Source organism: Labrus mixtus, chromosome 1, assembly GCF_963584025.1.
Source record: "Labrus mixtus chromosome 1, fLabMix1.1, whole genome shotgun sequence".
NCBI classification, from domain to species: domain Eukaryota; kingdom Metazoa; phylum Chordata; class Actinopteri; order Labriformes; family Labridae; genus Labrus; species Labrus mixtus.
In genome coordinates, this window is record NC_083612.1 from 7531814 (window position 1) to 7668270 (window position 136457).

Below are 136457 nucleotides of genomic sequence, written 5' to 3' on the forward strand. Positions count from 1 at the left end.
TTGAATCTTCAGTTTATTGCCTCTTTCTGATGATGAAACTTTGTCAACATAAAAATGTAACTTTTGAGACTTTATTGACCATATGATACTTACTCTGTAAATAATAATGCTTAGAATATTATTTGTGCAATACCTACAGATTTTTTCCAAGTAGCTCCGTTCTAAAGTCGTATATGAATGTGTAGGTGTGACATACGGTTTGATTAGTCAGAAGACTAGAAAAGAAATAAACAAGCTCAAGTCCATTTAGTCCAAATACATCCGACTCAACTCGACTTCTTAACTCGTCTCTCAAACTGTGTCCCAGACTCAAGGTTTATGTGCTCATTATTTCAAATGTTTATCTTCTCCTTTAACGACTTTCTAACCTCTTCTTTAAGATAAAAAGGACTAAACGTAAAAACAAACACGACTGAACAGAAGTGCCAGTCTGTCTGTCTATTGTATTATTATTAATAATAATAATAAAACCTCCTCCTCTCATTGTCCCGGCGGAGCAGCGTCTTCTTTTATTACCCTGCAGGGTCATTTACAACCCCGTCCCGTCTATTCATTGGTTGAGGAGATAATCCTGTGATAAATCCTCCGCCGTGCCCTTCACAGTTGTCATAGCAAGACCATAAACAGCATTTATAACAATCTGAGGAGGAGGGGGGGGCGCTCTGCTTAGCATGCAGAACAGATTAAGATGGGACGGGTCTGCTTAGAGCAGCCGCTCCATCCGTGACAGACAGACGGACTCATGGGAAATGTTCCTTCGCCGGCCCGTTTATTCTCGGTGGGAAATGAGCTGCGATGACGGCTCACTCACCGGAAAGAAATTCAAGAAATCTCCTTTTTTTTTTTTTTTTTTTTGGAGTATAAAGAAAAGTTCTCCAGGGACAAAGTTAAAATAGAAGAAACGTCGCCCCCCGGCTGGAAAATCAGTCTCTGATTTTTATTTTATCAAAATGAATTTCTCCCAGTTTTCATGACTTTACTGCCATGAATTTAAATCCACGCTTTGAATCTGTGTGGTCTGAAACATTTACAGGCTTCTTGTTGTGTCTCTGTGTTTTGAGTTGGCACACATCATCAGCGTAGTTTCCCCATAATGTCACTGATATGCTTGTGAATGGCACTATGCATGCTGAAGGAATGGTTTAATGAAATATGCAACTGTTCTTTGGCTCTATGTCGAGTAGTTTTTTTCTACACAGGATAAATATCTGTGACTATGAGCCATATGTCGACACATTTTGGGTGTCAAAAAGTGCTGCGGCGTGAAGAAGTTCAGGGTAATCTCAGTATCATTAAAGTGACATATTTCAGAGTCTAACTAACTCTGTTTTGGTGTGGAGGTGTTTGCACATCCAACTATCTCATGAAGAATGTGTGTAGGACATAAAACTGTCCCGATGGAAAGAAAAAATCCTGCACACACTACTGGCATCACCAATTTATTAGAAAGAAATCACAACGATTCAATCCCTCTGAACCTTCGTCAAGTGTGTTGTATCACTTGACAAAGTTTCAGACGGATTTTTGTGTTCAAGATTTTTTCTTTTCATTGTGGGTCTAACAAACTAAAGGTTCAAAAGTGTTAGAGATATTTAGGTCTTTTAAATGGTTCTGATTTAATCAAATCTAACAACAGAATGACCAAACTAACTAATGGACTCACTGTTAAACCAGCAGCCCCTTTGTTCTGCAAAGTAAAATCACTAATTTTCACCAGTGGGTTTTTTGAGGCTTAAAAACAGCACTGTTACAAGCTGCTTTAAACAAAATCTTAATTTCAAACCCAATGGTCTACGTCTGAATGGATCCTTTTCTAAATGTTGACACACACACTGCTGAAAAACACAAGTTGTTTAAGTGGATATTTTTTGATTGGACTCATTTACCTCCAAAGTTTATGTAGTAGGGGCGTCCATAGCCTAGCGGTTGTGACGCGTTCTTCATGTGTGGAGGCAGTGGTCTTCAGCGCAGCGGCCGTGGGTTTGGGTCTGACCTCGGCCCTTTGCTGCACACCTCCCCTACTCTCTCCTCCCAGCATTCCTGGCTCCCTTCAGCTGTTCAACAAAGATGATGTCGCAGCCATTAAAGCATGATTCAGGGCTGATGGCTGAAGAGTGTATCATTTAAACCCCAGAATAAGTGAAAGTAGGCCCAAGGGTTAAACAGTTTTATTACTCTTTAATGTTAAAATATTTGGACACTCTTAAACGATTCTCCTTCTTGCACTTTTCTTTGTGCTATTGGACCTCAAGCTCACATAATCTAAAATAACCACAAATGATAATGTCTTGAAGGCATCAGTAAGAGCTTCACCTTTAACCGTATTTTCAGATTTTTTTACTTTTTTTAGAGGATTTAGATGATCATACATGTTGGATTTTCTCGCAGCCGCAGTAACACAATTACAATTAAAAGAAAGAGAGATTAAAATGTATTGATTGTGTTTGCTGCAAATCCTTTAAGATTCACAAACTAAATAAAAGAGGTCCCTCTTCAGTGTTTGTTATCCCCCGTCCGTCATATTGATGGCTCGAGAAGCCACCGCGCTGGGATGACGTTTAGCCGTCAGCGTCCGGGCTAAACAGCGCCGGAGGACTCCTCACAGGTACACAATTAATCTTAATTAAAGCCGAGTGTGACAAATAGCACACACACGCCCCTCCTCTTTGTTCTGCCTTCAGTGGGGATAAAAGCAGCAGCGACATGTCCCGCTGAAATAAAAGAATATATTAAATCACAGGGAGATAATGAAGCTCCAAGACTCATCACTGGATTTTTTTGTTAAATAAATGCTAGCAGACAGACGACGCCATACAAATGAGCGGATCAAGATGAACATAAAAATAGAAAAGTACAAGTGAGGATAAATTTAAACCATCAAATAATAAACTCAGATCCGTCTGAACCACAGTAAGTTAGACAGTGAGAGTCCTGCATTCAAAGTTATGTGTCAATCCATGGAGACGTCCTGGGGCCCCTTTGTTTTTATTCTTTCATTTCATCTTATACGTCTCTTTCCCCCCCTTAAGCCGTTTTCACATATATATACTCCTGAAAATATCTAGATAACTTCAGGAGGACTGCTCTGGGTATTCTCCTGACCTGGCTGTTCACATAAATGTGGCTGTTTGTGTTCACACATGCATCTCCTCCTGGAAATATCGGGAGTTATTCAGGAGTTTTATTCAAATGGGAAAGCCCTTTAAGTCACTTTTCAGTCTTCCAGTTTCCTGACACTTCTTCAGCATGTCTGAAAGTAAGAATGAACTCTGTCCACAAGAATATATATCTAACTGTTAAATCTTTTACATTTATATGAAGAATGTGGGACTTTTACTCTCTAACCTAAAGGCAACTGAACGTTGTTCCTCCGTGCAGCAGCTTCCTCCCGTCATTTATCCGGCGGTGATTTGTGCAGCTCTGCAGCGCTGCTGACTGTCTGCTGACTGCTCTGTAAAGAAAACAAAGGACGAAAAAGCAATTAAATCCAGTAATAAACCTTCAAGTACCATAACATGCTACATTAAATATCTATTGAGCGCCATAAATTAACAGTAAGCAGCTTCTCGAGCAGTTTGTCTCATGGAGGTTGTTTACCTGAGGAAAAACTTGGACTCTTCTGAAGCACGCTGGAGTTTTATTGATCACAATCACTGAAGTGTACGGACCCCCCTAAAAGGCCAAAAACTAAATAAATACAAGAGGAGTGAAGGAGGGTTGACAATTTGCTTTAACGAGTCCCAATTATGTTTTAGTGTCTTCAGACTATTATCAATTAATTTACAGTTACTGATAAAGTTGGCCTTTCTGGAAATACAACCAATCCAGTGAAAGTAGGAAGTTCTGCAGGTGGGTGTGTGGGGGGGGAGGCGATGAAAGCTGACATGCGGGGGTGCTCACCCTTCCCGAGGTGTCTTTGGGCTTATTGGGTGAAAAACCTGTGAAGGGAGGTTCCCCTCTTGACAACCCCGGTGATGTCCTGGCTATAGCTGCCCATCGGTCTACACGTTGAGATGTCTGGGCCAAGAGGGGCCATGTGGTAGGGTAGGGAGTATCGGCTAGTGTTGTAGTCAAGACCACACTTACCAAGATATACCTGAGACCAGAGTGCTCAGAGACCAAGACAAGACCATGACATTTAGAGATCAAGACGGAGTCGCGACCAAGACCAAGGCAGGGTGAGACCAAAACACACCAAGACCATAAATATCACTGAAAAATCATCATCTTCCTTGCCCCAGGTGTGGAAAAATTGCTGATCAGTGGTGGTCTTGCTTTAAAATCCAGAGTCTGCCCAGTCCAAGACAGAGACAAGACCGAGTAAAAATGCGTTAGACTCCGAGACGAGACCGAGACATTCAAAAATTGGTCTGGAGACAAAGACCGATTACAAAACTAGTATCGGCTTTGTCACTACCTGGATAGCTCGCATAAACAGAGTCTGGGTCTGTTGGAGGTGGGGTATTGGTTGTTGTTGCACCTTAGGGCCATAAGGTATTTTATCAGTAGGGCATAGGGGCATTATTGGGACCAGGAGTTTTCTTCACTGAGCGCTTATCCCTTCATTAAGGCACAAATGTCATGGGTTTATTTCAAACAAGACTATTGACAAAACTGTGAATTTACCTTCAAAACAGGAGTTGCCCCTCCCCTGCCCAGTCTACCCCTGCCTTATCCTGCTGTTGTGTTTGTGTTACACAAATATTGTGTTGGAACCAAACTATGCCTTTAATACAGAAACCCTAAGCAGACATGCAGCAATACAATTTATTTAACATTTAATTCAATGATAAATAGTCAATTGTGGGTGTTTTCTTAAGGTCACAACTTATGTATCTTGTTATCTTGTGAATATGACGAAGGTGGTTTTCCCTTGATAACAAGTTAATTTGCTAGTTTTCTCAAGTATTGTGGAAATGACCTCAATATCACAAGAAATCCAGCGATGTTATCCCGAGATAACGAGAAGGATAAGAGAAGATCTCTAGAAAACTTCTGAAATTCACTCGTTATCACGGTGCTACTGTGCTTTTAAACACCACAGTCACAAACAACACAAACAGACTACCCAATTGATACAGCTGTTGACCACAAGTCTGGTTTTCAGGGAGGTAAGATGACTGTTTTTTTAATGGAGTCTGGTGGATTTAATGGGAAAGATTCATTGGCTGTTTCTGATTAATAAGAATAGGATCTTACAGAGGTCTAGTAAATAAAGGTGGAACTATTCCTGTGTGTACAAACACCAAACATCTCTCAACTAACTCTGTTTGTATTCAAAGCACAGTGTGTATATGTATGATTGATTTGTCTGGTTTCCAGTGTTTACAGGCGCTCCTTCAAATTAAGAGTCTTGTTGTGATTTAAAGCCGGGAGTGGAGGTTTAGTGTTGTTGAGACTGTGTGATTGTAAAAAGTGTTTGTGTTTGTTTTTTGGGTCCCTGTGGAGGCAAGACAAGGAGGTGGAGGGATGAAGAGTTTTTGTTTGTCATGATTGTTGGTGACTCCTCCTCCTCCTCCTGGGAGTGATGGAGGCGACCGACTGTGGAGAGTTTCAATCAGATTCATCGTCTTTGTCAGAAGTTTGTCAGTTTATTGGATGCTTCTTAATGATACTTTACCCATGAGCCTCAGCTGCTTTTGCTCTTGCAATGAATTTAAAGCAGTTACACAGGTAATTTTACATGTTTAAACCCGGACCCACAGTTTAATATATTTTGGGATCTGACTGAGTAACTGCGATGTTATCGTTTGCATGGTGGTCTCTAGAAGTGTTGTTTGTTGTTGCCACTGACAGGCTCGGTTTAAATGTCAGCAAAAAACAAATCCCTGTAGAGATAGACCTTCCCATGTAAGATCCTGTTCTTAAGAACAAAAACATTTTCCCCTCTCTTCAAAGTCACCAGACTCCATTGATAAAAACTGTAACTTCACCTCACAGAAAACAGGAGTTGTTGATCTGCCTTCTGTCTGCATTTTGATTTTGTTTGTGTAATTGTGGGTTGAACCCATACCCTGTTGGACATGACCAGTGGCGTTCCAAGGTGGTTGTCCAGGGGTGTGCCTCCCTAGAAATCTGATCGGCCACCCCTGGACAACCACCTTGGAACGCCCCTGGTCATGTCCAACAGGGTATGGGTTCAACCCACAATTACACAAAAAAAAAAATCCTGATCTGGGATCGGCTATTGGCCCTGTCAGAAGTGGGACTTGTGTAAAACCAAATATTACGTTTTTTTTTGTGGAAAGGCTGCGAGTAGTTTTCTTTTCAAATCAATGTCAAAGGCCAAGTCAGTGTCAGTCTGGACACGCCCCTGGACATGACCTTACCATTAGAAACACTAAACCAGTGGTGGCTGGTTAATAGGCGTGCCGCCCAACCACTCCCCACAAGGAGAATGACATAATAATTTGTTCAATAAAGGCTCTACATACATGTACGAGTATTTAATCCACAATCAAAGTCTGACAGTTTGTGAATCAGCCCGTACATTTTGATATGAGTATATATTCAGAGTGTGTTTTCTGTCTGTGTTCCTCCTGCACAAACAGCCTGAACAGTGTTTGATTTCATAAATAATGTGACTCAGCTGGGACTCGTGTTGTTGTTGTTGGACTGAGGATGTTGTTGTTTACTCTTCGCCCTGTGTAAAGCCGCCGTGGGACACAACAGGTGCCTGTTTGCCTTGAACCATGAGCCTGACAGTCTGCACTCAGGGCTGCAGTCTAACCTGCTGTGTTCAGCCTCCTCTCAATAAGAAAAACATTACACCTTCATAAGTCCTACTCTTCCTTTGCTCTGTTCTCCTTCTGCCATTTCTTCTCTTCTGACACCCTTCTTTACATTTTCAACCATTTTTGTCTGATCTGAGAAGTTGGGAAGGAACCTTGATTCCTAGCTTCCTTAGTATCTCCTCCATCTTTGCTTCCTCGTCCACCTTCCTTTCTTCATCTACTTTTCTTCTTTTTTAACTTCAAATTTCATTTTTGGGTCTTTGTCTTCCTCGCCGTCTTTAAACCCTACTCTGACCCTTTTTTCCTCTTCATTGTTTCTTCCAAAGAGAGCGGGCTAAGGGAGGAAGGAAAGTAAATGAAGCTAAAAAGGAGACAAGAAGGAAATAAGGGAAGGAGAGAGAGAAATAAAGTGAGGAGAAAAGGAAGAAATAAAGGACAGAAAGGAGAATGAGGAGAGGATAAAGAGAAGAAGAAAAGTTCTGATGTAGACATCAAAGATGGAAGGAAAAGAAAGAGAGACAATAAAGGAAGGATGGAAGGAGGAGAGGAGTCCAGGGAGACTCCTTCACCCTCTGCATCCACTCAGCATTCCTCCTCGGGCGTTAACGAGCTTAACGAGCCGCTCCGCCCGGCTTCAAACAGCGAGGGGAGGGGGACTCATTAATTCTGCAAATGTGTCTAATCGGCTTCCAGCTCCACCTGTTCACATGAATAAACACCAACATGAGACGGGGAGCGTCTCACAGCAACCTTTAAACACTCGTTAACCAATCACAGCGCATTGGGCGGAGCCATTTTGAAACCTTTGATGGACAGGAGACTCCTGATTGAATCATCAGTGGAGATAATGAGACACTGACTTTAAAACAATGGAATGAAATGTCTCAGACCTAAATATGTCCAAAACGTTTATAGAGAATTCATCTACAGTGATGACTACTACAACTACCACTATGATGATCGCAGCGGCATTTCTCCAACATCGTTTTGCAGCAGTCGGTGAAACTGGTCTTTGCAAAGTCGTTATTTAAACACATTTTATGTTTCATGCAAAAATCTTGAATACAGCATGTGATGGTAACAAGAAGATTCAGAGACATTGTAAAGGCAGCAGTTTAATTAACAGAAGTTTTGTTAACATGTTGGATCCTTCTAGCTGTGTAAACCCAAAGAAAAAAGAAGACCCCACATGTGCATGTACTTCGTCTGTGCAAACTTAAGAAGGCAGACCGACCCCTGGATGTGTCCATACTTGATTGATATTTGGCAGGTCGATGAGTTTGGAGGGAACTCAGCTTGTGTTTACCAGTAGTTTAAGATCAAATCCAGATACTTAATCTCAAAACATCTTCTGTGTCAATGTAAAGCAGAGGTGATTCTAAAATCTGTTGGGGTCCTTGGCAAGAATTAATTGGGGGGGGGGCCTCCAACCAGCGTGCATCACCATCATGTCTGCAAGATAATCCCTCTCTTCATTTCTCTTTGTTGACTTTCATTGACTAACTTTGGTTTTTACAGCAATAATGCATTCTACGCTAAGAGTGAGAGCTGTCAGATGGGGATCTCTTAAGGAGGTTTCCTACTGTCATTGCAAATTTTGCATATTTTGAGCCACTGTAATGGTTTGTCAACCCTTGCAGCCCCCTACCGATCTGGGGCCCCAAGGAGTTGCCTGTCCAGCCTTTTGACAAGCAGCACCTCTGAAGTAAAGGGTGCATTAAGATTAAAATGAATTAAAGTGAATTAAAATCAAACGTTTAACTGAAGTAATTAATATGTCTTATAAGTCAAGGGTCATTTAATGTAAATTGTCACATGAATACCTCAATGAGAAACCCTTTAAACAGGCACAAAATGCCTGAAAAAGTCCTTAAATTACTGCAGCCTCATGCATGGAGCCACACATCAACCCCTAATCCAAACCCTCACCGCTATGACGATTTAATGAACAAATTAAGGACATTTAATGTTTAAAATAACATGTTGTGGTTCATCCGGGGGGCACAGGGGGATGAAGAGAGTCCCGTCAGTATGAGAGCACAGATGAGGAAGACGGAAAGGGGAAGAAACAGAGGAAACGGCGAGAGTTGAGAGTGTGAACTCCGTTTGTCTCTGAGCTTCAAAACAGCAGCCAGCATGGTGCCAATTAGCACGGAGCACGCTAACACACGCCCTCCTGTAGTTTCTGATTAAAGTGCATATTGATGGTATAAATTATCTCCCACTACAATAGATAGCTGGGCATCTATATGTAAATGTTTAATTAACCCGTGGCTGAATCGCCGCACCGGTCCAGAGTGGAGGTTATTAATCTGATGATGGCGGCCATAACGCCGGGACAAACCAGCCAAAATGAGCCGTCTGGACGCGGTGGCAGATTCATCAGAGACGCCAGCTCATTTCCTAAAGTGCTGTTTGTTCTCAGTGATGAAGTCGGCACCACATCCCCCCTATAAGGTGGATTCAAATCTGCTTAATGGTTGCTCTGGCTGAATCTCCCCCGCAGGACTACACAGAACAGGATCGACTGCACTTTGAGTACATCCAGAGGAAACTCTGCTCCGGGAGACATGCATGGTCACAAACTTCTGGAAACATCTGTTCTACAGAGTTTTTTTTAGTATTAAGCACTTCAAAATCCTGGAGACTAAAAGGAATGAAGCGTTTAGTTTTCAATTTATTTAACCATCTGCACGTTGCATTGGCATGTTTCTGCAGAGCTGGCAAAACCCTTAAAGGTAGAGTCAGTAACTAAAAATTGAAACATAGACTTATACAAAAGCAAAGCTGCTCAATCATCCCTTCTGGGCCTCCGTACATGTGTGGTGGTAACTGTGTCTGCAGAGACCCTGTCCTCTGACTGGATTTGATGTTTTGGTTTTTATTGGTGGACACGGGATGCTGGGCGGGGAGTTGATGTGTTTCGCCAATAGACTGTAATTAATAATGTTTGAAGCCTGAGTGAAGTCAGCCATCTGTTCCTGCAGGGGGCTCCTGAGGATCATCAGCAGCAGCCGCCATGCTGGAAATGCTGTCTCAGCCTAACTTTCAGTAAACCTAACGACAGGCTGATAGCTGGAGCTGAGGCAGGTTTTAAGCCTCTTGATGAACCGTTACATGACGCCCACCTGTCAATCATGTCAGCTACACGCCTAACTATGGATAACACATATTGTTCATAAAACCAAAACGGAGCCGTTTAAAATTAATTCAGCCCCCGTACAGTGTGTGCTCATGACGACAATAACTAATCAGACCTATTTCGTTTTTTTAACCAGGCTTTTTAAATGGGTGTGTATGTGACTTCCGGTGCTTTTGCATCAAGCTTCTAGTGGACACTCGAGGAACTGCAGGATTTTGCACTTCTGCATTGGCTTCATTTTTCAAGACAGGAGTTTGCCGCTTGGTTTCCCTCAGCCAATGACAAAGCGTAGGTATGTTTCAGAGTGGATACAAATCCAGCGATTGGACGCAATTCAACCATTCAGTTATGAATAACTCTTAGCCCAAAAGGAGAGTTATATAAAGATTTAACCCCTTACTGTGTGTAATAATGAAGAAATTAATTGAAAGCAGCCTCTGGTGGACACTTAAGGAACTGCAGTTTTTTGCACTTTCACATTGGTTTAATTTTTCATCACTGGAGGTTGTCGCTTGATTTAAAGTTATTTGCAGAACCTTTAGATGCTTACTGTTATACAAGGGCCTAAAGGACTCTATTCCAGGCTATTGTGATAGAGTGATTAGCCATCAACAAGTAACATTTTTATGAGAAACCGCTGTCATTTCATGTATGTCTGAGACAGCAGGTTGAACAAACGTGTTCAGATGAAAAGCCTGGCTGGATTTAACCCCGTCCCAATTCCAGAAAGGTCTCAGAAAGGTGTTGCTAGCATAAAATTCTAAATGAGTAGCCTGTATATTTTTTCAAAAAGAATGACATATCTCAGTTTCAACATTTGATATGTTGTGTTTGTGCTTTTTTAAAATTAAAAATTATGGTTCAGTGTTTTGAAAACAACATTGAACACAATGTCCCAAATTTTTAGGAAATGGGGTCGTCAATGCTGATTGATGCATCATCTTTGTGTCCAAAGACCAACCCACTCAACTCTATGTCTGACTTCCTGGAGGTTGACACGTTGAAATATCCATCCATCCCTTTGTCCATTATCTTTACCGCTTTTCCCGTGCAAGTTTGCTGGGGGGCTTGAGCAGATCCCAGCTGTCATTGGGGCGAAAGGCGAGGTGACACCCTGGGCTGTTTGCATGTGAATCACAGAGCTGACATATAGAGACAGACAACCAGACTCACTCACATTAACACGTACGGGAAATTTAGAGTCACCAGTTAACCTAATGAACATGTCTACCCAGAGAGAACCCACACAGAGAATATGCAAACATTAAAATATGTCAGTCAAAATATTGGAAATAGACCAATTAAGTGTATTGAATCACCAGGATCTATTCATCCATCCATTAGAAATAATGTTTGCATCAAACTCTCTTAAATCCTCCTGAAATCGAACATGTTTTCTCATAAAAACATCGGTCTGACTGCAGCTTTCAATATTTGCCGTTTGGTTGTCTTTACAAGGCAAACACCCTGTTGACACTTTACTCACAGAAGAAGCTGCATGAATATTTGATGAGCCGTAATATAAAGACTCTGAGTGCTTGTGTATCTGTGGAAACGGGATGTTTACAGCCTGCGGAAAATAAAAAAAACAACAGGGAGTGTTAAAGCTAACCTCTGAGCCGCCAGGCGACGCCGCGGCTCTTCAGTGAGTTCATTACAAGAAGACAAAGTGAGAAACAACAGAGCAAATAAACAGAACAACAACGTCGCTCTCACCCCACAACACAAGCGGCATCAGTGTTTGACAGCAGCAGGTTCAAAGGTGCTTCAAGGAAACAGGTGAAACAGGTGAGTTTTGTCTGTATGAGAAACTGTTTACCTGGAGGAGATAAACAACAGCTTTTTAAACATTTCTTATTTTCATTGAGTTTAAAATGAGAACTGTGAAGTAAACTAAGAATTATATGCGATGCTATTTTTGGACAGTCTACAGGATTATATTTATTCATAAATATGATATATTTTTAAAACAAATGGTTTGAGTTTGCAGTCATTAATGTGAACTGTTGACAGCCGTGCACATAACTGAATGTTTTAATCACTGATGTAAAGCTCTAAAAAGAGGAGCAACTTTTTTAATTAAAGGAGCGATATGTAACTTTGACACCTAGTGTTTAAAATGGGTACTGCATGGGTCCAAATTCTAAACATTGTAGAGAGCTGTCTCCCCCCGCCCCCCTCCTCTCTAGAGTCGATGCTCACGCAGGTCACCATGTGGTGGACACTGAAGCTTCAGTGTTTAGCCAGCTCTGCATCGGTCTGTAAACCTTTCTGCGTTCTAACCTCTCTCCATTTTTCAAAATCATCTCCAATATTGATCCTAGTTTGAGCACGTTTCTGCTCGTGGAGCTTATTAGAAACATGCAGAGGCTTTTTAGGTACAATCACTTCTATCTGAACCAGTTCTCTCGCCCGCTTCCATCGCTGCAACACCTGTTGGTTTGACCTGATAACTGCTCTCATATCTGGCAAACCGAGGGGGCGTCCAAAACAGTTGTGTGGGGGTGCCTTAAAACCTTCTCTGGTCCAAACAAATCCAGAGCAATCAGGACCAGAATCTAAATTTAGAAGGAGGACATACTGACTGCTGCATTGTTGTCAGAGAAGCCAGCACTTCAACATCGCATGTTTCCTTAATGTCTGATCATATAGTAAGATCACTTTATCATTTCATTCACTACACATCTTACTTAATGAGTCCTTTAAGTAAGCAAGACTATTTTGAGCTAATGTATCCGTGTATAATTTACATGACGTTTTTATCACAGCAGCACATACAGCTACAGTACGGCAGCTTTCAGTAGCAGCTCACGCTTCCTTACTAACATCCCGTGTTCCCATGGCAACGATAAACATCTATCTGTCATGGCGGCCGCCACTACAAGACACAGGACGTTAAAACTCTGAAATGAAGGATTTCTCTGGCTTTGATAACTGTTGGAAATATTCGAGGTAATGTACATACTCGACAAACAAATACAGATTTGTAATTAATTTAGATGTTTTAGTGTAAATATTTTACATTTTACACCTTTAAAGCTACCAGATCTGATTGAAACTATGGAGTAGGATTGGGAACTTTGGTCCAAATAAAAAAATCTGGATTATCCTTTTACAAGGTAGTTGATATTTTAGACTGCAGTCATACTTCAGTGACAAAGTAAGGTACATATAAGGGTTGTAACAAAAAATGGAGGATTGTCCTTATAATGATCTTTTCTCAGTGACAGGGAATTTTTTCATGGAGAAAATAATTATCATATGAATTCAAAATTAATGTCATCATTAGTTGCAGTCCTTTGGAGTTCATGTGAACCCTCTAAGTTTCTGTTTGCAGGTTTATCTTTCTGCCTCTAAAAGGAAACATTGATGTAAAATGGCTGTTAAAAACAGACGCCTCAAAATCACTTTTTTATTCCACTCCTTCCTGTCCTGTTCGATGTTTCTTTTTGTAAAGCAGTTCTAAATGTTTTCTCCGAGACGTCTGCACTGACACAGGGTGAGCGTACAAAGACAAATGCTGTGTGATGTCTGCTTCCTGTGTGTTGATGTGGATGTTTCCTGTCTCCTCCACTGTGAGGACTGACAGACAAAAAGATGTTTAAAACAGCGCAGAGCCTCGTGTGTGTCAGAGGAGTCAAGTCTGATTTCTCTCATTATCCCCTCGTCTGTCTGCAGAGAGACAGACAGATCACAGACAGACATGCGGAAAGATCCTCTTTCCTCTTCCTCCTTTGCCTCTATAAGAGCCGAGCAGGAGAGGAAACCGCCGCCGTCCTGCCTCCCTCTCTGCAGGAAAGTGACAGCCCGTCTAATTGGGATTAATCAACTGGCAGCTCCAGTTGAGTGGCGGCGTCGCGATCTGAAGAGAAATGGCATTGACCCAAAGAGAGAGGTGTATACCGCCCCGGGGCCGGAGCTTGTAACGATTCATCTTCCTCAGCATAACATTATTATTCCCAACTCCACCACAGAAGAAGAAGAAGCAGCCTCTTTAGGATTCCTGGGTCAGGAACAAAAAGCCAGGGAGGGAGAAAAGAAACCAAACTAATCAAAAAAGAAAGAAAACGAGCAGCACTTTTTTCTCCCACCGAACACGACATAAAAAAATGAATAAAAAGGCGCTCTCGGAAGAAGAAGCAGGAGCGGCGCTACATTATTCTTTTTTATTCTCTCTCTCGAAGCCATCGCTTTGAATTACAGAGGGAATCTTTTTGCTGAGAGTCGAGCGTTGAGGAGGGGAAAAAAAAAAAAATCAAAAATTCATCTAAGAGACTTTCAGGAGCGAAGACGCAGAGCGAGAGGAGGTTAGGAGGAGGAGTGTTTTGTGCTGGAACCAACATTTGCAGAAAGTTCCAGCTCCTTAAGCAATTATTAGCGGTGATAGTTTGACATGTTCAAGAGTTGTCAACAACTGGCTTTAAACAAAAGTACAAAGCAGAAATAAACACTGCCCGCGGTGGAATTAACTTGAGGGACGTGCAGGGTCGATGAATTAAACATGTGCTGCTGCTTCTTCTTCTTCTTCTGCTGTGTTACTGCCGAGCGTGGCGTTCGTGTTATCAGGAGGCTCCGGCGCTCGCTCTGCATCTATATGGAAACAGAGTGACACTGTAAAAAAACCCAGATCACCTTATTTAGTCAAGTCAACTCGTCCCTCACTCATTATCTCGTTAGCCACGCTGAAAACCATTTTCAGAACTTCAGACATTTGAGAGTGAAACTGATATAATCCATCCTTAAATTAGACCAAACCCGAGGTTTCAGCGGATTAGAACGTAGCGTGCAAGATTGAAAAGCGAATATATGAATATGTCGCTTCGGCGCAGATTCCTGCAGAAGCAAACATCGTTAATTTTATGCGTTTTTGGATCCAGGTACTTTAACTACATTCTGCTCAGAACATCTAATGCAAAGCTGAAAACTACTGCTAGGAGCACCAACTTCCTCCTGAGTCCAAACAGGAAGAGGTTACGCAGCCTGTTCCTCGATAGGATTGCTTCACCCACCTAACCTGACAAGACCTTCTTAGTTTTCAGATCAGAGCTTGTCCTGCTGGCAGTTTCAGATTCAGACTCTTGTAAGCTTGGATTTTAGTGAAAATCCCACCCGTGGTTGATTTTCAGCTTGCAATCAACAGAGGGTGTGACACGCCGTCAACTGCCTCTCCTGTTGATGCTCAGAGGATGAAACTTAAGTGCTCAGCTCAAACAAAGCCTTACAATGACCCACTATCAATATCTACTCAAAGCAAGTATCACTTCACGCAACTAAGCTGACAAGACCTTTCTAGTTTTCAAATCAGAAAATGACTTTTCACATCCTTCCAGAAGTTTTCACGTGGAAGAAAATACCTGAATGTACTGAGAAGAGCTGGCTAAATGGCAACATCTTTCCGGAGCACACATCCCAAATATCGATGTTTCTCCAGTATGTTCTTCTCCACTCTTTAGTTCAGATTGTCATTCTGTTGAACTACACATAGCATTGATATTTTCAGGAGTGCATAATGAAAACGGCTTCAGACTCAGGCCTCATTAAATCTCTTAAAGCACTCTCGTAGTTTTAAATAAAACATTTTTTTTACGGTGCAGATCAGAATAATGTGCAGCTTCTTGCATCATTTCCATCGACCCTCGGCTCCCCGGGGGGTCGTTCATTCACTCTGTTGTTTTCACTCCTGTTTTTTTTTTATTCTGACTCCCTTTACTGAAATGTATTAATCCTCTCTCTCTCTCTCTCTACACTGCCTATCAGCTAATTAGCAAAGTGCTTAAGACATAAAACATTTTAGTTGTCTCTCTTAATCTCTTATCCCTCTGTAGTTCTTGGACATGAAAACACCGTCTTTCCCCTTTTTTTCCACACATGAAGAAAGAAGCTGCTAATCGTTTTTATTTTTGTCTTTTTTTTGAGTTTGAGAGAATATGTTTTAATCATACGGCGTTTACAGCAGTACATTTTTGGATTAAAGGCAAGGTTGGTCATTTTTGCGAAAACTAGCATGATTTTGAAAGTAGCGTTCCCTCAGTGCTATGTCTACATCCACCCAACAGTCAGAGTCAGAGTTAGTTCAACAGGTGACGTCATCTGCCCAATAAAAAACCTCCTCTCTGAATCAGCAGTTAGGTAAACTAGATGTCAACATTAAATTGATTCGGCACAACAAATAAAGATCAGATACTGACATCGGTTCATGCCACATTATTTGCAGATGTGACGATGTCTGTCACATACTGACAGACATCGGCTGATACTGATGTTGAACCGATGCATCGGTGCATCAGTGAGACTTGAACCTGGGCCGGCCGCTTGAAGGACTGTAGCCTCCCTACATGTGGCACGACCTAACCACTAGGCTATCAGGGCCAAATTTATTAGTAAGGCAGTGTGTTAATTTGTAATTGTTTTGAGTACTTAATACTTACGTATTTATCACAACATTAGTCCCTCAGGAGCATCATAGTCCCAATCCTACAAGATCACATGAGAACTACAAGATCACAGGAGAACTACAAGATCACATGAGAACTACAAGATCACATGAGAACTACAAGATCACATGAGAACTACAAGATCACTGGAGAACTACAAGATCACATGAGAACTACAAGATCACGGGAGAACTACAAGATCACAAGAGAACTACAAGATCACTGGAGAACTACAAGATCACGAGAACAACAAGATCACTGGAGAACTACAAGATCACATGAGAACTACAAGATCACGGGAGAACTACAAGATCCCGCGGGAATGAAAGTAAAACGTGCAAACTTCATGTTACTTTGTCTTTCTGAGGATGATTTGTTGTTCATTCCGCGCCTGTTAAGATGTAATGTTGATGAAGTGAAGAAAAACCCCATCGCAATTCCATATATTGAGTTTTATTTTGAAATTGATTGGATGCTCTGTGCGTTTCCATGTCTGACTTCCTGTCCAGGTTGTGATATTTTAGTTTAGTCGTTTTAATCATTTATTTGACTCAGGGACAGTGTACAAATAAAACACATTAGTCTCAGAAGAGAAGAGATGCTTTGTACCAGGTTTAGATAACTAGCTAATTTCCATTTGTTGTCCCTGGGCAGATGATGGCAACAGCAAAATACAAATCAACCAGTCACACACAACACACACACATATTCTGTCCAGCTTGATGCGAACCTGCAGCGTATTTGAAAGGAGCAGAGCGTAGAGGCGCTGGTGGCACGCTCCGGAGAAGGACCACAGCGCTTACTGTGGAAACACAATCATTAAGAGTGGCAGTAGTCGGCAAAGTGACAGTGTTCTTAACCATTACTGACCTCTATCTCGGTTGTCAGGTCGCTGTGAGAGCATTTTGACAGTCTACAGGAAGTCCTGATCTGAAGCATACTTCTCTTGGACTCTGAATGGTACCATCATTTACAGAATGAACATCATGCTGTTTAGAAACAGACTCAAAACGAGAGATAGAGACCATGAAGTCGAACAGAAAATATGAACATTGGTCATGAACAGATTGTTTCTCATAATAATCTCCGTCATCCAAAACATGATGGCAGATCCTTCATCTAGTGAGTCTGTACATAGGAAGTATGACACACACACACGCTGAGGTGGAGTGTATGTTTCATCAGCACTGCTTTAATCCCGTCAGGTCGTCTTGAACAGCGCTCTGAGGAGGGAGGGGTTAATTCAGGCGATGCCACCACCGAGCGGAACAATTCAAGATCCCCGCCTGGACGGCGTACAGGAATATTATTAACAGGAAGTCATCGACCAGGTGGTGTCTTCCTCTCCTCATCGCCGCCGTGGTTTGGATTAATCCCACAGAGGAGTTATTACCTCGCCGCAGACCCGCGCCATCGCTCTGGAAGGAACCTGACGCACTCTGTGTCTCAGTTTGTGCCTCTCTGCACGCCAACCTTCACTCTTCATAATCCATTACGCTGTGATCAGAATGCACACTGTTGATTGATTCAAATGTGTATTAGATCAGGGAAGCAGGAGGTAGATTTAGAGTAATGGAGTCTCAGACCTTGTTCGCTCAGCAGATGGATGATGGGAGCATCAGCAGGGCCGTACATGGCGGCCTGACGCTCCATCAGCTCCGACGCCGTGTGATAATATTTGAAGTGCGATGGATGTTCACGTCCCCTCTCTGTGTTTCCTGTTTCCCCCTCCCAGAGTGCACCTGCCTGTGTGCCAATCAGCTGCCTGTTTTTTTCTTCTTCAGGTGAAGTTGGCAGGTCGCTGCGTTGTCGCTGGCGGTGAATCTGACGGTGGATGTGACATTAATGAGCTGGTTTCATAAACTCTGAGATTCTCATATCAACACTCAAACAATGTTTCAGCATCTTCCTGACAAAGACAGAACACATTTCATATTTATTTATTCATAACTAATCTCATACTTAAAGATTTTAACAGCTGGGAAGTATTTGTTCACAGCTTAAAGGTTTAAGCTCGTTATTTTTCTTGCTTTTTTATTTCATGGCTTTTGCCTTTTTGTGAATTAATTAAAACTTTTTGCATATGACTAATCCATTTAAAATGTTATACCTTTGGCGTTGATGGCGTAGGGGTAAGCAGGTTTTGGGCCTCCAGGTGGGCGGCCCAGATTCAAATCCGACCTGTGGCTCCTTTCCCTGGTTGTCATTCCCCACTCTCTCTCTCCCTGATTTCCAACTCTATCTACTGTCCTATCTCTACAATAAAAGCCCCAAATAAATCTTTGAATTTTTAATCTTTTTTTAAATGTTATACTGAGACGCCTTGTGCCGAGTGGTTAGGGCGCATGCCTAATATACAGAGGCTGTGGTCCTCGATGCGGGCGGCCCTGTTTCAAATCTGACCTGTGGCTCCTTTCCTGCATGTCATTCCCCCCTCTCTCTCTCTCTCTCTGTCTCTCTCTCTCTCTGATTTCTGACTCTATCCACTCTCCTCTCTCGACAATAAAGGAACAAAAAGCACACAAAAAAACCAGGATTAGAGTTTTTAAAGAATTAAAATAAAGTTCCTGCGGTTAGTTATCAATAAAAAAGGGGGAGCGTTCCAACAGTTCTTAGAACTATGAAACTATAGACAAAGTGTTGTTAATAAAGTCAGTTAATAAAACAAGTCCATCATGTTTTTTTAGGGGTTTAATTTCATGATAATTTCCTAAAAATAATAAATAATATTCTTCTCTGAGTTTCGTCTCTGGTACGTACTGACTCTCAAAGCCAAAAACAACATCCTTATAACTGTCAAGAGATGAATTCATAATTCTGGACCCAGAGAACCAACCGAGCAGTCCCGGTAAAAGTGCGAGCAGGCGGCAGCGTCTCCGCCTCTCAGACTCTGGTCTCCCATCTATCAGCAGATATCACATCCAGTACGGCTTGAAAAACAGCCATCATTTTGTCCGTCCTTATGTATTTATCAAGATGAATAATTAAGATGATAACCCCCCCCCCCCCCTCCACCCAATCCTCCCGGCCAGGAGCTGGGAGCAGAGGATCCTTCACCGCCGATTGCTCCGCCACATCAATATTCAGACGATCAGCGGCCCATGAGTAAACAGAAAGAAGCGCTGGCCTCGGCATATTTAAAGCTCAGCCGTTTTAGCGGCGTGGCTATTAAGTGATCTCGCCGGTTATTTATTTCCTTTCCTTGTTATTAACGCCGGACGTGATATTATTCTAATTATATCAGGCCCAATCAGCAGTATTGCCTGTCTCTGGCTCATTTCCATTAGCTTTGTCTTTCACACTGTGATACTAATTCAATGAGACATCAAACATTTAAATGGAGCTGAGATGCAGAGGTCAGGAGTTTTTTTCTTCTCCTTGCCTCTGCACTCTGTTATTGCTTCGCTGTAATTGTGTTTGTCCCCCCGCCGGATGACTAATTGTGCCGAGCTGCCCGTCGCATCAGATGAGCTGCACACTAATATGTTAGTTTGCTCTCTAATGCTAATATGTGTTTTGTTGTGGACCGGGCTCCGCTGGACTCAGTCCACAATCCAGGTTTCTGTCACGCACACAGATTTACAAGGACAGGTGGAAAAGTGTGCAGGTGGAGGACTGAGGCGGGGAACAGGAAGACCAACTGGTAAGTGACAACAAAAGGGAGACTTCATCGAATGACAAAAGGAGGTAGGACACAAGGAAACAGTGAAGGAGTTCAGAAGAAGACAGCAGAGATGGAGGTTATGGGTAAGATGGGATGAGATGAAAACCAGAGGAAATGGACAACACATCAGTGAGACGGGAACACATGAAAGGACATGGCATGTGGTAGAAAGAGGAGGACAGGGGACGCAGCACGAGAAGACAGTTTAGTAATGGGGAGGGGGGGTCGAGAGGATAGAGAAGCAAAGAAAAGTAACAGAACAAGACGAGAGGAAGAGCAGAGGATGGCGCGAGATGTGGAGGACGAAGACATGAGATGTTGGAAGACAACAAAACAAGAAGACAGGGTGGAAGAAATGAAATAAAGAAAAGGATGCAGTGGAAGAAGAAGGGACAAGCTGATTAAAATAAAGGGGGAACTCATCATCTCATGATGGTGTGTGGACGAACAAGAGAAAGAGGCACAACAAGAAGACACAAGAGGTTAAAACAATGCACAATGATGGAGAGGACAGTAGTGTTGTAGTCAAGACCACACTAACTGAGACCAAGACTTACCCGAGACCAGAGTGCTCCAAGACATTTAGGGATCGAGACCGAGTCAAGACCAAGACATTTAGAGATCGAAACTGAGACAAGACCAAGACATTTAGGGATCAAGACCGAGTCAAGATCAAGACATTTAGAGATCGAGACTGAGACAAGACCAAGACATTTAGAGATCGAGACTGAGTCAAGACCAAGACATTTAGAGATCGAGACTGAGACAAGACCAAGACATTTAGGGATCGAAACTGAGACAAGACCAAGATCAAGACATTTAGGGATCGAGAAGGTTGTGGCCGTAACCAGGGTATGAAAATCAAACTACAAATGAATTGAAGTTATTAATTTTTTTAGAAAGAGACATTTTCCTTCTAATCACAGTCATGGCATGGACAAATAGTCTAGTATTGGTGGTCTTGACCGGCCTTGATTTAAATTCTGGAGTCTGCCCAGACTGAGACCCGAGTATAGATGCGCTCAATACCGAGATGAGACCAAGACCAATTTCGACTCCTACAACACTACAGGACAGCACAAAAACATACAAAGGGAAAACGACAAACAGCTGGAAGGCGAGGGGAACAACACAAAATGATAGAGGGGACAGGGAGGACAACTGGGGGTAACGAGGTAGACGGAGGACACCACAACATGCAGGTGTAGCAGAGGATATAAGATGATGTAGAGAAGGACACAAAGGAAAACTATGGACAACAACAACAGTAAGAAGTGTGAGGGAAAAGGGAGGATAAGACATGGATGGCAAAATGAGAAAATTGGCCGACTTGGTGGAAGACATGAGAAGGCGTGAAAGAAAACAGAGAACGTTTTGATCTATGACTGTGCCACTTCCACCCTGGTTGAGTTTGCAGATAGTAGCAGCAGATACTCCAAAATGTCTGTGACAAGTGTTAAAAATAAGATACAAAAACCAACTGAACACCATATTGGAGCATCATTCTGTGTCTACTGAGCTTTGGTTGTCATAAGTTGTTGGATGTGTTTCCTCTACGGTGATGGGACAGAGAGTTGAAGTGTGTGTGCAGAAGAGGTGGGGGGATGGGGTCCGGATAATAGTGTTTAATTTATCACTTAAAGTGGTGGGCGACCTCTGGGCGTCCCGGTCCCTCCATCACCTCCTCAGCTGCTCCCTTTAATTGTCGGAGCGGAGAGAGTAAATGAAAATCAACTGGCCTCATAATGAATGGAGGCCATTACTCTGTTTAAACCACACACACACACACACACACACACACACACAGGACAAACTATAGGTCCTGGGGGGACAGGGCCTTCTCCCTTGCTGCTCCCACCTACTGGAACTCACTCCCAAAAAACATCCGAGACTCCCCAACACTCACCTCCTTCAAGAAATCCCCAAAAACTCACCTCTTCAACACTGCCTACAACCACTAACTCCCATCCTCCCCCCTTACATTTCTTCTTTTTTGTACTTTGAGTATATCTAAGCTTATACTTCACTTTAATATCACTGCATTTAATCCTTCCACCACTAGTCAGAGCATGTAAACACTGTAAACTCTGTTGACTCTGTGTTAGCCAGCAGGCCCGGAACGGCACAGCGCTGCTCTGCTCTGAGGTTCAGGGATGAACCGGGTGAGGCAGATTTGTGGACGAGCCCCTCCACTCAGGACAGTGTAATGAAAAGCCTTCTCATCTCTCTGTGCTAAAGAGTTCATTACGCCCCGTCATCAATCCTTCCTCTTTCTGAAGCATTGCATTCATCAGGAAAATTAAAAAAGTGTCATGTCCGCGGTGATTTGTATTCTTCCATCAAAAACACACACCGTCGAGCAGCTTCAATTTGCATATTCTCAGGATGTAATAATAACTCATCGGGGCCGGGCTCAGCCTCAGCAGAGCCGGGATGAGATGGAGTCTCTCAGCAGGAGCGGCTGGAAAAGACGAGGAGACAGACTAGAGCAGATTGATAAAACCAAAGACTGGAGTCAAAGATACAAATAATCTGCTTTAAGAAAATGTCTAACAGTTTAATACAATGGCTAAGAGGAAGAGGACGATGACATCTCTGCAGGTATTTAACAGATTGGAACGTAACAGGCGGTATCTGTGTCATCGTTGTCTCGTGTTTAGCAGCTTCACCGGCTGCAGAAATTCATGTAACCCAAGTTATGTTTCAGAATTGCACACAAATAAATATATAAATCCAATTTACACCAAAGGTTGTCTCTACAACGGGCCGTAGACGCTATCAGAGTCATATTTGTGCAAAATCCAGATTGTGAAGGTCTGTGTCCATAGGCGAGATTTTTATTGTCGGCAGCACCCACAACCTCCATTTCAGAGCGCTTCCAGCGTTTATTGTTGCTAGGTTACTAATGTTAACTTCTGCTTACCTTTGTAATGTCGTGTTTTAAATAGCTCTGTGTGCTTAATATTTACTTTAATTCAAGGAAATAACATGAAAACAAGGTCTGGAATCATTTCCTGAATCTCAACACCTGGAACCTGTTCCCTCCAAAAGACAAGTCAGACTAGCGTCTCCTCCACCATTGTTGTTGATAAAGCTAACCTTAGAAGTCCTGCCCCTTCTTGATTGTGATTTGTCTAAATGTTGAACTTCTTTGTCAACTTTGTCAGAACTACATGAGTACAGTGAGGAAAAACAGCTGGCATGGTGATGCCCTGTAAAGTGGCTGTCTTTGGACGCAGGCGCTTACTGAACTTTGACGGGTTTCTTTGGTTCACACCACCACCCCTCTGCTTGTCAACAAATGCATGTTGTCTGTGTCGGGGACCCATAACTGCACTGAGTTGTACTGAGATGATTCATTAAAAAACTGGAGAATAGTTGCAGACACATTTTGGCATTAAGATGACCCGCAGTAACTTCATTACGCATGAGCCTCTCCGGGTGCTTTTCACTGGACTCTCCTAAATGGTCAGCTCTGCAATTTTGACACAAAATTTTGAGACTTGGAGCCAACTGGATATATCCTAACCTAAGCTGACTTTAAGGTCCATCATCACTGTTGAAATAGAGTCATCTGGCTGATTAAGTACAACAAACAGGACTCTGCATGGACTATACATTGGAACCCGCTCACTTAGATGTACGTCTTTTACAGTTAATCCCACTGGCACCATGGGGGCCTGGGGGAGGCTGAGGTTGGGGGCGTGTGTGTGTGTGTTGGGGGGGGGGGGGGGGGGGGGGGGTTCTTGTGGTCCGATGGGTGGGGTACATGAGGGTTATTATGAGCATGATATACAGGAGAGGAGGATCAGAGACGGAGGACACAGCTGACTGAGTCCATTTACTTGACGGCTTTGTTAGAAAGTTCAGAGACATGATGCCGCTTTATCTGCCCGACAACAGATGACAGTCAGTCAGTCAGAATTTGATAAAAAAAAAATTTAAATCAGCAGGAAGTGGGGGGAAATAAAGGGATACGATCGTCTGCATTACCACATTAATGAACAGCTGCTCTCAAATGTACTTTTTGTTTGGATCTGCGCATGAGATTTTAAAGCAAGAATTTACAAAATTAAGAACATCAGATTTGTCAAATCACACTGATCTGTACAGTGTTTCATTCACAGTCTTCAGATGGACGTTTAAAATCAGATCCGGCATCAAACATGTTTCCATGGGGTCTTAGTCCAATGATGGTGTGGTTCTATCATTTCATACATATTACATACATACATTTTTTCCCATACATTTTAAATCCCAGAGGGGAAATTCTCGTTTACACTCACACACATTGTCCTGAAACACACTCATGCACAAACAGGACCTGTGGACATGCATTAGTGGAGAGATGTCAGAGGTGAGCTGCTACATGGGGAGTGCAGCAGAGTTTTTGAAGCCTTGCTGAAGGGCGCCTCTCCAGTTACCAGACCAACTTCCATATTTTGGTCCGCACCAGGACTTGAACCGGCGACCCTCCGGTTCCCAACCCAACCCCAACCCCCACAGATTGAGCTACTGCCGCTCACATACTTAAAATAATTAAATGTCGCTGCATATCAGAGGATCACTAATCCTCTACCGTACATGTTGATGGTTAAATGGCGATGGACATGCTGTTATTCCTCATTCTCGTTTGTGTCTGTGTAATGTGAATCAATCTTTCATTGGCGGAGCTAATCAACTCAGCGCCTGCAAACAACATGAAATAGTGAAAGACGAGCGTTTGACTGGGACTTGGTCGGCCCCTGCAGTTTGTTTTGAAGTGCTGAACAGACGCCAAAGGCGGGAGTGGTGAAATCTTTTGCTTCCCTTCGTTCGCTTTAATTTTAATGATGCTCTTCCTCAAGCTTAAGTAAAGTCTTCCACAGAGCCAGAGAGGGTTTACAACTCCTTTGAAATCAGATGTAAGTATATATTTAATTTTGCTGCTGGATGGCTGCAGGCGCGCGCAGACACACGGATTAATTGGCACTCCGCTATTTGCCCTTACAATGGTGGCTGCACCTTCATTATCAGCAGAGTGGAAGATCTGACTGGAAATAAAACTTTGTTTAAAAGACAGAGCTCCTCTGTGAGTTTTCTGCACTACTTACCTGAAAGTTTCTTGACTTTCTCCCACTTGTCAGAACTCCGAGTGTCAGCAGCAACGCACACTAGCGCGGTGGGGGCGCGACCATTCCCTCGCTGTGTTTCCAGCGGATTGCTTTCCATCTAAAATGTAAATAAGTTGGTGTGAAATAAATAATGTGTACAAGTTTATCTGACATTTGCATTCTCACAGGCCGCATTTCATTCAGGCTTTTTTTTTTCGACTTGTAATCAAACTCCTCTCTTTGCTCCCAAACATGTTCAATAAAAGATTCCACAAAGGGTACATGTGTTTGGCTGTTTGCCTCTCCTGCTTCGTCTTTGTATGTTAATAGGGAGAAAAGTACACTTTACAAAGGTTTGTCATTCTCCGGCAGCGTTTGGTGACATCTCGGGGATGCGTCAGCCTTTCAGCCGGATCCCGTTTCAGCGGCAGCGGGGCAGAAAGCGATGAAATATTTATGGTAATTGTTGCAAAACTTCCCACAAAAGACGACAAGAGGCATGTGACGAGGAGTTGTCAAGCGATGCTGTCATAATGACGAGCCTGAAACCCACCGAGGAGCAGAAATCAAAGGCTCCAACAAGCAGCGCTCAGGTCCCGGGCGTGGGGGGGGGGGGGCACAGAAGGTCGTAAACGCCTTTAAAAATATTTATAATGAAGGGCTGGCATCAGGAGCACGTCAGGGCGCATTAGCAGACACGGGCGTCACCATCACTGATTCAAGCCTGCAGGCGAACTCTGCCTCTACCTGACTCTTCAATCTCTCTCAGCGTCTGTCAGCGTCTCAGTCAAGAAGCCAAGGCCTGACATGAAAGTCAGGATGCAGGCCTGATAAACTTTGCATATTCCCCAAGAACAAGAGCAGAAGAAAGAGAAACAGGCGAGATGAAACATGTGCAACCCAGTAGGCAGGCATAAATAAAAATGTTAAGGTTCCAGCGCCGGGCTTCATTAGCATTTGGCTTTGGAGAGCAGAATGAAAGGTGGCAAAGTCACAGAAAACAAGCATGAGTGAAATTGTGTCTTTGTTTTCACTCACAAACAAGTGTTTTTTGGTCGCTGCTTCTTCTTCATGTGTAATGATGATTCAACAAGCTCCCACTTTCATGGATCCTGTTCAGCAGGAAATATTTGTTGTGTTATCTGCCGGTGTCAGTTTTTGGAGTTTTTCTGCGAAGCACAGCTTTCTTTTTAAAAAAAAAACGGGGGATCCTGCGAGCGGAGCATTAATCTGCGTTTAGCCAGAAGAAATGTGCCGTCGCGGGGCGCCATCCTCTGGCGTCGCTTTGATCAAAGGCCCAGTAGAAAAAGCTCCTTCAGGGCGAGGAGAGAAAGGCGCTTGATCTCTGCGCTTAATTAGCGGCCCGCTTCTTAATTGTTCATGTTACAGAACGGGGGGCACCGTGCATGTGGCGGCCTGGTGTGCTCATCATAATTCATGACTCCGAGCCGTGATTTCAGATGAAAAGACACTAAATGGTTAACTGAGAGCCCTCGTGAAATCTGTTGCTTTGCATTATGCATGAGTGATCGGTTGCAATCCATCCGTTTTTTAGAGTAATCGCCCTCTCCTGGTAAATCTTTGGTGCCCAAAGTTGTACGATTGTTTTTGATCTGTCGTCTTGGAAACGAGTGACATCATGACAGCTGTTTGCTGCAGAGGAGAGTGTTGAGGCTCTGCCGCTTGTTTGTAGGCGATGGCGGCGTCATGTCTTCATCGCCGCAGGATGTGGCCTCCTCAACACGAGACAAAGAGTGCGTCTCCGTCAGCCTGAAAGGAAACAAGGCGAGACCTTTTGCTCCCTGCATGCTGAGAGGAAGAAGACAGCCACAGTCCTGATCTTCTGTTTCTGCTCATCACCATTAAAACTGAACCTGCGGCGGGATGGAGCGGGTGACAAGAGGGGGGTAACCAGGGGGTCAGAGTGAGGGCTGATGGTGGGGGGGGGACCCATCTCCCACCATCGCCCCTCCAGGGCTGCTTGATCATTTTCTGGAGCTACACTGATATAAATGATGTAAACTACAACAGGAAAACAAACATATTTGTTGTTGCAAGTTTGAATTTCTTCATTTAGTCCTTGTTCATTTAAAGGAAAGCAAGTTAGATTTTATTTTTCAGATTCAAAACTCTCACTCCGCGTCTGATGCTCTCAGCTTCATGCCCATATGTTCCTCCTGAGGCCATGAGAAAACCTTCAAAAAATTTTATGTTTTAAAAAATAATCTCTGATTTCTACAACATCCGTTTTGAATTAATGAAGGATGGGAGATTTTGATAAGAAGCTGACCTGCGAGGTTTAGCGAGGTGATCTGGCACTACTACCGCCCGACGTCCCTGTCGCCCAGCCACCACCATCGGACTGTGTCGTCCCCACCGCCGTCCTCATTCATGCACGGCCTGCTCTGACCTCCACCTCAGCGGCAAGGAAGTGTGGTCAACAGGAACCTGAGGAATACAAAGGAGAAATCCTTCCTGCATATTATCCCATATGCTCTTTTGTAAAGCTTCTCAAGATAACACTTGTTATGAATTGGTGCTATACAAATGATGATGATTATAGATGGCTTTCAGCTCTTTGCCAGGAGACTCAAGACCCGCCTCAGCTTCACCTCTTTGCTTTTTACTAAATTGACAAAAACTTACGTTAAGACAGCATTTTCAATATGGCGACCGCTGTAAATGGGCTTTAAAACTCTTCTTAAGTAACCAATGGGTGAAGTCGTTGAGACTACATCCATGTTTTAGCCTCTATGGTCGGCAAAAAGTCAAAATTATAGTCATGGTTTAAGAAGAAATATAGAGATTCTTCATGTCACTCTGTAAAAATCTTAGTTACAAACCACATATTGTCCTGGGAGTTCCTGAGCTCTGATGTCTTCTTGTCCCTATCCCTCTTCCTGCATCTCATCCCATCTCCCTCTTTCACTTTATTCAAGCCTGGCACAGTTTCAGCAGATGGCTGTTCATCATGAGTCTGGTTCTGCCCAAGATTTCTGCCTCTTAAAAGGAAGTTTTTCCTCTACATTGAAACTTTTGCTAAATGTTGCTAATTGTTCATGATGGATCAGCGTTTGGTCTTTGTAATGAGTAAGGTCTTTTACCTGCTAAGCCTATCGAGAGAGAGAGAGAGAGCATTTGTTACAAATTGGCGCTATACAAACAAAGATTGATTGATGATGATAAAAAATTTACAACTTAAAATTATGTAAAATGTTCAGAAAACTGAGGCTGAAACTGCATTTTCAATATGGCGACCGCTGTAATTGGGCTTCAAAACTCCTCTTAAGTAACCAATGGGTGATGTCACTGAGACTACGTCCATGTTTTATCATCAATGGTCGTCAAAAATCCAAAATTGCAGACATGTTTTACGAATACATATAAAGTCATAAACAATTTAAATGATGTAAAATGTATTGATTCACAACAACAACAAAAAACGAACATGATCACTGTTTTTCTTGACCTCAAGCACTTAGTTTCAACCAATAGAAACGGAGACCAAACAACAAAGTATCCAACGTTGTTTTATTCATTTCCTGTTTTGTAAGCGTGTTGTGAAAGGGCATCCAGGAAATCATCCGTCACAACAGCACCAACATTTTACAGAAATAACCATGAATATGATTTTTTTTTTAATCTGATAAGTTCTGCCTCCTTCTCTTCATGAACCGTTCATCTTTTGCAGCTCGAAGGTTAATTAACCAGCGGCGCCGTCAGCGAGCAGCCAAAACCTCCAGAGGTGAAAAATCTCCTGTCATCAGCAAATATACTTTTTTAAAGAAATATTTCTGAAATGTCCCCGTGACTTTTGGACTTCAGAAACACTTCAGATTTTAGGGTGGATTAGTCCTAAACTCAAATCCCTTTATTATTGTATTTAATAGATTCTCCTCCTCTGGCGTCACCTTCACAGTCCTTCAGATGTTGTATTTGGGCATCCAGTCGCAGTCAGAGGAGGAAAAGATGGCGGCCGATGAGTGCTGATCGGCGGCTTTAATTATCATGTCCGTCTGCGGCTCGGCGAGGAAGGAGACGCTGACATTTGGTTCATGTTGGAGTGGCCGTCGTGGTGATTTCTCCTTGCCGTCTGAAGGTCTGGGGAGAGAGGGGGATGATGGGATTGAAAAGGAAGGCCAGCGATGGGATTATGGGAGCGTGACAATTGAGGATTAGCTCTGCTTTAAACAAATAACACTCGTGCAGGTCAGCAGATCAGCACTCAGCGTGGAGAGCTGACAGAGGAGCCGCTGCCGACTTCAATAAGACATCATCAATCTATTTATCTGTGTGTTTATTATAGAACTATTTATAAAAGAACAGAACAGTAGTAGACTTTCATGTGGTCCTGTGACGGCTAACAGGCTTACTTTAAAACTTGACCCTGAAATAAAGTCTTAGCTTCCTTTGCTTTATAACAGCGATGTACACCGCCACATTTTCTGTAGATTTAAGTATTTATTCACAGATTATGTACATTGTGATCACTGAGAGTATAAAACATGGACGTAGTCCCGGCGACGTCACCCATTGGTTCCTGAAGAGGTGTTTTGAAGCCAAACAATGGACGTCGCCATTTTGGAAATGCTGTCTCAACTAAACTTTCAGTCAACTTAGTAACAGGCAGAAACATGGAGCTTCAGCGGGCCTTAAACCTCCTGAGAACGAGCTACAACACCCCCCACGCCCCCGATTATGCTTAACTCCTTGCCTTAATATCATGAAATTGGTTGAGTTGTAAAAAAAAATCATCCCCCGTAGAGTGTGTACCAATAAAGACATGAGCTATTCTGACCATAAGTATTTGGTTTTTTTTGGTATCAGGCTGTTATCGTGACAGCCGGGTCAGCCTCAAGTGGACACTCATGGAACTGCATGTTCATTTGGCTTCAAATATCAGCCCGCTGCTTGGTTGAGATGTACGGCATAAGTTTATATGCTACAAACTATAAAGAACTAAACTAAGATTTTTTATCACCTCACTGAACACTTTCTTAATCAGTTCATGGTCTCAGGTAGTTTCAAGTCTCCTTCAATAAAGTATGCGTCAAATTTAGTGAGTGGCGGTCTCATTTTTGACTAAATGGCTCACTTGTGAATGAGAAGCCACCACATTGTTAATATCATGCTGCAGAGCAACACAACATGACATAGACTACACCAAAGTGATGCATGTGGTATTAGAACTGTAACAGATCAGACCACAACGATTACGATACTTATTTTAGATGACCAATAACAACAGACCTCTGAATACCATATTTCTGCCAAAGATCCCCTGAATCCTCTCTCTCTCTCGCTCTCTCTCTCTCTCTCTCTCTCTCTCTCTCTCTCTCTCAGACTAAACAGCAGAATCCATGAGAGCTGGGTTTTTTTTCACTTCTTGCTGCAGCAGAAATGCAAATTAGCGACAGTTGCTGGAGGTAAAATTAGCATCTTTAATTAAAAAATTAGCAGCAAACAAACAATACAAAACATACGAACGATTAAAGGAAAAACAACCTGAAGCAGAGGAATCTTTTTTATCTGACTTCCACTGGATTTAATGATCAAACATGAATTAATGTGAGATTACACAAACACAAACTCACATCACAAATATGTGTCTATGCTAGTCTACTGGGGAGTAATTAATAACCAATATTTTGACATCACATGCCGACTTTGATCCAACAAACACTGATCCATCGACGGGGGACAAGTGCAGCTCAGAAACAAACTTTGTTGTGAAAATGGGATATTTTATTAATTTTTTTAATGTTTTATCGTCGTACATTTATAGATCGACTTCAAACAAAACAAAGTCTGATGTTTTAGCCCCGAGCCACGACTTCAGTATGACTCTCATAGGACTCGATGAGGATCAGTGCCAGTGAAAAGTTCTCCTGTGTTTTAAGATTTTCATCCCACAAACCCGGAGAAAGTTTGAAGTGTGACGCCCCGACTCACAGTCAGAGGGGCCACATCTCCGACTAACACGAAACTTGCTTGTTTATTTTAAGTAGTGAAGGTCAAATTATTATTTCGGTCACTTTTTACTTAATGCATGTTACACCTCACCATGAGGCAGACTTATATGGGGCTAATGGTGCGTTTCCATTTGATCTTGGAAGTCAGAGTTGCCGGCTTAATCCTTGACCAAGACCAATTTGGAGAACATCAACATTAATTAAAAGATTCATTGTTGTCAGTTTGCCTTTATTTGAGGACAGTGGACAGAGCAGGAAATCAAGAGAGTAAGATCTGGGAATGACATGTGTGAAAGGAGCCACAGGTCAGACTCGAACCGGGGCCGCCCGCCTAGGTACATAGGGTGTGACCTAACCACTAGGCCTGTAATCATCTACTGGCCGGCAGACAAACCCCTTCCCAAGTTTCCCATCCGGCCCCCATGTCGTCATCAGGAACAACCCCCTGAAATCGGATTCTGACTCAGAAACTCAGAGAAGCTTCAGTAGCCCGAGTTAAAATCCAACATGGCTGCTATATGCAAACAGTAGCATTCAAACTTCACATTATATCAGCAGCTTAGTCCTCTTGTAGTGTAATTAAATTGATCACACGGATAGTATCATGCTAAAACTTCTATCCATGGACATGTTGTCTTGTTATTTTTGCGCACATATTATCAGGTACTGTGTCCTTATCGTCTGGTATTAGCTAACAAAATAAAGCTACTCCTGAAGGCGTCCATATTGGTCCTGACTTGTTGCCAACTCGCAACCTGTACGTGGTCAACTCGGCTGTGACGTCATTGTCAACTACACATTTATAGCTACAAAGTCAGTAATGATGGTAAACGTATGTGTAGTATTAGCAGGAACAGCTGAGTGTGATATCAGACCAATCTTTCTAATAATGCCATGAGCAACTTATATGATAATTATAGCAGTAGATTGTGCAGGATGTTGGCTCATATGAACTGCTTGTAAAAAGTTAAACGGGCTTCAAGTGCAAAAAGAAAAACATAGTTACATCTCATTTCAAGAAACTTCCCTAAATCTGACATGCTGCATTGATGGATAATTTAACTCATTACAAACAGTTCAGGTGTTACACCTTTACATGAGATTTGTGTCTGGACTTGTCAGGTGAACCGTGTGTTATCGCTTGGTAAGATTTGAGTTTTCAAAGTGTACAGATTACTGACTGAGCTGTCTGTATGTCTGTTTTAAACACTCACTCAGTGACTAAAGCACACATGGAGACAGTAGAGACTTGCCCTGTTAAATTATCTGTGGGGTTCTGCTGCCCTCTGGTGGTCATTTCATCAAACTGTCTCATCTTGAGCTGCTTACATTGCAGAAACTCAAATATAAGCAAGTATATTTAATAAAATTTCTTGTCAATCATACATAAATACTTTTATTGTAAGTTACATTCCCCTAACAAGTCCGGATAAACATCGTACTTCAAATAAATAAAAACAAAAATGAATTCCCTATAATAAGTAAAACTATCTGCCAATGCAGAAGGCAACAAATGACTGAAATGAGAACAAATGTGCTGAAATGAAATATTCTAACTAATTTAAATGATCTAATTTCAAGAGACTTAAAGGAAGAATGTTCCACATAAATAAATCAAGTCTATCCTTCTGTAAATGTGTCTCTGAGTCATGACTGTCTACAATGAGTGAGAAGCTTGAGTCCCGCTGGCTGTGTTGTTGTCAGAGTCATGTTCACATGGACCGGACGGCCGGATCCTCCCCTTGTTTATAAAATCATCTTTTTTACACAAGGACTAGAGAAAAGAAGAAGAACATAGCATTTTAGATCACGGTCATTCTGTGTCAATTTACATGCAATGTGAAGCTACCATGCTAACATTAGCATGCTAACGCAACAATGGTTTGCAGCTTGAGCAAAGGACAATTTTGTCCTCCATGCTCCTCCCTCTCCTCTTCACTCTCTTTTTTTGTTTTTTATATCTTGAAATTAGTCGATTGACAGATTTGACTGATTCACTTGCTTTGGTTAGAGTTTTTTCAGTGTGGGTTTGTCTCAGCTTCCCCCTGCAGTCCACAGAAACAGACCTGTGACTGTTGAACTATTTTAGGTGCAACATTGGAAGCAGAAAAAATATAAATACTTGCTTTTCAATCACACAAACTTCATGTCGCTTCTTGTCAAAGGAAGTACAAAAAATGCAGACACGCCCTGGATTGTGTCCCAAGTTTCATAAAACCCCAGGACTGACATTGTCGCCATTCATTTCTCATAATTTCTCCCAGAGTTCGATCGAGACATTGAAGTGGAAAGTGTCCTTAAGTCGACCTGAAGCAAGTTCAGGTAAGAGTCTGGGAATGTTTTAATGACCAGGATCATTTTAGCACATTATCTCTGAATGTTTATATTTTTTGCATCTTCAGATTTTCATAGAGGATTCTGATTCTTGAGTGTTTCTTTCTGTGTTACATGAGAGTGTTCAAAGTGTGATTTTCATGAACCTCTGTATGTATAGTTTCTAAGGAGAACAAAGAGCAGACTGATTGTCAAGTAAGTGTTTTTAGATCACAGTCATTCTGTGTCAATTTATATGCACTGTGAAGCTATGAGCTAACATGTGATAACAGCATAGCATGCTAACACAACAATGCAGGACACAAGTGATTGCAGCTCGAGCCAAGGACAATTTGTCCACTGTGCTCCTCCCTCCCTCTCTTCTCTCTCTCCTCCACCCTCCCGATCTCATCTTCCTGTCCTTCCTCTCTCCTCCCTATCTCATCCCTCGACATATTAAATTTGACTGATTCACTTGCTTTGGTTAGATATTTTTCAGTGTGGGTTTGTCTCAGCTTCCTCCTGCAGTTCACAGAAACAGACCTGTGACTGTTGAACTGTTTTAGGTGCAGCATTGGAGGCTTTTCAATCACACAAACTTCATGTCGATTCTTGTCAAAGCAAGTACAAATAGTGCAGACACGCCCCGGATTGTGTCACAGGTCAGACCGGTTCTGAAGTCACGTTGCTCCATTATTAGATTTGAACTTTAGCTTCAGATCAGATTAATAAAAACAGCAGGACTGATGAGCCAGAATGAGCAGTGTCTTTTCTCCCAGTCCTCGATCGACACATTGGAAACTGTCCTTAAGTCGACCTGAAGCGAGTTCAGACAAGAGTCTGTGAATGTTTTAATGAACAGGATCACTTTTAGCACATTGTGGCTGATTGATTTATTTTTGGATTCTTCAGATTTTCAGAGAGGATTCTGATTCTTAAGTGTTTCTTTCTGTGTTACATGAGATTGTTCACAGTGTGATTTTCACCACAGGTAGTATTGTATATACTGTAGGCGTATGTTAACACAACACAGTTTAGTTTTATGTTTTCTCATTTTTTTTAAATACACAAAAACCAAATACTAAGTGCAGGAAGAGGAAGAAAACTCCATGTAGTGTTGTAGTCTAGACCACACTAACCAAGACCAAGACATACCCAAGACTGAAATGCTCCAAGACCGAGACAAGACCAAGACCAAGGCAGGACGAGACCATAACAATAAATGAAAAATCATCATCTTTTGTGTCACTCACTTAGACTGTAACACGAAACAGTCCGTAACAGATCGGACTTAAACCGGGGCCCCCCGCCTAAAGGGCTGTAGCCTTGGTACATGGGGTTTAACCTAACAACTAGGCCAGTGATCAACAACTGGTGGCCGGCAGGCCACATCGGCCCACCAAATCTTCCCATCCGACCACCAGAATACTAATCATCTCGGGTTAATAAACAGTAAACATGAATTTAAAATCACAGGGTTTAAATACTCACATTAGGTCAATGTAAGAAATTACATTTCCTCTCTGACGCTGACTTCTTCACATTGGGCTTGACAGTTGTCAGGCTTATGGGCAGGCATATTTTAAAGTCTGGACCCCACAATGTCAGTCAAAAAAAAACTGACCCTGGTACAAATGTAGTTGATGGCCCCTGCACTAAGCCATCAGGGGACTGAGAACTATTGTGTCATATGTGTAAACCTTGTGGCAGTGACGGAGTGTGGATCTCCCTGCAGGTTTGAGCTCTGTGATGGATCAGTGTGAGAACGAAGAGGAGGGAGCCGGTCCCTCTAAAACCACCCTGCATCAGGAACATGAAGCTCAGAGGTGAAATGGTGATCTAATACTGGCTGTGACTTTTCTCCATGTCAGGGAGAAGCTCTTATTCACACTCTAAGCTCTGTTTGTGTGTGTGTGTGTGTGTGTGTGTGTGTGCGTGCGTGCGTGCGTGCGTGCGTGCGTGCGTGCGTGCGTGCGTGCGTGCGTGCGTGTTAAAGCCCAGAGCAGCAGTACACACCAGACTCTCCTGAACCTGGACCTGGACCTGGATCTGCAGCCAGCTGTGTGTCCCTGAAGAGTACTCGATCCATGACTCCACCTCCAGATTTTAAACAACCAGAGACAGAGTGAGTCCACACATACTGTCACTGTACAGTCAAAACATGTTCACACTCCCAACTAGTCAAATAAGACTTCTAGTATCCCTGGAAATACCGGTCTCATCTAGACAGTATGGCTTCTGGGGCAGACACAAGCTGAAATCTGCTCCAACAACAAGTATATCATTTAACATTATGCTCCTGTTCACATGGGTGACAAACGTCTTTCTGGTAAGATGTATATATACCAATAATTTCCGTTAGAATAACAAAGTTTAGAGTTTATCTTTTCCTGAAAAGAGTAACAATGTCCTTTATGATCAGATGATTCAGTTCAGGCACAAATCTGGTGTCCCACAGAGCCAATCTTCCCAGTCCAAAATTATTTTCAGGCCAGTTCTGCTCCAGAGTTGAATACCACCGCTCCAGACTCCAGAAAAACTTTGCGCTTGTTTGGATAAAGTGACTGGATAACACTTGTTTTGAATTGGGGCTATACAAATAATGATTGATTGATGGAATCTGATGCCTTTCTGTCTCGGTTGTCTCTTGATGTCGATGTATTCTTTATTTTTATTCTGCAGCGCGTCGGAGTGGTCATGGTCAAAAAGAGTCGCTTCCCTTTAAATTCAATGTCCTTTTTTTCCCATGCTCCATGTAGGTGTTTTCTTTCACAACAATTGATCTTGGTGGGTCCATCAGATTTGTAGATTTTTTCTGAAGTGACCTGTGGGCTCTTTCTATCCCCAGATTAATTTGGGGGGGCAAGTGTAAATGTTCTTTGATGAACGGGTCAAAAAAGTTGAACATATCTCCATTCTCTGTATCTTCAATCACTCCATAGATCCTCAGGTTGTTCATCTCTCTCGATTTTCCAAATCTTGACATTACTCCTGAAGGTATGATTACTTTAATTGCAACGGAAAAGACATCAATCTTTCTGTAATGGGACTGCGGTCCTCTAAAGTTCCTGTCTGAGTCTTAGCTCCTTCGAGTCTACTATCGAGTTTTTCTGACTGTTTCATTCAGTGTCGTTACTTTCTCTTCCAATCGCTCAAATCCATTTTTCATTTCATCTCGAAGTGACTTCTTCTCCAACTTCAATTCTGAATTTAAAATCCTTTTTCAGTTCAGCAAACATTTTTTTCATATCAGTCAGAGTTGCGTCTGGATCCATGTTTCTTAACCTTTTCTCCCATCTGTTTAATGGTTGTTACTTCACTCATGCGGATCGGCTTACTTTGAGTTTACCCACACATATTATTTCCAACAAAACTTATTTTAGAAAGCGCATCGGTTTTTGTTTAATTGTTTGACAACTTGGAAAGTTTAGCTAATCACCCATGCCTTGCCACATGACCCAGAAGTTTGTGTGTGGGTGTGTGTGTGTGTGTGTGTGTGTGTGTGTGTTTGTTAAAAGCCCAGAGCAGCAGTACACACCAGACTCTCCTGAACCTGGACCTGGATCTGCAGCCAGCTGTCCAGACCTGGATGTGTTTGACCTGAAGAAATACTCTGTTTCAGAGCAGACTCTTCTGAGGCTGATGCCAGTGGTCAAAGCCTCCAACAAAGCTTTGTATGTGCATTCATAACTATCCACATCAAATGCATTTTCTTTTTATTTGACAAGCAATAATGTAATTTAGCACAAACTTTCTGTGTTTCCTGATCATGTTAAGACTGAGTAGCTGTGACCTGACAGAAAGAAGCTGTGAGGCCCTGTCTTCAGTTATCAGCTCCCAGTCATCTAACTTGAGAGAGCTGGACCTAAGTAACAACAACCTGCAAGACTTGGGGGTGAAGTTGATGTCTGCTGGACTAAATAATCCAAATTGTAAACTAGCTGTACTCAGGCAAGTGTTCAACTTTTTGAAATGATAATCTGGATTTCTATATTAATTATTGAAGGGACCTTCTGAAAATATGTTTCAGGTTCAGTGGTTGCGCACTGTCTCATAAAAGCTGTGAGGACCTGTCTACGGTTTTCATCTCTCAGCCATCTAATCTGAGAGAGCTGGACCTGAGTAACAATAACCTGCGGGATTCAGGGATGAAGATACTCTCAGCAGGACTAAGAAGTCCAAACTGTACATTGGAAACTCTCAGGTCAGGAGTCAGCTATTAGTTCATTTTTTTCCAGAATCTTCTTGGTTGACATGTATTACCTCTAAATGAACTGACTGACGATCCTTTTCAGATTGAGGGACTGCAAACTGTCTGCAAAAAGCTGTGCAGCTCTGTCCTCAGTTCTTAGCTCCCAGTCCTCTAGCCTGAGAGAACTGGACCTGGATGACAACGACCTGCTGGATTCAGGAGTGGAGTTGCTGTCTGCTGGACTGGAGAGTCTAACCTGTAAACTGGAAATTTTAAGGTAAGGGTTCAACTGGTTAAAAGAGCAATCAATGTTAATTTCATCATTGAAAAATGGAAAGGATTTGTTAAATATTACGGAAATATTGTGTCATACAATATGTAAATCAATATATATTTATTTAGATTAATATTACATAATTGTATGGGTTAGGGCAATGGTTCCCCTAAATAACTCTAAATATCTGTGTTTGTGCATGTGTGTGTGTGTTTATTTAGATTGTCAGGCTGTTTAGTCAAAGAGGAAGGATGTTTAGCTCTGGCTTCGGCTCTGAGCTACAACCCCTCCCATCTGAGAATGTTGGACCTGAGTTACAATCAACCATCGGAGTCAGGAGTGGAGCAGCTGTCTGCTGGACTGGATGATCCATGCTGGAAACTAGACAGCCTCAAGTATGGACTTAAAGAGAGACAAAAGCTGCTTATAAACTGTTTCTCTGTGTGTCTGACTTACCAGTGTTCTGTACTTTATATTGAATGGTAGATGTACAACATCCATAGTTGTATGAGGTTGTTTGTGACTTTGTTTCTGCTTCCAGGGTGGACTATGGTGGACTGCAGAGACTTAAACCTGATATCAAAAAGTGTAAGTATGTCAAAGACTATTACATTAATATGCATATATTTTCTTTCTTCTTCTTTTTGCTCATGCAAATGGTCTGTAATGATTACATGCAGCTCTTTCAATTATAGGCTAAACCAAGCCATGGTTCTCTACTATTTCATATAGTTCCATAGGTTATGCCTCCAACTCTCTGCTTTCTTATCCAGGGGGTTTTTAAGCCCCACATATATATGGATTGTTATCACACAATGAAACCCTTACAGGGTGAGCAGAACCCTGATGCTAAGCTAGTTCCATAACATGAACGAAGTGTTTCCAATGATAGACTGTGAACACAGCTAATTTAAAGAAGCAGATGGGACTTGGAATGGTGTGTGGGCACTGCAGTGTCTGACTGCCTTTTTTTGTCCATTTAAATGTACGTGTTTTATAACTGCATGCACTGAACCATGCACATTTATATAAATAAGTATATATATATACATATATATATATACATATATATATATATATATATATATTTATACATACATATATACATGACTGATCTGGATAGGGCCCGTGCCATAGGACTACTTCAAGCTGGAGATCCGCACAACCACGTTGAAGCATTATTTGGAGTAAACCTTAGTATTAACGGGGGATGTCAGAGACAAGTCACGAAGTTGGCTGCCCAAGAAGAAGACACCCCAAGAAGACCGTTTCCTAACCCTGTCAGCTCTTAGGAACTGTAGGCAGTCTTCTACAGATTTTAAGTCAAGGTTTGCAGGACGATATGGCCAACGGCTCTCTACCCAGACAATCCAGAGCAGACTGCACACAGCCAATCTCTGATCTCATAGGGCTGCCAGGAGGCCTGCTGTGACTGCCCTTCACCATCAGGTCCGTTTGTGTTGGTGTCAGCAAAACGTGCCCTGGAACCTGAAAATTCGGATTAACGTTATGTTCAGCAATGAGTCCAGATTCTGCCTATGGCAAGTTGGATTGTAGAGTCAAAGTGTGGAGAAGCAGTGGAGAATGCTATTCTGATTGCTGTACCGATAGGGTAACAGCTTTTGGTGGAGGCAGTGTGATGGTGTGGGGAAAACTTGAAAAACGAGGCTTGTCATCATTGGAGGCAATCGCAATGAAGACAGATATTTAGATGAGATTCTGCAACTAGTGGCAATCTCCACAGTCTGGGACCGAACTCTATCCTCCAAGATGACAACGCTCACCCCCACAGAGCGGGATTTATCAGAGACTACCTCCATAATTTTGGAGTAGAGAGGATGGAATGGCCTGTCTGCAGTCCTGACCTCAACCCCATTCAACACTTATGGGATCAAATTGGGCATGCTGTTTATGCCAGAGTGACCAACACAACTACATTGCCTTTTTTGTGACAAATGCTGGTTGAAGAATGGAGTGCCATCCCACTGCAGTGTGTGACCAGGCTGGCGATCAGCAAGAGGAGGAGATGCCAGGCTGTTGTGGCTGTGTATGGTTCTTCCACACGCTACTGAGGCTCCTGTTTGTTATATGAATGAATCGTTAAATTGCCAATATATCTTGTGTCTTCAGACTTCAATCATCCAATTTACTAAATGACACCAAACAAGAGTCAACAGCATTGGCAGAGGCGATTTGACAAGTTTTTCATGGGCCCAACCCAAATACTCAGCTCTGCTGCTCATCCCAAAAATGCATGTTCCTTACAAATTATTCATTTCATTTCAAACCTTTAATTATTCTCTAAAGAACACTGAGGTTTCCCTTATTTCCAATGCCGTCGAGATTTCAAGCACAGTAAAGCAAGGAGAAACAAAATAACCACTCAGAATCAGTGACAAAAACCACTGAGATCCATTAAAAACATTTTTTTTAAATTTCAAACAAAGTGGCTAGAAATCAAATTTCTAAACTCTGGAAGAGAGGGAAGAACTCTGATGATTAGAGTTAGCTGGAGAGCGTTCCACGAGTTTGGGGCCTCAAAAGAAAATACAGATTTACTGAATTCAGTAAAAGCTCGAGGGACTTTAAGAACGAGCCATTCAGAAGAACGAGTCATGTAGGTGCTCGAATTCCACTTCAACAGGTCTGTGATGTAAGGTGGAAGTTAAGCATTAAGAGCCTTGAACATACAGTATATAAAAACAAAGTTTGTTGCGCCTCTCTTCAAGAGAAGGCCAACCAACCTTCTCATACAGCTCATAGTGATTTATGCCAAATCTATCACCAGTTATAAACCTGAGGGCAGAGTGATAGACGGTGTCCAGAGGCTTTAGTGTTGAAGCTGCAGTAAGTCTATAAATGACATCACCGTAATCCATCACTGATAAGAATACAGCTTCAACAATTATTATTCTAAACAATAATGGAAAGTTTGATTTGTTTCTGTACATAAAGCAATCTTTCTGTCAAGAGTTTCAACATGGAACTTAAAAGTAAATTACTCATTGAGCCACATGCCAAGATATTTATGCTAATTTTTCTCTCAATTTCAAAGCCACTTAAATAAGATATGTGTCCCCTCTCATAATCAATATTTTTGCCTCTGGAGAATAGCATACGTATATGTTTTAATCTCATTAAGTAGCAGTTTTTAGCTAATGAGATATTCTTGGACAGAATTAATAAGCAAGTTGCATGTTCTTGATAGCTAACTGTACAGCAGATTACAATACAGAACAATACAAAATAGTGTCGTCTGCATAGAGATGGGCATGACAACCATTCAAAGAAAAAACAATAATGAAAAAAAACTGTGAAGAGCATGGGACCCAAGACTGAAACTTGTGGCACACCTCTGTTAAAGGCTTAATATGCAATTTTTTGATCCAGCAGATGTCGCCCTTTAGCACCAGCATGAAACCAAAACAACTCGTGCTGCATTGTTGTGTTAGCATGCTAATGCTAGCGATCTTTATTATGCTCGTATCTTACCACTGCATGTAAATTTACACAAAATGACCCTGATATAGAAACGTTTACGTGACATTCAGTGAAGCAGTGAGTAAAGTATGTTATTCTTCTTTTCTCTAGTCCCTCAATTAAACAACTTTTGTACGCGAGGGGATGAGCCAGCCAGCTGTCCCAATGATGTAAACAAACTGAAGCTACGGCTAGGAAAACTCGGAAAACATACAGTGGGACTTGGGTGTTACACCCATCGTAGACAGTCATGACTCAGGTTTAGCATGACCTAACTTTACATTTAAAAGGGAAATAAACACGCTTTCAAACGGTATAAGGTTTATTGCCAAGAAACATTGTTATAACAAGATATAATCTACCAAACAAAAATTGCCTTACTTTTTATTACATATATATATATATATATATATATATGATATATAGCTATATATCATTTATATTTGTATAGACATGTAGTGTGATTGTTCTGATTTATTTATCTTTTTCTCCGTCAGATGTCTGTGAACTGGAAGTGGACAAAAACACACTGAGCAGAAACCTCACACTGTCTGCTGACAAAAGGACGTTGACTTATGTGGAGGAGGATCTGCCTTATCCTGATCATCTGAACAGATTTAAATCTCTTCAGGCATTGTGTACAAACGCTTTAACAGGTCGCTGTTACTGGGAGGTTGAGTGTACAGGAAAGGTTGAGGTAGCAGTGGCTTACAGAAGAAAGAACAGCAGAGGAGTTATTGACTTAGAGTTTCGGGATTGTGATCAGTCCTGGAGTCTGAGAAGATGTAGACATGGTGGTTATAAAGTCTGTCACAATGGTGTTGGAACATACATCTCACCCTCCTGTTCCTCAGAAAGAGTAGCAGTCTACTTGGACCATCCTGGTGGCACTTTGTCCTTTTACATAGTTGATGCTGGCACCTTGGTGCACCTCCGCACCTTCAAAACCACATTCACTGAGCCTCTTTATGCTGGGTTTGCTTTCCTGGATCGTTATCATAGTTCCTCAGTGTCTCTGTGCTCTCTGTAGGTCTAAGAGTCTCAGACATTCTGCTGACTGACAGTAAACCATCTGACTCAGACACACATTTAATTCATAACTCAATGTTTTCCTGTCTGTTTAAACAATCCTCCATCTGCTGTCTTTCAACAGTCAAATGCATCGAGAATCTTTGGTGTAGAAAATTAGGGGTGTCTCTGACTAAGGATTTAAATAATTGAACCTACAGCAGCTACAATCTATGCATCTTACAACAGACAAAGAAACACAGATTTTTACCATCTTCTGACTTACTATTTGAAAATGAACTATGCCCACTCTTACTATTCTAACGCAAACAGTCCTGTTGCATCAGAAAGAGTCTGCATGAAACCAATCCAGTGAAAGATTAAATCCATACACATTACATCCATGAAGATCTACGGGGTGTTCTGGCAGGCCGTCAACCAACGATCTGAAGGAGCCTAAGAGAGCTCAAGAGATTTACAGATAGATACATGCAGTAATATGATGTACTGTATATGCACAGAGAGAGAGCGAGAGAGAGAGAGAGAGAGAGAGAGAGAGAGAGAGAGAGGAGCTCAAGGTGCCAGTTCCCCCGGTAGTCTAAGCCTATAGCAGCATAACTAGGAGCTGGTCTACACCAGCACCAGCCCTAACTGTTCCAGAGGAGAGGAGCCTGATAACTGAAGGCTTTACCTCCCATAGTACATTTAGAGACTGTAGATACCACTAGCAGGCCTGCATTCTGGGACCGTAATCTTCTCGAAGGGTAGTACGGCACTAGTAGCTCCTTAAGATAAGATGGTGCCTGGCCATTTAGAGCTTTGTAAGTGAGAAGAAGGATCTTGAATTCTATTCTAGATTGTATAGGGAGCCAGTGCAGAGAAGCCAACACAGGAGTAATATGGTCCCTTTTCCTAGTTCTAGTCAGTACACGAGCTGCAGCGTTCTGGACTAGTTGAAGAGTCTTTAGAGACTTACCAGCGCACCCTGATAAAAGAGAATTACAATAATCCAACCTGGAGGTAACAAATGCATGAACTAGTTTTTCTGCATCATTTTGCGACAGGATATTCCTGATCTTGGATATATTACGAAGGTGAAAATAGGCTGTTCTTGAAATTTGCCTGATGTGAGAGGTAAAGGACATCAAATATCTAATAGAACTCCTAGATTCCTAACAGTGGTGCTAGATGCCAGGCTGATGTCATTAAGGACAGTCACATCACTAGAAAAAGTCTTTCTGAGGTTTTTAGGGCCTAGCACAATAACTTCAGTCTTGTCTGAGTTAAGTAGCAAAACATTTCTGGTCATCCATGTCCTAACGTCCTTAAGGTACGTTTCTAGCTTACATAACTGACTGGTGCCTCGGGCTTCATTGATACATAAAGCTGAGTATCATCTGCATAACAATGAAACTGTATGGAGTGTTTCCTCATAATATTTCCCAGAGGAAGCATATATAATGTAAAGAGAATTGGTCCAAGCACTGAACCTTCTGGCACTCCATGGCTAACTTTGGTGTGCATAGAGGACTTATCATTAACATGTACAAACTGAGATCGGTCTGATAAGTAGGATTCAAACCAACTTAAAGCAGTCCCTGTAATTCCAAGTAAATGTTCTAGTCTGTATAATAGGATGGTCAATAGTGTCAAAAGCAGCACTAACATCTAACAAGACGAGCACAGAGAGAAGTCCCAGAAGTAGATAATTTGTAACTTTAACTAGTGCAGTCTCAGTGCTATGGTGGACTCTAAATCCTGACTGAAACTCCTCAAATAAACTGTTGTCATGGAGAAAGTCACACAGCTGATTAGCTACCATTTTCTCCAGAATCTTTGAGATAAAAGGAAGGTTGGATATAGGCCTATTGTTAGCTAGAGTTCCTGAATCTAGAGTAGGTTTTTTGAGTAGAGGTTTGATTACCGCTACTTTAAATGACTGTGGTACATAGCCTGCCAGTAAAGACAAATTGATCATATCTAATATAGAGTTGCTAACAAAGGGAAAGACTTCCTTAAACAGCTTGGTTGGGATTGGGAATAAAAGACAGGTTGACGGTTTCAACGCAGAAATAATTGAATTCAGCTCTGGAAGGTCGACTGGAGAAAAACAGTCTAGATTAATATCTGGTTCTGGAACTGTCTCTGCCATATCAGACGTACTGCCCCAGGTAAGGCCAGTGGGTTACCAATTTTGTCTCTGATGTCAAGAATTTTGCCTGGCTACAGTGCTGAAAAGGTATCTAGGATTGCTTTTGTTTTCCTCGATTAGAGAGGAGTAGTAGGCAGCTCGAGCGTGACGTAGAGCCTTCATATATTTTCTATGACTATCCTGCCAGAATAAACAAGATTCTACCGGTCAAGCGCCATATTCTTTCAAAATTTTGCGACGTTTGTTTTAGAGTACGGGTTTCTGAGTTGAACCATGGAGCTAGTCTTTTATGTTTGATAACCTTCTGTTTTAGGGGAGCAATAGAATCAAGAGTAACTCTCAGCGAATCCACTGCACTATCAACAAACTGATCTAGCTGAGAGGGACTAAAGCTATCATAAGAGTTTCCAACTGGGTTGCAACACGGTACTGAATCAGAACCAGCTGAAATAGCTTCCTTAAATCTAACTACTGCACTATCTGATAAACTTCTAGAGAGCACATTTTTATTAAGCAGAGATAATTCTGGTAGGACAAAGTCGAAAGTAATAAGGAAATGGTCTGATAGAAGAGGATTTTCTAGGAAAACTGTAAGGTTTTGGATTTCAATGCCATAAGCTAAAACAAGCTCCAGGGTGTGGTTAAAACGATGAGTTGGTTTGTTTACACCCTGGGTGAAACCAATAGAGTCTAATAGTGACATGAAAGCTGTGCTAAGGCTATCATTATTAACATCCACATGGATATTGAAGTCACCTACAACAATTATTCTATCACTGCTAAGGACTACAGTTGATAAAAATTCTGCAAATTCTGATAGAAATTCAGAATATGGGCCAGGAGGGCGGTAAACTACAACAACTAGAACTGACTAAAAGGTTCTTGAGACTGGATGTGGAAGACTAAGAACAAGGCTTTCAAAAGAAGAAAAATTCAGCTTTGGTCGAGGGTTAACTAGAAGACTAGAACTAAAAATAGCTGCTACTCCACCACCTCGTCCAGTGTCTCGAGGTATATGAGTACTAAAATGACTGGGAGGAGTGGATTCATTCAAACTAACATATTCATCTCGACACAGCCAGGTTTCAGTCAAACAAAGTAAATCAATATACTGATCTGATATCAGATCATTCACTAAAAGAGATTTGGATGCTAAGGACCTAATGTTCAAAAGTCTGCAGTGAATTTTCTGATTTTTTTGCAAAATCATATTCGTAGTTTTGATTCTAATGAGATTTTGACGATTTACGCCTTTTTTTTTCTACGTTTGGATGACTTAGAAAAACGGGTCTGGACTGGGGGACAGGTTTTCCTCAAAAATACTGCCAGTTACTTATGAAGCCCACATCGTTTGCTGGACACCACCTCAACAGCCAGCGGTTGAGTGATGACATGCGGCTATACATGTCATCACTGGTCTGATGTGGGAGGGGTCCAGAGAACACTACGGAGTCCGACATCGTCTTAGCAAAAGTGCACACCGACTCCACATTAACCTTAGTGACTTCCGACTGGCGTAGTCGGGAGTCATTAGTGCCGACATGAATTACGATTGTATCCAATCTACCTTTAGTCTTTGTCAGCAACTTTAAATGAGATGCGATGTCGCCCGCTCTGGCCCCGGGTATACACCTAACTATACCCGCTGACTTCGCTAGCTTCAAGTTTTGGACTATGGAGTCTCCAATAATCAGAGTTTTATTCTCAGCGGGTGTGTCGCTGAGTGGGGAACATTTGTTTGAAACGTGAAGTGGTTGGTGGGGAACCGTGTGTTTCGATTTTCGACTATGCTTCCCTCGAACAGTAACCCAGCCACTGCCTCCCGGCTGCTTGGGAGCTACCGGGGGGGAAGCCAAGCTGTGTCGGCCCACACCGGCTACAGGTGGCTGGCTAACTACTGCTGCATACGATGGCTCTGACTCAGTGGTGCGGAGCCGTCTCTCTAACTCAGACACCCTTGCCTCCAAAGCTAAAAATAAACTACATTTCTTACATGTATCATTATCACTAAAGGAGGACGAGGAGTAACTTAACATCTGACGCGTAGAGCAGGAGAGGGAGAGACAGAAAACGAAGCCATTGTAAATAAAGCTAACTGCAAAGCTAGGCTAAGAGTAGGTAGCAAAAATAAACAAAACTGTTAAGCATGTTTGTCGCTAGAGAGAAAGAGTGCTTTTTGATTACTTCTGTCTGTCTGAACGTACAGTGTGTTGGAAACAACAGTCATAAGAAACTAGGCAAAATTAACAATTAAGCTTTTAGCTCTAACGTTAGCCTAAATTAACCAATGAGAGCTCAGGGGAAGTGCCTGCCACTGTTCTTATGTATCTATACTAGAGGTCAGATTCTCTGCCCGAAGCTGGGTCAGGCCAGACAAACTTTTCATGTGTTGTCCCACTGTCTCATTTTATGACATCTTCTTTTCATGTTTGACCCTTTTTCCTTGTACTTTGTTCAACCTTTGTTGTTTTTAAATTTTTGATATAAATAAAGTTGACTTGATGTGGTTCTGAACATCACACACTTCTTCAGCATTCAGACCAAAGCTTCGTGCCTATTGTCGGCTCATAGCCGTGCTGATATTCACTTTGACATCACAACCTAGTGTGGTATTGTTTTAATGATTTTTATTTCCATTTTCATAAAAATCACAGCACAATTTTTTTTCAAAGAACCTGTTTGACTTCTGTTAACTTTAATCACAATGCAATGTCATCAATACTCATCCAATAAAATCTTTAAACATCCACTAAGACAGTAACAAGTCCTTTTCTCTGTATAATTAAAGCTGACTCATCAGAGTTAAAGCATTTCAAATATCTGTAATTTGTAGTTAATTTTAACAGTAAATTAACTTGAGCTTGTATATTTCTTTTCTAGTCTTCTGACTACTCAAAGTGCTTTGACACTTCAGGTCACACCTACACATTCACACACTGATGGGAGAGGCTGCTATGTAAAGTGACCATCAGAAGTAACTAATCCCATTAATACACACTCATACGTCGCCGACGAAGAAGCGGGAGCCATTTGGGGTTAAGTGTCTTACCCACGGACACATCAGACATGTGGCTGCAGGAGCTGGGGATCGAACTTCAGACTTTCTGGCCCCGAGACTAACACCAGTAAAACCAATGCCATTAAAAGCACAACAACCACAGCACATACTGATGATGCTTACACTAACACAACCCAACCAATAAAGACACCACATGTTCTAATGTTACACCCATGTACAGCGTACTGTAAGGGGAGAAATAAAGATGAAAGAAACAAACACAGTGTTGCTGGCTTTCATTCAATGGTGTAATTAATAATATGTAATAATACTCATCACATTTTCATTGTTCACAATTATACACTTAGACGAACATACATGCACTGTTTAACACCTTTACATCTGTGATATAACAGGCTAGCATTTCTCAATGCTGTATAATCTACTGCTTGTTTTATGTTAAAACATTTTAATCTTGCTCAGACAACACGCTCCCCCCGCTGGCCTAAACCCAGAAGTGTAATACAATAACAAAAGGTTAAGACCAAACCAATCAATTACAGATATGCTTTTAAACTTAACCTTAGCAACATGAATTAATTTATAACTAGCTTTTTAGCTAGCTAAAAGACATATAACATTTTAGAAAGACACTAGTTTTAACATGTATTATTAGTTTACTTAGTGCATAATCTTATACCCATTATACTAACAATAACTATATAATACACAACAACTGACATGGTGGGTGTCAACAACTCTGATAGCAACATTACTTACAAAGAACAGACCATAAATAACAACACCTTTAACATCAACAAGACTGACTGTAACACCACGGGCCCATATACACCCATACCACTAACACCACCAGTAACACAACTTAAACCAACATTAATACCACTTATACTATCCCACAAACAAACACACCAAAATCAACCATACACATAACATTAACACCGCCATTGGCACCAATACTAAAACCACTTACACCAACTCCAACAATATAACCACAGCCCCCCAAAGTTTCCCATCCAGCCCCCATGTCATAATTAGGAATGCTCCCCTGAAGTAGGATTCCGACTTTGAAACTCACAGAACCTTCAGTAGCCCGAGTTAAATTCCAACATGGCTGCTAGGTTCATCAACAGTAACGTTCAAACTTCACATTATAGCAGCAGCGTAGTCCTCTTGTAGTGTAATTAAATCGATCACACGGATAGTACCATGTTAAAACTTCTATCCATGGACATTTTGTCTTGTTATTTTCGCGCACATATTATCAGGTAGTGTGTTGTTATCGTCTGGTATTAGCTAACAAAATAAAGCTACTCCTGAAGGCGTCTATATTTGTGCCTGACTTGTTGCCAACTCGCGACCAGTACATGTTCAACTCGGCTGTGACGTCATTCCCAACTACACATTTATAGCTACAAGTCAGTAATGATGGTAACTACATGTAGTTTTAGCAGGAACAGTTAAGTGTGATATCAGACCAATCTTTCTAATGATGTCATGAGCAACTTTATAGTTATTTGTTGTGCAGGATGTCGGCTCATATATGAACTGCTTGTAAAAAGTTAAACTGGCTTCTAGTACAAAAAACATGTTATACATAAATAAAGCAGAAATCCAGTATATCCTGTGTAAATGTCTCTCTGAGTCATGACTGTCTACAATGAGTGAGAAGCTCGAGTCCCGCTGGCTGTGTTGTTGTCAGAGCCATGTTCACATGGACGGGACGGCCGGCTCCTCTCCTTGTTTATAAAATCATCTTTTTTACACAAGCACTAGAGAAAAGAAGAAGAACATAACGTTTTAGATCACGGTCATTCTGTGTCAATTTACATGCAATGTGAAGCTACCAGCTAACTAAAGTGTGCTAACATTAGCATGCTAACACAACAATGCAGGACACAGGTGATTGCAGCTCGAGCAAAGGACAATTTTGTCCTCCATGCTCCTCCCTCTCCTCCATACCTCTCCTCTTCACTCTCCTTTTTTGTTTTTTATATCTTGAAATTAGTCGATTGACAGATTTCACTGATTCACTTGCTTTGGTTAGAGTTTTTTCAGTGTGGGTTTGTCTCAGCTTCCCCCTGCAGTCCACAGAAACAGATCTGTGACTGTTGAACTGTTTTAGGTGCAGCATTGGAGGCAGAAAAAAGATAAATACATGCTTTTCAATCACACAAACTTCATGTGGATTCTTGTCGAAGCAAGTACAAAAAATGCAGACACGCCCTGGATTGTGTCCCAAGTTTCATAAAACCCCAGGACTGACATTGTCGCCATTCATTTCTCATAATTTCTCCCAGAGTTCGATCGAGACATTGAAGTGGAAAGTGTCCTTAAGTCGACCTGAAGCAAGTTCAGGTAAGAGTCTGGGAATGTTTTAATGACCAGGATCATTTTAGCACATTGTCTCTGAATGTTTATATTTTTTGCATCTTCAGATTTTCATAGAGGATTCTGATTCTTGAGTGTTTCTTTCTGTGTTACATGAGAGTGTTCAAAGTGTGATTTTCATGAACCTCTGTATGTATAGTTTCTAAGGAGAACAAAGAGCAGACTGATTGTCAAGTAAGTGTTTTTAGATCACAGTCATTCTGTGTCAATTTATATGCACTGTGAAGCTATGAGCTAACATGTGATAACAGCATAGCATGCTAACACAACAATGCAGGACACAAGTGATTGCAGCTCGAGCCAAGGACAATTTGTCCACTGTGCTCCTCCCTCCCTCTCTTCTCTCTCTCCTCCACCCTACCGATCTCATCTTCCTGTCCTTCCTCTCTCCTCCCTATCTCATCCCTCGACATATTAAATTTGACTGATTCACTTGCTTTGGTTAGATATTTTTCAGTGTGGGTTTGTCTCAGCTTCCTCCTGCAGTTCACAGAAACAGACCTGTGACTGTTGAACTGTTTTAGGTGCAGCATTGGAGGCTTTTCAATCACACAAACTTCATGTCGATTCTTGTCAAAGCAAGTACAAATAGTGCAGACACGCCCCGGATTGTGTCACAGGTCAGACCGGTTCTGAAGTCACGTTGCTCCTTTATTAGATTTGAACTTCAGCTTCAGATCAGATTAATAAAAACAGCAGGACTGATGAGCCAGAATGAGCAGCGTCTTTTCTCCCAGTCCTCGATCGACACATTGGAAACTGTCCTTAAGTCGACCTGAAGCGAGTTCAGACAAGAGTCTGTGAATGTTTTAATGAACAGGATCACTTTTAGCACATTGTGTCTGATTGATTTATTTTTGGATTCTTCAGATTTTCATAGAGGATTCTGATTCTTAAGTGTTTCTATCTAGTGGTAAGAGTGGTAAAAGTGTTGAGGTACTTTTCATCCATGTTGGCATAACATTTTTCTATTCTTTAAATAAAGAACAAATAGTCGTAGTTGTAGTTACAGACATTGTTTTCACTCTCCTACATCGCCATGCTTTGAGCTACAGATCTGAATTAACCACAGCTGAATTTTCTGCATCTACCACTCGACCTTTTTAAAAAGCCAAGAGGAAAGTTAGTTTCACAGCTGACTTGAAAAAAACACCCCCACCACCTTCCCCCTTCCCTCTCCACAGCAGTGAGTGACGCTTTTTCATCTTAATAAAGTCAAAAACCACGGCACATTTTGTTTAGGAGCCCGTTGTTGCAGATAAAGAGAGCAGCCGAGTGTTAACTCATCTTTATCATCATCACCACACAGAAGAACATCTTCATCATGAGGAGCGCTCACGTCCTCCTGCTGTGCATGCTGGGAGCTGCTCTGCTCTCCTCTGGCCTCTGCAGCGGTAAGAAATAATCAAAAAATAATTTTAATGTACTCTTTTTGAGACAATCTGAAAGTCTACAACTGTGTGGTCTTTTCTTCTTCAGATGAACTCAGCCCCGATAACTGCTGCTTCAGCTTCTACCCAAGGAGGGTGAACAAAAACCAGATCCGCTCTTATTACATGACCGATGAACGCTGCCGGGTGACTGGAGCCATGTGAGTGTTTGATCCCGAACTTTGATTATTAATTTTGAATTTGACTAGATTTTATGCCTTTTTTGTTTTTTTATTTATACATCAGGATTATTAAGCAGGGTTGATCAAACTTTCTTTATACATCTTTATTTGTTGTCCTTTTCTCACCAAGTGGGTTTAAATGTCCCATTTTCTCTTTTGAATTGTATTTAAAAGAGTCAAATTATAAATTTTTTTAATCAGGATTAATCGCTGAATTTCAATACTTAATCACGATTAATTGTATTTTAATTGCATGTTTGAAGTTCTATTATTTTGCATTTAAAGACTGGTTTTGTTAGGCTTTTATTTTGAATGTTTGTAATGTGTTGAGATGAGGGTACCTTACTTCCTGTTTGAATAAAAACATACATGTATTTGGGAAGAAATAAGATAAAGTCATTAAAGGAGCTCAGCTCTACAGCCCTAGTTTTAATACATCCCCATAAAGCCATGAATCAGATTTGATACACTTTTTTTTAGACATCTGCATCCGAAATGAAATCTTTTTTTTCTAAACAATCTGATAAATACAACCAGATTCATGCAGGGCACAGATAATGTACCTGCTCCCAGGAACTTTTTTTTAAATTGGATAGGACAGCTGAAGAGAGACAGGAAATGTTACAAGGAGAGAGTCGTAGGATGACATGCAGCAAAGGGCCGAGGTCGGATTTGAACTCTGAAGCTGATGTGTCAGATATAATACAAAACAAAACTTCAACATGCAGCATGTTAGTTCATTTCTTTTTCTTTTTTTATTGTTTTTTAAGGGGGTCCATTAATGACTTTAGAGCGTTTACAATCTGTTGCATTCATTGTCAAACAAACAAACAAAAAAGTAAATCTACAATCCAAACAGGGTAATTTTCTTCCGTCAATCTGAAGTTCTGAGAATGAGAGGTTGATAATTAATCTAAAATCATTTTCACCTCTTTTTCTTCCAGTCTGGTCACGAAAAGGTCTGTTCAGCTCTGTGTGGATCCAAACATGCCCTGGGTTAAGAGCATCATGAGGAGTTTGGACGAGGAGTCCTTTTAAACCAACTCCCTGTCGGTCCATGCACTATAACAACATGTCCATATATGGTCGTTATGTTTGTATTAATGTGAAAATCTACTTAAATCGAGAAGAACCTATTAAACCATGAATATTCTTATAAACCAACTTATTATTATCCTTTGTCTTTAGAATAATCTTAAAATGTTTTTTTTAACACAACTTTTTAAGCAACCTCTGAATAAAATAATCACTCTTCATTGCTCTGTTGTTTCTTCTTTTCTCGGACACTTTCACACGGTAAGGCTGGCTGCTTTCTTAACCACCTATGAAACTCATAGTACGTACTGATTCAGCTCAAATGGAGTATGCAGGATGCGAACAAGTCCGAGATTGGCAGTGTGCTAAAATACCTGGATATTGTACTGATTCTTGAAAAATGTACAGTCTGCATCAAAACAGTCTCCCTCATCTAACCTTTCCCACAATGCAAGGCTCCAGGTGAGAGATTGATATGACAGACATCAATGACCATCATAATGAGCTAACTAAAGAGCGCTAATATCTAACTTCTAACACAACAATGCAGGCCCCAGGCAACTGCGCGAGCCAAGGACAATTTTGCTCGCCGTGCTCCTCCCTACCTCTCCTCTACCCTCTCTCCTTCTCCCTCCCTTTCTCTTCTGTCCTCCCTCCATCTCTCCTTCCCCTCTCCTCTCTCCTCCTCCCTCTCTCCACCTCCCTCCTATCCTCCCTCCCCACCCACAGGTTATTTATATCTTGAAGTGAGATATTTATCTGAACTTGTCATGTGAATGTTGCTTTAAGCGTAATTCAATATTTTAGACAATACATTTGACTGAAGTACTAAAGCATTGGAGGCAGAAAAGGTAAATACCGTACATGCTTTTCAATCACACAAACTTCATGTTGATTCAAGTACGAAGCAAGTACAAAAAAATGCAGACACGCCCTGGATTGTGTCCCAGGTATCATAAAAATAGCAGGACTGACGGGGAGCTGCATCTTTTCTCCCAGAGTTCGATCGACACATTGAAGTGGAAACTGTCCTTAAGTCGACCTGAAGCGAGTTCAGGTAAGAGTCTGTGACTGTTTAATGAACAGGATCACTTTTAGCACATTGTGTCTGATTGTTTACAAAAAATGTTTTTGCATCTTCAGATTTTCATAGAGGATTCTGATTCTTGAGTGTTTCTTTCTGTGTTACATGAGAGTGTTCAAAGTGTGATTTTCATGAACCTCTGTATGTATAGTTTCTAAGGAGAACAAAGAGCAGACTGATTGTCAAGTAAGTGTTTTTAGATCACAGTCATTCTGTGTCAGTTTATATGCACTGTGAAGCTATGAGCTAACATGTGATAACATTAGCATGCTAACACAACAATGCAGGACACAAGTGATTGCAGCTCGAGCCAAGGACAATTTGTCCACTGTGCTCCTCCCTTCCTCCCTCTCTCATCTTCCTGTCCTCCATCTCTCCTCCCTATCTCATCCCCCGACATATTAAATTTGACAGATTAACTTGCTTTGGTTAGAGTTTTTTCAGTGTGGGTTAGGGTTAGTTACTGTTTAACTGTTTTAGGTGCAGCATTGGAGGCAGAAAAAAGATAAATACATGCTTTTCAATCACACAAACTTCATGTGGATTCTTGTCGAAGCAAGTACAAAAAATGCAGACACGCCCCGGATTGTCCGGATTGTGTCACAGGTCAGACCGTTTCTGAAGTCACGTTGCTCCTTTATTAGATTTGAACTTTAGCTTCAGATCAGATTCATAAAAACAGCAGGACTGATGAGCCAGAATGAGCTGCGTCTTTTCTCCCAGTCCTCGATCGACACATTGGAAACTGTCCTTAAGTCGACCTGAAGCGAGTTCAGACAAGAGTCTGTGAATGTTTTAATGAACAGGATCACTTTTAGCACATTGTGTCTGATTGATTTATTTTTGGATTCTTCAGATTTTCATAGAGGATTCTGATTCCTAAGTGTTTCTATCTGTGTAACATAAGAGTGGTAAAAGTGTTGAGGTACTTTTCATCCATGTTGGCATAACATTTTTCTATTCTTTAAATAAAGAACAAATAGTCGTAGTTGTAGTTACAGACATTGTTTTCACTCTCCTACATCGCCATGCTTTGAGCTACAGATCTGAATTAACCACAGCTGAATTTTCTGCATCTACCACTCGACCTTTTTAAAAAGCCGAGAGGAAAGTTAGTTTCACAGCTGACTTGAAAAAAACACCCCCACCACCTTCCCCCTTCCCCCTCCACAGCAGTGAGTGACGCTTTTTCATCTTAATAAAGTCAAAAACCACGGCACATTTTGTTTAGGAGCCCGTTGTTGCAGATAAAGAGAGCAGCCGAGTGTTAACTCATCTTTATCATCATCACCACACAGAAGAACATCTTCATCATGAGGAGCGCTCACGTCCTCCTGCTGTGCATGCTGGGAGCTGCTCTGCTCTCCTCTGGCCTCTGCAGCGGTAAGAAATAATCAAAAAATAATTTTAATGTACTCTTTTTGAGACAATCTGAAAGTCTACAACTGTGTGGTCTTTTCTTCTTCAGATGAACTCAGCCCCGATAACTGCTGCTTCAGCTTCTACCCAAGGAGGGTGAACAAAAACCAGATCCGCTCTTATTACATGACCGATGAACGCTGCCGGGTGACTGGAGCCATGTGAGTGTTTGATCCCGAACTTTGATTATTAATTTTGAATTTGACTAGATTTTATGCCTTTTTTGTTTTTTTATTTATACATCAGGATTATTAAGCAGGGTTGATTAAACTTTCTTTATACATCTTTATTTGTTGTCCTTTTCTCACCAAGTGGGTTTAAATGTCCCATTTTCTCTTTTGAATTGTATTTAAAAGAGTCAAATTATAAAAAATTTTAATCAGGATTAATCGCTGAATTTCAATACTTAATCACGATTAATTGTATTTTAATTGCATGTTTGAAGTTCTATTATTTTGCATTTAAAGACTGGTTTTGTTAGGCTTTTATTTTGAATGTTTGTAATGTGTTGAGATGAGGGTACCTTACTTCCTGTTTGAATAAAAACATACATGTATTTGGGAAGAAATAAGATAAAGTCATTAAAGGAGCTCAGCTCTACAGCCCTAGTTTTAATACATCCCCATAAAGCCATGAATCAGATTTGATACACTTTTTTTTAGACATCTGCATCCGAAATGAAATCTTTTTTTTCTAAACAATCTGATAAATACAACCAGATTCATGCAGGGCACAGATAATGTACCTGCTCCCAGGAACTTTTTTTTAAATTGGATAGGACAGCTGAAGAGAGACAGGAAATGTTACAAGGAGAGAGTCGTAGGATGACATGCAGCAAAGGGCCGAGGTCGGATTTGAACTCTGAAGCTGATGTGTCAGATATAATACAAAACAAAACTTCAACATGCAGCATGTTAGTTCATTTCTTTTTCTTTTTTTATTGTTTTTTAAGGGGGTCCATTAATGACTTTAGAGCGTTTACAATCTGTTGCATTCATTGTCAAACAAACAAACAAAAAAGTAAATCTACAATCCAAACAGGGTAATTTTCTTCCGTCAATCTGAAGTTCTGAGAATGAGAGGTTGATAATTAATCTAAAATCATTTTCACCTCTTTTTCTTCCAGTCTGGTCACGAAAAGGTCTGTTCAGCTCTGTGTGGATCCAAACATGCCCTGGGTTAAGAGCATCATGAGGAGTTTGGACGAGGAGTCCTTTTAAACCAACTCCCTGTCGGTCCATGCACTATAACAACATGTCCATATATGGTCGTTATGTTTGTATTAATGTGAAAATCTACTTAAATCGAGAAGAACCTATTAAACCATGAATATTCTTATAAACCAACTTATTATTATCCTTTGTCTTTAGAATAATCTTAAAATGTTTTTTTTAACACAACTTTTTAAGCAACCTCTGAATAAAATAATCACTCTTCATTGCTCTGTTGTTTCTTCTTTTCTCGGACACTTTCACACGGTAAGGCTGGCTGCTTTCTTAACCACCTATGAAACTCATAGTACGTACTGATTCAGCTCAAATGGAGTATGCAGGATGCGAACAAGTCCGAGATTGGCAGTGTGCTAAAATACCTGGATATTGTACTGATTCTTGAAAAATGTACAGTCTGCATCAAAACAGTCTCCCTCATCTAACCTTTCCCACAATGCAAGGCTCCAGGTGAGAGATTGATATGACAGACATCAATGACCATCATAATGAGCTAACTAAAGAGCGCTAATATCTAACTTCTAACACAACAATGCAGGCCCCAGGCAACTGCGCGAGCCAAGGACAATTTTGCTCGCCGTGCTCCTCCCTACCTCTCCTCTACCCTCTCTCCTTCTCCCTCCCTTTCTCTTCTGTCCTCCCTCCATCTCTCCTTCCCCTCTCCTCTCTCCTCCTCCCTCTCTCCACCTCCCTCCTATCCTCCCTCCCCACCCACAGGTTATTTATATCTTGAAGTGAGATATTTATCTGAACTTGTCATGTGAATGTTGCTTTAAGCGTAATTCAATATTTTAGACAATACATTTGACTGAAGTACTAAAGCATTGGAGGCAGAAAAGGTAAATACCGTACATGCTTTTCAATCACACAAACTTCATGTTGATTCAAGTACGAAGCAAGTACAAAAAAATGCAGACACGCCCTGGATTGTGTCCCAGGTATCATAAAAATAGCAGGACTGACGGGGAGCTGCATCTTTTCTCCCAGAGTTCGATCGACACATTGAAGTGGAAACTGTCCTTAAGTCGACCTGAAGCGAGTTCAGGTAAGAGTCTGTGACTGTTTAATGAACAGGATCACTTTTAGCACATTGTGTCTGATTGTTTACAAAAAATGTTTTTGCATCTTCAGATTTTCATAGAGGATTCTGATTCTTGAGTGTTTCTTTCTGTGTTACATGAGAGTGTTCAAAGTGTGATTTTCATGAACCTCTGTATGTATAGTTTCTAAGGAGAACAAAGAGCAGACTGATTGTCAAGTAAGTGTTTTTAGATCACAGTCATTCTGTGTCAGTTTATATGCACTGTGAAGCTATGAGCTAACATGTGATAACATTAGCATGCTAACACAACAATGCAGGACACAAGTGATTGCAGCTCGAGCCAAGGACAATTTGTCCACTGTGCTCCTCCCTTCCTCCCTCTCTCATCTTCCTGTCCTCCATCTCTCCTCCCTATCTCATCCCCCGACATATTAAATTTGACAGATTAACTTGCTTTGGTTAGAGTTTTTTCAGTGTGGGTTAGGGTTAGTTACTGTTTAACTGTTTTAGGTGCAGCATTGGAGGCAGAAAAAAGATAAATACATGCTTTTCAATCACACAAACTTCATGTGGATTCTTGTCGAAGCAAGTACAAAAAATGCAGACACGCCCCGGATTGTCCGGATTGTGTCACAGGTCAGACCGTTTCTGAAGTCACGTTGCTCCTTTATTAGATTTGAACTTTAGCTTCAGATCAGATTCATAAAAACAGCAGGACTGATGAGCCAGAATGAGCTGCGTCTTTTCTCCCAGTCTTCGATCGACACATTGAAGTGGAAACTGTCCTGTGTGATTTTCATGAACCACAGATAGTATTGTATATAGGAGTATGTTAACACAACACAGATTAGTTTTATGTTTTCTAATTTTTTAAAAGGGTAATTAAACCCCATATTTTCAGCTGTAGTGCTCTACCCTGGAATTTCAAAAAATGCATTTAGAATGTCAATGTATCAACTTCGAGAGGGAGGGGGGGTAAACTCGCCCACTCACTCCTTTCGCGCTTTTATCAGCCGCAACATGATACAATGTTTGCCCCACACACACAAATACACACATACACTTGACTCCCCACAGTTTGCCGAGTCGGGTGACGAGGCTTTTGTAGGTTTGGTGACGTAGTAATTTACTCCTACGTAGTACTGTACTCCTCACAGCCGTTAGAGTTTTTCAAACGGAAGGGCGGACACTATGCACATTTCTAACACAATATTTAGAATTTCAATACTTAGTACTCAAATGTCGAGATTTGGACTTGGATTGATCCATAACACTACTTAATACTCAAATACAGAGGTTTATAGTTGAAAAAAGTGGTTTTAGGGTTTAGTTACTCTTTAAATACACAAAAAACAAATACTAAGTGCAGGAAGAGGAAGAAAACTCCATGTAGTGTTGTAGTCAAGACCACACTAACCGAGACCAAGACATACCCAAGACTGAAATGCTCCAAGACCGAGAAAAGACCAAGACCATAACAATAAATGAAAAATCATCATCTTTTGTGTAGGGGGCGCGTCACTCACTTAGACCATAACACCTGAAAGGTTCACAGTAATGATGTGGAAAAATAGCTGATCAGTGGTGGTCTTGGGTGGTCTTGACCGGTCTTGATTTAAAATCCGGAGTCCGCCCAGTCCAAGACAGAGACAAGACTGAGTAAAAATGCTTTCAATTCAGAGATGATACCTTCAAAAATTGGTCTCCAGACCGGTCTTGAGACAAATACCGATTTCTAGTACTACAACAATAAATCAAAGATTCATTTTTGGTCGTTTGCCTTTATTGGAAAGAAGCCACAGATCGGACTTAACCCGGGGCACCCCGCCTAAAGGGCTGTAGCCTTGGTACATGGGGTTTGACCTAACAACTAGGCCAGTGATCAACAACTGGCAGCCAGCGGGCCACATCGGTCCCACCAAATCTTCCCATCCGACCACCAGAATACTAATCATCTCGGGTTAATAAACAGTAAACATGAATTTAAAATCACAAGGTTTAAATACTCACATTAGGTCAATGTAAGAAATTACATTTCCTCTCTGACGCCGACTTCTTCACATTGGGCTTGACAGCTGTCAGGCTTATGGGCAGGCATATTTTAAAGTCTGGACCCCACAATGTCAGTCAAAAAAAAACTGACCCTGGTACAAATGTAGTTGATGGCCCCTGCACTAAGCCATCAGGGGACTGAGAACTATTGTGTCGTACGTTTAAACCTTGTTGCAGTGACGGAGTGTGGATCTCTATGCAGGTTTGAGCTCTGTGATGGATCAGTGTGAGAACGAAGAGGAGGGAGCCGGTCCCTCTAAAACCACCCTGCATCAGGAACATGAAGCTCAGAGGTGAAATGGTGATCTAATACTGGCTGTGACTTTTCTCCATGTCAGAGATAAGCTCTTATTCACACTCTAAGCTCTGTTTGTGTGTGTGTGTGTGTGTGTGTGTGTGTGTGTGTTAAAAGCCCAGAGCAGCAGTACACACCAGACTCTCCTGAACCTGGACCTGGACCTGGATCTGCAGCCAGCTGTGTGTCCCTGAAGAGTGCTCGGTCCATGACTCCACCACCAGACTTTAAACAGCCAGAGACAGAGTGAGTCCACACAGACTGTCACAGTTCAGTTGCTGTGAGCCCTCAGGGGTCCCCATACTGGTATCAGGCTCCAAGCAGTTGCCTGCCTTGCCTGTTGACAAGCAGCGTCTCTGAGCACCACCAACCCCCCAGCATCCACCTGTTGGCTCCGACTGGGGGTTTTAAGACATCATCCCATCATTCCTCAAATTTCTGCATGTAAAATAAAACTGTGAGGAGTGATACGATCGGAGCCTAGACGGAAAACACAAACGACGTTCTGCTACAATAAATATTGAACTGAACTGTATGTACTGTGTAATATGAAGCTGTATAATGATATAAAAAAACAACATCTATAGTCATCTTTTGGGAAAGTATGAATTTGTTCCACAGTTTTATATTTTATCTGGAGACAATCTGGTCAAATGTAATCATTTGTCAAGTTGAAATGTGTTTGTTCATCACTTTATCATTTTTACAGGATGCAGCAGCAGAGACCGGACTGTCCTGAACCGATCCATGTGTCCATGAAAAGTGATTGGTCTATGGTTGATCCTCTTAGCTTTGACAATAAAGGGTAAGTATTATAGAACTGACTGATGTTTGTTATTATCTGACTCCGCTGAGGAAAGAACATCAATATGTTTATGTCTTTGGAAAAGCTCCTTCCAATAACCACAACAGCAGATGACTTGAATGTATGTTAGTCTAGGCTAACTTCAAAGATAGAACCTGGTGGATTAAAGCTTATAATAGTGATTGTAGATAAATCATTTGAGCAGGTTAACGATCTTTGAGCACTTGGGATGATCTGATCCCACGCTATGGTATCAACGCAGAAACTTACCACTTTGCCTGAATGAATTTTCAGCTACAGCCATTTTGGCCTTATAAATGTAAACCATTCAGAACTTTCAGGGCTTGCACTGGCGCCCCCTAGAGCATTGCACCTGCATAGAGCATATATATATATGCATAGAGCCGGCCTTACCTGGATGAAGTATTCTCCTAAGGGCAGCGTTGGAGCAGACATTTGAGTATGTGTTCTAAGACATGAGGACCCACAAAACACAAGAAAACAAAATGGTTGACTACAGTAACAGAACATCATAAACATTTAGATTCATCTTCTTTTTTTTCTGGAAAACATGATGTCAAGTGCATGAACTGGGCATTTACCAAACTCTGTTAATTGTTTCCTTAACTGAACCCTGATCACAGAGTTTTCCCCAGTGGGGAAGCCTTTTTTTACTACTCTGACACCACATAAAGGCGGGGTTGAATGTATTTTGGTTTATTTCCTGGTCCAAGCTATCATCTGCTCCAAAAAATGTAAGCAATACCTTCATCCTACACTTGGAGTGGATGAAGTATATGTCGTCTTGGTGAAGATAAATCTTTACTACCATCCAACATCTTGTCTTGATTGTGGACTGATGTATAAAGAACATATCTGCTTCTTCTTCTCTGATTCAGCAACTATGCCTGCAGCCAACACTTTGCATTTACAAATCCTACTGCTGCAGAATCGGAGTGCAGAGGTTTTAAAGCTGCTAAGGGGATGTCGCATGTTCCTCCTTGACCATTGTTGGTAGGCTATGTTGACAAAAACAAATTATAGGACATAAAATACTGTTCTGTTTTGGTTATGTGGGCTCTACACCTGTTAGCTCGGCTTTCTCTATATTGATAGTACACTAGACCTCGTGTGTTTCTTTCAAAAGCTCCCATTAATTTTTTAGGGAAATGGCATTGGGAAAGGTACTTGGTACTTTGTGGTACCAGGGACCTGGATTTGTCCACATGGTAGGCTTTTAAAAATAACCTTAGGGATAAATCTGCTGCCCAGAGACAATGTATTAAATTTGTGCCTGAAAACCCAATGGGCTGCTGTTCAATGTATTTTGGACTTGATACTCTGTCTCAGCCTCTTTGACGAGCATGCTCATATCTAGAGAAAGAAGACAACTTAAATGGTAAAACCAGTTTTTAGTCTGAAAATATTGACCAAAACTGAGTTTCACTCACAGGATAGTGCAATTAACAGCAATGAAGGTCTTGCCAAATACAAACATTTGGAAGGTCTGAAACTTCAGTTCAGAAATATTTCAATTAACCATTTTTCAGATTTCAATAAGGAAATCCCCAAAACATTATGTTTTCTCCACAGAGTACAGCAGAAAGACTCAGAGGTTCTTGGCGATCAGTCCACCCAGCGACATCAAGCAGACCTGCACTCCATAATAATGGTGTGTACATGTAATAGTAATAATTGTCTACATTTACATAACCATTATCAAAACAGAGTGATAATGTGACATTCAAGGTAAAGGACATGTGAAACATTATGTAGTATTCCAGAACTCATGTATATAACTAAGCCCTGGCATCATGAGGAGTTATTTTGTTTATGAAATAAACTTTAGTTGTTTGAGACCAAGACTCACAAGGGAGCGGTTTGAGTATGTGAAGAACTAGGGCCTGGCCAATTTTTTCCTTCACATTAATTAAAAGCATTGTTGGCTCCATATATTCATTGTACAAGAGTAACCCTTAATGTGAGACGCTCTATCAAACATCTGGTAGGAAAGGTTACATAAAGTGGGTTGAGTTGTGTTTTCCTACGGATTAAACATTGCTTTCAACCGTTAAAGGCATTACTTTAAGAAAAACTGAGTTTAGATTTTGATGGATAGATGGATGGATGAATAGAAAAAATGAAAATACAGACAGACGGATTGACGGACCGATAGATGGATGAATGGAGGGATGAATGGATGTGTGGGTTGGTGGATGGATGGATGGATGGATGGTTTGATGGATGGATGGATGGATGGATGGATGGTTTGATGGATGGATGGATGGTCCTAACAGTCTCTATGCTGGCCTGCTAAGGCCAGTAGGGTCTTCAGACTGACAAATTTGTGTCACTTCACTAAAATTAAACTTTCAATTGATCAATCTGTTACAGCTGCTTGAGGAGAGCATCGTCACTTTTGTTAAGAACGAGTTGAAGAGAGTTAAAAGGGTTCTGTCATCAAAGGACCCAGGATGCTTACAGAGTATGGAAGAGGAGGAGCTGGTCAGCAATGAAGACGAGCAGGTGGGGGTCAGCAGAGAGGCATTTCTGAAGATCACACTGCAATTCCTGCGGAGAATGAAGCAGGAGGATCTAGCTGACTGCCTGCAGAGCAGTAAGTGTTTTTTCAAAGCTTTAACATGATTTTAAAAATAAGTTTAAGACATCAAGGTTTAGAGGTTTACATGTATAAATTCAGCCACCAATAAGCTTAATTAAACTTATACATAAGGAAAGAATGTTGAGACACTCTTCAATATTTAGAAACCCTGACTTGCTGAGGATCCACTTAATTATTCCTCTTTTGTTTATTTAGGAACTCAGACTGAAGGAACTGCAGATTTCAGAAATAAACTGAAGTCTAACCTGAAGAAGAAGTTTCAGTGTGTGTTTGAGGGGGTTGCTAAAGCAGGAAACCCAGCTCTTCTGAATCAGATCTACACAGAGATCTACATCACAGAGGGTGGGACTGCAGAGGTCAATAATGAACACGAGGTCAGACAGATTGAAACAACATCCAGGAAACAGAACCAACCTGAAACTATGATCAAACATGTGGACATCTTTAAACCCTCACCTGGACGAGAAGAACCAATCAGAACAGTGATGACTAAAGGAGTTGCTGGGATTGGGAAGACAGTCTTAACACAGAAGTTCACTCTGGACTGGGCTGAAAACAAAGCCAATAAGGACATACACTTCACATTCCCATTCACTTTCAGAGAGCTGAATGTGCTGAAAGAACAAAAGTACAGCTTGGTGGAACTTGTTCATCAATTTTTTATTGAAACCAAGGAAGATGGAATCTGCAGGTTTGAAGATTTTAAGGTCTTGTTCATCTTTGATGGTCTGGATGAGTGTCGACTTCCACTGGACTTTCACAACAATGAGATCCTGACTGATGTTGCAAAAAGCACCTCAGTGGATGTGCTGCTGACAAACCTTATCAGGGGGAAACTGCTTCCCTCTGCTCAGCTTTGGATAACCACACGACCAGCTGCATCCAGTCAGATCCCTCCTGAGTGTGTTGACAGGGTGACAGAGATCAGAGGGTTTAATGACCCACAGAAGGAGGAGTACTTCAGGAAGAGATTCAAAGACGAGGAGCAGGCCAGCACGATCACCTCCCACATCAAGACATCTCGTAGCCTCTACATTATGTGCCACATCCCGGTCTTCTGCTGGATCACTGCTACAGTTCTGGAAGACATGCTGAAAACAAGAGAGCCAGGAGAGCTCCCCAAGACCCTGACTGAGATGTACATCCACTTTCTGGTGGTTCAGTCCAAACTGAAGAACATCAAGTATGACGGAGGAGCTGAGACTGATCCACACTGGAATAACAATAACATAGATATGATTTTGTCTCTGGGAAAATTGGCTTTTGAGCAGCTGCAGAAAGGCAACTTGATATTCTATGAATCAGACCTTGAAGAGAGTGAGATTGATATTAAAGCAGCCTCAGTGTGCTCAGGGGTTTTCACACAGATCTTTAAAGAGGAGAGAGGACTGTACCAGGAGAAGGTGTTCTGCTTCATTCATCTCAGCATTCAAGAGTTTCTTGCTGCTCTTCATGTCCATCTGACATTCACCACCTCTGGTGATAATCTTCTGTCAGAAGAAGAGACACCATCCTGGTTGTATCAGTTATTTGTTGACGGATCACCAACTTTCTACCAGAGTGCAGTCGACAAGGCCTTGAAAAGTCCAAATGGACATCTCGATTTGTTCCTCCGCTTCCTTCTCGGTCTTTCAGTAGAGACAAATCAGAAATACCTAAACGTTCTGCTTCCAAATACAGGATATGGCTCACAGGCCCATGAGAAAACGGTTCAATACATCAAGACGAAGATCAGTAAAAATGTGTCTCTGGAGAAAAGCATCAATCTGTTCCACTGTCTGAATGAACTCAATGACAGTTCTCTAGTGGAGGAGATTCAAGAGTACCTGACATCGGGACGTCTCGTGACAGATGAACTAAGTAATTCTGAGTGGTCAGCCCTGGTGTTCATCTTGTTGTCACCAGAAAGAAACCTGGATGTGTTTGACCTGAAGAAATACTCTGCTTCAGAGCAGACTCTTCTGAGGCTGCTGCCAGTGGTCAAAGCCTCCAACAAAGCTCTGTATGTGCATTCATAACTATCCACATCAAATGCTTTTTGTTTATATTTGTCAAGCAACAATGTCATTAAGCACATACTTTCTGTGTTTCCTGATCATGTTAAGATTGAGAAGTTGTGGCCTGACAGAAAGAAGCTGTAAAGCCCTGTCTTTAGTTATCAGCTCCCAGTCATCCAACTTGAGAGAGCTGGACCTGAGTAACAACAACCTGCAAGACTTGGGGGTGAAGTTGCTGTCAGCTGGACTCAATGCTCCAAATTGCAAACTAGCTGTACTCAGGTAAATGTTCAACTATTCCAAATGATAATCTGGATTTGTATAAAAATAATTGAAGGGATCTACTGAAAATATGTTTCAGATTCAGTGGTTGTGCACTGTCTGATAAAAGCTGTGAGGGCCTGTCTTCAGTTTTCATCTCTCAGCCATCTGCTCTGAGAGAGCTGGACCTGAGTAACAACAACCTGCAGGATTCAGGGGTGAAGACACTCTCAGCAGGACTTAAGAGTCCAAACTGTACATTGGAAACTCTCAGGTCAGGGGTCAGCTATTAGTTCAATTTTATCCAGCATCTTCATGGTTGACATGTTTTACCTCTAAATTAACTGACTGACAATCCTTTTCAGGTTGAGGGACTGCAAACTATCTGCAAGAAGCTGTGAAGCTCTGTCCTCAGTTCTTAGCTCCCAGTCCTCTAGCCTGAGAGACCTGGACCTGTGTGACAACGACCTGTTGGATTCAGGAGTGAAGCTGCTGTCTGCTGGACTGGAGAGTCAAACCTGTAAACTGGAAACACTAAGGTTAGGGTTCAACTGGTTTAAAGAGCAATCAATGCAAATTTCATCAGGGAAAAAAGGATTTGCTAAGTATTACATAACCCATATGCCATACAAGATGCAAATAGATACACATTTGCTTGCAGCAATATCACATAATTGTGTGGGTTAGAGCATTGGTACCAGCAGATTGCAGCAAATATCTGTGTTTGTGCATGTGTGTGTTTATTTAGACTGTCAGGCTGTCTAGTCTCAGAGGAAGGATGTACATCTCTGGCTTTAGCTCTGAGCTCCAACTCCTCCCATCTGAGAAAGTTAGACCTGAGCTATAATCATCCAGCGGACTCAGGAGTGAAGCAGCTGTCTGCTGGACTGGATGATCCACACTGGAGACTACACAGCCTCAAGTATGGACTTAAAGAAACAAAAGCTGCTTACACACTGTTTCGCTGTCTGTCTGACTTACCAGTGTATTGATATGCAGCACACACACACCGAGTAGCATAGTCAGAACAACTTTATTGACACTTCGAGTATCCTAACATCCTGAACAGGATACACATACTGCCCCTAGTGGCAACACTGTACTTAACAGTACTTGTCAATACAACCAGTGTTCCCTTCTTTATATTGAAGGGTAGATATAGAACAACCATAGTTGTATGAGGGAGTGTGTGACTTTGTTTCTTCTTCCAGGGTGGACTATGGCGGACTGCAGAGACTGAAACCTGGTATCAAAAAGTGTAAGTAGTCAAAGACAAGCTGCATTGTAAACTACGCATGTATTTTATTTCTTCTTTTTGTTCATGTAAATGGTCTGTAATGATTGCATGCAGCTTTTTCAATAAATAGGCTACACGAAGCCATGATCCTCTACTATTGCATATAGGCCAATAGCCCATAGGTAATGCCTCTCTGCTTTCATATCCAGAGGCTCTGCCATGTCATCTTGCTACCATATATTACTCTTCTTTGTGTTTTTTGTTTTGTCTGCTTCCTCTTTTGCATTTGTCATTTATAAAATGGGGTTGGGTATACTGCTGTCTGTGACTGTAAAGTGAAGTTGATGCCTACGTATGTTTGCATTTATTTCCAAAACAAAAATTAAATGTTTTGTTTTTATAGTTTTAAATGTGGAAAATAGTAAAAAATAAAGAAAACCCCTTCTATTAGTAGGTGTGCCCTAGATAAAGCTTACAGTAGCTATCTTATAATAATATATTATACTGTATTATTGATAATACTGTTATCATGTGTGTCCAAACTTTGGACTGGTAGTGTATAAATATATGTATATATATATATCAGGGCTCGACATTATAACTGGCTGAGTTAAAAAAAAAACTGACTGAAAAAAAGATAGACAGTAACATGTTCTCAATCTCACAGTGCTTTCCTGTCATACCGGTGTTTTGTAAGTAATTACCGTTTTTGTAAAATGTCGCGCTAATAAAACACTTTTGTAAAAGTCTTAAGTAGGGATGTAAAACAAGGGACTGCCTGATCTCCTCTGGCAGGCTGTTCCAAAGTCTGGGGGCTCTGACAACAAAGGCCCTGTCCCCTTTGGTTTTTAGCCTGGACCTTGGAACAGCCAGTAGGGCTCCGCCAGAGGATCTCAGACTGTGTCCTGGTTCATAGGGGGTTAAAAGCTCAGAAATATAGGAAGGGGCCAGCCCATGTTGTGCCTTAAAAGTAATTAAAAGAATCTTAAAATCAATTCTAAAATCAACAGGGAGTCAGTGAAGGGATGCTAAGATTGGCATGATATGGGCACATTTGTTTGTTTTTGTTAAAAGCCGGGCTGCTGCATTTTGGATAGTTTGAAGACAGTGGATTGATTTTCTTACTTAAACAGGTGTATAATTAATTACAGTAATAAAGTGGGGAGGAAATGAAGGCGTGAATTAGTTTTTCCAGATCTTTTTGGGACATGAGTGATTCGATCTTGGCTATATTTCTGAGCTGGTATAAACAGGACTGTACAACTTTCTTCACTTGCGGCTCAAAACACAAATCCTGGTCAAAAACAACCCCAAGGTTTCTGGCTGAGGGTGTCACATAATGGGCTAGTTCTCCTAGGTGTTCAGTAATTTGGATTCTTTTGGATGGGGGACCAATGACTATGACTTCGGATTTTGCGTTGTTGAGTTGTAGAAAGTTGTCTGACATCCATTATTTTATTTCTGGCACTTGAGGAGAGTAGTTGTATTTGAATGGTCACCAGGTGTAATCGGGAGGTAAAGTTGTGTGTCATCGGCATAACAGTGAAAATTGACATTATATTTACGGATGATGTTACCAAGAGGGAGCATGTAAATTGAAAATAGTGTTGGGCCTAGAACTGAGCCCTGGGGGACCCCATGTACTAATTCTGCTGATGACGACACTGACCCAGCCATTAACACCTCAAAACTTCTGTTATAGAGGTAAGACCTGAACCAGTTTAAGGCCATATTACTGATACCTGCCCATTTTTCAAGTCTGTTGATAAGTATGTTGTGATCCACTGTATCAAACGCAGCGCTCAGATCCAGATGTACCAGTATGGAGCAGTTACCAATATGTTCAGACAAAAGAAGGTCGTTAAAAACTTTAAGAAGAGCTGTCTCAGTGCTGTGAAGAGATCAGAAACCAGACTGGAGTTTTTCAAATAAATCATTGTTTGTTAAATGAGCTTGAAGTTGATTGAATACAATTTTTTCAAGGATCTTGGCTAAGAATGGAAGCTTTGAAATCGGCCTATAGCTTTCCAGAGTGGTTGGATCAGAGTTGGGTTTTTTAAGAAGGGGTTCAATCAAAGCAGTTTTAAAATAGACAGGGACAGAGCCAGAGGTTAATGAGTTGTTCACAATAGATAAAATATGTGGACCAATAGTAGGCATGGTCTCCTTCAGGAGCCTTGTAGGGACCACATCAAGGGGGCAAGTCGAGGGCTTTGACCAAATCGTTCAGAGTAAATAAGGATATTATGGTGAACAAATTGAGAGGTGGAACCTGGGGTGGTCTGTGATTTGATGGTTCAGGGACAGGTGAGCTGTTAGTATGGGTGCTACTGGTCCGTGATCTGATTTTCCCAATTTTATCAATAGAAAATACTTTAAATTGCTCACAATGATCAGGTGATAGTTGCAGGTTGCTGTTGGTGGGAGGACCAACAAGCCGGTCAAGGGTTTCAAATAAGAGTTTTGGGTGTTCTGCGAAATCAGGGTGGAAAAATAGGTTGCTCTCGCATCCCTAACTGCATCATTATATTTTTTCATAAGTGCTTTCATATGCTCAAAGTAAACATGGAGGTTAGAGGTCTTCCATTTACGTTCAACTTTACGTGCCTCTCTCTTAATGGAGTGAGTATGGTCATTGAGCCATGGGAGGATTTTTGAGGAAGATCTTGAACAAGATTTGACTAGGGCTACTGAATCTAGTGTTCCCCGGCAGATGTCATTAAATGAGTTGACCAGATAATCGTGTGAGGGATGAGGGGCAGATCTGCTGACATATTTGAGAAAGCATATGAAAATGTACTTGCGTTAGTTGAGTTGATAGGAGTCACAGGAGCATACAAGTTAAAGCTGACACAATAATGATCTGATAAACAAAAACTTAATAAGATCTACACTATCGATCTTTAGGCCATATATGATATTACCAGATCGAGAGTGTGGCCTTTAACATGTGTAGCCCCAGTAGGATGCAAAACAAAATTAAAACCGCAAGCGGTGATGAAGGGCCCTCGCACCCCTGTGCATGTCGGGGTGTGTCGCAACTGTGGGAGTGCAGCAGCAGCAGGATTTGATGTACCAGGATCATATGTATGAAGTTTCGGGTCTGTACGACTATGTTAATGAAAATATTACTTCCTGTTTGATGGCGAACGACGCATCCGTACGGCGAGAGCATTAGACGTAGGCATTTGAGCTTGAAAGGGTTGTATGGCCAAGGTATTAGCATGGTCCACACCAATTTTTAGGGGGAAATGAGCTACCGTGTAGCAATGGCTAGTGCTAATTGAGAAGCAGTAACTTCCTGTTTTCAACAGGTGGTGCTGTGACATTTCAAACATGGATGTGTTCAGGGCGGGTCCTGTATCATGCATGAGAAATTGTAATATAATTGAACACTGCATAGTTGAGATATAAGCATTTACTTTTTTGGCAAGTTGCCAAAAGGCCCAAAAAAGTTCAAATGCACGCCATGGCCACGCCCTTTGACGAAATAACGTGCAGAGCACAACGAGATATGCTGAGCCTGTCTAGAACACACTGACACTGAGTTTACGCCGATCGGATGAGCGCCCTCAGGCAAGATCCTTCAAATAGGAAGGCTGAAATCGGCGATTTTTAGTGATTTTTGGCCATTTTTGTGAAATTCAACTTGAATTCGTGGACTTCCTGTCGGGTATTTGAAACGCCGCAAGAGGATTTTTAGTCCGTCCCGACAAGCTTAATATGCGTACCAATTTTCGTGAGTGTACGTGAAAAAACCCTTTATGGGGAGGCCATTTAAAAAATTTCAAGGGGGCACCACTGAGCCATTTTGCAAATTTTTTTTACGAAACCACCAAAATTTGGGCACGTTCAGGCTCTCAAAAGTGGCCGCAAAGAGGAGGAACAATAAAAAGAAGAATAAAAATTAAAACCGCAAGCGGTGATGAAGGACCCTCGCACACCTGTGCATGTCGGAGTGTGCCGCGACCGCAAGAGTGCAGCAGTGCATCTTCTGAATCAAAAGTAAAGTTCCTGGGCCAGTGGTTACAATGGTGGGGCATCTTTGAAAACCAGTGGAAAATTTAACTTAATGTCAACCCCTGATATATATGTATATACATATATATATATATATATATATATATATACATATATATATATAATACATGTATGTATGTAGTGTGATTGTTCTGATTTATGTATCTTTTTCTCCGTCAGATGTCTGTGAACTGGAAGTGGACACAAACACACTGAGCAGAAACCTCACACTGTCTGCTGACAAAAGGACGGTGACATATACGGAGGAGGATCAGCCTTATCCTGATCATCCGGACAGATTTAAATCTCCTCAAGTGTTTTGTACAAATGCTTTAATGGGTCGCTGTTACTGGGAAGTTGAGTGTACAGGAAAGGTTGAGGTAGCAGTGGCTTACAGAAGAAAGAACAGCAGAGGAGTTATTGACTTAGAGTTTCGGGATTGTGATCAGTCATGGAGTCTGAGAAGATCTAGACATGGTGGTTATAAAGTCTGGCACAATGGTGTGGCAAACATCTCGTACCCCTCTTCCTCAGAAAGAGTAGCAGTGTACTTGAACCATCCTGCTGGCATTTTGTCCTTTTACATAGTCGACGCTGGCACGCTGGTGCACCTCCGCACCTTCAAAACCACATTCACTGAACCTCTTTATGCTGGGTTTGCTTTCCAGAACAGATATTATAGTTCATCAGTGTCTCTTTGCTCTCTGTAGGTCTAAGAGTCTCAGACATTCTGCTGACTGACAGTAAACTTTTCTCTCCTTCACACACACTCTGCAATGCAATGACCATCTGTCTCAGACTCACATTTAATTCATAACTCAATGTTTTCCTGTCAGCATTCATTTAGACAATCCTCCACCTGCTGTCTTTCAACAGTCAAATGCATCAAGAATCTTTGATGTATAAAATTAGGGGTGTCTCCAACTACGGATTTACATCATTGAACCTACAGCAGCTACAATCTATGCATCTTTCCTACCACTGACAAAGAAACACAGATTTTTACTGTTTTGTGACGTACCATTTGAGGATTAACTGTACCCTGCACTCTTACTATTCCAACTCAAATGGTCCTGCTACATCAACAAGGGTCTGCACTAAACAAATACAGTGAAAGATTTAATCCAAATACATTACATTCATGAGGATCTATAGGGTGCTCCCCCTGTTCCTGATCTCCCACTGTATTTCTGTAATAATTCATTTTTATGAATAAATTCTGTTGATCCATTAAAATGGCTTACGCATTCTGTCACCTCGTTGGGCCAATATTGACCCCCCATTCCTTGTTCCCAGCCTACGTTAGCTAATAAGGGCTAAAATGAGGTGCCTGCCCCTATTCTTATGTATCTATACCAGAGGTCAGATTCTCTGCCCAAGCCCGGCCCACTTACGGTCTCATTTTATGACGTCTTCTTCTTTTTTTTTCTTTGTTAAGCACTTTGGTCAACCTTTGCTGTTTTTAAACGTGTGATATACATTTTAATAATAATTTTTAAAGTTGACTCGATGTGGTTCTGAACGTCAGACTCTTCTTCAGCATTCAGCCCAATGCTTCGTGCCTATTGTCGGCTCATAGCCGTGCTGATATTCACTTTGACATCACAACCTTTAGTGTGGTATTGTTTCAATGATTTTTATTTCCATTTTCATAAAAATCACAGCACAGATTTTTTTAAAGAACCTCCTTTAATCACAATGCAGTGTCATCAATACTCATCCAATAAAGTCTTTAAAGATCCACTAAGTAACAGTAACAAGTCCTTTTCTCTGTGTAATTAAAGATGACTCATCAGAGTTAAAGCGCTTCAAATATCTGTAATCTGTAATACATTTTATCAGTAAATGAACTTCATCTTGTATATATCTTTTCTAGTCCTCTGACTACTCAAAGTGCTTTGACACTTCAGGTCACACCTACACATTCACACACTGATGGGAGAGGCTGCTATGTAAAGTGACCATCAGAAGTAACTAATCCCATTAATACACATTCATACGCCACCAATGAAGCAGCAGGAGCTATTCGGGGTTAAGTGTCATTTTTAGCGTTTTTAAAAGACATATAACATTTTAGAAAGACACTAGTTTTAACATGTATTATTAGTTTAACTTAGTGCACAATCTTATATCCATTACACTAACAGTAACTATATAAACACAACGACTGGCATGGTGGGTGTCAAAAACTCTGATAGCAACATTACTTACAAAGAACAGACCATAAATAACAACACCTTTAACATCAACAAGACTGACAGTAACACCACGGGCACATATACACCCATACCACTAACACCACCAGTAACACAACTTAAACCAACATTAATACCACTTGTACTATCCCACAAACAAACACACCAAAATCAACCATACACATAACAGTAACACCGCCATTGACACCAATACTAAAACCACTTACACCAACTCCAACAATATAACCACAGCCACATCCGGCCCCCCAAAGCTTCCCATCCAGCTCCCATGTCATAATCAGGAATGCTCCCCTGAAGTAGGATTCCGACTTTGAAACTCACAGAATCTTCAGTAGCCCGAGTTAAATTCCAACATGGCTGCTAGGTTCATCAACAGTAACATTCAAACTTCACATTATATCAGCAGCTTAGTCCTCTTGTAGTGTAATTAAATTGATCACACGGATAGTATCATGCTAAAACTTCTATCCATGGACATGTTGTCTTATTATTTTCGCGCACATATTATCAGGTATTGTGTCGTTATCGTCTGGTATTAGCTAACAAAATAAAGCTACTCCTGAAGGCGTCCATATTGGTGTCTGGCTTGTTGCCACATCACAACCGCTATGTGTTCAACTCGGCTGTGACGTCATTCTCAACTACACATTTATAGCTACAAATCAGTAATGATGGTAAACGTATGTGTAGTATTAGCAGGAACAGCTGAGTGTGATATCAGACCAATCTTTCTAATAATGCCATGAGCAACATATATGATAATTATAGCAGTAGATTGTGCAGGATGTCGGCTCATATGAACTGCTTGTAAAAAGTTAAACGGGCTTCAAGTGCAAAAAGAAAAACGTAGTTACATCTCATTTCAAGAAACTTCCCTAAATCTGGCATGCTGCATTGATGGATAATTTAACTCATTACAAACAGTTCAGGTGTTACACCTTTACATGAGATTTGTGTCTGGACTTGTCAGGTGAACCGTGTGTTATCGCTTGGTAAGATTTCAGTTTTCAAAGTGTACAGATTACTGACTGAACTGTCTGTATGTCTGTTTTAAACACTCACTCAGTGACTAAAGCGCACGTGGAGACAGTAGAGACGTGCCCTGTTAAATTATCTGTGGGGTTCTGCTGCCCTCTGGTGGTCATTTCATCAAACAGTCTCATCTTGAGCTGCTTACACTGCAGAAACTCAAATACAAGTACATTTAACCAAATTTCTTGTCAATCATACATAAATACTTTTATTGTAAGTTACATTCTCCTGATAAGTCCAGATAAACATCGTACTTCAAGTAAATAAAAACAAAAATGAATTCCCTATAATAAGTAAAACTATTTGCCAATGCAGGAGGCAATAAATGACTGAAATGAGAACAAATGTGCTGAAATTAGATATTCTAACTAATTTAAATGATCTCATTTCAAGAGACTTAAAGGAAGAATGTTCCACATAAATAAATCATAAATCAAGTCTATCCTGTGTAAATGTGTCTCTGAGTCATGACTGTCTACAATGAGTAAGAAGCTCGAGTCCCGCTGGCTGTGTTGTTGTCAGAGCCGTGTTTACATGGACGGGATGGCCGGCTCCTCCCCTTGTGTATAAAAGCTGTTTTAGTCAAGGACTAGAGAGAAGAAGAAGAACACAGTCACTGATTATTTGGATGTTAGGTAATAGTTTTTAGATCACGGTTATTCTGTGTCAATTTACATGAAATGTGAAGCTACGAGCTAGCATTAGCATGCTAACACAACAATGCAGGCCACAGGTGATTGCAGCTCGAGCAGAGGACAATTTTGTCTGCTGTGCTCCTCCCTACCGTCATACCTCTCCTCTCCTCTCTCCTCCCGCTCTCCCCCTCCCTCCTTTTTTGTTTTTTACATCTTGAAATGAGTTGTTCATCTGAATCCGTCAGGTGAATTGTTGCTTAAAATAAGCATAATTCGATATTTTGGACGATCAATTCAACAAATTCACTTGCTTTGGTTAGATATTTTGCAGTGTGGGTTTGTCTCAGCTTCCCCCTGCAGTCCACAGAAACAGACCTGTGACTGTTGAACTGTTTTAGGTGCAGCATTGGAGACAGAAAAGATAAATACATGCTTTTGAATCACGCAAACTTCATGTCGATGCCTTAGATATCAGTGCAAAAGTTAAGCCAGCCAAGTACAAAAAACTGAGACACGCCCTGGATTGTGTCACAGGTCAGACCGGTTCTTTCCTCACCCTCCTCCTTATAGATTTGAACTCTGATCAGATTCCCCAAAAGACCAGGACTGACGTGACAGAATGAGCTGCATCTTTTCTCCCAGTGTTCAATCGACACATTGAAGTGGAAACTGTCCTTAAGTCAACCTGAAGCGAGTTCAGGTAAGAGTCTGGGAATGTTTTAATGAACAGGATCACTTTTAGCACATTGTGTCTGATTGTTTATAATATTTTTTTTTTTGGATTGTTCAGATTTTCAGAGAGGATTCTGATTCTTAAGTATTTCTTTCTGTGTTACATGAGAGTGTTCAAAGTGTGATTTTGATGAACCTCTGTAAGTATAGTTTCTGAGGAGAATAAACAGCAGACTGATTTTATAGGATCAAATCACAGGTAAAAAAATGTGTCAGAACTAGTCGGACCGCTTGGATCATAAACGCTGTGGTGCCATTTATCTAAATGACAACAGTCTTCAAACACTGTCGTCATCGTCCTCACGTCCTCTCTCCTCTCATAACCCTACAATTGTTACCTTCATGGAGATCCTCCTAACTCAAATGCATCTCGAGGAGAGAGGGTAGAATGAGCAAACACAGGTAGTATTTCCAGTTTAGTTTTATGTTTTCTCATTCAAGAAAAATACACAACGACCAAGTACTGTTATAGTCAAGACCACACTAACTGAGACCAAGACATACCCGAGACCAGAGTGCTCTGAGACCGAGACCAGACCAAGACATTTAGGGATCAAGACCAAGAACAAGGCACGGTGAGATACAAGATCAAGACCATACATATCACAGAAAATCATCATTTTCTGTGCAGGGGGCATGTCACTCACTTAGACTGTAACAACGGGGGATAGAAATCCTTCAGGTCAAAGTAATGATGTGAAAAGAATACTCTGGTGGTCTTGATATAAAAATCCGGAGTCCACCCAGTCTGAATTCGAGACAAGACAGAGTCAAAAAGCATTTGATTTTTAAACGAAACCTCCAAAAAGTGGTCTTGAGACAAAGTCAGGAGAGCGAGATCTGGGAACCACATGCAGGAAAACAGCCATAGGTCAGACTTGAACCGGCGACCTCGAACCTAAAGGACTGTAGGCTATATGGGGTACGAACTAACAACTAGGCCAGTGATCATCAACTGGCGGCCGGCGGCCACATCCAGCCCCACAAAGCTTCCCATCCGGCCCCCAGAGTACAAATCAGCTCGGGCTAATAAACAATAAACGTGAATATAAAATCACAAGGTTAAAATACTCCCATTAGGACAATGTAAGAAATTACAATAACATGAGAGCTATTGTGTCGTTGGTGTAAACCTTGTTGTAGTGACGGAGTGTGGCTCTCTCTGCAGGTTTGAGCTTTGTGATGGATCAGTGTGAGAACGAAGAGGAGGGAGACGGTCCCTCTAAAACCACCCTGCATCAGGAACATGAAGCTCAGAGGTGAAATGGTGATCTAATTACTGGCTGTGACTTTTCTCCATGTCAGGGAGAAGCTCTTATTCACACTCTAAGCTCTGTTTGTGTGTGTGTGTGTGTGTGTGTGCGTGTGTGTGCGTGTGTGTGTGTGTGTGTGTGTGTGTGTGTGTGTGTGTGTGTGTGTGTGTGTGTGTGTGTGTGTGTGTGTGTGTGTGTGTGTGTTAAAGCCCAGAGCAGCAGTACACACCAGACTCTCCTGAACCTGGACCTAGACCTGGATCTGCAGCCAGCTGTGTGTCCCTGAAGAGTGCTCAGTCCATGACTCCACCACCAGATTTTAAACAGCCAGAGACAGAGTGAGTCCACACATACTGTCACAGTTCAGTTGCTGTGAGCCCTCAGGGGTCCCCATACTGGTATCAGGCTCCAAGCAGTTGCCTGCCTTGCCTGTTGACAAGCAGCGTCTCTGAGCACCACCAACATCCACCTGTAGGCTTCGACTGGGGGGTTTAAGATATCATCCCATCATTCCTCAAATTTCTGCATGTAAAATAAAACTGTGAGGAGTGATACTATCGGAGCCTAGGCGCCAAACACAAACGATGTTCTGCAGCAATCAATATTTGAAACATTACAAACATGGTTTGTTAGGCTGAACTGTATGTTCTGTGTAATATGAAGCTGTATAATGATATAAAAAAACAACATCTAAAGTCATCTTTTTGGAAAGTATGAATTGTGTCCACAGTTTTATATTTTATCTGGAGACAATCTGGTCAAATGTAATCATTTGTCAAGTTGAAACTTGTTTGTTCATCACTTTATAATTTTTACAGGATGCAGCAGCAGAGACCGGACGGTCCTGAACTGAGCCATGTGTCCATGAAAAGTGACCAGTCTATGGTTGATCCTCTTACCTTTGACAATAAAGGGTAAGTATTATAGAACTGACTGATGTTTGTTATTATCTGACTCCGCTGAGGAAAGAACATCAATATGTTTATGTCTTTGGAAAAGCTCCTTCCAATAACCACAACAGAAGATGACTTGAATGTATGTTAGCCTAGGCTAACTTCAAAGATAGAACCTGTTGGATTAAGGCTTATAATAGTGATTGTAGATAAATCATTTGAGCAGGTTAACAATCTTTCAGCACTAGGGATGATCTGATCCCATGCTATGGTATCACAGCAGAAACGTACCACTTTGCCTGAATGCATTTTCAGCTACAGCCATTTTGGCCTTATAAATTTAAACCATTCAGAACTTTCAGGGCTTGCCTATATTGTCTATGCATAGAGCCGGCCTTACCTGGATTAAGTATTCTCCTAAGGGCAGCGTTGGAGCAGACATTTGAGTATGTGTTCTAAGACTAGAACATGAGGACCCACAAAACACAAGAAAACTAAATGGTTGACTACAGTAACAGAACATCATAAACATTTAGATTCATCTTCTTTGTTTATGGAAAACATGATGTCAAGTGCATGAACTGGGCATTTACCAAACTCTCTTTATTGTCTCCTTAACTGAAGCCTTTTTTTGTTTGACTACTCTGACACCACATAAAGGCGGGGTTGAATCTAGTTTGGTCTATTTCCTGGTTCAAGCTATCATCTGCTCCAAAAATGTAAGCAATCCTAAACTTGGAGTGGATGAAGTATATGTCGTCTTGGTGAAGCTAAATCTTTACTACCATCCAACATCTTGTCTTGATTGTGGACTGATGTATAAAGAACATATCTGCTTATTCTTCTCTGATTCAACAACTATGCCTGCAGCCAACACTTTGCATTTACAAGTCCTAGTGCTGCAGAATGTGAGAGAGTGCGGAGGTTTTAAAGCTGCTAAGGGGATGTTGAAACATGTTCCTCCTTCACCATTTTTGGTAGGGCCATGTTGACAAAAAAAACTTATAGGACATAAAATACTGTTCTGTTTTGGTTATGTGGGCTCTATACACCTGTTAGCTTGTCATTCTCTATACTGATAGTACACTGGACCTCCTATGTTTCTATCAAAAACTCTGATTAAATTTTTAGGGAAATGGCATTGGGAAAGGTACTTGGTACTTTGTGGTACCAGGGACCTGGATTTGTCCACATGGTAGGCTTTTAAAAATAACCTTAGGGATAAATCTGCTGCCCAGAAACAGTGTATTAAATTTGTGCCTGAAAACCCAATGGGCTGCTGTTCAATGTATTTTGGACTTGGTACTCTGCCTCAGCCTCTTTGACAAGCGTGCTCATATCTAGAGAAAGAAGACAACTAAAATGGTAAAACCAGCTTTGAGTCTGAAAATATTACCCAAAACTGAGTTTCACTCTCAGGATAGTGCAGTTAACACCAATGAAGGTCTTGCCAAATACAAACATTTGGAAGGTCTGAAACTTGTTTATCAGTTTAGAAATATTTCAATTAACCATTTTTCAGATTTCAATAAGAAAGTCCCCAAAACTTTATGTTTTCTCCACAGAGTACAGCAGACAGACTCAAAGGTTCTTAGCGATCAGTCCACTGAGCGACATCAAGTAGACCTGGACTCCATAATAATGGTGTGTACATGTAATAGTAATAATTGTCTACATTTATATAGCCATTATCAAAACAGAGTGATAATGTGACATTCAAGGTAAAGGACATGTGAAACATTATGTAGTATTCCAGAACTCATGTATATTACTAAGCCCTGGCATCATGAGGAGTTATTTTGTTTATGAAAGAAACTTTAGTTGTTTGAGACCGAGACTCACAAGGGAGTTTGTGAAGAACTAGGGCCTGGCCAATTTTTCCTTCACATTAATTAAAAGCATTTTTGGCTCCATATATTCATTGCACAAGAGTAACCCTTAATGAGAGACGCTCTATCAAACATTTGGTGAGAAAGGTTACATAAAGTGGGTTGAGTTGTGTTTTCCTACGGATTAAACATCACTTTCAACAGTATTACTTTAAGAAAAACTGAGTTTAGATATTGTTGGATAGATGGATGGATGGATGGTTTGACAGATGGATAGATGAATGGAAGTAATGAAAATACAGACAGACGGATTGACGGACCGATTGATGGATGAATAGATGGATGAATTAATGGGTGGGTTGGTGGATGGATGGATAGATGGTTTTACGGATGGATGGATAGATGGATGGATGGAAGTAATGATCATACAGACAGACGGACCGATAGATGGATAGATGGATGAATGGATGGACGGATGGATGGTTTGAAGGATGGATGGATGGTCCTAACAGTCTCTATGCTGGTCTGCTAAGGCCAGTAGGGTCTTCAGACTGACAAATTTGTGTCACTTTACTAAAATTAAACTTTCAATTTATCAATCTGTTCCAGCTGCTTGAGGAGAGCATCGTCACTTTTGTTAAGAACGAGCTGAAGCGAATTAAGAGGGTTCTGTCTTCAAATGACCCAGGATGCTTACAGAGTATGGAAGAGGAGAAGCTGGTCAGCAATGAAGACGAGCAGGTGGGGGTCAGCAGAGAGGCATTTCTGAAGATCACGCTGGAATTCCTGAAGAGAATGAAACAGGAGGATCTAGCTGACTGCCTGCAGAGCAGTAAGTGTTTTTTCAAAGCTTAAATAAGATTTAAAAATACGTTTAAGACATCAAGGTTTAGAGGTTTACATGTCTAAATTAAACTTATACATAAGGAAAGAATGTTGAGACTCTTAAATATTTAGAAAACCTGACTTGCTGAGGATCCACTTACTTATTCCTCTTTTGTTTATTTAGGAACTCAGACTGAAGGAACTGCAGATTGCAGAAATAAACTGAAGTCTAACCAGAAGAAGAAGTTTCAGTATGTGTTTGAGGGGGTTGCTAAAGCAGGAAACCCAGCTCTTCTGAATCAGATCTACACAGAGATCTACATCACAGAGGGAGAGACTGCAGAGGTCAATAATGAACACGAGGTCAGACAGATTGAAAGAGCATCCAGGAAACAGAACCAACCTGAAACTATGATCACACTTGTGGACATCTTTAAACCCTCACCTGGACGAGAAGAACCAATCAGAACAGTGATGACTAAAGGAGTTGCTGGGATTGGGAAGACAGTCTTAACACAGAAGTTCACTCTGGACTGGGCTGAAAACAAAGCCAATAAGGACGTACACTTCACATTTCCATTCACTTTCAGAGAGCTGAATGTGCTGAAAGAACAAAAGTACAGTTTGGTGGAACTCATTCATCACTTTTTTACTGAAACCAAGGAAAACGAAATCTGCAGGTTTGAAGATTTTAAGGTCGTGTTCATCTTTGATGGTCTGGATGAGTGTCGACTTCCACTGGACTTTCACAACAATGAGATCCTGACTGATGTTGCAAAATGCACCTCAGTGGATGTGCTGCTGACAAACCTCATCAGGGGGAAACTGCTTCCCTCTGCTCAGCTTTGGATAACCACACGACCAGCTGCATCCAGTCAGATCCCTCCTGAGTGTGTTGACAGGGTGACAGAGATCAGAGGGTTTAATGACCCACAGAAGGAGGAGTACATCAGGAAGAGATTCAAAGACGAGGAGCAGGCCAGCACAATCACCTCCCACATCAAGAAATCCCGAAGCCTCTACATTATGTGCCACATCCCGGTCTTCTGCTGGATCACTGCTACAGTTCTGGAAGAGATGCTGAAAACAAGAGAGCCAGGAGAGCTGCCCAAGAACCTCACTGAGATGTACATTCACTTCCTGGTGATTCAGTCCAAACTGAAGAACATTAAGTATGACGGAGGAGCTGAGACTGATCCACACTGGAATAGAAATAACAAAGAGGTGATTTTGTCTCTGGGAAAACTGGCTTTTGAGCAACTGCTGAAAGGCAACTTGATCTTCTATGAATCAGACCTTGAAGAGAGTGGGATTGATATTAAAGCAGCCTCAGTGTGCTCAGGGGTTTTCACACAGATCTTTAAAGAGGAGAGAGGACTGTACCAGGAAAAGGTGCTCTGCTTCATTCATCTCAGCATTCAAGAGTTTCTGGCTGCTCTTCATGTCCATCTGACATTCACCACCTCTGGTGTTAATCTTCTGTCAGAAGAACAGACACCATCCTGGTTGTCTCAGTTATTAGTTGACAAATCAACAAGTTTCTACCAGAGTGCAGTCGACAAGGCCTTGAAAAGTCCAAATGGACACCTGGATTTGTTCCTCCGCTTCCTTCTCGGTCTTTCAGTAGAGACAAATCAGAAACATCTAAAATGTCATCATACAAAGACAGGACATGGCTCACAGATCCAAAAGAAAACGGTTCAATACATCAAGATGAAGATCGGTAATAAGTTGTCTCTGGAGAAAAGTATCAATCTGTTTCACTGTCTGAATGAACTCAATGACAGTTCTCTAGTGGAGGAGATCCAAGAGTACCTGAGATCAGGACGTCTTGAGATTGATGAACTAAGTCATGCTCAGTGTTCAGCCCTGGTGTTCATCTTACTGTCACCAGAAAGAGACCTGGATGTGTTTGACCTGAAGAAATACTCTGTTTCAGAGCAGACTCTTCTGAGGCTCCTGCCAGTGGTTAAAGCCTCCAACAAAGCTTTGTATGTGCATTCATAACTATCCACATCAAATGTATTTAGTTTTTATTTGTCAAGCAACAATGTCATTAAGCACATACTTTCTGTGTTTTTCCTGATCATGTTAAGACTGAGTAGCTGTGACCTGACAGAAAGAAGCTGTGAGTCCCTGTCTTCAGTTATCAGCTCCCAGTCATCTAATTTGAGAGAGCTGGACCTGAGTAACAACAACCTGCAAGACTTGGGGGTGAAGCTGCTTTCTGCCGGACTAAATACTCCAAATTGCAAACTAGCTGTACTCAGGTAAGTGTTCAACTTTTCAAAATTATAATCTGGATTTGTATATTAATCATTGAAGGGACCTATTGAAAATATTTTTCAGGTTCAGTGGTTGCTCATTGTCTCATGAAAGCTGTGAGGACCTGTCTACAGTTTTCAGCTCTCAGCCATCTAATCTGAGAGAGCTGGACCTGAGTAACAACAACCTGCAGGATTCAGGGATGAAGATACTCTCAGCAGGACTAAGGAGTCCAAACTGTACATTGGAAACTCTCAGGTCAGGAATCAGCTATTAGTTTGATTTTATCCAGCGTCTTCATGGTTGGCATGTTTTACCTCTAAATTAACTGACTGACTATACCTTTCAGGTTGAGAAGCTGCCAACTGTCTGCAAGAAGCTGTGAAGCTCTGTCCTCAGTTCTTAGCTCCCAGTCCTCTAGCCTGAGAGAGCTGGACCTGGGTGACAACAACCTGCTGGATTCAGGAGTTAAACTGCTGTCTGCTGGACTGGAGAGTCTAAACTGTAAACTGGAAACATTAAGGTTAGGGTTCAACTGGTTTAAAGAGCAATCAATGCAAATTTCATTAGGAAAAATGAATTTGTTAAGTATTACTCAACCCCTGTGTCATACAATATGTAAATCAGTATATATTTATTTAGAGCATTATTACATATTTTCATTGGTATGGGCAATGGTTCCCGTAAATAACTGTAAATATCTGTGTTTGTGCATGTGTGTGTTCATTTAGACTGTCAAGCTGTCTAATCTCAGAGGAAGGATGTTTATCCCTTGCCTTAGCTCTGCGCTCCAACCCCTCCCATCTGAGAAAGTTCGACCTGAGCAACAATCAACCTTCTGAGTCAGGAGTGAAGCAACTGTCTGCTGTAATGGAGGATCCACGCTGCCTCAAGTATGGAATTAAAGAGAGACAAAAGCTGCTTTCAAACAGTTTCTCTGTTTGTCTGACTTACCAGTGTTCTCTACTTTATATTGAATGGTAGATGTACAACAACCATAGTTGTATGAGGTTGTTTGTGTATTTGTTTCTGCTTCCAGGGTGGACTATGGTGGACTGCAGAGACTTAAACCTGGTATCAAAAAGTGTAAGCATGTCAAAAGACTATTACATTGTGAAATATGCATGTATTTTCTTTCTTCTTCCTTTTGGTCATGCAAATGGTCTGTAATTATTACATGCAGCTCTTTCAATTATAGGCTAAACCCAGCCATGGTTCTCTACAATTGCATATAGGCTCATAAGTAATGCCTCCAACTCTCTGCTTTCATATCCGGGGGCTTTTAAGCTCCACATATACACAGGTTGTTATCCAACAATGAAACCCTTACAGGATGAGAAGGACCCCAATGCTAAGCTAATTCCTTAGCATGAACAAGGTGTTTCCAATGATAGACTGTGACCACAGCTAATTTATAGAAGCAGTTGAGACTTGTAGCTCCGCCATGTCAGCGGTTGTTAGCAACAGTTACAAGCATTACAGCCACCTGGATTGGGGTGTGAGTGTTGTAAAAAACTGCATGCACTGAACCATGCACATATACATATATATATTTATTGCATTGCACAAAAAGTGCTCTCTGGAGGAGAGGGGAGAACTCCGATGCTTAGAATTTGCTGGAGGGCGTCGCATGAATTTGGGGCATCAAAAGAAAATGCAGATTTACAGAGTTCAGTAAAAGCTTGTGAGACTTGTGAGACAAGCCACTCAGAAGAATGAGTCATGTAGGTGCCCAAATTCCACTTCAACAGTTCTGTGATATAAGGTGGAAGTTAACCAATAAGAGCCTTAAACATATATAAAAAACAATGTCTCTATTCAAGAGAAGGCCAACCAACCTTCTCATGCAGCTCATAGTGATGTGTGCCAAATCTATCACCAGTTAAAAACCTGAGGGCGGAGTGATAGACGGCGTCAAGAGGCTTTACTGTTGAAGCTGACATCACCGTAATCCATCACTGATAAGAATAGAGCTTCAATAATTATTTTTCTGCACAATAATGGAAAGTTTGATTTGTTTCTGTACATAAAGCTAACTTTCAGTCACAACTTGGATACAAGAGTTTCAACATGGAACTTAAAAGTAAATTACTCATTGAGCCACACGCCAAGATATTTATACTCATGTATTCTCTCAATTTCTGAGCCACTTAGATAAGATATGTGTCCCCTCTCATAATCAATATTTTTGGCTCTGGAGAATAGCATACTTTTGGTTTTAATCTCATTAAGTAGCAGTTTTTGGCTATTGAGATATTCTTGGACAGAATTAAAAGCAAGTCACAAGTTTTTGATGGCTAACTTTATAGAATCTGATGTACAATACAAAATAGTGTTGTCTGCACAGAGATGGGCATGACAACCATTCAAACAAGAAATAATTTCATTAATACAAACAGTGAAGAGCATGGGACCCAAGACTGAACCTTGTGGCACACCTCTGTTAATGAACAAAAATTCAACACACTGACAAACAAGTAATCCTGAAACCAGGCACATGCACTTTCATCCAACCCAATAGTAGATAATTTCTTTAAAAGAATGTGGTGATCAACCATATCAAAAGCTTTTGACAGATCTATAAAAAGAGCAGCACAATGATGCTTCTTGACTAGTGCTAGTTTTATATCATTTGACACCAATGTGATGGCTGAAACTGTGCTGATTGGCTCTGAAACCAGATTGCTGCGGGCTCAGTACTGAGTGGTGGAAAAGAAAGAGCTTGAGTTGGTTATTTACTCAGGCTTCCATGACTTTTGCCAGACAGGGTAATTTGGAGATGGGACGATAATTGTTTAAATCATCCCTAGCACCACCTTTCTACAAGGGAAGATTGTGGCACCATTTAATGGGGAAATAAACAGGCTTTCCAACGGAATAAGAATTATTGCCAAGAAGCATCTTCACAATAATATATAATTATAAATATATATGTGTGCGTGTGTGTGTGTGTGTGTGTGTGTATAATATTTGTATAGACATGTTGTGGGATTGTTCTGATGGTATGAATAGACAGTATATATGTAGTGTGATTGTTCTGATTTATTTATCTTTTTCTCCGTCAGATGTCTGTGAACTGGAAGTAGACACAAACACACTGAGCAGAAACCTCACACTGTCTGCTGACAAAAGGACGGTGACTTATGTGGAGAAGTATCAGCCTTATCCTGATCATCCAGACAGTTTCAAATGTCCTCAGGTGTTTTGTACAAATGCTTTAACAGGTCGCTGTTACTGGGAGGTTGAGTATACAGGAGATGTTAATGTATCAGTGGCTTACAGAAGAAAGAACAGCAGAGGAGTAATTGAATTAGAGTTTGGGGATTGTGATCAGTCCTGGAGTCTGAGAAGATCTATATATGGTGGTTATAAAGTCTGTCACAATGGTGTTGGAACATACATCTCACCCTCCTGTTCCTCAGAAAGAGTAGCAGTGTACTTGGACCATCCTGGTGGCACTTTGTCCTTTTACATAGTTGATGATGGCACGCTGGTGCACCTCCGCACGTTCAAAACCACATTCACTGAGCCTCTTTATGCTGGGTTTGCTTTCCAGAACAGATATTATAGTTCATCAGTGTCTCTGTGCTCTCTGTAGGTCTAAGAGTCTCAGACATTCTGCTGACTCTCCTTCACACACACTCTGCAATGTAATGACCATCTGTCAAAGAGTCAGACACAGATCCAATTTGTATATCATTATATTGACAATTTCTTCTATTTTTGAAATCGAACACTTACTGAATAAGGTTCTTTTTTATCTTAGTGATAAAAATCTATTTCTTGGTTGACAAATTAAAATGGTCGCCTGCTGTATTGGACATGGGTGATATCGATATAATGTCACATTAATGCAGACTAAATGAGTAAGAAAAACTATGTCCTATCATAGAATAAATTGTTATTTTATTTGTTGTTTATTTAACTCAAATGAGAATATAGATCAATCATCACAAAAATCAACAACACATTTTTCGACTGTCAGTTGACTTAAGGCAAAATTTGACGAATCAGTCTCGACTATGTAAATCCTTAGTTGGGGACAGGCCAAAAAAATCATTTTTATGAATAGATTCTGTTGACTGCGATAAATTTAAATAGCATCCACATTCTGTCACCTCGATGGGCTAATATTGACCTCCCATTCCCTGTTTCAGACTAAGCTAGAGCTCAGAGGAAGTGACTGTCCCTGTTCTTACGTATCTATACCAGAGGTGAGATTCTCTGTCCAAGCCCGGGCCGACATGACGGCCCGTAGCTGGGTCAGGGCAGTTAATGGACTTGAGCTTCTTTTCTAGTCTTCTGACAACTCAGAACGCTTTTACACTACAGGTCACACCTACACATTCACACACTGATGGTAGAGACTGCTATTTAAAGTGGCAATCAGAAGTAACTTATCCCATTCATACACTGAGGGAGCAATTTGGGATTAAGTGTCTTGCCCAAGGACACATTGGACATGTGGCTGCAGGAGCTGGGGATCAGACCCCCAACCTTCCATTTGAGAGACGTCCGACTCTACCACTGAGCCAAAGGCGCCCATGGGACAGTTGTAAAATGAGAGTAATTCTCATTCGTCTGAATCCGTGTGTCTTTATTCCCCTCTGACAATATTTCTGTTACTTTGTAAAAAAAAAAAAAAAAACCTGTTTAGGGCCTTCAAAATAAATGTATCGAGTGAATCAAAGCCTCTTACTTTACTTTTTATTTCTGTGACACAGAACTTAATTTTCGTCATTTTACTTTAAATTCACAAAGGACATTTCCTGAACAATCGTCTCGATGTTTTATTGTGAAAAACATTCAGGAAGCAGTATGTGTACACTGTGGCAACATTAACTTAAGTAAAGCATATGATGTTTTTTTTATTTTTTTGCCATCTCTGGTTTAAAGGGATTTGTTAAAGCTAGAAAAAATGTAGTAATTCCATCCTTGTCCTTAAGTATTTTAACATTTATGTGAACTATGTGATATTTGACATACAAATACAGGTATAACAATAAAAGGTGCATCTTATAATAAAACATTCACAATCTGAACTCATTTCAGTCGTTAAATCAAACAGAACACACATTCTGCTTTTATAGAGCTTCAGAGCAAAAAGCCTGGTTTGTTTTTAAAGTCACACCGCCATTTGTTGCCATGACTTCAGACCTGCCAGGAGCAGGGTTTAAGATGAGCGTCCATCTGTCTGTCCCAACATTTTAATCCATAATCACATCTACCAGTCCAAAGATCAACAACTGTCAGATATCTTAACACATGACAGTCAGATCATCAATAAATGTTCACTTCAACTTCCTGCTCCAGATGGGCCTTGTTTATCAAAGTGACCTCATAATGTTTCCTGCAGCGCCACCCTCAGGACTTTTTTTTAACCTCCATCAGTGAGGCTCTAGCTGTGTCCCAATTCAGGGGCTCCATCCCTCAGGGCGTGCATTTCAACACTGATAACATCACAGCTGAGTGACTGTAACTGTCCCATTTTGAAGCCTCCTTCAAATGCGTCCTTCTCACCAAACCACTCAAGGTCCTTCCAGAACATCCTCAGTGGCCCAATATATCCCAAGGTGCACACCAATTCAAACTGCTTACTCCCAAATGGCCAAGTAATACACTTTTAGTTGTGAGGAATTGATTTTTAACTCAATCAAATAGCTACCTATACTACAAAATAAAAGGGGGGCTTTGAAACTTCAAATCATCTAAGTTATGTTAACAAGTTCTGATGCAGCAGTCAAGGCTGCTAGGTGACAAGGGCAGTGCTTTAAGGGAAGTAAGGGAGGGAACAGCTGGTGATGCAAACAGGGATTCCTCTGAAGACCAGACCGTTTTATTTCTAATGGGCCTGAGAGGTCGACGCTGAACATGAAGGCTTTTTCCTTCATAGGCTGGGCCCTTGGAAGGATGCTACCCTTGAATTAGGACACAATAAGAAGAAGCAAGAAGCAATGAGGACTTTGTTGGTTCACATTGAAGCTGTAATAATCTCTGTAGCCTGTAGAGGGTGCTAACTGCAGTTTCCACTGTGAACGCTGAAATGGTTCCACACAAGAGTTTGTGTAATTCCACATAGCAGCAGTAAGAGGCTTCAAGGAACAGCTGGTCCTGGTTGTCGGGCACTTCTGTCTTCACAGTGCTGCTCTGACTTCAGGTCCTCGGACCACATCACTTTAGCGGACTGGTTAAACCAGTCAGATGAATAAATTGACTCGTTCAATCGTCCAGATGTGAAGTGAAAAACACTCTCTTTAAAATTAAAAAAACACACAAAATCAGTCAAAGTTCTGTTAGGAACAAGTGATCTCTCTTCGGGCGTGAACATTTGTTTAAAATATTCTGTCATCAGCATAAAAACACTCCTGAAAGAAGAAGTGACATCATACTTCAGGGTGCAGCCTCCTGTGGGTTTGTCATGAGTCTTAAACAGGGTTGTCCTGGTTATCCAGTATGAACTCTTCACATGTCTTCATACAGCAGCATGCCGTTGAAGATGGTGAGGGGCTCTACAGAGTGAGCCAGTTTGCCCATCACCAGGTCGATGCAGACCGTGTCACGGGTCTGCAGAGGCAGGATGATGTTGAAGACAGCCAGAGATCCAGGAGTGGTTTTAGCTTCAGCCACAGGGTTGTTCTCCAGACCTTCAGGTTGGTAGCCTCCGGAGTCCACCCGGGCCATGCCGTAGTTAGACTTGGACAAAACAGCCTCAATCTTCTCGTTCCTGTGACCCGTCAGGATGGCACTGAAGAAGTAATGTCCGTCTACTGGAGCAGTGAAAATACCTGGAGGTGACAGAATGAGTCAGGATTAGCACCAGGTAACACTTCAGCAAGATTGGATGAGGACAGCAGGTGGTCCTATGCCAACAGAAGAAACATAGAGGGGAGACTCAACCTCCCCTCACGTTTACCTGTTCTTGGGTCGTAGAAGTCTCCTTCATTAACAAAGATCTTGTCAAAGACGATGGTTCCTGATCTCTCCATGGGGACAGTGAGAGCAGCAGAGAACGACAGTCTGGGTATGTGAGCATCGGCACCAGGTAGCCCTGATAAGAAGACACACACACACACACACACACACACACACACACACACACACACACACACACACACACACACACACACACACACACACACACACACATACACACACACACAGACACAGACACACATAAACACACATTCAAGTATCCAAAGTGTAATGTAGAGATAGTGTGGAGAAACTTTCTCTGGTCGTATCACAGTAGGATGTTTATATTATGTGTTCCTCTCCAATTCTGAAAGTGATGGTTCCTTAGTAAGCATCATTTCTTTGCAGTTACAATTACTTTGCAACTGCAACGTACCTGGTATATGACCTGAAGAGTGCATTTATGTTAACTTAGAACCTTTAAAGGAAGAATGTGCGACTTTTTGATCCAGTAGACGTCACCCTTGAGCACCAGTATTAAACCAAAACAAACTGCTGTTTGGCCACACCTCCTCCATACTGAAGCCTAGCTGCTCTCCTCCAGAGTCACACCTCCAACCCCCCTCCACTTGAGTTCACACAAAGGAGTTATTAATGTGAATGCACCATAATTAAGCACCGTTAAGTGCAAGCGGCAGATAATATTGTCCTTTGCTTGAGCTGCAATTTCCTGTGGCCTGCATTGTTGTGTTAGCATGCTAATGTTAGCACACTAAAACACAGGTTTTACAAAGTTGCAAAAGCAACATTAGAACAAAGCAGAGAAACCCAAACACTTAAGAACCCAAACAACAATAAAAACACAAATGACAACGCAAGAACCAAACAGTGTGAGAACCCAAACAACCTAAATAAACTAAACATCACAGGAAAGTCATAAAAACCCACTATTAGAACCCAGGCAACGGAAAACCCAACTGAATGAACAATATTTAAACAAACACAACTGATGTGTCTGCTTATTCAGGCATATTTTCTATGTGAAACAAAATAAAATAAAAAAAACATAGGTTACATACCTGTTTCACCTTTGGGACCTGTGAGGAAAAAGAGCAGAAGATAAGAGACGGGGGAAGAATAAATATCACAAAGAGAAATCAATAAGATAATCGTCTTGCTGTCTTGATCAATTTAATCTCTGTAAACAAACTTTATATTAGGCCCCCTGTGTTCAAAGTTCATATCTCTTTGAACCCTATGCCCTACTGCCTCTATCAATCTTTAAATTATCAGGTAGACGTACCTGGTAGACCTCGTAGTCCACTTTCACCTGATCGTCCGAGAGGTCCAGGAGGTCCAAGAGCTCCTCGTGGACCTGGCAGTCCGTTGAAGCCCCTCTCTCCTTGTGGTCCTGGAGGTCCAGGCAGGCCTGTGTAAGAATATGAATGAAATGAACAAACAACAAAAAATAAACATCATCCTAGTACATCATCTGCACAACATGCGGAATGAAAATAGATCTATGAAGAGTTGTGGAGGTGTGTAAATGGCTCAGTCAACAAATGTGAAGGAAAGTGAAGCAGATCAAGTTAAAAAGGTTATAAAAAGCTTTTACATATCCACAAAAATGTGTTTCAACACTTTATTTTCTGTCTGTTAGCATCACAAAGGTTATGTGTGGATATCTGTTGGAGTGTTAGCAGCAGTTTAAGTCTTTTTTCATACAAAGCAACATGTCAGAATCGTTTGTTTGAAAAGGAACATCAACTAAAGATACCACTAAAGTACAATCAACAAATAGAGAAAGGACTCGTACAAAAAGGGACTGAAGATGACAACAAGACACAGAAGATGTCAACAACACATGTAAGAATACAACAAGACACTGGTAACCAGAACAACACATTTAAAGACAGAGTACTGTTGTGTTGGTGGTTTGCTGTGTTTGTGTTCGTTGTGTTGTTTGTGGTATCAGTTGTGTTAGTTCTAGTGTTAGTTGCTTTAGTGGTGGTGTAAGTATTGCCTGTGTTTGTTGTGTTGATGTTGGTTGTGTTGGTTTGCTGTATTTGTGATGGTTGTGAATTTAAGCTGTGTTGGTGGGTGTAATAGGTGTTGTGGTTTTAGTGTTAGTTTTGTAAGTGGTGGTGTAAGTACTTTCTGTATTTGTTGTAATGATGTTGGTTTTGTTGGTGTGCTTATATTGTTGGTGAAGTTGGTGGTAAGTGGTTGTAGTATTGGTGCCAATGGCGGTGTTACTTTTATGTGTATGGTTGTTTTTGGTGTAAGTGGTTTTTGTGTTTGTGGGATGGTGTAAGTGGTATTAATGTTGGTGTAAGTTGGGTTAGTGGTATGGGTGTTTTTTGTGTATGTGCTGTTACTGTCAGTCTTGTTGATGTTAGAAGTGTTGTTATTTATGGTCTGTTCTTTGTTAGTAACGTTGCTATCAGAGTTTTTGAAACTCACCATGTCAGTCATTGTGTTTATAGTTATTATTAGTGCATGTGGTGACTGTGTAAGTGCTGTTGGTTGATTTGTTTAAGTGTAGGTGGAGAAGTGTAAGTATTATCAGTATGTGTTGGAGTTGTTGTGCTGTCAGTGGCATTGGTTTTATTAGTGTTAGCCTAGTTGGTGGTGGCGTTGGTGACAGTGTTAGTGGTCATAGTGTTTGTGTTAGCCGTGTTGATGGAAGTTGAGCGGCGCCATTTGTGGTTTAAGTTGTGTTATTTGTCCTGGCAGTGGCTGGACACAAAAACCTCGAGCTCTGTCTGAACTCAATAAATCAGCTTACACCAGCACAAATTATGTATTCACAGATTAGTCAACATTCAACATGTATACGAGACAGACTTGCAGTTTGGTGATTTTTCTACTATAATGGTTGAAACGTCAAACCAACACTTCTGACTGCAGTTAGTGGGTTAACAAAAAGAGCTTATTCAAACCTCGGTTGAGCAGCGCGGTGCCTACAAAACAAACAATACATCATAAACATACTGTCTGACCTTAAAATCAGTTTTAGTATAAGAAGCATCAGCATATATTTTAAAAATCATTGTTCTCGTTGCATTCAGTGCTGTCAGCCCCTCAACTCAAGCTTTATTCTTTTATTCAAAATTCATATTTTACTTTGACGGACGTTAGAAAGAGTCGAGTCCTTGTCATCACAGTGTCACTGTTCTTGTTTGAATTGATATAAGATCAATAGAGACGTATTACTACTTTCACAACTTGCTCGCCAAGCAGTTTCACCCGTTGTGGTTTAAGACATGTCACCTGTTCATTGGTTTTAACATTTGATGAGCTGACCAACCTGTTCTCCAAAAACAAGTATTTCAAAGTGTTTCTAACATTGCCAAACCACATATTAAATCAAAATGTTCACTCCAGTTTGTACCAAAGCTGCTGAGAATAACATGTAATCCATCCAAAAAATAAGAAACCAAACTGTATTTAGTTGCTGTAAAACACGGTTCTGTTTAGACCGCTTCGTTGAACCATCACTGTGAGAGTGAGTTATATACAGGTATGGTTAAAGTATAAAAGAGAGCAGAGAGTCGAGCTCACCAGTCAAGTCGTGCTCAGAGAAGCTCTGCAGGTCTTTGATGACTTGGTTCACACTCGAGTTCAAAGTCTTCATCCTGGTGTAGACGTCGTCCTGGTTCTTTTGAACAATGTCCATGATTCCTCCGTGATGGATGACCGTGTCATTCAGACCAGAAACACACGTCCACAAACTGGAAACATGTCGGTTCAGTCCTGCAAGTCGAACATATAACAAGACACATTGAAACACTCTGCACATCATCTGTGCTCATGAGTTCAACGAGAATTCGCTGGTACATGGTCAGTCTTCACTTAAGAGGAGGAGTAAACTACAAGTCCCAGAGAGCATTTCAGTCAGGATATACACTTTTCCTGTTCAGGGTTGGGGGGGCTGGAGCCGATCCTAGTTGGAGTACCCAACGAGAACCCATATGCACTGGGTGAACATGCAAACTTAACACAGAGAGGCTCCTGTACCACAGGGATTCGAACCAGGAACCTCCTCACTGTGAGGCAACAGCGCTAAACTTTTTAATTGAATAATTTTGCTGTTTGCTGTCATCTCTTACCCACCCAGCTTCTGTTGTGCTTTCTAACAGCAGCACTCTCAGCTTCAATCTTCTCGAGTTAAAACACCTTATTGAATTTCTGAATACCTTTCAACTCAGTTATTGTTCCACCAGTGTTCCGGCTCACACAATAAGACTGGTTTGTGTATATAAATTACATTTAAAAAGGTATACTTAGAGGAGTTTTATCATGATGAATAAATACAGAAGGATCCATGAGAATGAACCTTACCTTCCTTGATCTTGTGGATGGAGTCAGAGACACTATCCAGCCTCCCACACACTCCCTCCAGCTTGGACAGCCTCTTCTCCAGCCCGTCTCCGGACCTCTTACAGTCTCCCATCTCCACCAAGAGTGTGCTCTCAAACCGCCGCACGTCCCGGTCCATCCCGTCCAGACGCTCGCGGCTGTCCTCGATGTGATCCGTCACCTCTTCCTGGATTTTGTCCAGCTCAGAGATGATCTTATCCTTGGTGTTTCCTGTTAGGATTCAGAGGATGGATGAATGAATGAATGAATTGTAGCTCAGAAATGTGCAGTAATTAATGCATTGAGTCAATGTTTCCGAGGCTGGGCGCACCGAGGTCGGTGATGACGCTGCCGTGTTTCTGCACCGTGTGTTCCAGCCCCTTCAGAGTGTCGTTGATGGAGCTGAAGGTGAGGATGACTTCAGACAGTTCGCCCTGCAGAGTCTTCAGCTGGTTGTTGTTGATGGAGCCTCCGATGACGCTGTGGCCGTCTAAAGGCTTCTCAGCATCCAAACCAGGTCCCCGTCCACCAGTCCCACCAGTGCTGCCAGCACCACCACCTGGAGTGAGTTACAGATACAACTTCAATAATCCAGAAACCCCCTCCTCATCACATCCTGCATTCCTCTCTAGACCACCATCACCAGGGTCTAGACTCCATATCCTATCCAGCTATCGGCTTGCTACCCCTCTGAGTGTATGATGTCATCATGACTAATCCCCAAACAGCATATTTATCTTTTCCTAAACTGTTAAATAAATAATAGTTCACTCTTAATTAAATATCTCCTGTTTGAAATGTCACAGTATAGAGGATCTGCTGCTGTGTTTATAGTACTTTGTGTTTTTGCTGTTTTGAAAACAGAAAGATTGGTTTCCAGCAGTATCCAAGGGGTCTGGGTTTCTCTGACCTGTGGGAGTGTCCGGGCCGCTTTTACATTGGCCGGTGCACCTCCGGACGTCGTCTCTGAGCAGGCGGACTTCGTCCTCCAGGTGTGAGCAGACCTGAGAGCAGCCTTCTCTCCCCGAATCCAGTCGGAAGTGGATCCTGTTGATGTGGCTCTGCATGCGCCCCAGTGCATCCTGGGATTGATTCTTCAGCTTCCGCAGCTCGTCCTCCACCTTCTGGCACAGCTCAGAGTCGTGGCCCAGCATCTCCACCTCCGTCACGATGCGGTTGAAGTGTTCGCCGTGATCGCCCGTGAGAGCTTTGATCTTACGGACGTCATGGCTCAGGTCCACCACCTCAGAGATGATGATGACGTGTTAATATTCATTAAAAAAAAAAACAGTCCTTTCATAAATATTTATTTCAAATTTTTACTCTGACTTTGGAGTCACTTTTAGATCAGTTTAAAATCACACCACAGTAGAAACACCATCTGATGGACACTAAAATATGAATTTATCTGGAGTGTAGTGCCTTCCAAACAAGCAGACATCATTATTTAAGATAATCCGTCTCACCTTGTCGAGCAGAGAGTCTCCAGACACCGACAGGTCTTTGAGCCGGGTGCTGAAGTGACGGATCTGATCCTCGTTGGCGATCACTCTCCACTCGAATGATTTATTTGTTGTATTTTCTCGTTCTCCTCCCATCCCAGACAATCCACCACTTGAACCTCCTCCTGTGGTTCCTCCTCTACCTCCTTGACTTCCTCCTCCTCCCCCCCCACCTGCTCCCCCATCTCCTCTTCCTCCTCCAGTAGTCCCTCCTTGTCCTCCCTCTCCTCCTGCTCCCCTGTCACCACCACCTCCTCCTCCTGTTTGTCCTCCCTCTCCTCCTGCTCCCCAACCTCCTCCATCACCTCGGCCGCTGCTACCGCTACCTCCGCCTCCTTCTGAGCCTCCACAGCGGCACTCCTCCAACCTGCGGCTCAAGACGATGGTGTTGTTTTCCAGCTTGGACAGCGTCTTGTCGTGGTCGCTCACCCTGTCCTTCACCATCCCCACGTCCAGCTCCACGTCTGCGATCCTGTAGGCCTGGTCATCGAAGCGTTCCAGGAACACCGTCCTCAGGTCTCCCAGCTCTCTGTGGAAGTAATCCTTCAGGTCGTTCTCCAGGGAGGAGCAGCTCCTCTCGGTCTCCTGCACTGTGTTGTTGATCCGCCGTTCCAGTTCCTTCAGCCGATTGTCTAGTCCGTCCTTTGTCACCAAAGGATCTCGACCACCTCCTCCAACTCCACCACCACCCCCAAAACCTCCAGAAAAAGGATCTTGACCACCTCCTCCAACTCCACCGCCACCCCCAAAACCTCCACCAAAAGGATCTTGACCACCTCCTCCAACTCCACCGTCACCCCCAAAACCTCCTCCCTCCTTGTCCCTGCTGCCACCGGCCCCGCTGAGCTCCTTGTCCAGGCGGTTGTTCAGGAGATCAAAGTTCTCTGAGGCCGAGCTGATTTTGCGCTCGGCGTCAGTGACACGTCTTTGAAGGTCGTCCACAGTGTCACAACAGCCCTGCGAGCGCAGCACCTCCCGTCGCAGCCCGTCCTGGCCCTGCCGGTACCGTACGTCCATGGCATTTAGCTGCTTCTGCAGAGCTCGGATGCTCTCTCTGTCCACCTGCTGCTGTCTGCGCAGATCCTCCACACCGGCCTGGAGAACACAGAAACAAAGTGTGTTTTACTTCACCTGTAACGTAGTTCACAGTGTCGCTCTTTAGAGTCATTTCAATTCTACCTTAAACACAACTCACTACAAAAACTCAGATCGAAGCGAGTGTATTTGGCTAATTGCCTGTCAAAAATGACACTCATGAAGCCACGTCCACCTGACCTGATCTTTTTTCAAGGAATAAAAACTACAGTATGATTGAGTAAAAACACTATGTTACTTAGATAATGTCCTGCACCAAGCCCTGGCAGCACATCACCATGACCCCCATCCACCTCCACTGGCTCCCAGTTAGATCCTGAATCAGATACAAAATACTCCTCCTCACTTTTAAATCCCTCCATGCCCTTCAGTACCTCTCCAACATCCTACACCCCTCACACCTGGTCCCCATAACAACGGTCCTCAGACACTGGCCTGCAGCCCCACACACCAGGCCAATGGAGGCAGGGTCTACTGGGTCAAAGCCTCCCCCCCACCTTCTGAAACACCAGTTTGTTTTATATCTTGAAATTCCCCAAGTGGCTGTCACACTGTTACACCCAGGACCCGTCATTGACTCCCTGAATCATTTCATACACACTACACTAAGCTAAAGAACTGTTATCATGTCATACTTCTAGCCAATGTTTATTTTTATATTGATTGGGGGCTCCAGCCCCCGGTGACCTCGAACAGGAAAAAGCAGATAGATTATGGATGGACGTTACATTTTGTCACCTTACAGTATCTCAAACTTGTCATTTTATCTCATAACTCACTTTAACTTTAACATGTCTGAGGCCTAGTCCTAATGTAGGCGGAGGTTTTTCTGCACATTTTGGATTTTCATACACACGTGTGTGGAAAACGTCTGTTTAACAAAAAACCCCGCCTACGAGTGAACTAGGCCTAAAGGTCCTGTTAATGTTTTTGTTTGGCAGTTAATTGGTGTAAAGTTGACTTATAATTACTACTCAATAGTTGTAGGTACATTTATTTATTTATTTTTTTTAGATTCATTTTTAGGATTTTTGTGCCTTTATATGAGAGATAGGTCAGTGGATAGAGAGAGTGAGGAATGACATGCAGGAAATGAGCCACAGGTCAGATTTGAACCTGTGCTGCCCACTTGGAGGACCACAGCCTCCATGCATGGGGCCCGCACACTAACCACTGGGCCACCAGCGCCCTTCCTTTCTTTTTTCTATTTTATTTACACTCATATGCACGCTCTTCTTCTCATCTTTTTGAATTTCCTCTCTGGGGATGAATAAAGAATGATCTAATCTTATCCTGAATAAGATTTTTATCCAGACCTGTCAGGTGAATCTGACTTATGAATAGAAAGTTTGGAGTTTTTAAAGTGTTGTCTCTTTCAGTTCATTTTGAATTACGGGCTTATTTGAAGACCTTAATTAGAAAGTCTGTTTTTGTCATTTTAATTGTCAATCCTCCCTGACGAGTGTTTAGTTTTAATAACGCTCATGATGATGTCACACCAACTTAAACCTGACAAGGTGCAACAGAGAATGATTTTTGAGTACGTTCAAACACGTCAAAACCCCTCTGATCTTCAGATCCAACCACCTTAAAAAAACATGTTTCACTATTAACCTACATGTTTGTAACGCTTATTAGAGGTGAATATGAGAGGTTGTATAAATGTCATAACTTTAGACGTTAGCCTTGCAATATTCCTTCTCACTTTGATAACTTTGTTTTGTGACTTTATGTTTTCTGCATGTCAAATAAAAAATCTATAATGTATATTTCAAGTGTTTATGATATATGAAAGCACACAACCTTTTTCCAGAGAGAAAAAAGCACAGTTACACCACTTGGCCACAAGATGGCTCTGTTGACCAGCAGTATAGTAACTGTGTATTTTCATGATAGTGATACTAACATATTGTGTTCTCTCTGTAGGACACCAGAAAGAACAGCTACCCAGTCAGGAGTTTCTACCTCCATCACAAAAAGATGTGGAAGATTATTACAGTCTGATTTATCAATAACAACTCTGAGCTGTTCCAAAAGTTTATCCCTTCTATGGCTGCACAACTCTGCTTCAGGAGTAAGACATTTCTCACTCAGGTGGATGTGATACCTGACAGGAGGAGCAGGACAGGGACACCCTCGTCTCCAGCTCCCTCAGGATCTCCTCCTTCAGCGAGTTCAGCTTCCCTCCGCTCAGTCCTCCTCCAGACGCGCCTCCGTCCAGGTCGTTCCCTTTCCCGTTCACCAGGTGGTTGTTGATGCTGACCAGCGTTTTATCGTGAGCCTATTGGAACAGAGACAAGTCACTTTTATTCCCATTTAGACCGGACATAAAGACCAACTTATGGAGAGCTGTTTTAATGCATGATCATCTTCCCCAACAGAACGGTCTGCAGGTTGTTTTAGGGGATAAATCTTTCTCTCCTGTCTCCACATAGTTCTTAACAGCTGATATTATTTTTTAACATTTTGTACTTCCAGAGCTTCAAACGTGTCGCACAGATTAACTTAAGACAAAAACATTCAACATAACTGCAGATGATCATTAGAGCACGTTTAAATATGAACTACTCAGCTTAATCTCTTTAATACTCACAGGAAGTGCTTTCACACTTGCAGAAAACTACTGAAAAACTCCTGATATTTCCTGGAGGAGCTGTATGTGTGAACGCAAACTTGAAAAATACAAATTACACTCTGACTTCACCCAAAGTTTCTCCTGACAGACACCTAATATTTTTTCCGCAGCAAGTCCGAGTGAGCTGATGTGAGAACGCAGCAGGATATTCTCCGGAGAATTCACCTCGAGCCAATAGGAGGGGAAGTGACATTTATGTCCTGTGACTGCTGCACGGTGCATAGAGTGTCTGCACACGATCTCTTTGCATGTAATTAAACTACTGCATTATGTTGTCTGTTCTCCTCCCGCTGTGAGGAGCATGTGTGAACAGGTCAGGAGAATGTCTGGATATATTCAGGAGTACAGATGTGAAAATGGCTAATGTGACAGTATCTAACCTGTGTGCGGTTGTCCAGCTGGTCCAGTTTGTTCTGAATGCTGTTAATTGTCTCTTTAATCTCTGGCTGAGCAGCATCAGCGGGGTTTCTTCCTCCTGAAGAGCCGGCTCCTCCCACTTCTCCTCCCGATCCTCCTCCTCCTCCACCACGTCCTGGCTTGTTGACCTCTCGTTGGAAGTTCTCGTTCATGGTGGTCATGGTGGTCTGAAGGTCGTGGAGGTTCTTGGTCAGGTGCGTGATCTTCTCCTCCAGCTGCCTCACCCTCTCATTCTCTGCTCGGCCTGGAAGGAAAAGATGCTGCAACTTTAGAGATTCAATCAGAGAAGCTTTTCCAAACACGAGAGAGCAAAGGCAGAGATACACAGCTGATGCAATAAAAGCAATTCGTGCTGTTAACCAGCAGGGGTCAGCACCGCTCACAGATTACCTCATGTTGTATCCTACACACAGGGTGCATCCCAAATCCCTCCTATCACTCCTCACTGAGAAGTTGTTCTTGTCTGCCTAGTCTGCACAGACATCCCTCTGGCTCTAATGTATGCCCCAAGAAGCCAGGATTTATTTTAAGATTAAAGGTATCATATGCGACTTTCAGAGTAGACGTCCTAGATGTCGCACTTTAGCACCAGTGTCTTGGACCAAAATAAAGCCTTCTCCTCCGTCCGTCAGCGCACCACCTCCCTTCCTGTAGAAATGTTCCTTTCTGCTAAAAAATCGAGCATTTTAGTATTGAACCGAATGGGGATTCCTTGGCCTTTTCATCCTGCCTCTAGTGGACACTCGAGGGACTGCAGGGACTGAGGTTGCTGCTATTTCTCGTACAGTAAAATGACAGAGGACATAGAGGAAATTACACAGACGACACAGATTTTCACAGATCCTGTAAAATGATTGCACATAAAGAGATCCTGCTCACCACTGTGTCCAGATCCAGAGCTGCCGCTTCCATATGCTCCTCCCCCCTGTCCTCCTCCCCCCTGTCCTCCTCCTCCTCCATATCCTCCTCCTCCCTGTCCTCCTCCCCCTTGTCCTCCTCCTCCCTGTCCTCCTCTTCCATGTCCTCCTCCCTGTCCTCCTCCTCCTCCATATCCTCCTCCCCCCTGTCCTCCTCCTGCTCCTCCCTGTCCTCCTCCTCCTCCTCCCTGCCCTCCAGCTCCTCCCTGTCCCGGCCTGGGCTGAGGTCTAGTGGTTGATATCTGGGTTCCCGCTCCTCCGACTGGACTGTCATTACAGTCCTCTCCACTGTAGCCATGGCAACACTTCCACTCCATATCCGTCACCATTTTGTAGGCCACTTTGTAGCGCGGCTTCATGTACGTCCGATAGCTGCAGAGACATGAGAGACGAAGATATGTTTGATTTAAATAACCAAGACAAGAGTTTAAAAAAAAGAGGAAGTCTGTAGAGTTTGAACTAAGGATGTAACCATTATCTCTGACTATGATACGATACAATTCACCACGCCAGGTTTAACATTCAATGTTTTCTCAATCCAATTAGGGGAATGAGTTAACGGTCAAATTTTTTATTAAAGGAGCGATATGTAACTCTGCCCCCTAGTGTTTCAAATGGGTACTGCAGTCCAAATTCAAAACATTGTAGAGAGCTGTCTCCCCCCCTCCTCTCTAGAGTCGATGCCCACTCAGGTCGCCATGTGGTGGACACTGAAGCTTCAGTGTTTATCCAGCTCTGCATCGGTCTGTAAACCTTTCTGCGTTCTAACCTCTCTCCATTTTTCAAAAGCATCTCCAATATTGATCCTAGTTTGAGCACGTTTCTGCTCGTGGAGCTTATTAGAAACATGCAGAGGCTTTTTAGGTCGGGTACAATCACTTCTATCTGAACCAGTTCTCTCGCCCGCTTCCATCGCTGCAACACCTGTTGGTTTGACCTGATAACTGCTCTCATATCTGGCAAACCGAGGGGCATTCAAAACGCTTTAAAACGCCTACCTTCTCTGGTCCAAACAAATCCAGAGCATTCAGGACCAGAATCTAAAGTTAGAAGGAGGACATACTGGCTGCTGCATTGTTGTCAGAGAAGCCAGCACTTCAACATAGCATGTTTCCTTAATGTCTGATCATATAGTAAGGTCACTTTATAATATCAGTCACTACATATCTTACTGATTGGACCTTTAAATAATCGTTTTTCATTTACAGGTTTCCATAGCAATGTGTATGTGATAACTTAAACTTGTTGTTGTTATTTTGGTAAAAATGGAAAGAAACTACAATTCATTTCAACCAGTGATCTCAACCATCAGTAACTAAACTAAAGTATCGGACACCGACCTAAGCCTGCAATATGACAGGTTAGATCAATATCTGTGTGTATGTGTGTGTGTGTGTGAGTGTGTGTTTGTGTGTGTGTGTGTGTGTGTGTGTGTGTGTGAGTGTGTGTGTGTGTGTGTGTGTGTGTGTGTGTGTGTGTGTGTGTGTGTGTGTGTGTGTGTGTGTGTGTGTTTGTTTTTGTGTGTGTACTCACACCACCACCCTGCTGCACTGTCCGCTCCCCCAGTTGCAGGGATGATAGTCAGGCTTCACGTACGTTTCCACTCCGTCCTCGACCACACAGCTCACCGTCTTTGTCACCACGAACGCACACCAATTCCTGTTTGATACAAAAACACACACACACACAGATGTTAATTCAGGAGCTACCTGCAGGCAGCATTAACACATTTGAACCCAATCAGACAGGTGAGGATGTTAAAGGATATACAGGTGTGAAAGAAGACAAACAGAAACAACTGATAAGGTGTAGATTGTGATTTAAACTTTAAAGCTTTGAGTGAACATGATCTGCACCAATGATTGAATAAAAAGATTTACAACATGACAGTTATGGAGCTCCCCCTGCTGACTGGCTGCAGTATAGCTAATTAAGCCGCCTCCTCCTTGTCAAATTAATTTGATAAAGGTCTGAAATCAATGCATACATTTTTTTTTTTTTTTGGTATTTATCGTGTGCTATTTCCTCATGTTTTGTCAAGCTGGACTGACTAGAACGACCTGGACAGGAAGTCAGGCAAGGAAATGCACAGAGTGTCCAGTTATTTTCAAAATAAAACACAATATACGGACTCACGATCATATTTTCCATCACTTTATATCAACATGACGTCAAAAACCGGCACAGAATGAATAACAAATCACCATCAGAAAGACAAAGCAACATGCTTGCATGTTTATCTCTTTATTCCCGCGTGATCTTGTAGTTTTCATGTGATGTGTGTACAGCTGCACTCACGTTCCAGAAATGGATCCAGGGGGAGCAGGACGGAACAAAACCTTGGATCTGGAAATTAGGTGTAAGACGTCTCAGATAACCAATAAATAGTAATATCCACCTCTTGAACTCAAACATTTCACTTTTTTATCCGTCCTCTAAAACTGTTTTCATTCACTTTTTGATCCGTAATAAGATCCTTAAAGGCTTTATATGCGATTTTTCACACTTAAATATAATATAAATCAAGTATATCCTCTGAAAATAACTCTGTGAGTCATGACTGTCTACAATGGGTGTAACACCCGAGTCCCACTGTCTGTGATGTTTTCAGAGTCCTATCTTCAGTTTGTTTACATCGTCAGGACGGCCGGCTGACTCCTCCCCTCGCGAATAAAAGTTGTTTAATTGAGGGACTAGAGAAAAGAAGAATAACATACTGTACTCACTGCTTAACTGTGTTTCTAGATCACGCTCATTTCAAGTAAATTTACATGCAGTGTGAAGATACGAGCATAATAAAGATCGCTAGCATTAGCATGCTAACCCACAATGCACCATGAGTTGTTTTGGTTTCATTCTGGTGCTCAAGGGCGACATCTGCTGGATCAAAAAATCGCATATAAAGCCTTTAATGTTGTAACCTTGACTTCAGTTTACCACTAGTCCCCCCTTCAAAATGAAAGCAGGTTTATATCCAAACAGGAAGTAAAATACCCCTAGCTTAAAACAGTACAAAAATACAAAATAAACAACAATTTGAGTGGGTTTTAGTTTTAGGTTTATAGTCTATACTCAGCCAGCCAGCAGGGGGAGCTCTAAATGTTATGGCTTCACTCTTAGGCGGCTGTTGCTCTGTCCATCTTAATATACAGTCTATGACACTGACCTGAACTACAAAGCCTACATACTCATATTAAACTAAAGAGGTCTCACTCTGTCTAATTTATTCATGACCTTTCTTAACAATCAGCTTAAGGGAGGTCTCACTCTATCTAATTTATTCATGACCTTTCTTAACAATCATATACAGCATAAGGGAGGTCTCACTCTGTTCCTTTCTTGTTATAAACACTGATGACAGAGTGTCTCGCTCCGCCTGTTTTCAACATGACTTTACAATCACTCAGTGACACCGAGGGTTAAAAAAACCTTTCTTAAGGATATTTTCGTTAAACAAAAAACATCTGTTTGGGTCAAATGAGGTCAGAACTGAGCATGTGCAGATGTTCTGGAGTAGTGTCTCTTTTTTCCACACAGCTCATCTCTAAGTGTTTATTTAAATGTTTCTCACATTTAAAGGTGTCAAAATGTTCAATACTTTACCACATGTATTGAAACAATACATTATTTGTTATTTTAATGATGAATAGCACTGAAACTAACTTCTATTTCAGAAGACAGGTGCGTAGGATTCAGATTCAGATTCTTTACTGTCCCACAAGGAGATGTTTGTTTCGCAGCAGGAGCACATAGAAGACAACAAAAACACAAGGACAACATCACCGCAATATCTAAATTATGACAAAGTTAAAAAATCAAACACAAGAAAATATAAAACAATATAAATCATTGAATACCAAATCAGTCAAGAGCTCAAACCAAAATGGGAATTCCAAGTTAGTAAAGGGCAAAGTGGAGGTGTGCAAATGTCCTCACAGAAGCTCTAAAACGACGACCTGAGGGTCAAAGGTCAAACTCACTCACACAAGTGGGTGATTTGAGTAGACCAGTATAGCCTTAGCTCTCCTCAGGACCTGCTGGTCATAAATGGTCAGAAGCCCAGCCTGACCACCTCCCTGATATTCTGCTGCTTGTTTTGACAAGCTTCCTAACTCTGTTCTTATTGGTTAAGCTTCCAAACCATGCAGCGATACAAAAGTGTAAAACAGATTCAATTAAATGTTTATAAAAGAGAGTCATCATCTCAGAAGGAACATTCAAATATGACAATCTTTGCTGAACCTTTTTAGAGGTAGTGTCGTCATGAAGTTGAAAACACAATCTAACACCTAGATATTTGTCGCTCTCCACAATCTCGATATCAGCTGATTTAATAACAGTTGGTATTTGACTTTCTGAAATCATTGATTTAGGAGAGGATTGAATTCATCAAAAGTTGCATTCAAACATTTTGGGTAATGAAAGGTTGCCAAAGTATTTGTGGAATTTAGCCAGTGTGCAGAGGTTTGCCTGAAATTTCTGGTATATAAAAACAAAGAAAATGACCCAATACTGGGGGCCTGGGACTTATATAGTTGTTGCCTTAGTAACAAAACAGGCACTAATAGTATCTGGTTTTTATTAGAAGTTTAAAAGTGATCTGGTATAGTGACACCCTTACTCCCACAGAATGTTAAAGGCAGGGTTGGTCATTTTCAAAAACTAGCATGATTTTGAAAGTAGCATTCCCTCAGTGCACCTTCTGCACCCACCCCCTCCCCCCTGTGCTCCCTCTAAAGCCACGCCCCCTCACTTACATGCACAAGCGCCGTTGTTCCAGAAGCAGACCTCAGCTCATTGCTTTGAGTGTGGGCTCGTGCATGCAAAGGGTAGAGAACGAGCAGGGAGACAGAGAGGCGCCTGATTGGTTCATCAGATTGGTACCTCGTGGCAGACATTGGTTGAAGTTTTTACAGGCTTACAACGGCTACAGATGACGGTTTTTCTTCATTCCTTTTTCAGAGAACATGAGTTATAAATTTCTGTCAGGACCTAAAGACAATTTCAAACAAAATCTTAAAAAGTGTATCTGGAGGAAATGACAAACCTTACCTACTAAAAAACAAGCCCAAGTTACCAGAGGACACTTGCAGTGAATTAATGCAAAAATAAGTTTTTCATTTCAGACAAACCTCTGACATTTTCTCCTTACAACAATGCTTAAACAATCAGTCACAGAGGTCGGTCCACTAAACCATAATGTTCGAGTTCTTCAAGGGCAACAATTGTTCTCTGACATTTTTGAGTGTTTTGACTCGCTTTTAAAGTTCAAATAAAGAGAACATGAAAAGAGCAAAAGAGCCTGAGGCACAGCGGCTGCATTTTCTGCTTTAAAAACTCTTTATTACGGTTATTTATTCTGTGTATAAATGAAAACATTGTGCAGATCATCTGACACTTTCTCACACACACAGAGACCGATTAAACACAACCGTACACATTAAGTGTGTGTGTGTGTGTGTGTGTGTGCGTGTCATACTGTGACTGAAATCACAGGAAATGTTCAGCGCATGGTGCTGATGTCATTGTGGTGTGATAATGAGGAGTGTGTTTCTGGGTCGGCCATGTTGGAGCAAACGGACTGTGTGTCTTTGTGTGTTAATTTAATTGTGATGATTTATTTTTTCCGGCCTGCAGAACAGGAAGCAGGACTTTAAATTTCTGCAGCTTGAGAAACAAACTGATGTCAAACGTCCAGATAACGAGGCTGCTTTTACTTCAAAGAAAGGGGAAAACAAGACCTCAGAACAAACACAAGTCCAGACAGACAAGTTAAATCTACGTTTTCTACAGTAAGAGGTTTAAAAACGTATTTTATATCAGTGATTTCTACTATAATATCCTGTATGCCCTGGTGATGAACCAAGCGGCAACCTCCGGTCTTCAATAATGAAGTCAATGCAGGAGTGCAGAATCCTGTTCCTCGAGTGTCCACTAGAGGCTGACTGCAAAAGCACCAGAGGTCACATACACACCCATTCAAAAAAGCCTGTTTTTACAGCAGAGATTAACACGTTTACAGCCTGGTTAAAAAAAAACAAATAGCACCGATTAGTTATTGTCCTCATGGGCACACACTGCATGGTGGGGCAGTGGTTAGCGCTGTCTCCTCACAGCGAGGAGGTTCCTGGTTTGAATCCCCGTCTGACAGGAGCCTCTCTGTGTGGAGTTTGCATGTTCTCCCCGTTCATGTGCAGGTTCTCTCCGGGTACTCCGGCTTCCTCCCACAGTCCAAAGACATGCTCGTTAGGTTAACTGGTGACTCTAAATTGTCTGTAAGTGTGAATGTGACTGTGGCTGGTTTCTATATGTCAGCTCTGTGATTGGCTGGTGAACAGTCCAGGTTGTAACCCCGCCTCTCGGCCAATGACAGCTGGGATCAGCTCCAGCCCCCCTGTGACTCTGATAATAGTATAGATATAGAGAGTGGATGGATGGTTACTATTTACTGCTGAAGTTCTATCACAAGTAGAATGAGTCAGTTTCTATTTTGCATGCTGGTCCTGTTGTTTATAAAGCAGTCTGCATTCTGTCTTCTCGTGCATACTCGCTCATATTTTCCTGCAGACATCAGCTGTTCATATTTATCCAATAGCAGCGCAACACTCCCTCATCGTCAGCCTATAAAACTGCTGCTGTGTCTTTAAATACTCTTTCTCTGTTTCCAGATCATTCTTGCTGCTGTTATGGTGTCTCCCCCCTCCCCCGACACCTCCCATCTGTTCCAAGTCTTTGATGTTTCATCACCATCATTATTTCATCCGCCTTGGCAGCGGCCGTCCACCGACACCTCCACCACCCGCGTCTGGACTCCACGTGGGGATAAATCCTTGCTGCTCACAGCAGACGCCCTTCCATTACACCATCTCCCTGTGGATTCTTACCGCTAAAACGTTCTGACAATACTGAAATACCTCATCGTCTGTTCAAATAAATAATCATCTTCACTTTATTTACTCATCTCTCGTGATTTAAATCATTTCCTAACTTTGTTTCTTTTGTCAAAGTCTATACAAATGAACTGTTAATGTCAGTGAAGTGTTTGGATTTAAAGGTGAACGATCTGATGAAAAGAAAAAATACATTTACAAAGCTGGTATGGAAGCATGAAGAGGACAATCATCAATACATTTAATTAGTTTTACCCTGACAACAAGCAAATTTTGGTTGTTTTTCAGAGATCTCAACATATTTATCTCTTTATCTTGTCATAACAAAGTTGCTTCTCCGGGGATAATGACTTCATTTGTGTTGTGTCTCAAGAAATGAAGAAATCATTTATTATCATGGAAAAAGCTTTGTTTTTGAGAGATAACAAGATGAATAATGTTGAGAAAACAACAGAAGCCACTGGCTTGTCTCACCTTCAAATAAAATGTATGTACGCCTATAGGGCGAGTGACATCAGAAACGCTGACTCATCAAAAACTAAACAGTTCCTGCAAGACTGCAGTCAACGTGAGGTCTGACAGAAGTCAAGTCAAGTCCTTTTATTTGTATAGCACATTGAAAACTGCCTGAGCTGACCAAAGTGCTTCACAGGGAGAAGCAAAGGAGGAAATAAGATACTTCCGACACCTTTAAGAAAAAGCTAAAGACCCAGCTCTTTCTTGAACACGTACACACTTAATGATGATGATGGCGATATTTAGGATGGTTATGATGCTGATTGTTGTTGTTGATGACGAAATATTAACTTCAATTTAAAAAACAACAACAACTGTGCTCTGACTCTGGTCACTTCCTGTCAGCACCTGTGTGTCCGATCGGACTTAAAGCTGTTGACGGTGTTTCCTCTTTTCTAGATCCTCGCTTGTGTTGTACTCTCTGATGTTTGTCACTTTGGATTAAAAGTCGTCTGATAAGTGAACTGTATAATTGCAGAATCGATACGTATCAATATTGTTATAAATACAGAAGTTATCCCACATAAAGTCGCTGAGTTTATGTGTTGGCTTAACCATGGGAAACTAACATTTGAATCATACAGTCAAATGTAATTATTTTATACCTACGTTTATTTTAAGCTCTGGCCCACATACATTTTCATGCTATCCATTGTAATAAATACTTTCCTTTATTCACCTGTCTGTGTAACGGAGTTAATGATTCCACTTGCCATCACTTTGCATAGAATGTCCTTATTTTACTAATTCAATTGTGTAAATACTGTTTATAATTCATGCTAATGAGTAACTGGGACTGATGCCCTTTGTAACATGAGCGCCCTCTGTTGGGGCCCGTGCAGACTTGAGCGGTGCAGCCCGAGGCCCTTTCCGAATCGTCACAGTTCAGTAGGCAGTACGTACTATTCAGTAGGGAGTTTCAGTAACTTTCGTGGTCATTCAGTATGCATTTTTTGGGTCCACCTCAGTATACTGAACATTTCAGTATGGATACTAACTTCCGGGTTTTATGCAGTATGGATCGGATGCGTGCTTTCAGGAAATGAAACGTAAATCGTCACTTCACGCCACTTCCTTACTGAATGAATCAGAAGTAGGAACAAATATCTGCCTACTGTGCATGCATACTGAATAGTAGGTACTAAACAGTATACAGCACGGACAGTAGGTACTGCCTACTGTCTCCTGAAAGATTGAGTAGGTACTTGGCAATTCGGATACAGCCCGTGTCTGCACTTTGCTGTCCCCGTGGTAAGTTTATGTGTAAATAAGCTCCGCAAAAATACTATAAAATAAGTTTGTTTTTCTTGATGAAAGTAATGTTTTTCCATTTAATATGTTAAAGAGAATGTCTGAAATTATTGTAAAACTTTTCTGTGATTATATTACTGTTTTTAAATAATTTAGGCTCGCCACGTTGTTGTGTTTTGCTAGTTAAAACTGTAACTCCTGATCTCCGTGGTGTAGCTTGCTTAACAGTTAGCTCAATTATTTGTTTCTCTGTTTTAGCAGTGTTGGAGCTTATTACTGTCTAGAAGAGTGGCCGTATGTTTGATTCATCACACAACGCAAAAGAGAGTACACAACCGCTACATTTGTCCTGATTGAACAAGCTCGAGCTTCTTCTGGCTGCATCACATTGATCACCACAATACTGAGGCCTCCATTCAACAGGAAAAATGTAGTGCAGAGAGTGGAAAGCTTTGTTTGTTTGTTTCCATTAAATATTTGTTCTAAATTACTGGAATAAATCCAGACTGTTGCAATTTGTAATTTGTAAAAGCTCATATCCTGATAAACATAAATTGGGATTCATTGTGCAGCCCTACTTCTAACTGATGGAAAGGTTGCATCTGTGTTTGAAAGGACAGCCATGATGGTGTTGTTTGTATCTAGGAGGACATCTTTGACTTCCACTTTCATCTTTAAAAAAATAACTACACCCCTCAGTGACGATGTGCTCACAGTCTGAAGGTTCAATGTGTCTGATTCAGAACAAAAACAGTAGTCACAACAATCGGCTGACACAGCTCAGAGAGAGGTTTAAGAGCTGCAGATTCCTCGGACAGAATGACTCCACAGTATTCATAGAGACAGGTTGAGCCCTGGTCCGATCTCCGGTCACTTTATCCTCTGTATCAGGAGCAGCTGCGACCTTCAAACTCCAAAACCCAGAGGTAGAGAACCGAATGAAAACAGCTGATAACAGAAAGAAGGACGTCCGTGTGAAGGAAAAAAAGCGTGAATAAAAATAACCTGGAAATAATACTTGACAAGTTCACATGTAAGGAAAAAAACCTTTTCTACAAGACAAACATTTTCAGTTTCTTCCCATGTGCAATCTGAAAGTATTGGTGCCAAAAGAAGCAAATTTAGCCTCTTCTTTCTGAAATGACCTAAATGCAAAAGAGCCATGGGTGCCACAATTTTACAAGATACAGAAACAAAAAGACACATCCCTTAATCACCACATTCCCTTCTTCAGACAGAAGTCAGCAAAGACCTGATCATCTGATGTTCTAAAGATGATCTTGCCAGATGTTCCTGTGGTGTGAGGTGTGTTACGAGTCATTTTAACCTCCCCGATCTGCTCGGAAGACGATCGGGCCGCTCGGATTTGAGCTTCTTTCGTTCTTTTGTCGTCATTCTTCTGACTACTCAAAGCGCTTTTACACCGCATGTCACACCTACACATTCACACCCTGATGGTAGAGGCTGCTGGGTAAAGAGACCAACAGAGGTAACTAATCCCATTCATACACACTCATACACCGCAGACGAAGCAGCGGGAGCAATTGGGGGTTAAGTGACTTGCTCGACACATCAGACATATTGCTGCAGGAGCTGGGGATCGAACCCACAACCTTCCGGTTAAGAGACGACCATCTCGTATTCAATATTTACGATCAGAAATCCTTTTGTGTGGGGAGAACACCGAGGATGGCCAAGCACAGACTTACATGGAAGGAGCCACTAGCCAATCGGGAAGCAAGCTGACTGAAGCAGGAAGCACAACGAACATAACCATGGCGACGACAGTCAATGCTCTCTCACATTTTCAAAATCATACAAGATTTTTGAAATCTTTCAGTGTGTGCGAGGCCGGCCACCAGGATAGAGACAGAGCAATAAATCCATCGTCCAAAATCTCGCTCTCTGTTGCATTAGATACATCGACTCAGAAAAAAAACATTAGTTCTGTGAGGGCCAATCAGAGAGCAGGATTGAGTGTGGAAACTGTTCTGTAGAAAACATCAAAACATTGTACCGCTGATGTTTCAGCTTTTTCATATTGAAGAGAAAATCTAACCGTGCAGCGGAATCCGTGGAGAAAACTACAGATTTTTATGCCTGCAGGACGCACACGTATACACACATGCACACACACACACACACACACACACACACACACACACACACACACACACACACACACACACACAGTGCGTGATTGATGTCACTCTCTCTCTACAGGAAATGAGTCACCCGGGCGTTTGTTTCAGTTTTCTGCTGGTGACATCACTGCTGCTTCAGTGCCAGTGTGAGTGTGTGTGTGTGTGTGTGTGTGTGTGTGTGTGTGTGTGTGTGTGTGTGTGTGTGTGTGTGTGTGTGTGTGTGAGTTCAGCCCCTGAATAAAAACTGATAACTGCAGACTAACACAGACTCCCGATGTCTTTATCGCTCTAACACAGATTGTTTTATCTCGTTTTGGATGTCTCTTTACTTTGAGCCTTCCGTTCTGTTGAGTTTTAAACTTCGGCCATGTTGGAAGTTTGATACTGCTTTCTATTTAAACCAAACTGTCTTCAGTACAGAGCTTCTGTCTTTTTTTCTTCAGTGTCCTGTTATTCTCTTTGTCTGATACCTTTCCCCTGGCAGCAGTTTAAGCCATTAAAAATGACTGTTATGGTCTCTTTTGCTTTCATGAGTCACAAGCATGCATCAGTCTGTTTTATAAGCGTTTAAAAATCCCACACAGGAGCTAGATATTTCATCAAAGGAGTATAATATGAGCAGCTAAATACTTTCTGCTACTTCTGTGATTATCAAAGTAAAACCACTGTGTCTATTTCACAATAAAGGCCTCATGCTGGTCTGCAGGTGAGTAGCTCTAAATGAGAAGCAGCTGCAGCAGGAAGCGAGCGTCTTCCATCAGCAGTAAGCGAGCAGCTGACAGTGACCCGTCAGCGGTATAATGTACAGCTGATGTGTGCAACATGATGTCACCTGGCTTGTCTCAGCATCAGCCAATCAGATACATACGAGCGCCCCTGAGCTTTTGGGGGTTCGGGGCCTTGCTCAAGTCCTGTCCTTGTGTTTTGTATCTCATTAATGATTAAACTGATTATCGATTCAATATGAGTTTAAAAAAAATGACTGAAATTTGCAGCCCTAATTTAAATAATTCTCTATTTACCTTGTGGTTTAAAATATGATTGAAGATAAGTTTCAAAACTATTGATTGTTACAATAAGAGAGATCGGGTTGTTTTAGATGAGTGGTTTTGCAAATTGAACATTTGCCTAATGCAATCCCGTATAACTTTTTTTATCAGCAAGCGAGACTCAAAATTTACACAAACGGGTCAAAGAGCGTTTAGGTCTCGCTCCATGAACAGAGGCTACAGTCCTCTGAGCGGGCGGTTAGATCCTCTGGTTCCTTTCCAGCATTTCATCCCCTCTTTCTCTCTCTCTCTCTCTCTCTCTCTCTCCTCTGTCCTATCAAATTTGACACTTTTGAAAAAATGTACACTCAAAAAATTACACTCTGACAAACTGCACAACAGCATCAACATGTTTCCCACACTGTCCCCCAATTAAACACTGATCTCAAAAAAACACACCCAGAAAGAAAATTCTTTCACTGACCGCATCTAACATCATCTTTACAAACACACACACCAGAATACAAGCCACCCTTATCATCATGACCTTCTGTCACCAAACCACACACGCACACACACACACACAGCGGTGAACTATTTCAAACCCAGCTGTCAACATGTGTGCGTGGGAACTGATCCATCGGATCCACAGCAGCCCTGTGATGAACAGTCGCCGGGTTTCGTCCAAACGAAACTCGACGTTTAACTGAATTTCCACAAAATCCTCCAAGTGAAAACGTGACTGTGTGGATGTCATTCTGCAGAGCGAGCCGGTTAAACTACTGCAGAAGACGATGAGGTCATTAAGGGAGTTTCAGTCAGAGCTCAAGTGATGGAAAAACATGTGGAAAACATTTTATAAATATGACATTAGTGTCCGTTTAATGCATTAGTGTGAGGAAGGTTACACTCCCCTCATCACTCTACACTGATAGGATGTTTTCTTACCTCATTATACTCCATGTTTGACCTTTTCTCATCCCCACATCCACGGCTCAACTTCACACACCAGGAAGCTCTGAACAGATAGCGGAAAGCTCTATTTACAGATTCTACATAAAAATGTAGAATTTGTTGATATTAGAGTCAGACAGATTAATCGACCAGCCGATAATACCGGCCGATATTAGCATGTCAAGTGACAATCGGTATCGGCTAATTTTATAGCAGATATTGCGCCGATATTACTAGATTTATTCACCAGATAAATAGCATTTAATTTGAGCTTTATTGTATCAAACTAGCAGTTCTCTTTCACCAGCAGAGGGCGCTATATGGATTACAACAAACATCATTAATCTCCAGAGTGTAGAGCCGTGATGCACGTACATGCTCAGTTACTTTCCAGTTGAGTGACCATCATGTCTTCGTTAAATATCCTTTTCAAAAGTATGTTTGATAAATGCCTTTGAGGGATCAACACAATACATGTGTGTATGTCTATCTTAACTATCTCTGCAGATCGAACATAGATATTTCTGTATGTTTTTTTTTTCTTTCCCCAAAAAGGGGTATCGGCCCCAAAAATCCAATATTGGTTGACTCCGAGTATAAGGGAACATACAAAAGAGTAGTGCTGATTAATACAGATCAGCAGGCTTTAATGAAGGCAGGAAAAACAATCCACATGCAGAGCAGAAAAAGGTAGTAAACCAGTCTGTGGAACTGACATCTCGGCTTCCCTTACTTCGACAGTAATCTGATGACGACTTATTTATCTCTACAAAGAGATATCTGCATGCAAGAGCAGCTTAAAAACTGTTCAACATCAAACACTTCAACGTGAGCAAACAATCTGCTTGATGCTTTGTCTCACAGGCCAATCAGCATTTAGATTTCCTGACTTCCTCGAATGCAGCAGGAATGACTGCCCCGACCTTCGTTCAACAAACAAACATTTTAAAAGTTGTTTTCTTCTCCTCTTCTGGACAGACTGACAAAGCTTGTGTGAAGCGTCTGTGTAACTTTCTATTTACTGTTCAACTGAGACTCACCAGAAACAGATGCTAAAAAGTCCACATCTGTGGCCAAGTCATGATGAGCTGGAGAGTGATCTTTCTTCCATTTATAGTGATGGTTGACTGACGACAGCTGTTTATTTTTCAGAGTGAAGAAGCTCAGAGCTTCTCATCATTTCTATAATCTGTCCTGGAAAAAAAAAAAAACATCAACAATCCAGTCTTCAATGTACTGGATGACAATTTAATAAATGTAATGAAAACACTGAATGAGCAAACAAGCCGGGTACGGTGAGCACCACTTCTACAAAGTGCAGGCTTGAAAATGCAAACATACTATAATATCACTCATGAGAAAAGCATGAGTCCCGGCCTCAGAGACGGCCTGCTAGTACAAAAAAACAAAAACTCACAAACAGAAGAAAACAAAGAAATGATTTGTTCTTTTTTCTTGACAAAATATTTCCCACTAACAACACAAACATGTCTTACATTCAAGAAGTTACTCTAAGTGAATGAATTGGCTGATTTAGAAAGCCAAAGGACTCCACCTGTCACTCAAAACGCCCACACTCCCAAAATCCACTTCACCATTTTTAACTCTAATATGTGACCGTAGTCTGTCTACAAATTCCACTAAATATGAGAAAAGTCCACCCTGAGCATCTTTTCCCTGCTCCACTTTTTAGAAAATGTGTGCTCAAACAGGCTGTTTAGAGATTTTCCCTTCATGACATCACAAAGGGCAGTAGCCCCTCCCCCAGGTGGGTGACACTCCCACAGCTAGGTGTTTGTTCTGCCCTCTGAGTCTGCCTTCTCACTGTAAACAATAGGACATGGAGCGAGAAAGACTGAGACACCCAAGCCCTTCCAGAGAGGGGGCGTGGTCAGACACAGCTCATTTACATATTTAAAGGTACAGACACAGAAACAGCCTGTTCTGAGCAGGGCTGAAATAGAGGGGTTTATAGACATGATCAAACACAGGATCAGAGTGGATTTAGAACAAGAAACTTCACACACATGTTTTGAGGAGCTCTGAGACTTATTTACACTGAAGAGGAGGAGAGAATATGTGACCTTTAATCAAATGAACACAGGTGAGTTTCCCAAGGCCCTCGGCTGTTGTTATTAAAAGAGAAATTAACCATAGAGACCAAAGCCATTTGTGTACATATTGTAAAGTTGTTTATTCATGCGGCTAACTAGAACGTTAAAGTCGGCCTTAATGGGGATTTTGTTCTCTCGTGTTTTCTTGTTTTTGTGTTTTCTCGTGCACTTAATTTTCAACACCAGAGGTTCCTGCTTGTTTAGCATTTTGGCCTTTATCTTGTGATCTTTGTTTTTTTACAACCACAACCAATCCTGTTTGGACAAAGAGATGGATACAGCCTTTTCCTGGTTGACTGATCACCAAGGTAGGGACCTGTCAGTGATAGGTAACTATGCCCTGCCCTAAAGCATACCCTGCTTTACGGTCTCTGTTCGTCTCATATTTGGCTCTTAAAGGAACCATAAATTACCAAATGAACATCATGCTGTATTGAAGAAGGCTCAAAACAAAGATCGGGATCATAAACTCATTAGGAAAATATTTAGTGAGGTCATAAATTCAGCTCGAAGTAGGCTCACTACCTGAAACACTTCTATATGATTGGACATTTTTTGCAATCTTTGTCCCCGTTTTGGCCTTTAGAAAGTTAACTGATCCTCACTTCATGTTTGGGAGATCATCAACCTTAAATGATTCTTACATCTCATAGAAAACACTAATGAAAATAATAAGCATTAACTTCATGCAAATGTGCAATCACTAATTTATGTTTGCTTCTTCACTTTCATTCATGCAGCAACAAGTTCTCCATGTCGGCCACAAACATCACATTTTGTTGGTGCCTCTTTTGACCTTTTATTAATTTTCGTCTTGATGCATCTTTTAGGTCATCTTTTCATCATGCACATAACATCTCATTTGTGTGATTTACACCACAAGACAGAGGTCCGACTTGTCAACAGGCAAGGAACTGCTCTGGACCTTAGGCCAGCAGAGGACCCCCAAGGGGTGACAAACTTTTAACTACAGAAGTGGCTCACAATTAGCAAAGTTTGCAATGACAGAAGAGCGAGCCCCATCTCCTCCAAGCGGTCCAGTTTCATTTGGTGCAGTTTGCATTCATTGGCGTTTCAACTGTCAAAAGTTTGGAATGGTACCAAAATAACTGACCTGTACTGTCTGACAGTTTTGCTCCCCTTCTGTTAGGGTACCAAATCTGAACCTAAAGAGAAAGAGCTAATCACAGCAGTTTGTTAGTTTGTTAAAAGAAGCGTCACTTCCTGTGTGACAGGGCTCATGTCCCATGGATTTCGAGAGTGAAATTTCAAGGCTGTTTTTGTCTTTTGTGGATTAATGACAGCGCATAGCATCGCCCCATGGACGACCTTGTAGGTGCAGACCTCTACTGGACGTCTTCCATCGTTTCCCTTTGTTTTCTGAGTCACGCTCTTCTTCATCCTTGACTTTATTGGCGGGCTACAATGTGTCGTTATGATATGATGTCACAGTATTACACAGCTGACACAACTATCGCTATCCAGCTAACACTCAGTTTACCAAATGAGGGTACGGTTGGCTGTGGAAACACAAACAAGGTCAGGGTTTACCGTACCGAACTGTACTGAACCGAATGGGACCGCTTGGTGAAAACGGGGGCGTGGGAAACCTCCCTAAGTTCAGCTGATCTTACAGAACTCTCTCTCATTGTGCTGCTAAGAGTTGCACGTATTATTGCTGTGAAAAATCAAAGTTTGTCAATGAAAGTCATTGAAGAAAATTAAGTTTTGAGCTTTTGTTGTGAACTTTGGAAATAAACAACATTTTCACATTTTGCTTTTTTGTTTGTTTGTTGTTGGTGTCAGATCATTTATGACATAATGTTTGATGAAGGCTGGTTGGAGGGGCCCCCTGTAAGTTTTTGCCAAGGACCCCCCCCCCCCCCAAACAGACTCTAGAAACGCCACTGCTGTTGCAAATGTCAAGAATCGTCTTCTCTTTGTTTGTCGTCTGTCCGTTCAGCCTGAAATCTGTCTGGATGTTCAGTTGGTAAGGCTGTGCACAGAGGCAAAATTAAAAGCTATTTATAGTTCACCTTAAATTCATTTAAGCGACGGTAGCACGCCTGTTTTAAAATCTACTACCCATTCTTCAAGTGTCTTTACTTCATTTTCTTCCCTCCCGTGCTGACGCCCCCTTTTGACTGTGACAAACAGCATCAGGAGCCACTGAGAGCTCTGTTACCATGGGGACCCAACACAGGTATCAATCCTGTGACATCACAATGACATTAGCAGCAGAACCGGACCAGGATCCAAACCAGCAGCCTACTGACACTTCCTGTGTACTGTTTCACAATAAAACATCTGTTGGACCTACACACACACACACACACACACACACACACACACACAATGGTGAAGTCAAACTGACGTCAGCTCCTCCTCCTTCATCTCTTCCCTCATCATCAACAACGCCATCATCATCATCATCGTCAGGCTTTCCGTGCACGTGTCAGCCTACCTGTGTCTGCTGGCGGCGCGAGCTCCGTGCGTGTTCGTGTGCGCGCCTGAATACAGGCTGTAGGAGTTCCTCTGCGGGAACGCGCTCTTGGCGTGTCCGCAGGTCCAGAGCGCGAGCAGCAGCAGGAGGAGCGCGGCCATCCCGCCGATCAATACACGATCAATACAGAGTATCGATACCTGATCAGAGTGTGATCAGCTCCGCAGGTGGCGGGAAAAAGTCATCTCCATGGAGACAAAAGTAAAAGTTTCCTCAAAAGTCCGTTCTACCAACCCATGGTCTGGACCCAAACACCCCAGAAAGCAGACCTGCAGCAGAGTCCAGTCTCCTCTATCCCTCACCGAGTCCGAGTCCCGCTCCGAGTCCTGCTGATCCTGACTCTTTAATCCAAGCTAGATCGGTCTGTAGTCCGGTTTGATCCGGTCAGAGTTAGTCCATCAGAACTTTTCATGAGAAACAAAGAGAAGAAGAAAACGTTGCGACAGACTGAACCGAGACCAGCTGCTCCTCCTCTTCATCACCGCCCCCCCGAACTGACCCCGCCCCTCCCGGAGGAGAAACCAGACACGTGCAGCCTCCGCACACTCACCTGTACACCACCAGAAGTGACAGAAGAACCAGACCAGAACCACGCTGGGTACCAGACCAGCGCAAAGAGTGACAGGTCACAGTAGTGTCCAGTACTGATGGAAACATAGCATGGTTTGTTGATACACTGTAAAAAATTACAATTTGAATCAGTTTTTCTCAAATATAGTGTCAACTTTGACGTGTGTTATAAAAGTTAAGAGCATGAATCTGCTAGTTTTTCCACAACACCAGCAGAGTCTACATTTTGAATGAACTCTCTCAAAGGTGGGACGTAGAGTATCAGGTCTCTGTATTTGACTTGAGACACAAACATCTGCACTCTTCAATCATAACCTTTAGTAGCTTTTCTCAATTGAGTGGAATTATTCACATTTTTGTTCACCCTGCATCTTTGTGAGCCCCCTTCATGTCCACACATTCAAACTTGTCTTTGAATTTAAAGAAAAGTATTAATTAGTCGACTTCAGAGATGGTAATGAACTTGTACGACCTTGAAATATCTCTTTGATGGGACACAGAGGAGAAAACATCCTGCAGGCTTCCTGGAGCTAAAGGATGTTTCATATCTGCTGCTCCCTAAAATAAACCGCTACCCATGACCTCTGACTCACAAAGACACACACACACACACACGCACACACACACACACACACACACGCACACACACACACACACACACACACACACACACACACACACATAGATAACTGTAGAAGCAGCAGTCCCTGTGATGATAACGACATGACAAACACTCTCTGGGTGTGTCTGATTTGTGTCACAGAGCACGCTCTAAACTCGGAGCATTAAATCACTGTTTTTCAATCCTTCAATACCAAACTTTGAAATATTAAAGATAACCTTCACCTCTTGCACTGAACCAGCTCCTGAAAGGCTTACCTATTAGTGAGCGGCTTGTTGGCACCTTGTTCATTACTCTCTACCACCATCACAACAATTTACCAGTTGGGGTGGGGATCAATAAATCACCTCTATGTATCGAGGTGAAAAAAGATGCTGTCAAGGTGGAGTCCGTTTTCTAAGGCACATTAAGTTCTCCGGTCCCTCAAATACTTCTGTTGCCTGAAGTTCCCCAAGCCCCACAAGTTACATAGACCCTTCAAGTTCCCTAGAGTTCTTCCAACCCTCAGTTTGCACGCCCCATGTGCAGGAGTCATTCCCCCCTCTGACCTGTCTCTACAATCAAGGCACAACGAACAAATAAATGAATCAACTCCAAATTCTAGAGACAATCCAGTGATGCTGCTCGACAGATTTAGATTTAATTATTGAATAATTCTCAGATTGTTGTGTGTGAGCTCGGTTCTGCCCCGAGCGTTTTGCCTGCAGGAGAGTGGAGCAGTGGGCTGCAGAGGTCTGCTGTGAGTTTTATCTCCATGCAAACAGCTTGCTCTCGGAGTGATGAAACAGTCTGACTCATGCAACATCAAAGTTATGATTATTATTCACATATGTAAACCTTTTCCTTTTGTTATTAGAAACAAAACCGAGCTCAGTCTCACTCAGAGGATTTTATCTTCCAAACGTGGAGAGCGAGCAGACGTGTCGACACCTGACCAAGCCCTGATAAAAAAACTGTTGATGTTTTTATTCTAAAAAGAACAACAGAGTGAGGCGGTAAAAACACGACTGCACAATGGAAACAAAAAAAAAAACTGTATCAGATCTCATAAATCATGTGTTGACCCCCCCCCCCCCCTTGAGGCCACACCCTGCCTGGGTGGAGGTTCAGACCACCCAGACTCCATCACTCAGACTAACCACTGTTTTCAGTTTTATGAGGCTGTTTTTTAAATGGAGCTTTTGTATTAAACACAGAGATGCATTCCTGAGCGGGAGCCTCAGGTGAGGCGCACGGAGACAAAGAGAGAACCAACAGTTTATAGTCACACAAACATTCATCTCTTCATTCCTGAATTTGGTGAGATGTTTCCATCAAATGCTTCTTTTGGATTTACAGTTATAGAACGCACAAACTCCGACTCCTGAAAAGTTGGGATGAAATGTCACATTCAAACCGATTGGATTATGATTAATAATTTTTTTAATTGTACACCTGAATTGAATTTTGATGCCAGCAGCATAAAGTTTGGACATGGACATGTTTATAACTTTGTTTGCATCACTTTTTCTTTTAGCGTCGTGTTGCTGCAACTTTTTTTCACCAGTTTTAGACTATGGTGATATTTTGTACAAGCTCACCTTTTGCTCAGTGTCTCCATATGGATGATACAGCCCACCATGCATCCTTGATGTTGATAGAGGTTGGGGTGGCAGTAGCTCAGTCTGTAGGGATTTGGGGGTGGGAACCGGAGGGTTGCCGGAGTCGCGGCTCGGACCAAATCTGGAAACTGGTCTGGAAGCTGGAGAGATGCCAGTTCACTTCCGGAGCGCGTGCAGTGGAGGTCCCCTTGAGCAAGGCACTGACCCCCCCACACTCCCACCCACCCCCACCAGCTCAGGAGAGCCCTCTCACTCTTACATCTCTCCATTAGTGCATGTCCATAGGATACTGTATGTACGTGTGTGTATTTCAGCCGATGTGTTTGTGTCAATAACAGAGTTAAACCCCCCCCACAGGATTAATAAAGTATATCTTCTTCTGTGGCTCAGTCATTTCTACATCTCAACATTAAATATGTGGTAAAATATAAAAAGTCTTTGACTCTGATCGCTCTGTCGCTTTGACATGAATTGGTACTTTTCTGTTTATTCTTGTAAATGTACTACTCATGTTGTTTTGATGCACGCTATAGTTGTCCTTTGAGGCTATGCCCCGGGATTATCTATATTGTAATAATTGATCATGTGACCATATGCACTTACTACACCTGTGTATGCCACAGATATACCTGAGCAAGCTACAGGCGGAACGCGTCGTTCGCTCTCAATAAAGTGATGGGGAAGTTATTTTCAGTGAGCCGACCCCTATAGGTCTTGGTCTTGTCTTGGTCTCGGAGCACTCTGGTCTCGGGTATGTCTTGGTCTCTGTTAGTGTGGTCTTCACTACCACACTAACCACAGCTAAACATCAAAGAAAATGCATGTCAGTGTGACTCTGATTGATTGAGCTCCAGAGGTCAAAGACTGTAAAAATCCGTCTGACCTATTATCTGATGAGATCATCAATCTGATCTGAGATCAGTCAGGAGTCTGAACCACGGGACGCCTGCAGAGAGGATGAAGACGAAAATGGATGAAGCCTTAAATAAAGAAATTGCAAAAATATGTTGGCAATGTTTTGTGACTGGCAACATTACGGTATGTAGGCAGCTTTACAGTACCCGTACGTTGCCAACATATTTGTGCCCTTTAGACAATGTGAAGGCGTTTACCTGCAGCTTCTGATGGACTCATTCTTCTCCTACACACTTTTCTTATTAAATAGTCACAGATTTTATGAAGCTACAGTTCTTTCTGATAGCGTCCAGAAGAGATGGCATCCTTTTAGAATGAGTGTGGTATCGAAAAGTACTGAAGGAGAACCATCTATTCTGCTGATTCATATTTAAATACATACATATAATTTTTTGATGTCGGATGTCCATTTTAAACCCTTTTTTAAACACAAGACACACAGTTGTTGGCGTAATCCCAGGACGTGGTTTCCTGCTGCTCTGAACGAGACTTAAGACCAGAACCCGGCTTCAGGTTCTGCCGACTTATCAGAGCAAATCATGGAGCAGAGTTGTAAGACACGCCCACGCCGGCAGCTCTTTTGAGGACACAGAAGCTAACTCAAATTTACCTGCGACTGCAAACAGAGCCGGCCAATCAGAGGAGAGTTTGGACGTCGGGAGGAGGGGCCTTAAAGAGACAGCAGCTGAAATGAAGCGTTTCAGGCAGAGGATGAAATGAGGGATTTTACTGTGTTAGATAAATAAGGAGGTTTTTGAGCTACACATCTAACAACACTACTCAACAGGTGTCCCAGACGCACATCATTAATGGTGAAAGTGAGGATAATAGATTTCCTTTAATGTAAAGATTTAATGGTTCATTTGTGTGCTGAAGCAGTATCACAGGGTAGGCCGAAGCTGTGGAGGAGGGGCCCACTGTGAGATCATTCCATTGGTCCCTGAAAACCTGTTGATGACCCTGATTCAAACTAAATGGGTTCCATTAGTCAGTGATCACAGTGTTTAAAAGCAGGACTCAATTTGTCACCAGATTCTTCACACATTCACAAACAAGGTGGTTTTAAAGCCGAATCTCATCTGCAGCGATGATCCGGCTGAAGGGCACTTTGCAGGAGATGAGGGTTTATGGCTCTCCGGTTTGTCTTCACAGAGAATAAAGTGGAAAACTGTTAACATTCCTGAAGTTATTGTAAACAACTGAGCCTGAAGGCAGCACGCTGTCAGTCATTAATCAGAGAGTTTCTGATAAAGATGGAAAAAGTCTGCTCTGTTGTCTTTGTTTCCGTCGGTACATGGAAACACTGAGGACAGAGCTGATGCCTGTCAGAACACGCTGAGGGAAACACTGCTCTCTGATGCTACCTGTCCCATTGACGCCAGTCTGAGTCGAGAAATACCAGGAATTAAGACACAATGAATAACTGTGACGATCCAGAAACATGAACACATGATCCAATCAGCGGTCATACAGTCCATCCTTAAAACACCATCACAGCATCAAAACTGAAACATGGAGTTTAGGTTGTTTTCATATCTGATTTTAGACCCTTTCTAGGGGGGCTGAAGTCTCCTTACATTTCATCTCAGCATCCCTGAAATATCAGGGTAAGTGCCCATCTATTAACCAATCACTCCATCCATCCATCCATCTATCAAGGTAGATCACCACCGCCTTCCTTCGCTACATGACCAAGAGCCCGGCCAACAACCAACTGGAGACAGAAAAAAATGAAGGGATCCTTGAGAATCCTGAAAAAGGTCACAAAGGTTTAAAAAAAGAAAGTGTGATAATAGATAATGTGATAATTTCCACTCAGTTTTTAAAACAAACAGACTGACGGTTCATGACAATAAATCAAAGATGGTGATTCAAGCCATTTCCTGTTTATTATTCTGAACCCCACAGATACTGTCGATGCTTTCATTCTTGTAATTGGGCGCTGCTTCTTAAAGAAACACAAGCACACGCTGCAAACATAGAAACCTAACCGTCTGCTATCTTTTAGAAGAAGAAGAATCAACACTGTAAATTCGCTCCGATGATACTAAATGTATAAATTAGTCTGAATGACATCATCAGACAGAAGAAATGTTTGTCCTCATCTCCGCAGAAACTGTAGAAATAATGTAACCTACCTAAAAATACATTCAACATCTGCTGAGACATGAGACGACGTAGTTTCTACACAATGCAAGCGATGAGCTGAGGTCTGCTTGAATTCCTTTTGCGGCTTTTTGCATTTGTGTTACAGCTTTTTGCATTTGTGTTGTGTAGTTTGCAAAGCGATTTTGTAAATGCATTCGGCTGACACCTCAAAGCCACCGTAGTTACCGCTTGCAACTGTTGCAACTTGGACTTATGTAGCCTGTGTGTTAACAAAGAACCAAATAACTCCTTCAATAATTGATACACAAAAGTCTTATTTTGGTAAGATAAAGTCCTGTTTGCAAAAAAACCCTTCTCTTCTGACCTTTTTTGAACTTTTCTGCAGCTTGAGCAGGAAGCAGGTTGTTCACCTTGAGGTGACCAGAGGCAGAAGCCCCGCCCCCTCTTTCTCTGTCACCTGTCCAGCCTGCAGGTGATCACCTGGCAGTCTGAGCTCAGGTGTAACCTGTAAATCAGCTCACTATCACTGCAGTCGTAAAGAGAAGTGCCTGCAGACAGAAATCTGGGCACAGTTTCTCCCTTTAATCCAAAACATTCTTCCTCTTAATTTCTTTACATGCTTCTCTTTTATTTATAGATTGTTCATGTTGAGTTTCATGAATGTCTCCACAGATTTGTATATTCTTTATAAACACTGTTTGCTCTATTACCTGTGCAGCAGCTGACCTCCCTCCTGCAGGGGTAAATAAAGCTCTCCCTAATCTGTTTTTAAGTGCTGCTGTAAAACCATAGAAGAAGTCCTGAGGCTCTCTTCCTGTTTATTTGTTTGTGATGACTTCCATCAATGGGGTCAAGGTCCCAGAGTGAAGAATTTAAGACGCAGTTAACCTGAGTAAAAAGGCTATATATAACGTTTCACCTGGATTTGACCAACGTCTGAGTTCTTAAAGACATGGAAACAAAGAATATGGGTGTCCCAAGACCAGATAAGTCCAGGTGTAACTGAAGCACATTCACGATGGTTTTCTGTTCTGTTCATTTGTCGTGTAAAGATTGTGATTCTCATTTCTTCCCACATTACTTCAATACCAGTTTACAAGTACTTCAGTATAAATTCACCTACAGCAATATAGAGGCCTTTCCTGTGAAGCCTGATGATGTCATGTAAACATCAAATTTTGTCACACTTGATGCACAGAAGGACACAACTTCCTGCAGCATGGTTCTTTTAGCAGCCAAGTTCAGCTAAGGATCATTCAAGGTTCTTTCTTCTTTTCTCGCAACCCAATTCATTTCCTTCTTCCTGGTTCCTTTCTCAGAGCTTTGTTCCTTTCTACTTGCCAAGTTTATTAGGGCAGTTTAGGTTATTTTAACCACCCTACTTCCTCTCCTGCTGCCTGGTTCCTTTCAAACAGCTCGGGCCTTCCCAGGTGTCCAGGTCTCTTTCTTTAGCTGAGTTTTCTGCAGTTTCTTCCTGCCAAGGGCATTAGGGCAGCTTGGGATCTTCATTTCACCTCCCTAATTCTTTTCTAGAGGCCCGGTCCCCTTCCAGGAACCCTGTTCCCAGGAACCCAGGTCCTTTGCTGCAGACTGTTTCCATTCTAGAAGCCAAGTTCACCTGGAAGTCGCAGGTTTTTGTCATTGTACTTCTTTTCAAGCAGCTGGGTTTCTTCCTTGCAGCCTGGTTAATTTCCAGCAGCCTAGCTCTCTGCTGGCAGCTCAAATTCTCTCTAGTAGCATGGCTTCTTTCCTGCAACCTTGTTCCCTTTTGAAAGCTCAGTCACTATCAGGAACAGGATTTCTTTTTAGAGGCCTGGTTCCTCTCCTGCAGTCTGGACCTTTATCTTCATGAGAGTTATTTTCCTGCAGCCAGATGCCTTGCACCAGCCTGGTTCCTTTACAGCGGCCGGGTCACTCCCCAGCAGTCTAGTTACCTTCCAGCAGCCCGGTCCCCCTCCATTCCAGCCTGCTGGTTCCCTTCCAGCAGGCGGGCACCTTTCCAAAAATCAGTTTCTTTACAGCAACTTGGTTCCTATCCAGTAGCATGATTTCTTTTGAGCAACCCCAGTGCTTTCTAACAGAGTCAGTTCAAGAAACCAGGTTCTCTCTTAGCAGCATGGTTCCCTCTGACAGGAGATTTCGTACCTGCAGCCTTGTTTGTTTCCTTCTTCCTAGATGCTTCCCAACAACCCTCTTCCTTTACAGCAACCCACTCCACCTAGAAGTCTGGTTTCCTACTGGCTGACCAGTTTTGCTCCTGCAGTTGGTTGTGATTCTAGCAACCTTCCAGCAGTCAAGCACCTTTCCAGAAACCTCTTTCTTTAATGCAACTTGGTTCTGTTCCAACTGGCTTTAGCAGCATGGTTCCCCTCTGGCACAGGGTTCCTTAACTGCAGCCTTGTTTCTCCCCAGCAGCCCACTTATTTATTAGCAGTTCCCTTCTGGCTGCTTAGGTCTGCTACTGCATTCATTTTCCATTACCTTCAAGCAGGCAGACACCTTTCTCAAACTTTGTTTCTTTATATCAACCTGGATCATTTTCAGAAGCCCGTCTCCTTTCTAGCAAGTCCAGTGCTTCTCAAGAGCCAGATCCTTTCAAGACACCAGGTTCCCTTTGGGCAACCTGTCTCCTTCCCTGCAGTCCGCTTCCTTACACTGCAAAAACTCAAATCCCAGCAAGTGTATTTGTCTTATTTTTAGTCAGAAATATCTAATTAGACTCCCGGACAAGTCAAGATAAACAAGATACATTTTATTTAAGTATCTTGAATTCTAAAATAATTAGTACATCTAATTTCAAGACACTTAAAAAGTAAAATTTGCTTGCCCCATTGGCAGATTTTTTCACGTAGAAGGAGACACTTCAGCCGCTCCGCAAATCAATGCTCTAAGAGAAGGACCATAGAAGTTCAAATGATTGACCAGTCCATTGAATTATAATTTGAAAATATGAATCATGAAATCATGAAATCATGAAATAAGATGTTAATCTTGACTTCTCAGGTGAATGTGACTTAAGTTATGTATAATGAGATATTTCTAAACAAAAAATTGACAAATACAGTTTCTAAGATTTGAGATTCAGCACTGATTCAGCAGCTTTGTCCCATGTGGCAGAACGTTTCTTAACTAGAGGCCTGTTATAGTTTCCTGCAGCCCAGATGCTTCCCACCAGCCTGGTTCCTGATTTAATAGCAATCTGGTTCCCCTCTGGCAGTCCAGTTTGACAGTCAGTTGCCATTTAAGCACCCAGGTCCCATGACTAGCTTGTCTCGCTTTTAGCAACTCCAATCCCTTCTAGATGTCTGGTTCCTTTCCTGTGGCCCGTTTGAGTACCTACTGCTTAGTTATTTTTCAGCACCATGGTTCTTTTCTGGCAGACGGTCACTAAAGCCTGGCACACACTAAAATCTTTATAAATGTTAAAATTGAGAGAAACCCCATGCACACATGACGACAAATAATCATAGATTAAGCACTTTTGTACCTTTAGTGAGTGGAGAGCAATAATGTGACCAAAACAGCAAAAGACCTGAGTCCTCAAGAGTCCTGACTCTAAAAACTGGAAATCTCACATAATGTCTTGCAGTCAAATGTGACTTAGATGAAGCAGACATGGCAGCTATAGGCCAGGGAGAATTTGCGAAAGTCCTTTCAATGAAAATTCATGACGAAAAAAGTTAAACTATGGGTACAGACTTGAGGATGGCGTGAAGTTGGACTGTACATGTTGAAGCATGTTGAGCAGGAAGTGAATAAAAATGTATTTCTGCAGTCGTTGTTCTGCCTCCGTATTTAGTCAGCCTGCTTCCCAATCGACTATTGTTTTGTTCCTTGTGACAATCCAAGGAGTGCATGCACAGCTGCCTTAGGGTCTCACCCCATACAACAGGAGATTGGATTGTAAATACTGTATTAAACATGTTTAATCCTTAAGAAATTGGGGCACCCCGGACGTCCTTCCAATCAGATCAGATCACTCTTACCACCGCTCACATCACAATCTGTCAAGATAATCTTTAGAACCATTCAGAAATTGGGACTTTGCTTTGGATTGTCAATTGTCAGGCCCAAAATCGTCCTGATTATCGGCTGTACCCGCTTTACCCAGTGTCGTACCTGCAGCCTAGTTCCTCACTTGAAATATTTTTCAGCTGCATGGTTCTGCTGTGGTAGAAAGTTCCTTATCTGCATCCTGGTTGCTTTCCCACAGCTTGATTCCTTACCTGCAGCCTGATTTCCTTCTCGCAGCCTGGTTTAAATTTTTCAGGCAGGCTCAGCAGTGATACCTGATACCTGCAAAACCCTCTGGTCTCTCTTTGTGTTTTCCAAGGCAGACTTTATGTTCTACATGGGAACAGATTGTGAATCAGAACAGATGTTGGGATTTAGTGAAACACCTACAGTGTGCAGAGTGATTCCAACCCACACTCCTCTGGATCGGTTTGAACTCTGACTGATATCAATCATGGTTTTTAGGAATGTTTGGGAATGTGCACCAGTGGAAAGTGGGTCAGGAATTCCAGGCTCGGCTTCACCAGAAACACGACCACCACATATTAATGGAATTTCAACAGCGGAGGTGGAAACATTGCTGCCTGACTGACAGACGTATTTCAGCAGGAGGAGGAAAAAGAGAGGGGCGGGGTACTGACGGTTGACAGAGTTAAACATGCACATCCTCAGCTGCAGTGAAGACAGACACCCAGCAGAGGAGGAAGAACTGTGATCCTTTACTCAAATAAAAAGTCCTGCTTTTAAAATGTTATCATTAAAATGTTTCCTGTTAAACAAAGACAGTTACTTATACATGGCAATGCATCATTTTTTAAAAGCTCACCGTATGTTTTTTTGTGTTTAATCAGAATTTGGGCGACTATAACTGCTGTTGAATAAACTTTGTATTTCCATCTAAATCACAAGAGAGTAGATGTAGGAAACAGCATTAAATGTGAATACATCAGTGAAGTACAAGTCATCAAGTTTGTACTTAAGAAAAGTATTTTCTACAGGAACTTCCACTGAAGAAAAGCAATTAACGACACCATAGATTTACTGTAGCTATATCAAATTAAGTTGTGGTCTTTTTAACTGTCAGACTGAATTGTTGTGGATGTACAGAGAGAAAAGGATTTGCAGGAAACAAATAAAGTCTTCATACTTATTTTAATATGCCTAAGCATCAGTAAGGCATATAAGGACAAAATAGAAAATTTAAATGCATGAAAATCGAGTTGTACTTTACTGATGGTTTGCCAAACAAAATAAGCATTACAAAATAAAATGAAATTCCTCCACAGAGATGAAATTGGCAACCATTCATTGACAAAGAAAATGGTACTGGGCCCAGAATATATCCCTGGGGTGTGCCTGATGTAACCGCCTGTAATCTAAAGTGGGTTTTCCCCCCCTTACTAAGAGACTGTCTTCTGTCAAAGTGATTCAGAAACCAGTTTGAAACATCCCTTTCAAACCCAGGACTGAGCCATCATTCTGTAAGTGAACATATCTCCAGCTACATTCACTAAAATGTCCCTTTTGTTTTCAAATTATTGAACATTTCTACCTCTCCGGGGGGCTAGAATATAAAATTATAATGTAATTTTGATTTAATGTGATCACTAATTTGGCTTATTTTTGCTTAATATCATACTTATTTCTTTCTTTCAGATAACTTAACTTATTATATATTTGTTATAATCAATTAAATGTTTTTCTTAAAGTCACTCTTTTAACGCTCTTAATGTTCCGCATTTATTTTGTTTTAATGCTTTCAAAGCACTTTTGAATGGTGCTTTACACGTGTCTTGGGTTGACGTAGTCATTCCCCTGTTTATTCAGAGGGTACTCTTTTTTTTTATTCAGAGGGTGGATTGTTAAAAAGGGGTTATAAACCCTTGAATCACCAAATTTAACTTGGACAGCAGTGGCAGGTGGTCAGGTGTAGGAATTCAGATGTCTCCAACAGAGTCCACATGTAGGTGAAAAACTTTGCATTGTGTTTTCATCCGAATGGTTTTCCCAGACTGCCACACTAGGTAGGTTTCTGTTGTATTTGGTCATCAGCTGGAGGTGTTTATAGAGTTCCCAGTCAGCTGTAGGTTTTATGTGAATGTGTTGGTCCATTTCAAGCTGATCTCCTTAAACAGAAACAGCTTCATATTTAGTCTGAGTCTGCTGCAGGGTAACTAATCTAAACCAAGTTTACTGTCGTTGGGGGTGGAGAACATACCTGGGGGCCGAGTTAACCCTCGCTCTGCTTTTTCCACTCAACTCTGTAACCTCCCCCATCCTCCCTGCTCTCCCTTTTGTTTATTTTACTTCCATCAGGATCTTTTCTTTCCACACACAGAAAGAGCTGCCGCTGCTGCTGCTGGTGAGGTTCAAAATCGCTGCAGTGCAAAAGCAAGACTAATAAACGGGTCTAAGACAAGAGGAGCATCCCCGCCATCTAATTAATCATTGTAATTATAAACTTGATTATCAGTATCTTCTTCTCAACTTAATCATCATTACCATCAGCACAATCATCTGCATCATCATCATCATCATCATCATCATCACTACCATTATCAACACAATAGCTTCACCTTCATCACAAACACACTTGTCATCATCACCATCATGATCACATCATCACACTCAATGTCATAGCTTTCATCATCACAATAATCATCCCCACCTTCAGCAATAGATCAGAATCTTTGCCATTATAGCCATCATAACTTTATCAACATTATCATCAACACTTTATCAACATTGTCATCATAGAAATATAAAAACCTTTGCAAATCTATTTCATAAGACAGGTTTGTAGGAGAGCAATGTGTCCATCGAAAACTTAAAGGTAAACCTCCCGCACAGTGTTTAACTTGCAAACAAACATTTATTGGAAACGTTTCGGTTCTTGACCTAAATCAGGCAAATTGTTTGTCAAAATGGGCATGACATCTTAAATAGTAGTGGCTACAAGCCTGCAACCAGTTATGCTTATGACGTAAGCCCTGAAACAACAAATTAACAAACAAATGCTTCCTGGTTTAGATCACACACACCAAATGTTTTTTTTAAAACTGCCTAAAGCCTAAGAGGCAACTCTTAACAACCTCTCAATTCATCATCCTCCATCATCAACACATCGCCCCATTAGCATCATTGGCATAATTATCATCAAGACCATTATGACTATTATCATAATTGACATCCTGATTGCTGCATCATCAAAGTGATTCTGGTGATTCTCTTCATTGTATGTATCCATTTATTATCATCAGCACAGCACTATCGTCTTATCACAAACATCATCATCACTGTCACCATCCCAATCATTATCACGTTTGTCTGTGTAGGTTCTCAGTCATCCAGGTCATGGTAAATATGAAGCTTGATCCAAGAGCAACTGGACTTGCTTGGAGATCTTGAATCATTCAAGAACAAATCCCTAAGCCATTCTGTCCTCCTCGCCATCCCGCTTAATCTCAGTAACCTTTTTTATGGAATCACCTATCTTTGTTTACCTCTGTATCAGAAAAACCAAAACCTGACCAACGTCATCACGAGACCACCTTAGCTTGCCATCCTCCCCAAGGGGCTCCAACCTGGCACTGACCTCAACACATGACCAACACATCTCCCTGACCTCAAAACGTACTGACCTCATCTCAAGATCAACAAAACTTCACTGACCTCATTTACCAGACCCTCCAACTACTCTGACTGGTTAGACCACTAGACCTTTCTGAACTCATTAATCAGATCAACAAAACCTCCTGGACTGCACCACTAGAACACCAAAAACCACTGACCTCATTTAGCATCACCCCAAACTTTCTGACCTCCTTACCAGGCTTCAACACTATGGAATCATCCAAACCTTGCTGACATCTACATGGGAACTTGGCTGGCCTCCTAACCACTCATGAAACCTCATCACCAAGGCAACAGACCTTACTGACCTCACCTCCAGAGCAACAAAATTCGCTGATCTCCTCTCCTGTCCACCAAACCTTGCTAAACTCATTAACCAGAGCAACAAAACCTCAAGGAGCTCACAACTAGCCCACCAAACCTCTCTGACCTCATCACTAGACACCCTTGCCACTATCCCCACAGAGCACCAATTTTGCACTGACCTCGTCACAAGACCAACAAACTTTACATTCCTCCTCAAACGCGTTCCACTTCCCCTGAACTCACCACCATACCACCAAAATCCACTGACCTCACCACTGGATCACTAAATCTGACTTCATCATCAGACCCTCAAATCTCTCAAACCTCTTCAGCCAACCATCAGACCTCATCGACTTTGTTTACCAGATCCCCAAACCTTGCTGAATTTATTTACCAGACCAACAAAACCTTAATAACTTCACCACTAGTCCACCAAACCTCTCTGACCTCATCACTAGACCAATGGACTTAGCTTAACTCATTTACCAGACCAGCAAAACCAAAAAGGCTTAATCACCAGACCACCAAACCTCCCTGACAACATTTACACGACCACAAACTTTTTTGACCTCACCATGCTTTAAATCCTAGCAGCCCTCCTCATCGGACCATCAAGGATGGCTACACTGGCTCATTAGCTAGACCCCCAAACCTCTCTGACCTCTTTGCCAGACCCATCAAACCTCTCTAACCTTTACACTGGATCACCAAACTTTGTCAACCCCGATATCAGAACACCAAAAGTCGCTGCTCTCCTCATATGACTCCATAAACCTCACTGGCCTCCACACTAGACCACCAAACCTTGCTCTAGTCATTTACCAAACCAACAAAACCTCAATAACCTCACCACCAGGCCACTAAACCCCCGACCTCATCACAAGGCCACAAAAACCTTAACATTGTTTGTTTGAATCTGGTGTGGAACAATCTAACTTCGGTTTGGGACGTCAAATGTTTTACAAGTTAAATTCAGCATGTCACAGTGTGTGTTTCTGAATGTGTAGAAATCAAACATCCCCTCTGCTCGGCCTCAGGCAGCTGGAAGTCATTACCACCACCCGCCCCCTCCCTCGCCTATGTCCCACTCTCCCTCCCCTCCCCTCCCCTCACACACAGCCTGACTGTGTTTTCACCACATTATAAATCCATTCAGAACTCTGAGCCAACTGTGTCGACTTTAACAATATGTTTACTGGTTAGTTGGATGATCCCAAACACACCCAACAGAAAACACTAAATCTGCAAGAACAGGGGGAATACTGTCTAAGAAAATAGTGAGAATACTTAGAGGGTGCTGTTAGGAAACCCGGACAACACTGTGAAAACACTTAGACAACACTGTGGGAACAATAAGAGAATGCGGAGTGACACTGACACTTTGACTGACCACCATTGGGGACACTGAGACGACACTGTGAGATCAGAGTGAGAGACAACGAGAAGGCCCATAGGATGCTAACAACCCTAAAAGATCATCACGACAATAGGAGAGAATACTTCGAATACACCATAACAACACTCAGAGCACAATGTGGTTTCACTGGGAGAACTCTGAGAAGAGAAGAGAATGAGAAAACTGACAACACCAGATTGATTTAATTCATTATATTCGATTACATTTCTAAACATCGATCAGTCTCAGTGTTGCCACTGTTCTCTCTCGATGAGGAACATTCCCAGAAGGCAGTGTAACTTACAACATCGCTACAAATGGGGAAGGAAATCCAGAGACAAATAAAAAAAACGTTTCTCAGCATTCTCTTAGAGTTCCTGCTGCGTTTCCCCCAATAATCATGCAGTGTTTCACAAATTGTTCTCCCAATCTTCAAAAATAGTTTTACAGTGTTCCTTTATATTACTCATAGCAAACACAGTGAAATAAAACTGAAGACTCAATCCAAAAACACTAATTCACAAAAATGGATTGAAGCTCCAAAAACTGGTAGGCTATAAATGATGTTTAATGGACTTTTTTTTAAACATTCTCAGTTTCCTGTTGTTACTTGATGAACTCTTGTATTTATGTATTTAATGTTGTCCATGGTGTATGTTGTTTCTATTGTCTGAGTCTATGCGCCTGTGTTTATATATGTTTCTTGTTTTAACCCAGCTGCAAAACAAATCTCCCCTCAGGGACAATAAAGTTGAACTGCGTATCATTTGCTCCAGCCGTCTATTCCGTCTCAAAGTCCTGTTAAACAAAGCATGTAGCGCTAATGATAATCAGGCGCAAAGAGGCCCAAAAAAGTTATCCGGCTCCTTGCAGTTTGCTCATTTTTTTTGTATCTGAATGTAGAGAGAGGCACAGAGCGACGCCGTCATGCTGACAGAGCAAAATTCTGTCCACATAAAGATGATGAGCAAGGAGGGTCGAGCCTCATAAAGAGCTGGAATTGTTCACTGGAGAGTTTACACGTGACAATACTGATTCAGTCACCATCAACTAGATGGTCATTTTTTCACTTTAACTGTGTGTGGCTGTTAGCACCTCTGTTTGTGAATTAGACACTTAAATCAATAAAGGCCAATTTGAACAGAAAGGGGGAACATTTTTCTGCCAATGGCTGCATAATGGCTCTTTACAAATACGTGCAAGCAGCAGCGGATGATGCTGTTTGCTCTGCAGCTCAGTCAGGGGTGCATTTAACACTAAACACTGGGTGTGTTTAAAGAAGTAGATTGTGTCTTTATGCACACATTTGCACAGGTTCAGTGTGCGCAAAAGCACTCAAATCCTTTTGTGAATCAGGCCCTTGGTATGCTCTTACTGAGTTTGCTATGAGAACACTTCAAGGATGCTGTGGAGCAATATGAAAAGATTACGAGAACAATACAGGGTACACTGTTGGAACATTAAGAGAATGCTGATTATTTGCATGTTTTGGTAATTTCATGCTCTTGGATCTGGGATGTTTGGTCTCTCAATAAAGACTACATAGAGTACAGTCCAGACCTGCTTTGCTGTGAAATTATCCAGAGATAACTTTTGTTGTGACTCAGGGCTGTATAAATAGACATTGATTGATTGTGAATAATTCCTTCCTTCCTTGTTGTATAATTCACTGTCTCAGTTTGCAAAGTCTTCTGGGAAAGTTGTTCTACAACTCTGTTGATGACTCAACTTGAAGACAATTTGAAGACGGCCAACATACAGGGACTACAAAACCTAAATGATGATGACGATGATGATGATGGTTTTGTTTGACAATTGCGATTTTAGGATGGTTTTGATGCTGCTTAGAATTCTCAAGAACAGCTGCTGATGTTGTGCTTTGCCTCTGTTCACTTCCTGTCAGCACCTCTGTTCACTTCCTGTCAGCACCCGTGTGTCCGAGCGGACTTAAAGCCGTTCGTTTGCTCCTCATGACGTTGTTTCCTCCTCTCTAGATCCTCGCTTGTGTTGTTTTTCCTCTCACATCTTCGTCACTTTGGATAAAAGCGTCTGCTAAATGAAGTAAAGGGGACATCCTACCCTACACTGCAGGTTTCAAAACAAATGGTCAGGCCTATAGTTAAAGGGTCAAAGGGTAATTGGTAATGGACCATAACAGAGCTGAGAGCGGTGCTAAGACTTGATATAGAAGCACCAATCACAACTTAAACAGCACCACTGAACACCCCCCCCCCCCTCCTGAAGAAGGCAGCATTGGGTCTGAGGCTTGGTCTCCAGCTCTGATGATGAAACAGGTGTCTGCAGATCTTCAGGTGTGGGTAATCCAGGCTCTCAGACAGAGGCGTGGCCGACCTCAGTCACACAGAGTAAAAGACAACTCCCATTCAACAAGAGGCTCGAGTGACTCAGTAGACCCAACAGTTTAAACATCTTGCACATTATTCCTGTCAGGCTGTTTAAACATGGCGGTCGGTCTGTGGCCTCTGGTGAAGCTGACGCTCGGTGGCTGTGAAACAAAAAGAGTGAAAATGATTTCCAGGTTTGTTTTCTGATGCTGAACGTGTGTCAGGATGTAAATTTTTACCTCCCACATGTCAAATTTAATGAGTTTAACTTCCAGCAGAGAACAAACACGGTGACTCAGTGCTGCTGTTCAAACAGTCGCCTGTTAAACTCAGGTTTATGCAGCTATAAAAGCTGCTGCACAAACAACAGGGGCCACATTAAAAAAGAAAGCTGCACTCAGGCAATCTGCATGCAGGGAGAAGATACCTCTGTTAGACTGGTTTAAGACCAGTTAAAAGCCAAATGAACCCAGTTTGACTGGACAAAGAACACTGACAGGCTGGAAACAATAGAAGAGATAAAAAGCGAACCACTGATATAAAGTTGGTATTTCTGGTGGTTTTTTATCACAGACAAACGATAATCAGCACTTCCTCGACAAACTAAAGAATCAGGGTTCAAAACCTGGAAATGTCACACTCATATTTTCTGGAATTGATCAAACTCTGTTCCTGTTTCTCAGGAAAAGACGAAGCAGGAAACATTGATTCACCCGGTGTGATGACACATGTTGGACAAAGGCACAAGACTATAATTCACCATCCAATCAAATGGTTTCTTTACATTTCCCCTCCTGTTAAACTCATTCCAGACCATTTTGAAACTGTGGTCCGTTCATCTTTCTTTCAGTGTTTGAATAATCTGCTGCCCAAAATTCTAATTGTCAAAGCGACTGATGGTAGAAGCTGCTATGTAATGAGACCATCAGAAGTAACTTAACCCATTCACAACATTTTTACACCGTCGCCGCTGCCAATGCAGTGGGAGCAACTCTACCACTGAGCCACGGCCACCCCACATCTGTCACGTGATGCCAACAGCTGAAAAGAAGGCTTATTTTGCATCATGCTTCACAAAATCAGACTTCTTTTTGCAACTAATTGAGTCTCCATCTGCTTGCCGTTGAAAATAATGCAGGTTAAAGGTCACATATTCTCCTCTTCAACCGGTTTAAATAAGTCTCAGAGCTCCCCAAAACATGTGTGTGAAGTTTCATGGTCTAAATCCACTCTGATCCTGTATTTGATCATGTCTATAAACCCCTCTATTTCAGCCCTGCTCAGAACAGGCTGTTTCTGTGTCTGTAGCTTTAAATATGTAAATGAGCTGTGTCTGACCACGCCCCCTCTCTGGAAGGGCTTTGGGTGTACTCAGGCTTTCTTGCTCCATGTCCTATTGTTTACAGTGAGAAGGCAGACTCAGAGGGCAGAACAAACACCTAGCTGTGGGAGTGTCACCCACCTGGGGGAGGGGTTACTGCCCTTTGTG

The 136457-nt window shown here is 41.8% G+C and overlaps 6 protein-coding genes across 8 annotated transcripts; 5 read left to right on the forward strand and 1 right to left on the reverse strand.

Moving 5' to 3' along the window:
• Positions 1-33288: 33288 nt before the first annotated feature.
• LOC132982125 (neoverrucotoxin subunit alpha-like) lies at positions 33289-42985 on the forward strand. Its single transcript, XM_061048468.1, has 9 exons — positions 33289-33361; positions 35088-35178; positions 35349-35477; positions 36871-37026; positions 37130-37556; positions 37648-37821; positions 38040-38213; positions 38360-38406; positions 41796-42985. Exons 5-9 carry the CDS (start codon positions 37501-37503, stop codon positions 42326-42328), a joined length of 984 nt encoding a protein of 327 aa, XP_060904451.1. The 5' UTR covers positions 33289-33361; positions 35088-35178; positions 35349-35477; positions 36871-37026; positions 37130-37500; the 3' UTR covers positions 42329-42985.
• Positions 42986-49672: 6687 nt separating this feature from the next.
• LOC132982200 (C-C motif chemokine 4-like) lies at positions 49673-52733 on the forward strand. Its single transcript, XM_061048588.1, has 5 exons — positions 49673-49832; positions 50005-50039; positions 51175-51259; positions 51345-51456; positions 52422-52733. The coding sequence occupies exons 1-5, from the start codon at positions 49688-49690 to the stop codon at positions 52513-52515; spliced, it is 471 nt and encodes a 156-aa protein (XP_060904571.1). The 5' UTR covers positions 49673-49687; the 3' UTR covers positions 52516-52733.
• Positions 52734-53460: 727 nt separating this feature from the next.
• Positions 53461-56453, forward strand: LOC132982427 (C-C motif chemokine 4-like). Of its 2 annotated transcripts, none has more exons than XM_061048955.1 (4): positions 53461-53569; positions 54895-54979; positions 55065-55176; positions 56142-56453. In XM_061048955.1, the coding sequence occupies exons 2-4, from the start codon at positions 54910-54912 to the stop codon at positions 56233-56235; spliced, it is 276 nt and encodes a 91-aa protein (XP_060904938.1). In that variant the 5' UTR covers positions 53461-53569; positions 54895-54909; the 3' UTR covers positions 56236-56453. The 2 variants fall into 2 exon arrangements, with proteins under 2 accessions (XP_060904938.1, XP_060905022.1); XM_061049039.1 differs by lacking the exon at positions 53461-53569 and adding an exon at positions 54453-54521.
• A 755-nt stretch (positions 56454-57208) lies between these two features.
• Positions 57209-72561, forward strand: LOC132980489 (NACHT, LRR and PYD domains-containing protein 3-like). Its single transcript, XM_061046692.1, has 13 exons — positions 57209-57289; positions 59541-59631; positions 59751-59879; positions 60343-60438; positions 62032-62110; positions 62833-63055; positions 63257-65063; positions 65167-65340; positions 65420-65593; positions 65685-65858; positions 66068-66241; positions 66531-66577; positions 70757-72561. The coding sequence occupies exons 2-13, from the start codon at positions 59555-59557 to the stop codon at positions 71284-71286; spliced, it is 3684 nt and encodes a 1227-aa protein (XP_060902675.1). The 5' UTR covers positions 57209-57289; positions 59541-59554; the 3' UTR covers positions 71287-72561.
• A 2274-nt stretch (positions 72562-74835) lies between these two features.
• On the forward strand, positions 74836-87134 carry LOC132980569 (NLR family CARD domain-containing protein 3-like). Its single transcript, XM_061046809.1, has 13 exons — positions 74836-75159; positions 76360-76450; positions 76654-76782; positions 77263-77358; positions 78903-78981; positions 79776-79998; positions 80176-81982; positions 82088-82261; positions 82341-82514; positions 82606-82779; positions 82988-83149; positions 83296-83342; positions 85322-87134. The coding sequence occupies exons 2-13, from the start codon at positions 76374-76376 to the stop codon at positions 85852-85854; spliced, it is 3675 nt and encodes a 1224-aa protein (XP_060902792.1). The 5' UTR covers positions 74836-75159; positions 76360-76373; the 3' UTR covers positions 85855-87134.
• Positions 86948-117878, reverse strand: LOC132979734 (EMILIN-1-A-like). Of its 2 annotated transcripts, XM_061045681.1 has the most exons (15): positions 117419-117877; positions 101630-101755; positions 100059-100468; positions 99143-99423; positions 98235-98408; positions 95824-96127; positions 94997-95784; positions 94441-94774; positions 93862-94089; positions 93513-93761; positions 92733-92924; positions 90472-90597; positions 90248-90265; positions 89170-89304; positions 86948-89041 (listed from the first exon to the last, which is right to left on the reverse strand). In XM_061045681.1, exons 1-15 carry the CDS (start codon positions 117556-117558, stop codon positions 88719-88721), a joined length of 3828 nt encoding a protein of 1275 aa, XP_060901664.1. In that variant the 5' UTR covers positions 117559-117877; the 3' UTR covers positions 86948-88718. The 2 variants fall into 2 exon arrangements, with proteins under 2 accessions (XP_060901664.1, XP_060901583.1); XM_061045600.1 differs by having other exon boundaries at positions 94997-96127; positions 117419-117878.
• Positions 117879-136457: the final 18579 nt, after the last annotated feature.

What these genes read in the sequence shown, in the direction of transcription:
- LOC132982125 (XM_061048468.1), top strand. Translation starts at nt 37,501, where the DNA reads ATGAAGATACTCTCAGCAGGACTAAGAAGTCCAAACTGTACATTGGAA. An exon ending in TGTAAACTGGAAATTTTAAG is followed by an intron (nt 37,822 to 38,039) that starts GTAAGGGTTCAA and finishes GTGTTTATTTAG; the next exon opens with ATTGTCAGGCTGTTTAGTCA. An exon ending in TAAACCTGATATCAAAAAGT is followed by an intron (nt 38,407 to 41,795) that starts GTAAGTATGTCA and finishes TTTCTCCGTCAG; the next exon opens with ATGTCTGTGAACTGGAAGTG.
- LOC132982200 (XM_061048588.1), top strand. Translation starts at nt 49,688, where the DNA reads ATGCAGACACGCCCTGGATTGTGTCCCAAGTTTCATAAAACCCCAGGA. An exon ending in TCGACCTGAAGCAAGTTCAG is followed by an intron (nt 49,833 to 50,004) that starts GTAAGAGTCTGG and finishes CTGTATGTATAG; the next exon opens with TTTCTAAGGAGAACAAAGAG. An exon ending in AAGAGCAGACTGATTGTCAA is followed by an intron (nt 50,040 to 51,174) that starts GTAAGTGTTTTT and finishes ATCACCACACAG; the next exon opens with AAGAACATCTTCATCATGAG.
- LOC132982427 (XM_061048955.1), top strand. Translation starts at nt 54,910, where the DNA reads ATGAGGAGCGCTCACGTCCTCCTGCTGTGCATGCTGGGAGCTGCTCTG. An exon ending in CTCCTCTGGCCTCTGCAGCG is followed by an intron (nt 54,980 to 55,064) that starts GTAAGAAATAAT and finishes TTTCTTCTTCAG; the next exon opens with ATGAACTCAGCCCCGATAAC. An exon ending in TGCCGGGTGACTGGAGCCAT is followed by an intron (nt 55,177 to 56,141) that starts GTGAGTGTTTGA and finishes TTTTTCTTCCAG; the next exon opens with TCTGGTCACGAAAAGGTCTG.
- LOC132980489 (XM_061046692.1), top strand. Translation starts at nt 59,555, where the DNA reads ATGGATCAGTGTGAGAACGAAGAGGAGGGAGCCGGTCCCTCTAAAACC. An exon ending in TGCAAACTAGCTGTACTCAG is followed by an intron (nt 65,341 to 65,419) that starts GTAAATGTTCAA and finishes AATATGTTTCAG; the next exon opens with ATTCAGTGGTTGTGCACTGT. An exon ending in TGTAAACTGGAAACACTAAG is followed by an intron (nt 65,859 to 66,067) that starts GTTAGGGTTCAA and finishes GTGTTTATTTAG; the next exon opens with ACTGTCAGGCTGTCTAGTCT.
- LOC132980569 (XM_061046809.1), top strand. Translation starts at nt 76,374, where the DNA reads ATGGATCAGTGTGAGAACGAAGAGGAGGGAGACGGTCCCTCTAAAACC. An exon ending in TTTAAACAGCCAGAGACAGA is followed by an intron (nt 76,783 to 77,262) that starts GTGAGTCCACAC and finishes TAATTTTTACAG; the next exon opens with GATGCAGCAGCAGAGACCGG. An exon ending in TAAACCTGGTATCAAAAAGT is followed by an intron (nt 83,343 to 85,321) that starts GTAAGCATGTCA and finishes TTTCTCCGTCAG; the next exon opens with ATGTCTGTGAACTGGAAGTA.
- LOC132979734 (XM_061045600.1), bottom strand. Translation starts at nt 117,558, where the DNA reads ATGGCCGCGCTCCTCCTGCTGCTGCTCGCGCTCTGGACCTGCGGACAC. An exon ending in CTCTGGATCTGGACACAGTG is followed by an intron (nt 99,424 to 100,058) that starts GTGAGCAGGATC and finishes TTTTCCTTCCAG; the next exon opens with GCCGAGCAGAGAATGAGAGG. An exon ending in CAGCGTCATCACCGACCTCG is followed by an intron (nt 93,762 to 93,861) that starts GTGCGCCCAGCC and finishes GAATCCTAACAG; the next exon opens with GAAACACCAAGGATAAGATC.